The sequence below is a fragment of the Jaculus jaculus genome, chromosome 18, assembly GCF_020740685.1.
Source record: "Jaculus jaculus isolate mJacJac1 chromosome 18, mJacJac1.mat.Y.cur, whole genome shotgun sequence".
Taxonomy (NCBI): domain Eukaryota; kingdom Metazoa; phylum Chordata; class Mammalia; order Rodentia; family Dipodidae; genus Jaculus; species Jaculus jaculus.
In genome coordinates this window covers 38,806,009-38,950,187 of record NC_059119.1, presented here as the reverse complement: position 1 = coordinate 38,950,187, position 144,179 = coordinate 38,806,009, and the positions used below count along the sequence as shown (strand labels likewise).

The 144,179-nt window shown below is 43.3% G+C and overlaps 1 protein-coding gene, 1 non-coding gene and 1 pseudogene across 5 annotated transcripts; 1 reads left to right on the top strand and 2 right to left on the bottom strand.

Annotated features, from left to right (window-relative positions):
* Positions 1-823: 823 nt before the first annotated feature.
* Positions 824-2,489, bottom strand: LOC101597209 (annotated as a pseudogene).
* A 38,364-nt stretch (positions 2,490-40,853) lies between these two features.
* Erlec1 (endoplasmic reticulum lectin 1) lies at positions 40,854-93,258 on the bottom strand. 4 transcript variants are annotated; one of them, XM_045137447.1, is made up of 15 exons: positions 93,103-93,185; positions 92,031-92,168; positions 87,193-87,297; positions 79,224-79,304; positions 75,126-75,203; positions 74,941-75,004; positions 61,381-61,415; positions 57,714-57,937; positions 57,492-57,621; positions 55,045-55,206; positions 54,446-54,505; positions 51,020-51,144; positions 47,572-47,649; positions 47,287-47,362; positions 40,854-41,716 (listed from the first exon to the last, which is right to left on the bottom strand). In XM_045137447.1, exons 2-15 carry the CDS (start codon positions 92,064-92,066, stop codon positions 41,645-41,647), a joined length of 1,326 nt encoding a protein of 441 aa, XP_044993382.1. In that variant the 5' UTR covers positions 92,067-92,168; positions 93,103-93,185; the 3' UTR covers positions 40,854-41,644. The 4 variants fall into 4 exon arrangements, with proteins under 4 accessions (XP_044993382.1, XP_004660217.2, XP_044993381.1 ...); XM_004660160.3 differs by lacking the exon at positions 92,031-92,168 and having other exon boundaries at positions 93,103-93,258; XM_045137446.1 differs by lacking the exons at positions 40,854-41,716; positions 92,031-92,168 and adding an exon at positions 45,429-45,484 and having other exon boundaries at positions 93,103-93,258.
* On the top strand, positions 91,031-91,163 carry LOC123455894. The gene has a single exon (XR_006634197.1). It is a non-coding gene; the product is annotated as a small nucleolar RNA SNORA33 (small nucleolar RNA).
* Positions 93,259-144,179: the final 50,921 nt, after the last annotated feature.

Below are 144,179 nucleotides of genomic sequence, written 5' to 3'. Positions count from 1 at the left end.
GTTAAAACTGCAATTTAAACAGGCAAAGGATGTGTAGAATTCTGTGCTGCTGAGGGATAGCAAGAAGCCTGGTGTTGATCTTTGAAATGCTCATCACTAGCCACTTTCTACTTATGGAAACAGTAGCTTCAGAAGGGCCAGCCTAACATCGCATGTGCTCAAATGTCACAATTAGAACATAGTAGTAAGAACTGTAGAAATCGTTTCCCCAGGTTCTCAAAGTGATAGCTAGCTGTTGGAACTAGGCTCTGTGTGAGATCGGTGTTTAGGAGTGAGAAGTACTCGAGAGAGGAGGCAGTGAGTATCCTTTCAGGTTGGGGGAGGGCAGATGCGGTAGAACACACTGCAAAGCAAAGGAGGCAGCTCCACCAGGAAGTGGCCAGTGACAGCTGTGCACCGTGGAGAATCAGTAGCGACAGGAGTGCAGGAGGGAACAGCCAGAGTAGCTACAAACAACCGGTCACTTTCAAAGGGAATGCTGTATATGGAATCTGTGGATATGCACTATACATATTAACCAGGTACACACATAAATATTTAATATATAAAAAATAAAGTGCTTTCTAACAGGTCCCTAGGCAGGGACATTATAAAACATTTCACAAAACTGCAAAACAAAATTGATACAATCAAAGAACACTACATCCAACATATGTGAAACAGCTGAACACAGTATGTACAATCTGGTGGTGTCCCCGGACAAACATCCTGTCATATACGTGGTATATACATATATACTCTTTCACTCCATATATTATGACAATATATATTTTAAAATTTTGTTATAGACAAAAAAATAAAACAAAGAAACAAAAGACAACTCCTACAAAACCACAATAAGGATAAAGCATGTGAGTCTGAGACTGAGGGACAGACAGCTGCCTTCACGGAGAGCCCCATTGCCACAACTAGGGAAGATGTGCCAGCGTTCCTTCCTGGGGTGCAGTGCCTCCACATCCTCCAAGGCATTGTGTGCTTCAGCAGTAAAGTTGGCATCACCAGTGGTAAGCAGGTCAAAGACACAAGACTGGAAATATATGTCTTTCACTGGCATTTTCTCGTGGCACTGAGTGCTGGCAGTCTCCAGTGTGTAGCTGGGCCAGGCCTGTACAGAGGAGGTGCGAGGCAGACTGTGACCCAGGATGGCAGACACCTGGCCTTGTCCATCATCGATGCGTTCACTCAGCCGGCAGCCGTTCACACACAGCTGCAGGTCCTGGCTCTCTTCATAGGCCATGGCCAGGTCTTCAGGCATTCAGATAGCTAGGATCAGGTAGCGACCGAGCTGTCACACGAACACTGTGGTGCCTATGTAGCGAGCATGCATTTCCACGAAGCGGCCGGTCTCCCTCTCTATGATTCGTAGGCTCGTGACATCACTGTCTCCGCTACTAGTGGTGCCATCCACAAAGGCAGCTGGCAGGTCATCTGTCACAGCTTGGTGCACTTTCTGTTCTGTACACTCATGGTACACTTTGAAGATGATAGTGATCTCATTTGTAGCAGTAGCACTGGATCTGGGGACCACGGGCACATTCGTCACTTGAACTGAAAGATTGTTATCTATGAGTGGCCAGGCCCCTTCTACTTTGCACATCTGGAAGTGATCCTTGAAAGTTCTAAGGTGAGGGTCTCCAAACAAGCCACAGAACAGGTAACTGGGAGGGTTCTGCTCCCCTTCCCCGTGTTCTCTGGCTCCTGCATGGCTGTGATAGTCACACGGGTCATGGGTCACTTCCGGGTTGGTGGAGGATGTGGGTCCACCCTTGGAACAGTTCCTCTGGCTCATGAGGTCACTGATACCTAACACAGCAGAGTGGCAAACCAGATTGCCCCGGAAGGCTTCTGAAGTTCGCTGGGTGCAGCCAGCATAGGCACGCAGCACCTTGCAAAACTCAGAGTCAAAGCCGTCAGTGGCAGAGGTCGGGTGCGAAGTGAGGGACACAAAGTCTGCGGTACATTTCTGGGTGCGACGCTGGGCCGGCTGTTGGCAGTCACCTGCCCGGAGCAGCCCAGGCCCGGCGGCGGCGGCACGGGAAGGTGCTGCTCTCACACCCGTGCCCGTCCATGCAGTGGGTCTCGAGGGCTCCGGCGAGGGCGGCTGCGCGGCGAGTCCCAGCCTGGCTGTGGCATGGGCAGGGGGACGCGCCCTGCTTCCTCTTCTTCCTCCTTCAGGCCAGGGTCGCAGACAGGCGGCCGCCACCGCCGCACAGAGAGGCGTGCGGTGGGCGGAGGGAGTAGGCAGTGGTGGCAATGGAGCCCAGAGACATCGAAGCAGCCGGAGAAGACTGGTGGGCAGGGAGAGAGGGGTGGGAGAGAAGACACAAAAGACGGTGAGCGCGGCCCGCGACCAACCCCAAGCGCACGGGCGTCCCAGAGCTGGGCAGCGTGGGCTTGGCCACCCTGGACGCTATGCACCGGGTGGCACTGGCCCCACAACGCAGAGTCCAACTGCTCCTGCGTCCTCGCTCGGCAGCCTGCGCGGTCATCACATGATCAGTCTTTATAGTAACTGGGATTGGCACCTTTGCTCCCTGAGAATGTCTGCCCAATCCTTGTCCTGGGTGGAAGCCTTGATTAAGCATTTGGTGAGCTACCAACTCATTAGGGCTGCACATAATAAGTTTCATTTGAGAGAGGATGTCTCAGCCCCAGAGATTAATGGGCAGGTCTGTGACCACATAAAGTTGAACAGTGCCCCGATTGCCCTCTTCATCCTCTCATAGAATAACTTCAGAACTTTGTAAGGGGTTAGAGGCCTGTTGAATTCCTTTGAGATGGGTCATGGAAGTGTTGAGAGGCTGAGATACAGGCCAATTTTTACTGGAAATAATTGTGGCATCTGCACCAGTGTCTATAAGACCTTCAAAGGTTTTTCTTTTTAACTTTAATTTAAGGAAGGGTCTTGCTTGTGTGACCTCTTGTGCCCAGTAAATGTCTGATGACCCAAACCCATGGGGGCCTCTCTTTTGTTTCTGGCAGGGTGCTTTATCTTTGAGGGGCAATAGTATTAATTGAGCAATCTGTTGGCCAGGAAGAACGGTAATAGGCCCCTGAAGGGTGGTGGCCATAAGTTTAACTTCCCCAGTATAGTCATTATCAATGACTCCTGGAGAAATGGCAAGGCCCTGAATGGTTGAACTGGCATGTCCCAAGATAAGACCAAAAGTGTTTTTTGGCAAGGGACCAAAAACTCATGTGGCAAGGACCTGAGTCCCACCTCTGGCGTTAGTATTGATCTGGAGTTGGGACAAAGGTCCAGTCCTGCACTGCCAGCAGTCTCCCGGGACAGGACAGAGATGTTGCATTTTGGGTAGACTGGGGGACAAACCTGACAGCCCCAGGGTTCTGTCCGGGGATTATCCTGGGGCCCTGGGGTAGGCCCCGTGTTAAGTTTCCCTGTTTTTGTGGTAAGTGGTTTCCCTGGATATCCCTTTTGGAATGGCACTCAGAGGCCCAATGTTTGCCATGCTTACAATGTGGACAGAGGGAGGAAGGAGGTGGGAGTGCAGCCTTAGGGGCTGTACATTCTCTGGAAAAATGACCTGGCAGTTTACAATTAAAGCAAGCTTTATTGTTATTTCCCTGTGTGAAGCCCTTTAGGGTTGCTCCTATGGCTAGCCCAATGCTGCGAGAGGCAGGGTCCACATCGGCACACAATTGGATAAAGTCAGAGATACTTTTTCCATGGTGGGAGGGGCCTATGGCTGCCTGGCAGGCCCAGTTGGAGTTTTCAAAAGCGAGATGTCTTATGAATTCATTATCTGTTTCTTCCCTTCCCATAAGTCATTCTGTGGCCTCAGTGAGGCGACCAATAAAGTCGTTGTAAGGCTCATTAGGTCCCTGTTGTACTTTAGTGAGGGAAGTTACAGCCAATCCTTTAGATGGAAGATTTTGCCAAGCCTTAAGGGCAGCATGTTGGATTTGTGAGAGTAACCCAGGGGAGAATTTTTCCTGGTCCTGATTAGTATCATAAAGAGGTTTGCCCAAAAGTTTATCTAGTGTCCAGGACTTAAAATGATCCAGTGGACACGTTGTGGTGGGCAGCATCTTGACAGCTCTCAGTATAATCAGCCTGCCAGAAGAAGAAGTCCCCTTGTGTCAAGGCTCCTTTGGCAAGCATTTTCCAATCATTTGCTGAAAGCCAATCATCACTAAGGTCCTCTAGTAGGGGCATGGTAAAGGCAGCAGTAGGTCCATAAGAGGAAACAGCACCTTTTAATTCCTTGATATGTTTAAATTTTACATGTTGGTACTGCTGGGGCTTAATAATAATACTTTTATTCCTGCTTGGCTCGCTATCATCATCTGAATCAGTAGATTGTTTAGAGCACTTATCACCTTCAGAGCCTCCCTCCCCTGAATCTGTCTCCGCCCCACTTGACTCAGGTGGTGAATGAGTTAAAGAATTAGCTCCTGCTTTCACTTGGGCATGTGTTATAGGAAATGCATGAAGAGTCTTGGGTTGTTTAATTTTAGCTTTGTTGTGCTGCACAGGGGCAGGAGAGGGAAAGCGAATTTCTAAGTCTAAATCATGGAGTTGTTTAAGCAAAGAGGCTTTTTATTTTTTATTTTATTTTTAATTTTTAATTCATTTTTATTTATTTATTTGAGAGTGATGGAGAGAAAGAGGCAGAGAGAGAGAGAGACAGAGAGAGAGATAGATAGAGAGAGAGAGAGAGAAAATGGGCATGCCAGGGCTTCCAGCCACTGCAAACGAACTCCAGATGTGTGTGCCCCCTTGTGCATCTGGCTAATGTGGGTCCTGGGGGATCGAGCCTTGAACCGGGGTCCTTAGGCTTCACAGGCAAGTGCTTAGCTGCTAAGCCATCTCTCCAGCCCCAGCTTTTTCTTTTTTAGCTGCAAGGAGGGTTTTTAGTGATTGGGCCTCCCGAGAAAGTTGGTGAGTTGCTTGCTGAGTGACTTCCTCCAAGTTACAGTGGGAGTCCACACCCGAGAGAGCTACAGGGGTGCAAAAGGGGTGTGGCCTAGGCACCTGCAGATAGGGTGGAGGGTCTACCACAGATGTTGTGTGAGGGGGCCAATATTTAGTGGCCTCATCCTCCAATTCTGTCTCCTCATCAGGTGAAAAGAGGTCATGGGGGGGGTCTCTGGTAATTTCTGACAGAGCAGGGTAGATAGACTTAGGGGGGTTAGGTGAGATATTAGGAGTGTGGGAGACTAGGTCATCCTCAGGCATAGGAACAATGACAGAGGGGCACTGCAAAGGGGGATCACTCTTTGCCTGAGGGCCACTGCTATCATGGTGCCCACCTGGAGGACCTGGCAGCTCGAGGAAGGGAAACGACATCAGAGCCGCAGCTGCAGCCACTGCCGCGTGGGAATCCTGATGGTGGGAAGTTAGTTCATGAGTGGGAGGAGTCTGGCTAGTTTTAAGACTATTTTTAAGAAAGGTTTCTCCATCCCTAACAACTTTTGAAATGTCTGGTTGGCACCGGTGGATCTGTAGGACATCGTTTATTAAATTCCAATAGGAGAAGATCTGAACCAGGACCTTCTCAGGTCCAAAGGTCCTATAGTAGTCTTTTAAACAATCTCCCACTCTTCCCCATCATTTTTCATCAATGGTGCCTTCCTGGGGAAACCATGGACATAAGTCTTCTAAGAAGAGGAAGAAGTGAACAAGATCTTTTTTTCTTAACTTTTGCCCCATGAGTCTTGAGGAGTCTTAAGTCCCTGGAGAAAAGTTCCTGTTTACTTAGGGTCTGTCCTGTGATAGAAAAGGAAAGAGTAGAAATGGCAAGACCAGAGGGCAATGTTCCTGGCCAGGGAACCAGCACAGATTCCCCAATAGATCTGACACAAGCCTGTCTGCAAGTTTAAGAATCCGGCAGCCACCCTAAGGGCATTTACTGGCCATTGTGTGACCGGTTTCAATGGTTGGAAGGGAGGCTAGATAGGAGGTCTTTGCCAACACCCGAATCGGCTATCGGGATTCACACAGGGAGCTAGGGGCCTTCAGCCAATGCCAGAGGGTAGCCCTGGCCAAGAGGCTTCAGTTGCCCTGTCACTATGTTGCGATTCCATGCAATGGCGCCATGGAAAGTAAAAGAAAGAAAAGTTTACAAAGACCAACAAAGAAATCCCACAGTTCCTGTGTCTTGCAAATCTGACTGAATAGTCTTTAAATGGTTTGCCTAAAAGTTTGCATCGCTCTTCTTACCTTAACTGGATCTGTATCACAGGCAGGCTTCTGTGGTGATTGCTGTGTGAATCTTCACTCGCCAATGAGGAGGCGATTCAGGGAGAGGAACAGCCGTTCACTCGAGTGATGTTCAGGTTTTTCTTTGTACCTTGAGCCCACGTTGGGCACCATTTGCCCTAGCCAGCAGGGAGTTGAACAAGGACCCAAAGGGAAGTTAATCTGAATGGGAAGAGGCAAACAGACAAAAGGAAGGAGACCAAGCTGAGTTTCTGGTCAAGGCCTCGAGAGTTTATTCTTACATGCAGGTTTATATAAGGTTGTAGGGGGAGGGGACATAATCAGGCCAAAGATCACAGAGTTACCGGCTAATCTCTGTTTCTTTATCAGTTACCAGCAGTATGGGGGTAGGGGGGCTTATTGCCCAAGGGTACAATTTCTTCATTTCTGGTAACTGAGCATTTAAATGAGGAGATAAAAACTTAACTTGCTATATGGTGGTTTCTGTCAACATGGCCAAAGTTAGGCTCATAGCTCCCTACATATTGGCTCTTCTTATTGTATGTTAGTCTGTGAAGAAACTTTTCAACTTCATGTTGAGTGATTGTTTAAGTTCCTGAGCGACTGAGATTTTGTTCAGGAAGTCTTTTCCCATTCCTAAATCATGGAAATTTCCTCTTATTTTTTCTTTCAGTAGAGCTGAGTTTCTGGTCTTATATTAAAGTCTTTGATCCATTTGGGCTTGATTTTTGTGCATGGCAAGATGTGTGGATTGAGTTTCATTTTCTTCCATATGGTTATCCAGTTTGTCCAGCACAATTTGTTGAAGATGCTGTCTTTTTTTCAGCCTACATTTTTAGGACCTTTGTCAAATATCAAGTAGCTGTAGTTACTTGACCCAAAGTCTGGGTCCTTGATTTTGTTCCATTGGTCTACAATCCTGCTTTTATGCCAGTACCATGTTGTTTTTATTACTATAGCTTTGTAATATAGCTTTAGATCAGGTATGGTGATACCTCCAGAGGTGTCTCTTTTGCTGAGGATATTCTTGGATATCTGAGGCCTTCTGCCATTCCAAATGAATTTTGAGATCATTTTTTCTATCTCTTTCCTTCCAAGTGAGGTGAGGCAAGGTTAGGCAGATGCAGTCTTGACCAGAAGTCCAAGATGACCTGAGATGCCAGCTTTTCTTCAGTGTACATTGTTGGCTCCTTTGTCAAAGATCAAGTAACTAGTTACTTGGCCTAAGGGCCAGGTCTTCAATTGTGCTTCATTGGTCTGTCTGTTTTTATGCCAATACCATGCTGTTTTTGTTACTATGGATTTATAGTATACCTTTGGATTGGGTATGGTGATACCTCCAGATATGTTTCTTTTGTTAAGGAGATGTTTGGATATCCAAGGTCTGTTGTCATTCCATATGAATTTTGAGATCATTTTTTCAAGTTCTGTGAAGAATGATGCTGGTATTTTTTATTAGTATTGCATTAGAACTGTATATTGCTTTTGGTAAAATTGCCATTTTCACAGTATTATTTCTACCTGTCCATGGAGGTCTTTTCACCTTCTCCTGTCTTCCCCAATTTCTTTCTTGAGTGTTTTTATGTTTCCTTTCTTATTTATTTATTTCATTAACTTTGGTTTATCGAGGTAGAGACTAACTCTAACCCAGGCTGACCTGGAATTCAGTATGTAATCTCAGGTGGCCCCGAACTCACAGATATCCTCCTACCTCTGCTTCCCAAGTATTGGGATTAAAGGTGTGTGCCACCATGCCTGGCTCTTTTTTATTTTTTTATTTTTTTGAGTTAGGTTTTCACTCTGGTTCATGCTGATGTGGAATTCAATATGTAGTCTCTGGGTGGCCTCCCACTCATGATTGTCCTCCTACCTCTGCCTCCCGAGTGCTGGGATTAAAGGTGGGCCTTCACAGTCTCCTCATTCTTACATAACAGGAAACATAACAAGTTGAAGTTTTTGCATGACTAGGGCATGAAAAACAGAGAACAGTAGGAATCCCATCAGTGAACTGTATCTCATGGCATAGGCCCATAATACCACTTACTTGGGAGCCTGAGGCAGGAGGGTTTCAATTTCAAGACCAGCTTGGACAATTCAATTAGAGTTTGTCTCAAAATAAACCCAAGTGTGTGTAAGAGGGTCTAGGTTCAATCATTAGTACCATGGGGGGGGGGTACCATCATCATCATACCCATATGGTAGCATTGTAGAATATAGGTGACTTCATAGGAGTTTTAAGTCTATAATTATGTTTGTGGGTCTGCAGTTGGGCCCATGATACAACTGACTACACTAATGGAAGAATTCTTTTGTGCATCATAATATAGTAGTTTATGTATTATGTATTTAATTGGATCTATTAATGAATGAATGGATTAAAATTCTGGGATTTGGGGATCTTGCAGAATTATATTTCCTTATATTTTATTGTTTGTCCAAAGAAATGGTTTTGGTTATTTTGCTTTCCTTCTTATGAAAGTTGAGCTGGAATCACATAAAATAGAGTGAAACATTACTCACAGCAAACTACTAATGAAATGGGCCCAGGTGCCTTGGAAGAGTTAGTTCATCCAAATGCAGCACCTAAATTACACCCAAGGAGGAAGTTAGAGGCTGGAAAGATTGGGTTCCCCATCACTGAGGGGAATAGACACACACAGGCTCTCCAGCTTTGGTCAGATGCAGGCTGAGGACTTCTAGTCATTTAGCTTATTCGAGGGCAGCAATTCCTTTGCCCTCTCCATCACCCACCTCATATGGGGATGGCTCTTGACATTTCCTAGGTGCAACTTGAGTTTCCTCAGGGCTCAGTACATGGAGTAACTGTTCAAACATGACCTTAGACTGTGCATTCTGAAAATTATGTTCTTGTTTAAAAACAATGAGATACCACCTCTCTTCTTTATCTTCAGTTTTCACTGTGCAAATTGTTGTGGTGCCAGCATTGTAGCTTCTGGATCAGTTATGACAGAAAGGGATAGGAGCAACTCTGTTTAGATATAGCATGGCTTTAGGAAGTGATAGAAGGATCAGCTGCTAGCATTGGCTTGCTGCCAAATTGGACACAGTAGTTCTTTTTATTATTATTAATTAGTTTTGTACTCAGTGAATACAGTCAAGTTAGTACCATTGTTAGCCTCCTCCCTGTCCTCTCCTCTCGCCCTGGCCCCTCCTTGTTGAGGTATATGGGTCATGCATTGTGGAGTTAGCCTACAGTTATGGGTAGGAGAAATGTTTCTGTGTATCATGACCCAACGAGTGGCTCTGACATTCTTTCTGCCCTCTCTTCCCCCAAATTTCCCTGAGCCATGTTGGGTTCATTTTTGGTCTGCTTCAGTGATGAGATGTTGGGGCCCTCTCTGTCTCTGAATATCTGATTATTTAGGAGTTGCTTGTTCTCTGTGTTGATCTCCTTCACCCTTGTGCTGGTACTTGGTTCACCAAGAAAACAGCACCCTTGCTTGTTTCGCCAATTATTCTTAGTTTCAGCCGGGCCCCTTTTGAGGTATGGTGGGTGGACACACTAGTTCTAAGATAAATTTCATGTAGGATCTCTAGGCCAGGAGGTAAATATTTTAGGTTTTGTACACCATATGGTCTGTCTCAGCTACTCAACTCCATCTTTGTAGGGAGGAAAGCAGCCACAGTCAGTACTTAATGCACATGGCTGTGCTCCAATAAAACTTTATTTGCAAATCAGGTGGTGGAAGGATTTGTTTTATTAGCTATAACTTGGTGACTGCTGGTCTAGGCAAGAGCTAATATTAGAGAAGTGGGTGGAGATGATGGAATTATTTGACTCTTGTATTACTCTTCCCACCTAATTTCTACATGCTTGCCTCTAGCCCCCCCAACATAATAAAAATCCATAGCAACCTCCAAACCTTATAAGTTGTGCTTATGAACTCAATACCATGTCAAGCTGAAGAAAGGAAGTCCACACATCCATTCTGTGTGTCAGTAAATTTCATATTTCTTTTTAAAAACTATTTTTATTTTTATTTATTGATTTGACAGAGAAAGAGGGAAGGAGCGGGGGTAGGGCGGGGGGAGGGAGCGAGGCAGGGAGGGAGAGAGAGAGAGAGAGGGAGAGAATGGGTGCACCAGGGCCGCCAGCCACTGCAAATGAACTTCAAATGCATGCACACCCTGTGCATCTGGCTAATGTGGGTCCTGAGGAATTGAACCTGGGTCCTTTGGCTTTGCAGGCAAATGCCTTAACCACTAAGCCATCCCTACAGCCCAAACTTCATATTTCTTGATGGACTAAATGACTACTAATCACAGGATACTGGAAGATCATGTGAAGTGAAAAGTTATATTTTTTTATTCTCTTAAAAATTCTTCCAAAGAGACTGATTCGTTCTTCATCTGGCTGGGAGCACCTGTGTCTCTGCTCATGTTTCACTGACATTCAGGATCTGCGTTTATCTCAGCGGTTACAATGGTTCATCATTCCTCAGGTGGACCATTAGGTGTTGGTCTGCTTTATTTTTTTTTCCTCCAAAGCCTAGAAAACCCACTGTATCTAATGTCTTTGGAGCACACATTCACATTTCCTGTCTCACTTTGCCATCTCTAGCTCTGGTGAAGTCACTCAGGTCCAATCTGACGCCCCTTGACCCATGCTCTCATGCTTGCTCCCTCTCAGGGCTTTCTCACTGAACATGGCAGTGGTACGGAGGCCCACCCTTCGATAAGCAGTGAATTTCCAACAGTGGCGTTTAGGACTTGGTGCAGGGGTTGCTTACCTTCTCCCAAACACACCAAAACCTTGAAGCACAGCTGATGCAGTTCATAAGAGTGTAGTCTCTTCAAGCAAGCAGTGCTTAGTGGTGGCCAGGTTGGTGAAGGACCCCTGTCGGGGCTCTCTTCAGGCTTCCCTAGGTTTGCTTCCTCACCCTGTCCCCTGGGAACACGCTCTCTAATAAAATGCTGGTAGACACACCCCAGGTTCTGCTGTCTGGGGGGCCCAGGCCAAATGTCTCCTCTAGAAGTAGTTTATATGCCAAAGAAATTGCAAGTCCTAAGGAAGTGGGGAGAACTTTGGGGCATTTTGTCCTGAAGAAACATGTGGAATGTAAACCTGGATCCCTTAGCAGGGCAAGAGCACCCAGGAACCCATTGTTGGTGGAGAAAAACGTGCGGATGACCCTGGCTCTGCATTGGCTGAAGCTTTCTTTTGCCCATGGCTGACTGGGACGCTGTGCAGGTCAAAGGTGATACCTTGGTCATATGATGGATCTGTGTGGGTCATGGCAGTCATGACTAAGGTGTGCTGTGGCTTCTGTGAACTGTCACGTGAGCCTTAAAAAGAAAAGAAATAATGGGTGTGGGCATCCACCCTCAAACTCAAGACATTCTTTGTTATTTTTTTTCAAGGTAGGGTCTCACTCTGGTCCAGGCTGACCTGGAATTAACTCTGTCATCTCAGGGTGGCCTTGAACTCATGGTGATCCTCCTACCTCTGCCTCCCGAGTGCTGGGATTAAAGGGGTGCGCCACCACACCCGGCAAGACATTCTTTGAAACCGGAAGTTTGCTAAGACAGCATGGAAGGAGAATGACATCTGTGTGTGAGGGATGGCTGTGTGGGACTATAAAGATCTGGTGGTAGGGGTGGCTCAGCTGTCAAAGACGCTGATGGAACAGTCGCTGGGGGTCTCTAAGACTCAAGCCATGATAGGCAACAAGTGGCAGCTTGAAACTCGGGATGCAGACATGGGTGTGCCTGAGGACACGGAGTATCCAGATTCTCCTCATGGGTAGCAAAGGTGGCCACCCAGGAGACCTTCACAAGATGAGGCTCACGTACTTTCAGGCTGATCAAGGAAGGTGTGTGCATGACCTACGCCAGGAGGCACTGGTGTACATGTCAAAGGCATGGCAGGCCGTGGGGCAGGAGCATACTGTGAGATCATGTGCTTAGTGGGAGGTGGGGGTGGTGAGAACTTACTACCACGGGGCTCTCTGTGACTCTGGACTTCCTGCCCTGGCAGCAGCTTCTGGAATCCACCCAGAAAACCATGTGAACTTCTCTGCCTCACCTCTTGCAGTTCCAGCCCCGCCACATGCTCAGATTTCAGTGGCACCAGGAGATGCATTTTGCTGCCTGATGGTCTCACATGGCATTGGTTGGCTCCAGATGCAAAATAACTGCTGGCTGATATTGCTCTGTCTCATTTTTTCTGAGCCCTACCAGGGAAGTCTGGCATGCTCAGCCCCAGCAAGGATGCCTCCTGTCTCTGCAAACAGCCTTGGCAGGCAGCCTCGGAGCAGAGGACTTACCTTATAGAAAGCATAATGTGATACTGCCCGAGAGGCTCCGGATTTCCAGCTGGGTTTGCAGCCTTTCTGAAGGTGGCAAGAACTCTGTTCCAAATCTGATCTCAGACTTTGAGCCAGGTCCTAGAAATTCCTTCTGCCCAAGTGGTAGGGTTGGTGGGAAGGAAAAGGAGGGATGCTGTGGCAAAGCTGCAGGACCTTCAGCGCCTGGCCTGGTGCCTTAAAGGAAAGGCATGTTCCCCACTGCCACCCTGCGTCCCCATGAGCAGACAGAATGACCACTTCTGCTCCTTCCAGCTCACTTACCCAGCAGTAGAGGTTCCGATCCAGCAGTAGCTTCTCAGCCCCTGCACACCAGCCTCTAGGATTTCCCATTACTTTTCCTGATATTAGTTTCATGCTTCAGCTTTTCATGCTTCTGAATGTGCATTTTTGTATCCAATTCCAGGCCGATTTCAAACACTATCATTAGTGTTAGAGCATCAAGAGAAAGAAAGAAAACAACACTCCAAGTCAATTGAAAAGCAATGAGACGGTGTCTGTGCCATCCAAAGCCTCCACTGCACATGCCTCCTGGTTCCCGAGAGAAGGTACAGACAGGGTTCATTTCAGGGTTATGTACTCAGCCTCCTCATGAGTGTCTCACTTTCTCCAGGACTCTTTAATTCAGGTGCTTCCTCTAAGGTTTTCTTGATGGTTCCACCTTTTAGTCTGATTTCCAGGATATAGGATTCTATGTTACTTGGGTTCAGATTTTGTGCCCCCGACCCTTTCCCTTCCCCTAAGTCCTACCCTCCCTATTGTCCAAACCTCAAGATGCTATTCAGTTATGTCAGCAGATGCAGATGAGTAAGATCATGTGACGATTGTGTTTCTGTGATTGTGTAAGTTCACTTAAAATGGTCTGTTCCATGTTCAACCATTTTTCTACAAACTTCAATAGGTCATTTTTTCTTACTGAGTTCCTTGTAGATTATATATATAAAAGGCTTCTGTCAGTGGTATAGCTGGTGAAGATATTCTCTCATTCAATGGGTAATCTATTGGTTCTACTTATATTTGTGCCAAAGATTTTTAGCTTCATGAAATCCCATTGGTTGAGTGCTTATGTAAGTCCTGGGCTACTAGAGTTTTGTTCACAAAGTCTTTTCCCAGTTCTGTGTCATGGAGCATGTCTCCTACTTTTTCTTCCAGTTGTTGAAGAGATTAAGGTCTTATGTTGAGGTCTTTAATCCATTTGGACTTGATTTTGTGTATGGGCAAATGAGTGGGTCCAATTTCATTTTCTACATATGGTGATCCAATTTGTCCAACACCATTTGTTGAAGGTATTGTCTTTTCTCCATTCTACATTATTGGCACATTTGTCAAAGATTAAGTAGCTGTAGTTACTTGCCCTATGGTCTGGGTCTTCAATTTTTTTCCATTTCTGTTTTTATGCCAGTACCATGCTGTTTTTGGTACTATGGCTTTGTAATATAGCTTTAGATCAGGTATGGTGATACCTTCAGAGGATTTTTGTTTTAAATTCTGAAGATATGTTTGGATATCCAAGGCCTACTTTCATTCCATATGAATTTTGAGATCAGTTTTTTCAATCTCTGTGAAGATGTTGGTATTTTTATTGTAGTGTGTTAGATCTGTATATTGCTTTTTGATAGAATTGCCATTTTTCACAATATTAATTCTACATATCCAGGAGCATGGGAGGTCTTTCCATCTTCTCAAGTCCTCCTCAATTTTTTTCGTGAGTGTTTTTATGTTTTCATTGTATAGGTCTTTCACAACCTTGGTTAGTGTTATTTAAAGGTATTTAATTTTTTTTGTTGCTATTGAAAATGGGACAGCCTCACTGATTTCTTTCTCTGTATATTTGTCCTTTGAATATAGAAAAGCTACTGATTTTTGAGAATTGATTTTTTATTCTGCCACTTTGCTGGAGGAATTTATCACCTTTAGAAGTTTTTAGATGGAGACTTTTGAGTGACTTATATACAGGATCATGTTATCTGCAAATAGGGCTAATTGACTTCTTTCTTTCCAGTTTGAATCCCTTTTATTTCTTTCTCCTATTTTATTGCTTGGCCTAGTACTTCTAGGACTATGTTGAAGAACAGTGAAGAGAGTGGGCACTCCTGTCTTGCTCCTGATCTCAGTGGGAACTCCTTGAGTCTTTCTCCATTAATTATTTGGGCTTTAGGTACTTTTTATATAGCCTTTATTGTGTTGAGATATAAACCATCCATGCCTATTCTTTCCAGAATTTTGATCATGAAGTGGTGTTGTATTTTGTCAAAGACCTTCTCTTCATCAACTGAGATGATCATGTAGTTCTTATGGTTAAGTTTACTTATGTGGTACATTACGTTGACCAATTTTCATATGTTGAACCATCCCTGTATCCCTGGGATGAAGCCTACTGGATCAAGGTGGATAATGCTGTTGAAGTGTTGCTGAATTCCATTTGCAAAAATTTTATTCAGGATCTTTGCATCTAAGCTCATCAGGGATATAGGTCTATCATTTTCTTTTCATGTTGTATCTCTGTCTGGTTATGGTATTAGGGTGATTGGTTTCAGTTCTTTTTTTTTTCTTTTGGCTTTTAGAGGTAGGGTCTAACTCTAGTTCAGGCTGACCTGGAATTCACTATATAGCCTCAGGGTGGCCTCAAACTCATGGCAATCCGCCTACCTTTGCCTCCCAAGTGCTGGGATTAAAGGTGTGCACCATCATGCATGGCCTTGATTTCAGTTCTTCAATGAAGGTTTGATAGAATTCAACTGAGAAGCCATCTGGTCCTGGTCTTTTCTTTTTGGGGAGGTTTTTGGTTACCTTTTCAATCTCCATGGATGTGACATATTTGTTTAGGAGATTAATCTGCCCTGAGTTTAGTTTTGGTAGGTGGCATATGTCTAGAAATTCATCCATTTCTTCCAGACTATTCAATTTTGTGTAATAGAGGTTTTCAAATTATGCCTTGATGATTCTTCCAATTTCATTGATGTCTGTTGTGTTCTTTCCTTTTTCATTTCTGATTTTGTTAATTTGAGACTCCTCTTTTTAAATTTTTATTTTGTTTATTTTTATTTATTTATTTGAGAGTGACAGAGAGAAGGAAGGGGAGAGAGAGAGAGAGAGAGAGAGAGAGAGAGAGAGAGAGAGAGAGAGAATGATCACACAAGGGCTTCCAGCCACTGCAAACAAACTCCAGATGTGTGTGCCCCCTCGTGCATCTGGATAATGTGGGTCCTGGGGAATTGAGCCTCGAACTGGGGTCCTAAGGCTTCGCAGGCAAGCACTTAACTGCTAAGCCATCTCTCCAGCCCTTGATACTCCTTTTATTTTGCTTGATCAAATTGTCCAGGGGTTTATCAATATTGTTTATTTTTTCAAAGAACCAACTCTTCATTTCATCAATTTTTAAAATTGTTTTCTTAGTTTCCAATGCATTCATTTCTGTTCTAATCTTGGTATTTCTTTCTATCTGGAGCTCTTCAGGTTGGATTCTTCTTGTTTTTCCTGTGCCTTTAGGTGAACAGTCAGGTTATTAATTTGGGACCCCCTCTGTCTTTGTAATGAAGGCATTAAGGGCTATGAATTTTCCCCTTAGGATTGCTTTCATTGTGTCCCATAAAGTTTGGTAGGTTTTGTTTTCATTATCATTCAATTCTAGCAATTTTATAATTTCTTTTTTTAAAATTTATTCCATGACTATTCATTGTTTGTGTGTGGTTTAGTCTCCAGTTGCTGGTGATGTTCTTGATGTGTCTCTTGTTAATTTCTAGCTTTAAAGCATTGTGATCTGACATGATTAAGGGATTTTCCTGACTTTATGGAGGCACACTTTAAGGTCTAATATATGGTCAGTTTTGGAGAAAGTTCCATGGGCTGCTGAGAAGAATGTGTATTATGTAGAGTTGGGGTTGAAAGTCTATAGATATCCATTAGGTCTAATTAACCTGTGATATTGTTGAGCTCTATTACTTTCCTGTTGATTTTCTGCTTGAAAGATCTGTCTATTGAAGTCTTCAAGTATTATGGTGATGGAGTTTATTTCTATTTTGTTGTCAAGTAGATTTTGTTTTATAAACTGTGGTGCATCTGTGTTTGGTGTGTATATATTTATGACTATGATATGCTCATGTTGGATTATTCCCTTGATGAGTAAGAAGTGGCCTTTTGATTATTTTTGGTTTGAAGTGTATTTTTTCAGATATTAATATAGCAACACCTTGTTTTTTATTTCTATTTGCTTAGAATATCATTTTCTATCCTTTCACCCTGAGGAGATGTCTATCTTTAGTGGTGAGGTGAGTTTCTTGAAGATAGCAGCTAGAAGGGTCCATGTTTTTGCTCCACTCTGATAACTTGTGTCTTTTGGTGGGTTAATTAAGTCCATTAATAGTTAAGGTTATTACTATGAGGTTTGAATTAATCCCTGCCATAATGAGGTGTTTTGTGGGGTTTGGAGCTTTCTTGTGCTTTGTACTATGTAGAGCCTGGTCTATTTTTGGTTATTATGATCTTCTTATTGGATATTGAGATTGGTTGTTTGACTGTTCTGTGTGGAGTATTCCAATTATTCTCTGTAGGTTTGGTTTTGTGGTTGTTTGACTGTTCTGTGTGGAGTATTCCAATTATTCTCTGTAGGTTTGGTTTTGTGTTCATATAATCATAGAGTTGGTTTTTTTCATGCAAAGTTTTCCTTTCACCATATATTATGAGGGTTCTTTTGCTCAGTAGAGTAGCTTGGGTTAGAAGCCATATTTTTTTAGACTTTGAAGCATTCCATTCCAGACCTTCTGGCTTTCAGGGTTTCCACTGAGAAATCTGATGTGATTCTGATGGATTGGCTTTGTGTGTTGTGAGTTGATTCTAACTGCTTTTAGTACGCTCTCTTTGTTTTTGGTGTTGAGAGTTTTTAACTGTGATGTGCTTTGGAGAGTTTCTTCTTTAGTCCTATCTGTTTGGTGTTCTGTAGGCTTCTTGTGTCTGGCTGGGTCTCTCTTTTGAGAAATTCAGAAAATTTTTTTTCAATAATTTTGTTGAATATGTTCTCTATGCCTCTGGCCTGGATTTCCTCTCCTTCTGGTATACCCATGATCCAGATATTTGGTCATTTTAGGTTATCCCATAGTTTCCTCATATTCTGTTCCCTTGAATTTTTGAACCTAATATAGTTTTGGCCTCCTGATCAATTTCTTCTGTCTTGTCTTCCAGATCAGAGGTTCTATCTTCCACATTAGTAACTCTGTTAGTGAGGGGTTCTAGAGAGGTTTTTCTAAGTTCTGTTTGATTTTTGTTTTCTGTTGTGTTAGTGAAGTGAGGCGGGATCATCTTGGCAGAAGGATCCTTGAGAGGGTGGAGGAAACCTAATCCTAAAGCCATGAGCTCTGGCAAGAATCCAGAAGTTGCTGTGAGCTGTTACAAGTAGATTTAACAAGGCTCAGAAGACATTGCAAAAGAGGGGTTGGAAAGATTGTAAGAGCCACAAGGTGGAAAGAAGTATCCCGAGGCATTGTTCTCCTTTCCTCACCCACTGACTGATTACTGTATTCATAACCCATAGTGAGGACAGCTCTTTGTGGAATGGGGGAGTAATAGGGTAATACTGGTGAATGGAACCAACACCAATTTCCTAATTGATCTTTTTTTTTTTTAATCACAAGGCTCATGTCTAAGGCTTATGCCCACTGACCAACACCATTTACTCATATAACAAAGTTCCTAATTGATTTTCTATTTTTTATCACAAGGTTCATGCCTAAGGCTTATGCCCATTGACACATTTCCTCTAGCACAGCCCTACCTGTCAAAGGCTCCATGAGCTGAGGATTAAATATGAGACACAAACACATAAAGCTCTGGAGGACATTTATATTCAGTCAACATACCTCAGATTCCAAGAACAAGACAGACCAATAAATATTCTAATGATAGAAGATTAAAACTACCCTCAAGAGAAGAAGAACATTGAAGAACAGGTCACCCCTACATGAAGGTAATTACCTATGATGGTAAATCTACACAACAGAGCAGGCATATAATGAAAGTGTTCTAGTTTCCCAGAGTGCTTATCAGGCTTACAGTTTCCAGGGGAAATTTAATCCTGGCAAAAGATACTGTATCACTCTGTCATATACCCATTGCAGAGAGGAAACAGCAAACAACAGCAAGCACAAGCTGACTCTGAATACAGGCTTGGATTTCACTCCAAGGTCTAATCCTGGTGGCATATTTCCTCTAGCAGGGTTCCACACACTGCCAAATGCTATACTAGGTGGGGACTAAGTAGGAAACTTAATCACAAATACCTAAGGTTATGAAGACATTATATTAAAAACCACCACATTCCTCCCGTGGCCCCCATAGACTCATGATTATCTCATAGGACATTGCAAACACTATTAGAACTAAGGTCACAGATAATACCAAACACAGTTGTAGTGGGTGACTTCAACACCCCACTGTCATCAAATGACAGGTCATCCTGGCAAAAAACAAACAGAGACACATCTGGTTTAAATGAGGTCATAGAACAAATGGACCAAACAGATCTACAGGACATTTCATCCAAGTGCTAGAGAATACACATTCTTTTCAGCAGCACATGGAACATTCTCTAAAATAGACCATTTATTAGGATACAAAGCAAATCTTAACAAATACAGGAAAATTGAAATAATTCTTTGCACTCTATCTGATCACAATGGGATCAAACTACGAATCAGTAGCAAGAAAAGCTATAGTGCATACACAAAATCATGGAAACTAGCCAGGTGTGGTGGCACATGCCTTTAATCCCAGCACTCGGAAGGCAGAGGTAGGAGGATTTCCATGACTTTGAGGCCACCCTCACACTCCATAGTGAATTCCAGGTCAGCCTGGGCTGGAGTGAGACCCTACCTCGAAAAAAAATCATGGAAACTAAACAATACACTACTAAATTATGAATGGCATAATGAAGAAATCAAGAAGGAAATCAAAAAAATTCATAGAGTCAAATAATAATGAGAACAGAACATACCAAAACTTTTGGGACACAAATTTAAGTGTTTAATCTCATCTTGATTTAATTTAGGTAGGTCATATAAATCAAGGAAATCATCCATATCTTTCAGATTTTCAAACTTTGTGGAGTATATATTCTTATAGTATGTCCCTGTGATTTTTTAAAAATTTCTCTGGTATCTGTTGTGATCTGTTGGTTCCTTTTTCATCTCTAATTTTATTAATTTGTGTTACTTTTCTCTTTCTTTTGGTCAGATTTGCTAAGATCTTATTTATCCTTTCAAAGAACCAACTCTGTTTCATCGATTATTTGGATAGTTTTCTTAGTTTCTATTTCATTAATTTCTGCCCTAATCTTTATTATTTATTCCTATCTGCTGATTTTTGGTTTGCCTTTTTCTTCTTCTTCCAAGGCTTTAAGGTGAAGCATTAAGTTGGTTACTTATGACCTTTCTAATTTCTTAATATAGGCACATAAAGCTATAAATTTCCCTCTTAGGACTGCCTTAAGTACACCTAGAACAAATATGGAGACCCAAGCAGTTATCAAAAATCTCTCAACTAACAAAAAAACAAGGCCCACATAGATTCACTAGTGAATTTTACCAGACCTTTATGGAAGAACACCAGTGCTTCTTAAACTTTTCCATAAAATAGAAAAAGAATCTCCTTTCTAGCTTACTAGCCTCTGCTACTGAGTTTTCTTCCTACTCACATAGAAGTCCAATCATTTGTAGCTAGGCCCCACATATGAGAGAGAACATGTGACATTTGGCTTTCTGGCCCTGGGTTACCTCACTAAATATAATGCTTTCCAGATGTATCCATTGTCCTGCAAATTTCATAACTTCATTTTTCTTTACTGCTGAGTAGAACTCCATTGTGTAAATGTGTCACATCTTCATTAACTACTCATCATTTGAAGGACATCTAGGCTGGTTCCATTTCCTAGCTATTGTGAATAGAGCGGCAATAAACATGGAGAGTGAGTTTCAAAGGGGAAAGTGTGGGGAGGGAGGGAATTACCATGGGATATTGCTTACAATTATGGAAGTTGTCAATAAAATTAAATATTCAAAAAAATTGAGAAAGGAAGGAATCCTGTCAAACTCCTTCTACAAAACCAGCATCATCCTGATACCAAAACCAGACAAAGATAGAATAAAAAAAGAAAATTACAGACCAACCTCCCTCATGAACATAGATGTAAAAATTCTCAACAAAATTTTGGCAAATAGAATGTATAAGAATATATCAATTATATAAGAATATATCAGAAAGATCATTCACCCTGACCAAGTAGGCTTTATCCCAGAGATGCAAGGATGGTTCAACATATGCAAATTGGTAAATATAAAAATTATATAAATGGGCTGAAGGACAAAAATCACATGCTCATCTTATCAGATAAAGAAAAGCATTTGGCAAAATCCAGCATCCTTTCATGATAAAAGTCCTACAGAGACTGGGAATAGAATGGAAATATCTCAACATAAAAAAGGCTATTTATGAGAAACTTACAGTCAACATAATACTAAATGAAGAAAAACTTGAAGCTTTTCCACTAAAATCAGGAGCAAGACAAGGGTGTCCACTGTCCCCACTTTTATTTAATATAATAGTGAAAGTCTTAGCCATAGCCGTAAGGCAAGGGACACACAGAAAAAGGATACAAGTTGGAAAGGAAGAGTTCAAGTTATCATTATTTGCACATGACATGATTCTATACATAAAGAACTTTAAGCTTTTAATCCCAGCACTCGGGAGGCAGAGGTAGGAGGATTGCAGAGAGTTTGAGTCCACCTTGAGACTACATAGTGTATTCCAGGTCAGCCTGAGCTAGAGTGAGACCCTACCTCGAGAAAACAAAAACAAAAACAACAGCAACTCTACAGACTCTACCAACAAGCTGTTAGAGCTGATAAACACCTATAACCATATGGCAGGAAACAAAATAAACACACAGAAACCAGCAGCCTTTCTATATGCTAACAAACATACAGAAGATGAAATCAGAGAATAATTGCATCGAAAAAAGTCCCTTGTAATAAGCCCAACCAGGGAAGTAAAGTATCTCTACATTGAAAACTTTAAAACACTCAAACAAGATATTGCAAAAGACAGTAGTAAATGGAAAGACATCCCTTGTTCTTGGATTGGATGAATCAATATTGTGAAAATGCCAATCTTATCGAAAGCAATCTACACATTTAATGCAATCCCCATCAAAATTCCAATGGCATTCTTCATGGAAATAGAAAAAAATACAAAAATTCATTTGGAAGCACAAAAACCCTTGAGTATCTAAAACAATTTTAAGCAACAAAAATAAGGCTGGGGAAGGGGTATAACCATACACGATTTTAACCTATATTACAGAGCCATAGTAATAAAAACAGTATGGTACTGGCACAAACAGACATGTATAACAATGGAATAGAATAGAGTACTCAAATGTAAGTCTGGGGAGCTATAGTCACCTGATCTTCAATAAAAATGCCAAAAATAGTCATTGGAGAAAAGACACTCTCTTCAGCAAAAGCCACTGAGAAAACTGGATATGTATGTGTAGAAGGATGAAAATAGATCCTTATCTCTCTCCATGCACAAGAATTAAGTCCACATGGATCAAAGACCTTAATATCAGACCTGAATCTCTGAAACTGCTAGAGGGAAAAGTAGGGGAACCCTTCAACATATTGGTGTTAGCAGAGACTTTCTGAATATAATCCCCATTACTCAGGCAATAAAACCATACATTAACTGCTGGAAGCTCATGAAATTACAAAGAATTTGTACGGGAAAGGTCACTGTGCATGAAGCAAAGAGGCAACCTACAGAATGGGAAAAACAACTTTGCCAGCTATACATCTGATAGAGGATTAATATCTAGGATATACAGAGAACTCAAAAAGTTAAATAATAAGAAATCAAACAAGCCAACTAAAAATGGGCTATGGAGCTAAATAGAGAGTTCTCAAAGGAAGAAATACAAATGGCATATAAACATCTAAAAAAAAATGTTCTACGTCACTAGTCATCAGGGAAATGCAGATTAAAACTACATTGAGATTCCATCTCACTCCTGTCAGATTGGCTACCATCATGTAAACAAATAACAAATGGTGGGAATGCAATCTGGTCCAGCCATTGTGGAAATCAGTGTGGAGGTTCCTAAGACATATAAAAATAGATCTACCATATGACCCAGCTATAGCACTCCTAGGCATATATCCTAAGGACTCATCTCATTACCTTAGAGATACTTGCTCAACCATGTTTATGGCCACTCAATTCACAATAGCTGGGAAATGGAACCAGCCTAGCTGTCCCTCAACTGATGAATGGATAATAAAGACATGGCATATTTATACAATGGAGTTCTACTCAGTGGTAAAGAAAAACAAAGTTATGGAATTTGCAGAAAAATGTATGGATCTGGAAAGGATAATAGTGAGGTAAACCAGGCCCAGAAAGTCAAATGTCATATGTTCTCTCTCATATGTGGATCCCACCTACAGATCATTGGGCTTCTTTGTGAGTAGGAAGAAAACTCAGTAGCAAAGACCAGTAAGCTAGAAAAGAGATATAAAGTGAGGAGAAAGGAAGGGAGGGGGATATTTAATAGGATGGTATTATATATATGTAAGTAGAAGAATAGATTAATGGGGGTAAAAAGGCCCAAATGAGGTCAGAGGAAGAGATTGAGTAAAGGAAATGTGGAGGCCGGGCTAATCAAAATCTAAGAGGATATAAATAAATCATATGGAAACCTACTTTTTTGGACAATGGAACACTGTGGAGCTGTAGATTGTTGCTAGAAAATTTTCAGTGCCAGGTATGGGATACCTTCCAGTGAGTTGTTAGCCAGGGAGGTCCCTGATTCCCCCAAAACATTATAGGCCATTGCTGAGGCTCTTGGTTTCCCACCAGGAATAGATGCTAAGACCCTATTGCTGAAGACTCCACATACTTGGGCTGCAAGGTCACTGAGAAATCCTGCTGGAACTGAGATGATATCCTCTTCCATGTATATCAGCTGACAGAAAGCTGGAAGAAATATGGGGAAGAGAGAAATCACCAGTGAAGATACTTAACAGTGAACACTGCAAGTCCTATATTTGGCTAGCCAGGCCAAAGGTGCCAAGGGGTGCAACAGTGGCATGTCTGTCATGGTGGAAACCAAATGCCCCCTAATTGTACTGGAGGCCAGCTCCATGGGAGAGAATAAATCCCTGATAATGAAGAAAACTTAAAACAGGGGTAGTCATGAGTCCTAGGGGTATAACATCTCCTGCTGTCTGGCTAAATGTACGTACTATGCTCATCAAACTGCTGAGTAAGCACTTTTCTTAGTATTCATACCTACATATTAATGCTACTCTCACTTTGGTTGAAAAACTTCTCTTTTCATATGGCAGTGACCTTGGGATGACTCAGAAGGCATCATGGTGCTGGGAAGAAGTGACAGGAATGCTCAGCACTGCATTATCTCTCTCACACCTTTCAAGGCTCAGGGTCCATTGCAGAAGAGGTGGCAGAAACAATGTAAGAGCCAAAGAAAGGGCAGGACTCCTTACAACATGCTCCTCCAGACACAAAATGGCCTGGATATCCGTGACCTCACAATGCCTGACACTACCTATACAAGACCATCATAATAGATAATTTGATGTCATCATCATAAGAGATGACATCACTCTATTTACAATAGCTAGGAAATTGAACCAGCCTAGATGTCCCTCAACTAGATGAGTGGATAATGAAGACATGGCACATTTATTCAGTGGAGTTCTAGTCAATGGTAAAGAAAAATGAAATTATAAGAATTTTAGGAAAATGCATGGATCTGAAAAGGTTTATAGGTAATGAGGTAACCCAGGCTCAGAAAGCCAAACATCACATGTTCGCTCTTATATGAGGATCCTAGCTACAAATGATTGGATGTCTATGTGAGTAGGAATAAAACTCAGTAGCAGAGGCCAGTAAGCTATAAAGGGGATATAAAGGAATTAGAAAGGGAGTTAGGGGGACTTAAGCAGATGGTATTGTATATATATAAGTAGAAGAACAGATTAATGGATATGAAAAGGCCTAAGTGAGGTCAGGGGAAGAGACTGACTCAAGGAAAGGTAGAGGGAGGGCTCGTCAAAATCCAAGAGGATATAAATAAGTCATATGGAAACCTACATTTTTGGACAATGAACACCCACTCAGAAGCCATAGATTGTTGTTAGAAATTTTTCAGTGGTAAGGCTGGGATACCTTCCATTGAATGGTTGGTCAGGGAGGTCACTGCTACCCCAAAACATTATAGACCAATGCTGAGGCTTTTGGTTTCACATCAGAAATAGATGGTAAGACTCTATTGCTGAAGACTCCACATATTTGGACTGCAAGGGTACTGAGAAATTCTGAGGAACTGAGCTGAAAACTTCCTCCATGTAGACCAGCTGACAGAAAGCTGGAAAAAGTTATGCTGCATGCATTTCCATGGGACAGAGAGAAATCACCAGTGGAGACACTTAACAGTGAATACTGCAAGCCTTAAATTTGGCCAGCCAGACCAAAGGAGACAATGGGTGTAATACTGGCACGTCTGTTATGGGGGAAACCAACATCTCTCTATGTGGACTGGAGGCCCACTCTATGGGAGGGAATACATCCCTGATACTGAAAACCTACAACAGGGGTAGTCATGAGGTCTAGGGATGTAATGTCTGCTATAATGTCTGGCTAAATGTATATACTATTCTCACCAAACTGCCCAGTAAACACTTCTCTTAATGTTCATACCCATATATTAATGCTACTCTCACTTTTGGTTAGAGAAACTTCCCTTTTCAGATGGCAGTGATCTTGAGATGATTCAGAAGGCATCATGGTGCAGAGAAGAAGTGACAGGAGTGCTCAGCACTGAAATATCTCTATCACACCTTCCAAGGCTCAAGGTCCATTGTGGAAGAGGTGGTAGAAGGAATGTAAGAGCCAAAGGAAGGATAAAATGGCCTGCATATCCATGACCACGCAGTGCCTATTACTACTACCTAAGACCATCATGGCATGAAGAAAAGATAATGACATCAAAATAAAAGAGAAACTGATTGAGAGGGGGGAAGGGATATGATGGATAGTGGAGCTGCAATGGGGAAAGTGTGGGGGGGAGAGAATTATCAAAGATTATTTTCTACATCTATGGAAGTTGTCAATAAAAAATAAACTTAAAAAATGAAGCAGTGTTGGGCTGGAGAGATGACTTAGCGGTTAAGCGCTTGCCTGTGAAGCCTAAGAATCCCGGTTGGAGGCTCGGTTCCCCAGGTCCCACGTTAGCCAGATGCACAAGGGGGCGCACACGTCTGGAGTTCGTTTGCAGAGGCTGGAAGCCCTGGTGCGCCCATTCTCTCTCTCTTCCTCTGTCTTTCTCTCTGTGTCTGTCGCTCTCAAATAAATAAATAAATAAAAATTAAAAAAAAATGAAGCCGTGTTGGGCTGGAGAGATGGGTTAGCGGTTAAGTGCTTGCCTTGAAGCCTAAGGACCCCGGTTTGAGACTCGATTCCCCAGGACCCATGCTAGCCAGATGCACAAGGGGGCACAAGCATCTGGAGTTCGTTTGCAGTGGCTGGAGGCCCTGGCTCGCCCATTTTCTCTCTCTCTCTATATCTGCCTCTTTCTCTCTGTCTGTCACTCTCAAATAAAAATAAACAAAAAAATTTTTTAAAAAAAGGAGCAGTGTGAATAAGAAGTGAAGACGACCAAAGCCACATGCCTCCGCATCCCCATGTTCAGCACCTACATCCTCCCCCCACCCTAATTGCCACCATGCCCAAAAGAAAGGCGGAAGGCAATGCTAAAAGAGATAAAGGGGCTGGAGAGATGGCTTAGTGGTTAAGCGCTTGCCTGTGAAGCCTAAGGACCCCGGTTCGAGGCTCGATTCCCCAGGACCCACATTAGCAAGATGCACAAGTAGGTGCACACATTTGGAGTTCGTCTGCAGTGGCTGGAGGCCCTGGCACACCAATTCTCTCTCTCTCTCTCTGCCCCTTTCTCTGTAACTCTCAAATAAATAAATAAAAAAAATAATAAACAAAAAAATTTTTAAAAAGTAAAAGAGATAAATCCAAGGTGAAGGACGAACCACAGAAAACATCAGCAAGGTTGTCTGCTAAACCTGCTCCTACAAAGCCAGAGCCCAAGCCTAAAAAGACCCCAGCAAAGAAGGGAGAGAAGGTACCCAAAGGGAAAAAGGGAAAAGCTGAAGCTGGCAAGGAGGGAATAGTCCTGCAGAAAACAGAGATGCCCAAACAGACCAGGCACAGAAAGCCAAAGGTGCTGGAGATGCCAAGGGAAGTGTGTGCATTTTTGACAACTGTGTACTTCTGGTGACTGTACAGCTTGAAATACTGTTTTTATCAAGTATTATAAAAATACAGAATTTTGTTTTACTTGTTTTTTCAGCTATGTTGTTAGCACACAGGACACTTCATTGTTTTAGGGAGGAGGGGGAGGAACAAGTGTCACTAACAGAAGGTCTCCCAAGCTGGAGTGATGGGAAAACACCTTTCCCTGCTAGTTTTGAAAGATTCCCCTTGGCTCTGGGGAGGAGGGATTCCCTTGGGTTGACACAGTAGCCAACCTTGGCACAAATGCCTTGTGGCATGAGAAAACTCAAAGTACATTTTTATGTCCCCCCGCCCCCACCATCAGCATAGACTTAACTCCCTTAAAACCAGAGTCCTGTTGGTACCTAATCCCTTCACACTGGTTCTGCCAGTGTGTCAGATGATCTGGACTTTGCAGTGACATCATTAAGATGATGGTGTTCCTGGCAAGAGCTGTGGTAACTTTTCTAAATGATTGTGGGTTATTCAGATTAATAATTCTTCCATTTTCATTTCATTTCCTAAAAGTCAGGGTCAGCTTGTGAAAAGTTGTTAAACAACATGCTCAATGTGAAATGTCAACCCTCACTCTAAACTCCCCTGTTCAGAACATCACATGAAGACTTCATTGGATTTTTAGTGGCTTTCTGATTTTGGTACTTCATACAAGAAGGGAGTTTGAAAGTTCATGTACACTGTTACTGTGTGTCTGCCCATATACTGCCTGAAATACCATGACTGTTCATGAAAAATATCTTTAATAAAGCTGGATTCAGTTTGAAAAAAAAAAAAAAAAGAAAACAACCCAAAACTTTCAACCACAAAAAAACCTAGTTATTGTCTGTTTGATTAGATAGGTTAATCCCAGAAGACAATAAGGTTTATAATTTAAACTGACAGCAATTCCCAAATACTACTTTACTTCACACTCTGACCTTCCCATTGTATCTTTCCACTCTTAAAGAAAAATTAGCAATAATTTATAATTAATCTCCAATGTTTTCATTGCTATGCATTCCTTATTTATAAATGTCACTTCCATTTTCTACTGTCACTAATATAGCATATCAGATATTCAAATTTTGCCATATTTATTAATATTTATTTAATATCTTAATATTTTAATAAAGGCTATATGGTATTTGTTAAAAGCAAACAAACAAAAACAGGAGCTGTAGTGTGCTTCTATAATCCAAGCACTCTAACAGAGTTGTGAAGAGCACAGAATTTCCTCGCAGCTCTCTGCATATCTAGGGGAAACAACATCAGTGTGAGATTGAGAGAAGTCCTGCCTTAAATGAGGAGGGAGAACAAAGACAGACCCCAAAATTTCCTCTGATCTCTATATGTGGACCTGGGCACACATACACTGTAGTACATGTGTGTCCACATTCATACACATGTTTATATATAAACACATATACGTACATGAATAATCAAGTGATAAAACTAGAAATTAACAGTGAGAAAAATTATAGGAAGTATTCAAATACAAAGAGAATGAGCAGTGAATAAATAAAAAGAGAATACCTTAGAGACATTTCTTTTTTTTGTTTTATGAAATTTATTAAATATAGATAGATGGATAGATAGATAGATAGATAGATAGGTAGTTGACAACTTCTATACTTACAGACAAAAACCCATGGCATTTCCCTTCTTTCCCCCACTTTCCCCTTCATAACTTTGCTCCCTGTCTTATCCACTGCCATAGGCTAGATTTTCATGTCTTATTAAGAATATCCTGAATTTTGATTGACCCTCCCCCTGTTGCCCTTTTTTTTTGTTTGTTTTTTGTTTTTTTGAGGTAGGGTCTCTCTAGCCCAGGCTGACCTCGAATTCACTATGGAGTCTCAGAGTGGCCTTGAACTCATGGTGATCCTCCTACCTCTGCCTCCTGAGTACTGGGATTAAAGGCGTGCACCACCATGCCTGGCTCTTCCCTTCTTTTATACACTCTCTTCTCCTATCCTAGCTTAGGCCTTTTCCCTCCCTGAAATCTGTTGTTCTGCTTACATATATACAATACCATCCCTTTAAGACCTTCCCTTTCCTCTCTCCCTTATAGCCTTTTCCTAGCTTACATTCTATTGATCTACATGTCTGTCTTTGTGCCAATACCATGCTAAGTTTGAAAATCTGAAAGAAATAAGATGATTTCCTTGATTTATATGACCTGCCTAAATTAAATCAAGATGAGATTAGCCACTTAAATACACCTATAACAAGTATGGAATCCAAGCAGTTATCAAAAATCTCCCAACTAAGACTTCCGGTTAAGATGACGGTGTAGGCACCACGCCAAAGCAGCCTAGGGGGAAAAAGACCAAAAAAAAATGCAGCAAAATACACACTTTACTAAAAAGTGAGGTGTATAGGAAATTGAAATAGCAGGGGAGAAGTAGAAGAGATGCAGAGCATCCAGAGCCGTACAGGCCGGCAAAAGCGGCCCCAGCAGGTCCACCAACTGCAGCGGTGGCAGCGGCGCACCCGAAAGCTGCCAGGCTCAGCTCGAGCCACAGGAAAAGCCAGGTGCGGGGAGCTTCCACTGACACTGGAGCTCTCTGCAAACTCTAGAAACGTGAAGGGAGAGTGGCAGAGAACAACAGAGGAGCAGATCACAAGGTAGAAGAACATGTGGAACGGTGAGAGAGCTAGAGCAGCTGTGGCTCCCTCCCCTCCCCTACTGCCTGAGCCCAGCTCCAGTGAATAGAACAACAGTCCTGGGAACTGGCCACACCAACTTGAGCCGACAGTGGGATCCAAGCAGGAGCAGGGTCTGGCAGCAACATCAGTGGCTACGGCACCTGCAATAGTGGCCCCAGCAGTGGTGAAGACAGTAGTGGCAGCCTCAGAGGCAGCAGTGGCAGATCCAGCAGTGGCAGCTATAGCAGCAGCAGTGACAGACCCAGCAGCAGCAGCTTTAGCAGCAGTAGCAACAGATCCAGCAGCAGCAGCTCCAGCAACAGCAGTAGTGGTTCCAGCAGTGGGGGTGCTGTTCTGTAGGGTCACAGTTGCCAGGCTCAGTTTGCCCTGCAGGAAAAGCCAGTGTCCAGCTCCAGAAATCGGGACAGCAGCCCAACAACCCAGCAAGCAACTTGACTGAGACCAAAATCATCCAAAAAGGTAACTGGGATTGATTGCACGAGGGAAGGGTCTCACTTGGTCAGAAGCTGACTTGGATCCCTCAACAGAACAGAAATCTTAACCTCTTTGTTGCTAGTGGATCTGGTTGTTATAATAACTACTCTTGCATAAATATTCGGTGCTGCTTTTGATTGAATGTGTACAGTGTTTAGTTAAATTTTAGAATATATCTGTATTTTGTTCTACTCAGTCTATTTGAATACTCCCATAGCAGGGAAACTCAATCCCTAGGAACACCTTAAGAGAGCCTTAAGACCACACCTAACACCTTAAACTCCTATCCTATATAACATCAAATTAAATGATACAGCTAAGAATACCTAGCTAGCTATAAAATCCAAACATTAACTTAATCCAAGATGCAAAAATATATACATTATGCACAAGAAACACTAAAAAGCAGGACAATATAAATCCACCTAACAATATTAATGCATCAGAAATGACCTCCAGTGAGAATGAGTCAGAGGAAATGCCTGAGAAAGATTTCAAAACAATGATTGTAAATAAGTTCAAAAAACTCAGAGAACAAATCAAAGGAGTCAAAAAGAAACTCAAAGAGGAAATCAAAGGAATCAAAGAAGATGCAGGACACCAATTTCATGAAATAAAGAAGGCAATACAAGACATAAATAAGGAAGCAGAAATAATAAAGAAAAACCAGTCAGAATTACTAGCAATGAAAAACACAGTTAATGAAATAAAAAACTCTGTAGAAAATCTCACCAGTAGAATGGATGAAGGAGAGGACAGAATATCTAAGCTAGAAGACCAGGTGGCAGATCTAATAAAGTCCAACAAAGAGAAAGACAAACTTATAGAAAAGTATGAGTGAGAATTTCAAGATATTCGGGACACTATGAAAAGATCAAATATAAGACTTCAGGGCATAGTAGAAGGAGAAGAATTCCACTCCAAAGGCGTAGTAGGCACCTTCAACAAAATCATGGAAGAAAATTTTCCCCAAATATAGAAAGAGGTGCCAGGGCAGATACAAGAAGCCTTTAGAACCCCAGCCAGACAAAACCTGGAAAGAACCTCTCCTTGCCATATTATAATCAAACTACAAAACACAAAAACAAAAGAAAAAATATTGAAAGCAGTTAGAGAGAAAAATCAAGTTATCTACAAAGGCAAGCCTAACAGGATTACAGCAGATTACTCAACACAAACTTTAAAAGCCAGAAGGGCTTGGAGTGAGGTATTCCAAGTTCTGAAAGATAACAACTGTCAATCAAGGTTACTTTATCCTGCAAAGCTATCCATCAAATAGATGGAGAAATGAGGACATTCCATGATAAAAACAGGTCAAAGGAATATTTGAAGACAAAACCACCTCTATAGAAACTACTTGATAGATTTCTCCATGCTGAAGAAAAGGGAAAACACACATATACGGAATCTGGAAAAAATAAGCAATACTCAAATACTAGTTAACACAAGAGAGCAAAGGTAGAACCAGAACCACAAAAAAAAAAAAGGAAAATATAAACACACACCTTTCAATAATATCTCTTAATATCAATGGCCTTAATGCCCCAACAAAAAGACATAGGTTTGCAAACTAGGTTAAAAAGCGGGATCCTACAATTTGTTGTCTCCAAGAAACTCACCTTTCTACAAAGAATGGACATTATATTAGGGTGAAAGTTTGGAAAAAGGTATTTCAAGGAAATGGACCTAGAAAACAAGCAGGGGTTGATATCCTAATATCTGACAAGGTAAACTTCAGTCCAACGTTAGTCAAAAATGATAGGGAGGTCACTTTATATTGATTAAAGGGCACACTCCAACAGGAGGACATTACAATCCTAAACATATATGTACCTAAAATGGGGGCTCCCAAATTCATCAAACAAACACTATTAGAACTAAGGTTACAGATAACACCAAACACAGAGGTGGTGGGTGACTTTAACACCCCACTCTCGTCAATTGACAGGTCATCCCAGGAAAAAATAAACAAAGAGGCATCTGGACTAAATGAGGTCATAGAAGGAATGGACCTAACAGATATATACAGGACATTTCATCCAAAGGCTGCAGAATATATATTCTTTTCAGCAGCACATGGGACATTCTCTAAAATAGACCATATATTAGGACACAAAGCAAATCTTAACAAATTCAGGAAAACTGAAATAATTCCTTGCATTCTACCTGACCTCACTGGAATTAAACTACAAATCAGTAGCAAGAAAGGCTATAGAGCATACACAAAATCATGGAAACTAAACAATACACTACTAAATGATGAATGGGTCAATGAAGAAATCAAGAAGGAAATTAAAAAAAAATATATATATTCAAATGATAATGACAACACAACATATCAAAATCTCTGGGACACAATGAAGGCAGTTCTAAGAGGTAAATTATAGTCTTAAGTGCCTATATTAAGAAATTAGAAAGGTCACAAGTAAACGGCCTAATGCTTCACCTTAAAGCCTTGGAAAAAGAAAAACAAGGCAAACCAAAAATCAGTAGGTGGGAAGAAATAATAAAGATTAGGGCAGAAATTAATGAAATAGAAACAAAAAAAAAAAAAATCCAAAGAATTAATGAAACAAAGGGTTGGTTCTTTGAAAGGATAAACAAGATTGATAAACCCTTAGCAAATATGACCAAAAGAAAGAGAGAAGAGACACAAATTAATAAAACCAGACATAAGAGCCGGGCATGGTGGCGCATGCCTTTAATCCCAGCACTTGGGAGGCAGAGGTAGGAGGATTGCTATGAGTTCGAGGCCACCCTGAGACTCCATAGTGAATTCCAAGTCAGCCTTGGTTACAGTGAGACCCTACCTCGAAAAACCAAAAAAATAAAATAAAATAAAATCAGAGATGAAAAAAGTAACATCACAACAGATTCCAGAGAAATTCAAAAAATCATAGGGACATACTATAAAAGCATATATTCCACAAAGTATGAAAATCTGAAAGAAATGTATAATTTCCTTGATTTATGACCTACCTAAACTAAATCAAGATGAGTTTAATCACTTAAATAGACTTATAACAAGCATAGAGATCCAAAGAGTTATCAATAATCTCCCAACTAAAAAAAGCCCAAGCCCAGTAGATTCACTGCTGAATTTTACCAAACCTTGAAAGAAGAGCTAACACCATTGTTTCTTAAGCTTTTCCAGGAAATAGAAAAGGAAGGAATTGTACCAAACTCCTTCTATGAAGCCAGCATAACCCTGATACCAAAACCAGGGAAAGATAGAACCAAAAAATAAAATTACAGAGCAATCTCCCTCATGAACATAGATTTAAAAATTCTCAAAATATTGGCAAACAGAATATAAGAGTATATCAAAAAGATCACTCAGGGCTGGAGAGATGGCTTAGCGGTTAAGCACTTTGCCTGTGAAGCCTAAGGACCCCGGTTCGAGGCTCGGTTCCCCAGGTCCCACGTTAGCCAGATGCACAAGGGGGCGCACGCGTCTGGAGTTCATTTGCAGTGGCTGGAGGCCCTGGCATGCCCATTCTCTCTCTCTCTGTCTCTCTCTCTCTGCCTGTCTCTCTCAAATAAATAAATAAAAACAAACAAAAAAAATTAAAAAAAAAAAAGATCACTCAGCCTGACCAAGTAGGCTTTATCCCAGAGATGCAGGGATGGTTCAATATACGCAAATCTATAAATATAAAACATTATATAAACGGGTTGAAGGACAAAAATCACATGATCAGGGCTGGAGAGATGGTTTAGCGGTTAAGCGCTTGCCTGTGAAGCCTAAGGACCCCGGTTCAAGGCTTGATTCCCCAGGACCCACGTTAGCCAAATGCACAAGTGGGCGCATGCATCTGGAATTCGTTTGTAGTGGCTGAAGGCCCTGGCACGCCCATTCTCTCTCCCTCTCTCTATCTGCCTCTTTCTCTGTCTGCTGCTCTCTAATAAATAAATAAAAATATTTTCAAAAATCACATGATCATCTCCTTGGATGCAGAGAAAGCATTTGACAAAATCCAACATCCCTTTATGGTAAAAGTCCTACAGAGATTGGGAATAGAAGGAACATATCTCAATATAATAAAGGCTATTTATGACAAGCCTACAGCCAACATATTACTAAATGGGGGAAAAGTGGAAGCTTTTCCACTAAAATCAGGAACAAGACAAGGGTGTTCACTGTCCCCACTTTTATTTAATATAGTTTTGGAAGTCTTAGCCATAGCAATAAGGCAAGAGTCACACATAAAGGGATACAAATTGGAAAGGAAGAGATCAAGTTATCATTATTTGCAGATGACATGATTCTATACATAAAGGACCCTAAAAACTCTACTAGCAAACTGTTAGAGCTGATCAAAACCTACAGCCAGGTAGCAGGATACAAAATAAATACACAGAAATCAGTAGCCTTCATATATGCTAACAACAAACACACAGAGGATGAAAGTAGAGAATCACTCCCATTCACAATTGCATAAAAAAAAACAAACAATAAAGTACTTGGAATAAACCTAACCAAGGAAGTAAAGAATCTCTACAATGAGAACTTTAAAACACTCAAGCAAGAAATTGCAGAAGACACTAGAATGTGGAAAAGCATCCCTTGTTCCTGGATTGGAAGAATCAATATTGTGAAAATGGCAATCTTACCTAAAGCAATCTACACATTTCATGCAATCCCTATCAAAATTCCAAAGGCATTCTTCATGGAAATAGAAAACACAATCCAAAAATTCATTTGGAATCACAAAAAACCTAGAGTATCTAAAATAATACTGAGCAATAAAAGTAAGGCTGGTGGTATCACCATACCTGATTTTAACCTGTATTACAGAGCCATAGTAACAAAAACAGCATGGTACTGGCACAAAAACAGACCAGGTATATCAGTGGAACAGAATAGAGGAGCCAGATGTAAGTCCAGGTAGCTATAGCCACCTGATATTCGATAAAAGTGCCAAAAATACTCATTGGAGAAAAGACAGCCTCTTCAGCAAATGGTGTTGGGAAAACTGGATATATATCTGTAGACGGATGAAAATAGATTCTTCTCTCTCTCCACGCATAAGAATTAAGTCCAAATGGATTAAAGACCTTAACATCAGACCTGAGACTGTGAAACTGCTAGAGGAAAAAGTAGGGGAAACCCTTCAACATGTTGGTCTTGGCAAAGACTTTCTGAATACAACCCCAATTGCTCAGGCAATAAAACCACAGATTAATCACTGGGACTTCATAAAATTACAAAGATTTTGCACTGCAAAGGACACAGTGAAAAAAGCAAAGAGGCAACCTACAGAATGGGAAAAAATCTTCGCCAGCTATATATCTGATAGAGGATTAATATCTAGGATATACAGAGAACTCAAAAAGTTAATTAATAAGGAATCAAACAAGCCAATCAAAAAATGGGCTATGGAGCTAAATAGAGCATTCTCAAAGGAAGAAATATGAATGGCATATAAGCATCTAAAAAGATGTTCTACATCACTAGTCAACAGGGAAATGCAGATTAAAACTACATTGAGATTCCATCTCACTCCTGTCAGATTGGCTACCATCATGAAAACAAATGATCATAAATGCTGTTGGGGATGTGGAAAAAGAGGAACCCTTCTACACTGCTGGTGGGAACGCAATCTGGTCCAGCCATTGTGGAAATCAGTGTGGAGGTTCCTAAAACAGCTAAAGATTGATCTTCCATATGACCCAGCTATAGCACTCCTAGGCATATATCCTAAGGACTCATCTCATTTCCTTAGAAGTATGTGCTCAACCATGTTTATTGCTGCTCAATTTATAATAGCTGGGAAATGGAACCAGCCTAGATGTCCCTCAACAGATGAGTGGATAATGAAGATGTGGTACATTTATACAATGGAGTTCTACTCAGCAGTAAAGAAAAATGAAGTTATGAAATTTTCAGAAAAATGGATGGATCTGGAAAGGATTATACTAAGTGAGGTAACCCAGGCCCAGAAAGCCAAGCACCACATGTTCTCTCTCATATGTGGATCCTAGCTACAGATGACTGGGCTTCTGTGTGAGAACGAAAATACTTAGTAGCAGAGGCGAGTAAGTTAAAAAGGAGATATAAAGGGAAGAGAAAGGAAGGGAGGAGGGTACTTAATAGGTTGGTATTGTATATATGTAAGTACAGTGATTGTGATGGTGAGGTAATATGATGAAGAATGGAATTTCAAAGGGGAAAGTGAGATGGGGGGAGGTATTACCATGGGATATTTTTTTTTAAATTTTTTTAAATTTTTATTAACATTTTCCATGATTATAAAATATATCCCATGGTAATTCCCTCCCTCCCCACCCGATATTTTTTATAATATGGAAAATGTTAATAAAAATTGTGAAAATAATAAATAAATAAAGAAAATACAAAACCGCAAAGAAAAAAAAAAATCTCCCAACTAAAAAAAGTCCAGGCCCAGACGGATTCAGTGGTGAATTTTACCAGGCCTTCATGGAAGAACTAACACCAGTGATTCTTAAACTTTTCCATAAAATATAAAAAGAAGGAATCCTACAAAGGTCCTTCTACAATGCCAGCATCACTCGGATACCAAAACCAGGGAGATAGAACAAAACAGAAAATAACAGACCAATCTCCCTCATGAACATAGATGCAAATGTTCTCAACAAAATATTGGCAAACAGAATACAAGAATATATCGGAAAGATTATTCACCCTAACCACGTAGGCTTTATCCCAGAGATGCAGGGATGGTTCAACAGAATCAAATTGATAAATGTAATACATTATGTAAATGGACTGAAGGACAAAAATCACATTATCATCTCATTTGATGCTGAAAAAACATTCGACAAAATCCAACATCCCTTCATGATAAAAATCCTACAGAGACTGGGAATAGACAACATAATAAAGGCTATTTAGGACAAGCTGTTGCAGTCAGGTCCGCATTGCTGGTAGAAATCAACCAACCAAGAGCAACTTGTGGGAAAAAAGGTTTATTTTGACTTACAGGCTCAAGGCGGGAGCTCCACGATGGCAGGAAAACGATAGCCATATATTAATGCTGCTCTCAAATTTGGTTAGAGAACCTTCTCATTTCAGATGGCAGTGACCTAGGGATAATTCAGAAGGCATCATGGTGCTAAGAAGTGCTCATCACTGCAATATCTCTATCACATCTTCCAAGGCTTAGGGTCTATTATGGAAGAGGTGGCAGAAAGAATGTAAAAGCCAAAGGAAGGGTAGGACTCCTTGCAATGTGCTCCTCTAGACACAAAATGGCCAGGATATCCATGACCTCAGTGTCTGACACTACCTACACAAGACCATCATAAGAGGAGGAAAAGATCATGACATCAAAATAAAAGAGAGACTGAAAAGCTGGGTGTGGTGGTGCACACCTTTAATCCCAGCACTTGGGAGGCAGAGGTAGGAGGATTGCCATGAGTTCAAGACCACCCTGAGATGACAGGGTTAATTCTAGGTCAGCCTGGACCAGAGTGAGACCCTACCTCAAAAAACCAAAAAAAAAAAAAAAAAAAGAGACTGATTGAGAGGGGGAGGGGATATGGTGGAGAGTGGAATTTCAAAGGGGAAGTGGGTGGAGGGAGGGGATTACCATAGGATATTGTATACAATCATGGAAGTTGTCAATAAAAAACAAATTAATGTAATAAAAAGAAAGAAAATGGAGGGCTGGAGAGATGGCTTGGTGGTTAAAGTATTTGCCTGCAAAGTCTAAGGACCCAGGTTTGATTCCCCAGGAGCCATGTAAGCCAGATGCACATATGTCTGGAATTCATCTGTAGTGGCTAGAGGCCCCTGGCATGCCCATTCCCAATCTCTCTCTCTCTCTCTCTTTTTTATCAAGGTAGGGTCTCACTGTAGCCCAGGCTGACTTGGAATTCACTATGTAGTCCCAGGATGGCCTTGAACTCACAGCAATCCTCCTACCTCTGCCTCCCGAGTGCTGGGATTAAAGGTGTGTGCCACCATGCCTGGTATTCACTTCTCTCTTAATAAATAAGTAAATACATAAATAAATATAAAATAAAAACGTTAAAAGTTTTGTTTTAAAGGAAAAAAATAGAAATGTGTACTGGAGAGATGGCTCAGTGGATAACATGTTTGCTGTGAAGCCTAAGGCCCAAGGTTTGATTCCCCAGTGCCCATATAAAACCAGATGCACAAAGTGGCACATGCTATAGTGGTTAGAGGACCTGGGGCACCCATACTCAATCTATGTATCTCTGCTTGCAAATAAATAAGTAAAATACTTAAAAACGAAAATGGTGGGCTGGAGAGACGGCTTAGCAGTTAAGGTGTTTTGCCTGCAAAGCCAAAGAATCCTTGTTCAATTCTCCAGGTCCCACATAAACCAGATGCACATGGTGGCGCATGCATCCGGAGTTGGTTTGCAGTGGCTGGAGACCCTGTGTGCCCATTTTTTTTTCTCTCTCTCTCTCTCTGTCTCTAATAAACAAATAAAAATAAAATCTAAAAAAAAGGAAAATGGAAATTCACGCTCCCTATTTTTAAGGAACTCTGATAATGAGTTATAAATTACTATTTACTGGGGATACAGAAATGGCAGGCCATTGTAACTAAAGTTCAATCTTTGGCTTACTTAAAAAATTTTTTTTAAAAGTGTTTTTGGTTTATTTTTATTTATTTATTTGAGAGTGACAGACAGAGAGGAGAGGAGGGAGGGAGGGAGGGGGAGAAACAGAGAGAGAGAGAGAGAGAGAGGGAGGGAGAGGAGGGAGGGAGGGAGAGAGGGGGGGGGTGGAGAGAATGGGCGCACCAGGGCTTCCAGCCACTGCAAACGAACTCCAGATGTGTGTGCCCCCTTGTGCATCTAGCTAATGTGGGTCCTAGGGAATCAAGCCTCGAAACGGGGTCTTCAGGCTTCACAGGCAAGCACTTAACTGCTAAGCCATCTCTCCAGCCCACTATTTTCTTTTAAAAATTTAAAGCAGTTAAAAAAATTGTATTTTTGATTTTTCATTCACTATGTAGGCTCATGGAATCTACAGGGAATTCCAACCTCTGCCTCCCAGGTGCGGGGATTAAAGGCATGTGCCACTACACTCTGCTCTAAAAAAAACTATTTTATTTATTTATTTGCAAGCAGGGAGAGAAGAGAAAGAATGGGCCCGCCAGGGTCTTTAGCCACTGCGAACGAACTCCAGATGCATGCACCATCTTGTGCATATGGCTTTATGTGTGTACTGGGGAACTGAACCCAGGCTGTTAGGTTTTGCAGGCAAGTGCCTTAACTGCTGAGCCATCTCTCCAGCCCTTACTAAGCAATTTTAGAAAATAGATTAATTTATTGTGTTTTCAAAAACTAAATTGGTGAGTGTTTCAGGAAGCTTTTTAGTAATATATATTTACAAAATAAAAACTGTATTTTGGGGTTAGGATGTACTTAGTAGAATGTTTGTGTAGTATGCACAAACATACTAGATTTGATCCCACCACTGAGCCACACCAGGCATGGTGTCCCTTACCTGTAATTCCAACACTCAAGAGGTAGAGGCTGGAGGCCAGCCTGGGGTACATAAGATTGTCTCAGAAACACACACACAATGTACTTCAAGAAAATATACAGGAAGCTATGCTACTTGTCTTTCTTCTCTCTCCAATTTATGGTGAGCCTCTTACCTCAGCTTCTGGAGGGGTGGGATTAAAGGTGTGAGCTACTACACCCAGTCTCTTACCACCTTTTCCTCAATCTGCCCCTCCCCTTCCTACTTTCATGTTTGTGTGTGACCCACTTAGTTTAGTTAGGGTTGCTTGCATCAAACCAGGTGGGGTTATTTACTACAGCATAGGCAACTTACCAGTGGCTACATTACTGTAGTAAATGACTCGCCATACCCCCGCAACCATTAGCTGCCAATAGCTCCTGTAGGAAGGGTAGGGTCTCTCCATTATGAAATGTTGACATATCAGTCTTGTACAGGAAAGCATAGGAGCTTTGAGCTCATGAGTGTAAATGACCATGTTGTGTCCAAAAGATAATGTTTCATAGCACTCTTCCACATCCTTCAGCTCTTATATACTTTCCATAATCCTTTCTTAAACTAAAATTATCTTGTCATTTGATTAATAAGACTGATGTAGTGGTTCATACCTACAACCCAGCAATAAGGAGGGTAAGTTGCGTTCAAGGTCAACCTGGACTAGACTGAGAGCCTACCTAAAATAAATAAATGGATTTAACATCTATCTATAATCTATCAATCAATCCTCTACCATCTACCTACCATCCATCTACCTATCATCTATCTATCAATCTATTACCTATCTATCTAATCTATCACCTATTATCTATACAGATAATCTATTATCTATCATCTATCTCTCAATCATCAATCAATCATCTATCTATATAATTTTTTTTTCAGGAGTATTATGGTCACTTTGTATATTTTGGCTTTTTAAGATGGGGTCTCATTTTGTAGCACTAGAAATAACTATATAGACCAGGTTGACTTTGAACTTGTGCCAATTCCGCCTCTGCTTTGCCAGTGTTGGTAATATAGGTGTGAGCCTTCATACTCAGTTTTTTTTTTTCCAAAGTAGGGTCTCACTCTGGCCCAGGCTGACCTGGAATTCACTATGGAGTCTCAGGGTGGTCTCGAACTCATGGTAATCCTCCTACTTCTGCCTCCTGAGTGCTGGGATTAAAGGCGTGTACCACCACGCCTGGCTCATACTGTTTTTAAAAATAAATTATTAAAAAAATCTTGGTGTGGGGATTCTGTCTCTGAGCTGTACTATACTCCCAGGCCCTTCAGGCCACTCTTCTGTCCTAGTTTAGACAGGCATGTTCAAACATGTGCAGCAGGATAATGGAAAAGGTAGAGGAATGGAAGAATCTGCTATTAACTACATGACAACACTGCTCATGAACATTTTATTCTTAGGAATAAATATAGTGCAATGAAACTATCCAGAACTAGATGTGTACTATACAGAAGGCAGGTACAATGGAGAGACAGCACAGTGTGCTTTGTTAGAACCAATTATTTTAAGTTAGAGAAAAATCACCAACTTGTCAATGCCATAAATTCTGGGAGAAAACATACTCATGGAGAAGAAATAGATACAAGTTTGAGGAGAGAAGTGACTTGTCACAAGTAAGAGTTTCTTGAGATAACTGTGGTGAAGAAAAACCACGCATGAGGCTCTACAATGTGCCATTTCTTAAGTTTGATGCCTCGTGGTAAAGAGTTCCTATATCAAGATTGATTTTGAAGGATTTCAGGTATGGGAATTTACATATTGTACATGGTTACCATTTAAACAATCTCCTATCAATATCTTTCTTCATTATCTCTATTTCATTAGTTATATATAATTTGCACAATATATCTATTATTAAAAATCATTTAACAGGTATAACGATTATAGCATTTGAATAGGCTGGACTCTATACTGCTTGGGTCAGATTTATTTTGAAATCACATTATCCAAGCAAAGACAAAACACAATTCATAAGACACAAAAATGAAAAAAATGAGTCCATTCTCTGCCTCATATATACACACATATATTCACAAAGTGGTTGACAATCTTTTTATACAATCCGTTAGATGAGGTCCAATGGCTGAGAACTCTATAATGAGACATACGGGCAGAAAGACTTTCAATATTTTTTTCCTTCAACTTTAATATCCTTTAGTTGGGGAGAGAAAGAAGTCCATTTTCATCAGCAGTATCTAGGATTTTACAGATCACTGGAGATTCAACCTAAGTAAGAACAGCAAAGTCATTAAAAAGCTAATAAGGTGAACATTTTAATTATTATTTATTTACATTTTATTTAAAGAGAGAATGGGCACACGCCAGGGCCTGTCGCTGCTTGATGCAAATTAAGTGTGTTCATGTATGTGTGTGCTTGTTTTCAGGTAGGGTCTCACTTTAATCCAGGCTGACCTGGAACTCACTCTATAGCCTAGGTAGGACTTGAACTTCTCGTGATCCTCTGACTTCCGTGTCCCAAGTGCTGGGGATTAAAGGCATGTGCCACCATGCCAGGCTAAATTAAGCCATAGGGGTGTGTGTGTGTGTGGCTTTTTTTTGAGGGTCTTGCTCTAGCCCAGGGTGACCTGGAATTCACTATGTAGTCTCAGGCTGGCCTGGAACTCATAGTGATCCTCCTACCTCTGCCTGCTGAAGGCTGGTATTAAAGGCATGTGCCACTAAGCTCAACTTACTTTTAAATATTTCTTTTGAGATTCAGAGGGGCTTTATTAAAGAAAGAGAAGGAAGTACAGAAAGCTCCTGCCATGTGGAAGACAGGATGGGGGAGAGCCCATTTTCTTAATTTATTATTTTTATTTTTAAAGAGATTATAAGAAAGTGAGAGAGGCAGAGGGAGAGAATTGGCCCTCCCTCAGCCACTGAAATCAAACGACAGACACTTGCGTCACCTAATGGGCAAGTGCAACCTTGTGCATACCTTACCTTTATGCATCTGGCTAAGGTGGAATCTGGAGAGTAGAAAATGGGTCCTTAGGTTTTGCAGGCAAGCACCGTAACCTCTAAGCTCTCTCTCCAGCCCCTTAATTTTTTTTTTTTCAAGGTAGGGTTTCACTCTAATCCAGGCTGACCTAGAACTCACTATGTAGTCTCAGGATGGCCTTCATCTCATAGTGATCCTCCTATCTCCACCTTCTGAGTGCTGGGATTAAAGGTGTGCACCATCACACCCAGCTTTATTGTTAATTTGTTAAAAAACATGTTTATTTATTTGAGCGAGAGAGGGAGTGTGATGAGCACACAAGGAACTCTTTACATTTCAAACTCCAGATGTATACACCACTTTGTGCATCTGGTTTTATGTGGGTACTGGGAAATCAAACACAGGCATTCAGACTTTGGAAGGTATTGGCAGGAAGATCACAAGTTCAAGGTCATCCTCAATTACCTAATGAGTTGAAGGCCAGTCTGGGCTACATGAAACCCTGTCTCAAAAAATACGTTTTAGGCTGGAAAGATGGCTTAGCAGTTAAGGCACTTGCTTACAAAGCCAAAGGACCCAGGTTTGATTCCCCAGGACCCACAGAAGACAGATGCATAAGATGGTGCATGCATCTGGAGGTTGTTTGCAGCAGCTAAAGACCCTGGAATGCCCATTCTCTCTCAACATCTTCTGCTTTCTTTCAAATAAAAACAAAATAAATAAACTTAAAAAAAAAACCTGTTTATAAAAATAAAGTTATCCATATGAGATGGGTGGATGTTGCAGTTATTTCTGTCCTTGCTGGACAAACTCCCAACCAAAAGCAGTCTATGGGAGGAAAAATGTTTATTAGTTTGCTTATTCTTTTCTTTTTTTCAAGGTAGGGCCTTGTTCTAGCTCAGGCTGACCTGGAATTCTCTATGTAGTCTCAGGGAGGCCTCAAACCCACAGCAACCCTCCTACCTCTGCCTTCTGGGTGCTGGGATTAAAGGCATGCACCACCACATCTGGATTTGCTTATTATTTTCATTTCTCATTCATTTCATATTCTCATTTTAGCCCAGGCTGAGCTGGAACTCACTCTGTAGTCTCATGCTGGCCTCTTAACTCACAATGATCCTCCTCCCTCTGCCTCCCAAGTGCTGGGATTAAAGATGTGTGCCATCATGCTGGCAGAAAAGTGTTTAGTTCAGACTTAGAAAATCCAGGGCAAACCCCTTTATGACAGAAGAAGCTAGCTCTGTTCCATAGATCTGTAACAGAGAGATACCACCAACACAAAAGCAAGCAAGCACTCCCAAGCTCAAACTGCTTTGAACACACATACTAGGGCTGGACTGAAGAGCCAACCCCAATGACATGACCCCCTAAACTGGGATCTACCTGTTGAGAGCTGCAATGGCAACTGAATTGAAATTGCAAGCTCAATCTTAATTTTAAAAAAATGCCTGAGCCTATGAGGCCATACATTCAAACTATCACAGTGGAGAACTTATTTTTGTCTTTAAGTAAATACAGCAAGAAACAAGGGAGGAAGGAAGGAATAAGACAGAAGTATGTGGGCTGGAGAGATGGCTTAGCAGTTAAGGTGCTGAAATAGTTTTTTTTTTTTTTAAAAAGAGGAGTATGTAGGGAGATCAACTACAACAAAAATGATAAAACATGGTAAAAAATTAGATGTATTTAAAGGAAAATATAACTTAAGGATATGTCAGATTTTGCAATGATCAGATGTTATGAAAATTATAAAACACTTGATAAAGATTACATGGAAATGGGAGATAACATGTGACCATAGGGAATTTTAAGCACAGAAAAAAGGAGTTTATATATAAAAAAGAACCAAATGGAAATGTCAGAGATTAGCAATCTGTCACAGATGAACTCATTCAGTGGACTGAATGCAGGAGAGGAAATAATAGTGGACTTTGCGCAGCTAATAAATATGACCCACATACAAATAAAAGGAAAGAAAAAGTGGGAATAAAACAAAGTCTTGAGATTTTGGGACAATTTCACATAAAGAAATTCAATCGGAATTTCAGAATTAGAAGAGAAAAGAAATGGGGCAGAAATAGTTTTTGAGAAAATGATGGCTAAAATCCTGAATGCTGGGATTAAAGGCATGAACCATGCCTGGCAAACCATTCTATTTATTTATTTATTTATTTATTTAAGAGAGAAAGTGGGGAGGTAGAGAATGGGCATGTCAGGGCCTCTAGCCACTGCAAACAAACTCCAGATGCATGTACCACCTAGTGCACTTGGTTTTATGTGGCTACTGGGGAACTGATCCTGAGTTCTTAAGCTTTGCAAGCAAACACCTTACCCACTGAGCAATCCCTTCAGACCATTTTTTTTAAGTTTATTTCTATTTTATTTATGTATTTATTTATTGAGAAAGAGAGACAGAGAGAGAGGTAGATAGAAAGAAGGGAGAGAATGGGCATGTCAGAGCTTTCAGCCACTGCAAACAAACTCCAGATGCATGTACCATCTTGTGCATCTGGCTTACATGGGTCCTGGGGAATCAAACCTGGGTCCCTTGGCTTTGCAGACAAATGCCTTTAACCACTAAGCAACCTTTCCAGCCCCCATCTTTTAAAATTAATAAGACTTGGATAGATACTTCACAAAAGTTTAAGTGCCAAGGCTAGACATTGTAGTGCATTCCTTTAGTCCCAGCACTCAGGAGGCTGAGGTAGGGGGATTACAGTGAGTTTGAGGTCAGCCTGGGCTAGAGAAATCCTGCCTTGAGCAAACCAAACCCAACAGAAGTATGAGTGTCAACAGCAGCATGAGATGATGTTTAACATCACTAGTCATATGAGGAAGGCAAATGAGAATCATTAAAATGATTACGAAAGGGCGGGAGAGATGGCTTAATGGTTAAGTGCTTGCCTGTGAAGCCTACCTGGTTTGAGGCTCGATTCCCCAGGACCCACATAAGCCAGATGCACAAGGTGGCGCATGAATCTGGAGTTCATTTTCAGTGGCTGGAGGCCCTGGTGTGCCCATTCTCTCTATATATAGCAGCCTCTTTCTCGCTCTGTCTGTCGCTCTCAGATAAATAAATAAAAACAAACAGAAAAAATCTTATTAAAAATGACTAAGAAAAAAGACTGTTGATACCAAGTGCTGGGTTGGAAATGGAATAACTGAACTCTCACATGTTGCTGGCAGGAGAATAAGATGGCACTAGCAAACTGGTGAACTGTTTGTTAAAACTGAAACATGTATCTGTCCATTATTTGGTTATTATTCAGAATAAAGAAAAACACATAAGCACAGAAAGACTCACCAAAAAAAATGTTCAGAGCAGAATCATTCATAATAACCAAAAGTTAAAAACACATCAATGGGCTGGGGGAGATGGCTCAGGTTAAATGCACTTGCTTGTGAAGCCTGCTGGTATAGGTTTGATTCCCCAGTATCCAAGTAAAGTCAGATGCAAAGGGGTGCATGCATCTAAAGCTCATCTGCAGTGACAAGAGGCCCGGCATGTCATTTTTTTTTCTCTCTTTGTCAATAACTAAATAAAAAAATATTTTAAAACACTAAATCAGAGCTGGAGAGATGACTCAGTGGCTAAAGGTACTTGCTTGTAAAACCCAACAGCTTGGATTTGGTTCCCCAGTGCACACATGAAGCCAGATGCACAGAGTGGCACATGCGTCTAGCGCTCATCTGAAGTGACGCTAGGCCCTCACATACCCATTCTCTCTCTCTGCTTGCAAACAAATAAAATTAAAAAAACTACCAAAAACCTAAATTAAATGTCTAGTTGTAACCTTGCCTTGAACCCTGCACCCTCAAAAAAAGGTAGTATCCTTAGATAAAAGATGAGGATTCTGCAATAAAAAGAGAATGAAGTACTTATATATCCACTAGCATGACTGAGTCTTCAAAGAAGCAAAGCACAAAACGTTACAGAGTTCCATTCATGTAGAATCTCAGCAGAAGCACACTTACTCTACAGTGCCAGAAATCAGAAAGACTGTGCGTGGAGGCGCACGCCTTTAATCCCAGCACTTGGGAGGCAGAGGTAGTGGATCACTGTGAGTTTGAGGCCACCTTTAGACTATACATAGTGATTTGCAGGTCAGCCTGGACTTGAGCGAGACCCTACCTCAAAACAAACAAACAAACAAACAAACAAACAACAAAACCAAGAAACCAGAAAGCGGTATCTTCTGGAGAATGGGAAAGAAGTAGGTTGCTTCACAGGGATAGGACAGACCTTTCCCTAGCACCCCACTTTAGTGCAGTGTCTGGACTTTGTAAGGAGAGACCTAGGCATGCTCACACATGGATATACACATACATGCAAACAAATAAATACATAAAATTTGAAAATGTTAAAACTTGTGGCTGTTTTGGGCTGGAGAGATGGTTTAGTGGTTAAGGTGCTTGCCTGCAAAGCCAAAGGCTCAGGTTTGATTTCCCAATATCCATGTAAAGCCAGATACATAAGGTGGTACATATGTCTGGACTCCATTTGCAATGGCAAGAGATCCTGTCATGCCCATTCTCCCTGTCTCTCTCAAATTAAGAACAAAACCAAAAACAAACAAAACTTATGACTGTGATGGCCGAGTGGTTAAGGCATTGGATTTGAAACTATTAAAACCCAACATTCATGCCTTTTATTTTTTGTAGTTTGTACTTTGATAACAGACACGGACATGTTGAGTCTTAGAAATTAGTCAATGTCCTTTTTCGATTTAATGCAGAAAATTCAAATGTGGTTCAGAATTTTTCTTTCTTTTATTAATGTACTAGGCTAAGCAATTACTCTACCACTAAGCTACATCCCAGCCCCGAAACTGAATTTTTTGTTATTTTCATTACTTACCCCAAGAATATACTGACAGGAGTGAGGCTCTAGCATATATACAGTAACAGCATGAGGAGAATCTGATTCTTTACACCTGAAACACAGGAACTATAAGGTACTGCCCACATCACAGATCACTTTTGTTATCTTCTTCAGCTACCAAAATTCCACTTAAATATATCCAGTAAAATTAAAGTGACATAATTTAACAGTTATTCATAACTATATTTTATATCCACATGAAACTTGTTGCTAAGAAACAGATGAAAAAGAAAGAAAGAAAGATTTGATGATTTAACTTACTTTAGTTTTACAGTCACCTGTCTTGGCTTGTCAGTTATGTCACAAATATCTCCATTCCCATAGAAATGTGATACCATCCTGAATTGGAAACACACACAAGCTTTGTTAAAATCTCACTAATATACACTACTTGCAGTGGTTAGGTTGAGAAGCTGACTGGGGTTACAGACTCCACCTTTCAGATTCTACAAGGAAAAGACAAATTAGATAAACTTTCTACTCTCTTTCTTAATAATGTCTTTAGCTACATATTACTTTTATATGAACAGGTTAGCTCCTTTTAAAGAAGTTGTTTATCTTGAGCCTGGCATGGTAGCTTACTCCTGGAATGCAGGAAGTGAGGCACAGGACTGTGGTGAGTTTTAGGCCTGCCATTGAACATGGCAAGATCCTCTGTCAAAAACAAAAAAGTTTTTCTTAAATTATTTAGTTCCTCAGCCCAGTATATTGTTAGTGAAACTATTCTTTATTGCTGTTCCATTAAGATAATCCCATTAAATTTTTTTTCTGTAAAAATTCATATATAGTACAAGAGGCAAGTTGTACTATGACAACCCTTAGCCAAGCTGTAAGTCTTGAATGACCAGTATATCCAAAGTCAAGCTTTAACGCTGCTAGTCATGCCCTCTTATGCTTTGACACATGAAACATACATAAGCCTAAAATAATCTGTCTAGTACATTAGAACACAAACTTAAATGTCAGTACTTTTTTTTTTTTTTTTTTAAGACAGGATCTCATATAGGCCACATTGGACTGAAACTTGCTATATAGCCACGGATGACTACCTTCCACTTTTCAAGTGCTGGATATTACAGGCGTATGCCACCATACCCAGGTTATGTGGTGCTGGGGAATGAACCCTGGGCTTTATGCCAAACTAATCTATAACCCAGCACAAATATCTATGTCTTATTTCTGCTGATTTTGATGCTGGTCAGCTCCCAAAGTCAGCACATTCTCCATCAATCTCTTACTTGACAGGGGTAGGAGAAAACTTTCCCTAGCACACCACTTTAGTGGACAGTCTGAAGTTTGTTTATAGAGAGCAGAGACCTTTAGTGGAGAGTTTGGACTTTGTTTATAGTGAGAAGAGACCTAGGCATGCTCACACACAGACATAAACACATGCAAAAACAAATAAATAAAATTTGAAATTATTAAAACTTATGACTGTGTTGGGCTAGAGAGATGGCTTAGCGGTTAAGGTGCTTGCCTGCAAAGCCAAAGGTCCAGGTTTGATTCCCCAATAACGAAGTAAAGCCAGATGCATAGGGTGGCACATGCGTCTGGACTCCATTTGCAGTGGCTAGAGGCCCTGGAAGCCTATTCTCTCTCTCAAATTAAAAACAAAAACAAATGAAGTTCTTGGCTGTGATGGCCAAGTGGTCTGTTCTAGGAAGGACAAAAATAACACCTGAAAAGGAACAAGAATGAGTAATTTAAACTTTACTGGAGTAACACACTATAAGATGGTTAGGGAGATAGCTCAGACATAAAGTGCTTATCTTACACCCGAGGACCTGAGTGTGAAAGCCAGCACCCATGTAAAATGCTGGCCATGGTGGCCTGCACATGTAATCTTAGCACTGGGGAGACAGACAAGCAGATCCCTGGGGCTTGCTAGTGAGCTAGTTTAGCCTAATTGGTGACCTCCAGATCAGTCAGAGAACCTGTTTCAAAAATAGGTGGATGGCGTACCTGAGGAATGACACATGGGTCTGTTGCACATGTATGTGCACATTTGTATGCATTCATCTGCACACACATGTATGCCCACACATATGTGAACATATACACATACATACACATAAAAAGATACTTTAATGAGGGGAAGTGTCAGAGTCTATTTAAGTAGAATTAAATAACTGGGACTTGGGATGTAGCTTAGCTGGTAGAGTGCTTGCCTATCAGGATGAAGCCCTAAGTTTATTTTACAGTACATAAAAAGGTGTGGGCATACACACCTGTAATCCTGGCACTTAGGAGGTTGAAGCAGGAGGATTGAAGTTCAAGGTCATACTTGGCAAGCCTGAGCTATATGAGACCTGCCTCAAAAACAACAAAACACTGAACAAAAAGAACAGAACTGGAGCCAGGCATGGTGGTACACGCCTTTAATCCCAGCACTTGGGAGGCACAGGGAGGAGGATCACTGTGAGTTCAAGGCCACCCTGAGACTACATAGAGAACTTCAGTTCACAGTGGGCTAGAGAGAGACCCTACCTTGAACTACCATCTCCTCCCACCCCCAAATAAATAAAAAGAATAGACTGGGCTGGAGAGATGGCATAGTAGTTAAGATGCTTGCCTGCAAAGCCAAAAGACCTAGGTTCGATTCCCTAGGACCCATGTAAGACAGATACACAAGATGGTGCATGTGTCTGGAGTTCACTTGTAGTGGCTGGAGGCCCTAGTGCACTCATTCTCTCTCTCCTTCTCTTTCAAATAAAAAAAGAAAATATATGAAAAAGAAAAGAACCATTATCGCTAACATCACTGCCATTCTCATTTATACATCAGCTCACTATTGACTGTAGCAGCAGCGAATTTACTACATGCTACTGCCAGGCACTGTCTCACTGTCTTTTTACATGAGTTATCTCACCTAAATGTCCAATAACCCTTTGTTACTGTTGCAGTCAGCTTCGCATTGCTGGTAAAAAGCACCCGACCAAGAGCAACTTGTGGGAGGAGAGGGTTTATTTTGGCTTAGAGACTTGATGGGGAACTCTGTGACAGCAGGGGAAATGATGTCATGAGCACATGGTGGACATCACCTCCTGACCAACATCAGCTGAGTGTGTGCCAAACACTGGCAAGGGGAAGCTGGCTATAACACCTAAAAGCCTGCCCCCGACAATACATCACCTCCAGGAGGATCCAATTCCCAAATTTCCACCAGTGGAGACCTAGCATTCAGAACACATGAGTTTATGGGGACACCTGAATGAAACTACCACACCCCTTAAGGCAAATACCATTAGATAAGCAAGGCTTTAAACAGATTATAAAGGGACATGGCTTAGCAGTTAAAGGTGCTTGCTTATAAAGTCTACCAACTCAGGTTCAGTTTCCCAGCACCCATGTAAACCAGCACAAAAGTGGCACATTTGCCTGGACTTTATTTACAACAGCAAGAGACCCTGGTACACACACGTACACACACACACACACACACTCTGAAACATGTATAAATTAATAAGTAAACAAACCCAGATTATACAACTTGCTTACAGAAACAAGTGAAGATCCAGAAACTGTGGTCTTAAATGTTAGACTGGGTTGCTTTTTTACCCCTAAGAAAATTAATCTAAAAGATGGCTCTTGACATATCCTAATCCTACTGACTGTGGATTTTACCTGTAAGTTTAATTTTTTTGTAACTGTCATTGTTTTACATTTTTAAAAATTCTTCTAATCAGTTCCAAAGGCAAACAGTCTTTACCTGACAGACTGGGTGCCATCATCTTGAAGGTGGTAAGCTCTGGCAGTGTTCTTCTTAGCCCATTCAATGTGCTCTTCTTGGTTCCATGTTCCTACAACCACAGAGGTTTTCCCATTATCCTTGTCCTAATAGATGAGAAAGTATTAGTCATAATGCATACTTGACTTCAACAAACATTTATGTGATGTCCTGACCTTCCTACAAGCCCTGGTCCTTATCTTCATCTGTGTACTAGATAATGATACAATGATGTTAGTCACAGTGAGTAGAAATTTAAATGTAATTAATTTCTAGTTTGCTAGTTCTAGATGTAGCTTTTGTGACGCATACCTTACCCCTCCTATACCTATCAGTCATGTCAATTCTTTACACACACACACACACACACACACACACACACACACATATGTGAAATCAATTATTTTCTGTGGACTTTTTTATTTTCAGGTTTTTTTTCCCTCTAACGTTTTCCCTGCTAGTACTTCATCTCTCAGTCAAAAAATTAATCACAAGCCAGGCATGGTGGCGCACACCTTTAATCTCAGCACTAGGGAGGCAGAGGTAGGAGGATTGCCATGAGTTCAAGGCCACCCTGAGATGACAGAGTTAATTCCAGGTAAGCCTGGACCAGAGTGAGACCCTACCTGGAAAAACCAAAACAAAAAAAAATTAATCATATATTTATATAACTACATATATTGTGCCTGTGGAGTGGGAGGCTTTGCATACATACTTGGGACGAGCTCTACTGCTGAATTACTACCTCTCAATTCTCCCTAAAAACATGTGTTGGAAACTTAATCTCCAATGTTAATAGTGTTGGGAAGTAGGACATAATGGGAGAAATTTAAATCATGAGGGTTGTATCTCATGAATATATTCATGCCAATAATGAAAGGGTTTCAAGGGCTGGAGAGAGGGATCAGTGGTTAAGGTGCTTGCCTACAATGCCTAATGGCCAGGATTAGATTCCCTATCACCCATGAGATGCTAGATGCATCAAGTGGCACATGCATCTGTAGTTTGTTTCCTAAATGAAAGACATATTTCTGCTAGAGTACTTGATGACCCACCAAAGGTGAGTGTTAAGACCCTACTGCTGAAGACACCATATGCGGTTGACACGTAACATGGAGTGACATGGATGGAAGCTGGAAGAGAGTCAGTCCCCAGACAGTAAGCATGCCTAGTGCCAGAAGGTGCTACATGGGTGACTGGGGGAAAATGACTAATATCTGTCTAAGCAACACGTGGTCTAACCTACTTAAGAGCAAACAGCCTGTTGTAATGCTCACTCAAGTGAAATAGTGGCACACAGCCATGGTAGGAAACCAACTGCTCTTGATTTGGTTAACTGATTTGCTCAGTGGAATGAAACCCATATCTGGAGTTGGGAAACAAGTCAGAAACAAATCCAAAAATGAACCCACTCTCCATTATCAAGCTACCACCAATCATGGGCTATACAAGAGGGCCTACACCTATTCTCTCTAAAAAAAAATAAGGGTTATCCCATTTATCTGGTGCTAACTTTACTTCCGTTGGAGAACCTGCTTCTCTTTTTCAGAGAGACGCAGATATTAAGGAGAACCACCCCATCATACCTCAAAAGGGACCCAGCTGAAACTAAGAATAATTGGCAAAACAAGCAAGGGTGCTGTTTTCTTGGTGAACCAGGTACCAGCACAAGGGTGAAGGAGATTGACACAGAGAACAATCAACTCCTACCAAATGAGATATCCAGAGACACAGAGGCTCCCAAGACTCCATCACTGAAGCTGACCTAAAATGAACCCAACATGGCTCAGGGAAACTTTTGGGAAGAGGGAGTGGGAAGAATGTCAGAGCCACATGTTGGGTCATGATAAGCAGAGGCACTTGCTCCTACCCGTAACTGTGGGCTGACTCCACAATGCACGACCTGTATACCCCAACAAGGAGGGGCCAGGAGGAGGGGGGAGGACAGGAAGGAGGCTAACAATGGTACCAACTTGACTGTATTCACTGAGTACAAAACTGATTAATACTACTACTACTACTTCTACTACTACTACTAATAATAATAATAGAATAGCAGTACAGATTCAGAGTGAGAAACCCTGCTACAAATAAGGTGGAAAGACAGATGCAAAAGTTGTTCTGACTTCTACATGCATGCTGTTGTGTGTGGCCACACTCACATGTGAACACTATCATAGCAAAAACTAAAAAGCCTGGGTGTGATGGTGCATGCCTTTAATCCTAGCACTGGGGAGGTAGAAGTGAAAGGATCTTTGTGAGTTCAACGCCAGCCTGTGCTAGAATGAGACCTGGAAAAACCAAAACCAACCAAATAAACAAACCCCAAACCTGAAGAAGCTCCAGTGGACACAATTAAACACAATTACATAATCCTAAATATCTGCTAAAAGGAAGGAGATTAGTTGTTGTAGAAAAGGAAGATCTCCAAGATGCTAGCTGAAAAGAACAAGTGCAGAGCAGCACTATTCCTTCCAAATTAATAAAAAGGTTATTCCAACAATTACATGTATGCATTTGTTTTTTCTTGAAGAAAGTTAACTGAAAATGTTATCAGCAGTTAGTTTTGAGGACATGGAAAGATGGCAGAGGTGAATTAACTTTTTTTTTGTTTTGGAGGCAAGGTCTCACTCTAGTTCAGGCTGACCTGGAACTCACCTGGTGATCTTCCTACCTCAGCCTTCTGAGTGCTGAGGTTAAAGCTGTGAGTCATGAGGTCACATGGTTTAACTGTAGCACATGCTACTTTCTCAATTTTGCTGATTCTGTTATTAATGCACAGAGATGACGGGGGGGGGGGGGGGGGAGAGGAAGAGAATGGGTGTGCCAAGGCCTCCAGCTATTGCAAACGAACTCCAGATGCATGTGCCACCTTGTGCATCTGGCTTATGTGGGTCCTGGGGAACTGAACCTTGGTCCTCTGGCTTTGTAGGCAAGTGCCTTAATCACTAAGGTATCTCTCCAGTACAAGAATAAATAATTTCTTAATCAAAGCTCAAGAGGAACAGCCACATAGGAATACAGCATAAGCATTAACAAAAAATACTCCTTCAATATAACTGACTTATTAACAATATGTTTTCTAGTTTCTAGAAAGTGGAGATACTCTAGTTAGTACTTACATATTAAAAAAATCATCTCATAGCTGGGTAGGCAGAGGTAGGAGGAAGGTTATGAGTTCCAGGTCAGCCTGGGCTACAGTGAGATTTTACCTCAAAAAGAAAAGTCCATCTCACAATTAAAAGTAATATTAATTTCCTCATTATTCTTACAGAAGATATTAAAAACTTTAATCAAGGATTAAGGATGTAGCTCAGTGTCAGGATGCTTATGTGGCATGAGGCCCTAGCATGTCAAACAAACAAAATCTGATGGTGTGATGATATACACAGAGATGCTTTTCTATACCTCATGATATTGATGGACATGTTTGCCATAGCAGAATTCATATTTCCACCAACCAACACCCTAAAGGAAAGAAAAGAGAAGTTATACATAGGGAAAGGGGGTTAGGGACAGATGTAACATTGCCACAGGATAGTTATGAAAGTATATGCAATTTTGAAAATTATAAAACACTAAGAAATAAAAAATAAATTCACAGAGTAATTCCTGCACTGTTTTTGTAAAATAAGACAAGAATTGAGAAAAAAATTCCACATATGACTGTGTTTTCCACAGGTCATAATGATCACAGGCAAACTAGCTCAAGTTTGAACTATGAATACTGTCACTGATATTCATTCTAGCCATCAACATAGCTTACATAGGTGCCATAGGATAGGCTCAAGTTTTTTCAATGTGATAGAGAGAATATAATAGCTGTGGAATAGACCACAGAAGTATGGGGGCATGAGACCAAAGAAAGGAAATGTCTGTTGGGTATGACAGGACCTTGCCACTCTGTAGTGAAAACTTTTTGCTCAGTGCTTTTAATGCCTGTTGGCTAGAAAAATGCAGAGTATTAAGTTGCAGATAAATATTTCCACTGAAGTTTCATTTCTCACCCCGTGAAAGCAGTAAGCACCACTAAGGAACTCCTTTATGAGTTGGTCATCTGTCAGCTTGGATATGTGGGTTGTTCCAACAGTGAGCACTGGCTGAGAGCCAATAGCAATAGGTTTGTGAATCGCTGGAAATCTCTCTTCTTTAGCTGACTGCAAATCTTCCTAAAATTAAGCACACATGTTTATGAGCTACAATTATAGAAGCCTGCCATGGCTTCTGGCTTTTTATGTGGGGTCTGGGGATCAAATTTGGGTACTTCAGCTTGAGTGACAAGTGCTTTATCCACTGAGCCATCTCGCCAGCACCTCTTTATTATTGTGTGTGTGTGTATACACGCGCGCATGCACACATGCACCCAGTATGTGTGCAGAGGTCAGACAACACCTTTGAGGTTGGTCATTGCCTGTCTACTTCACTTGAGGCAGGGTTTTTCCTCTATGGATTCTTGGACTGCTGTTCTTTGCTACACTTGCCAATACTCCTGGGAAATTCTCCTGTCTCTGCCACTCATCTCATTTTGCCAATAGCATCAGTGTGCTGGAATTACAGAAGCTTGTCATGGCTTCCAGATTTTGTGTGTGCATGTGTGTGTGTTTTCCAGGATCTTTTTTTGCTTTTTTGTTTTTTTGAGGTAGGGTCTCATATTAGCCCAGGCTGTAGTCTCAAGGTGGCCTCAAACTCATGGTAATCCTCCTACCTCTGCTTCCCAAGTGCTGGGATTAAAGGTATGTGCCACCATGCCCAGCCATGCTAGGATCATTTGCCACTGCATATCCATGTATGTGTCCCCTTTTGTGTCTGGCTTTATGTGAGTGCTGGGGAACTGAACCAGGGCTGGCAAGCTTTGAAAGCAAGTGCCTTTAATCACTAAGCCATCTTCCCAACCCCAAGCTAATTTTAAAGTATCTTTCAGTACTTAGATCAATATTAAGGAGAAAATCAGAAGAGAATTTCAGCTCAAATCTTTTTTAAGAAGCAATCCAAATCAAACTGTGGAATGCTACGATCAGGTTTTTCTACCAGACACATGAGTTCTGGTCATAGCATCTTCAACAAACCCAGCAATATATTTTTGACATGCTCAAGAGGAAAGGAAGAAATGTTAGGTATCCACAACAATGCCAAACATCATATAAAGTGCTAGAGATGCAAAGTAAAAAAAGCCTACATGTTTTCTGCTCTCCCATTTAAGGTAAACAACTATATGTAAAACAACCTTTTTTTTTTTTTTTTTTTTGCTATGTGTTATAACACATAAAAAAACACAAGACAATAGCAATAAAACATTTTTCTTCCTAGAGTAATCCACTGAAAATCTTGGCTTATTTCTAAAGAAAGACATTGTAACTGATATGTCTTAAAGCATGAGGTCAAAGGGAGCAGAGAAGGCAACAGAAAAAGAAACTCAATATGTTCAAAGGTCAGGATGCCAGAAAGAACACGGTCCTTGAAGGAAACTTTTATTTTTTTATTTTTATTTTTATTTTTTTGAGGTTAAGGTTACACTCTAGCCCAGGTTGACCTGAAATTCACAATGTAGTCTCAGTGTGGCTTCTAACTCATAGCGATCCTCCTATCTCTGCCTCCCAATTGCTAGGATTAAAGGCATGCGCCACCATGCCCGGCCTTGAAGGAAACATTTTTGTTCAAAACAACTGGGAAGCCTGGTGTGATGGTGCATATCTGTAATTTTAGCACATGGAAGGTAGAAGTGGTAAGAGTAGAAAAAGGAAAGCTGCTAGGAAGTCAGGGAAGGGCCTTTGAGAGTCAATCTTGCTGTGTGTCTACTGTTGCCTACAGTTTAGCTACTCCTTGGCAAGAATTTTGTCTTTTGTCCTTGCCTTGGGAATTTAACTTAGGTTTCTGACTTGATCAAGTGGATAGCACCTAGTACCGCATTTAGTTTTCTATGAAAACTAGTTTGTTTTGTATGCTGAAATGGTTTGTCAGTAACTGGAGTGGTGCCTGTGTCTGAGCATAGCACTTTAAAGGGGGAAGATCAGAAAAGGGCTCTGGTGGACTAGAAAAAAAATGATAACTGAGACAGGATTGACAAATGTACACGGCTATGTTTGACAGATGGATGCAAAGAGAAGACAGTGTATCAGAAAGGGGAATTAGAATAGAGAGGTGGCTCAAAGACAGCAATGAATAAAATGTTAGGCAGAAAAAAGGGCTGTAGTCTATTTTTTTCAAAAAGCCTAGCTGGAACCACTACATAAAATTTAAATGCAAGCAAACTTAACGTACTATGAAATTATGACTGAAAAAATATTAACAGTTTCTGAGTAGTATAAGTGAAATCAGTAAAAGAATCAGAATTAAAAATTTGAGCTAGTAAAATTAATTGCCACTATTATACTATGGAAATCTTAAGTACATGGATACATGTTATGAAATCTGGAAAACAATGCACTGAGAAACTCTCATTAGTTAATTCTCATACCTCTTTATTTCTCCTGAAAGGCACCCTTAGTACTTCTTCCTGCTGCTCCAACTGTCGTAGTGTGAGAGGCTTAAACGGAGATCCTGGCAATGACTGGCAAAATATGTCATTCACAGGAGAGGCTCTAAACCTATTCAGTAAGGAAAAAGTATTACAGCTAAGCACAAAATACTTTAAAGCATGTGTGTATCATATGTTTAAAATATTAAATGCACATCCTACCTATATTTAGGATGACTGCACAACAGTGGTGTCAAAATGACAACTTCATATTCACAAGTTGTGACTTCAGCTACTGAAAGAATTTCATGCTTAGATTCAGGATGACATATGTACATCACAGTACTTGATCTGGGTCGATTCTGTTTCAAACTACAAGGTGTACCATTTCCCATTCCCACAGGATAGTAGGGTGTCATCTGACCTTCGATGTTTTTAGTGGGAATCTTAGAAAAAAAAAAAAGGTATAAGACAGACTTTCATTAGAAATTGAGGTGGGTTTGAGGATGAGGGAAACACTTGTCATTCTGAAAGAAACTAAATATAGTTTATTTTATTTAGAAAGAGAAGTGGCATTTCTGTCCACTCTAATAGTTTGATTTATTAGTTCTTACCTGAACAAATGTAATTAGACATAGTTTAATAACAAGATAATTAATTGATGTTAAAATTAGGATATTAAATAATGTATATTCATACAAAGAACACAAGGTCATGATTAACGAGTTATTTTTAACAGTTTTTTAAAAAGATGAAAGTAACATATAAAACATAATATATATAATGATGGTCTTAGCTTTATTCACTAAACTTAAGAGAGTACATGTTTTAGTTTAGATTCTGCAAGTCTTAAGGTTGTTTTGTCAAAAAGTTGAGCTACATAATAAAATCCTATCCTCTACATAGCAATCTAAATACAGTGCTGGTCCATCTCATTGCTTACCCTTCTTTCCTTCTATTAGTACATACTTCTCAGCATATAAACTCTACACGAATCTACTCAAGTCTAGCAAAAGGCAAATTAAGGAATTTTTATGAAATGGAATAAAGTAGATAAGGAGTGTGAAGGGGTTACCTATGCTTTCCTCTACATAAATGAAAACACACACACACACACTCCCTCTCCCTCTCCCTCTCCCTCTCTCTCTCTCTCTCTCTCTCTCTCTCTCTCTCTCCCTCTCCCTAATGTCCAAGCTTTAAGAATACTGTTAGAATATCCCTAAGCAGGCTCTTTGGAAGCTGGGATGCTATCTTCTACCAGGCAATAAATAAATGACTCAGGGCCAAAACAGTGTAAGACTTTCTTGTGTGTGATTTCCACACTATGTGCCCATACCATTTCCATACTACTTTCTGAAATTAAAAAAAAAAAAAACTGGGGCTAAAGAGATGGCTTATTGATTAAGGAACTTGCTTGCGAGGCCTAAGGACCCATTTTTACTCTCCAGGTCACAGGTAAGGCACACACACAAGATGATGCAAACACACATGGCTGTACACGCGTATAAGGTGGCACACGTGTCTGGTGTTTGACTGCAGTGGCTGGAGGCCCTGGCATGTTAATCTCTCTCTCTCATTAAAAAAAAAAAAAAAATCCTAGTTCCAGCTAGGCATGGTGGTATACACCTTTAATCCCAGTACTTAGGAGGCAGAGGTAGGAGGATTGCTGTGAGTTCAAGGCCAGCTTGAGACTACTATATAGTAAATTCCTAGTCAGCCTGGGACCAAGACCCCACTTTGGAAAAAAATGAAACAAAACAAACAAACAAAAAATCCTAGTTCTAGGGGCTGGGTGTACTGGCTCATGCCTTTAATCCCAGCACTTGGGAGGCAGAGGTAGGAGGACTGCCATAAATTCAAGGTTACCCTGAGACTACATAGTGAATTCCAGGTTAGCCTGAGCTAGAGCAAGACCCTACTTCAGAAAACCACACACACATACACACACACACACACACAAATCCTGATTCTAAGCTTTGAATTATGACTTTTATTAAATTCAGTTTTATCATTTATAAACTAGAATAATAAAGGATCTAAGAGTGTTAGGAGAGTTTGGTTTGGAAATGTCTGCCTTATCAATTGAGACTCAATGTTAGATCCTTTCCTTTAGTATCATTTCACACTTGGAGTCCCATCTTGCTATCCTTCAGTGTGACTGCCAAGTAAGCATTTACTTTTTTCCTCAGAAAGGATTCTAAAAAATTAAATATCTATATTACAAATACTTGTTTTTGAGGCAAAGTATTACTCTAGCCCAGTGTAACCTGGAACTCGCTCTGTAGCCTTAGGCTGCCCTTGAACTCATAGCAGTTCTCCTACTTCAGCTTCCCAACTGCTTGGACTTAAAGGTATATGCCATCACACTTTAAATCTACTTTGTTGTCTGTCTCTTTCTTTTTCTTTTCTTTCTTTTTGTGAGACAGGGTTTCATGCAGCCCAAGTTGGTCTCTAATTCACTATGTACACTGAACATATGTACTATGAACCCACTGTTTATTCATTTGAGAGAGAATGGGCACACCAGGGTCTGTAGCCACTGCAAACGAACTCCAAATGCATGCACCACCATGTGGATCTGGATTACATGTGTTCTGGGGAATCCAACCTGGGTCCTTAGGCTTTGAAAGCAAGTACCTTAACCTCTAAGCCATCTCTCTAGCCTGAATCTTGAACTTTTAATGCTTCTGCTTCCACTTCTCAAGGACTGGGGTTATAGGTATGTGCTACCATGCTAGCTTCTAAATTAAAGTCTTTAAAAATGACAATGGGGGGGGGAGCTGGAGAAATGGCTTAGCAGTTAAGGCATTTGCCTGTGAGGCCTAAGGACCCAGGTTTGCTATCCCAGGACCTATGTAAGCCAGATGCACAAGGGTTGCTATTAAGTCCTTTATAGAAATACCTTTTATCAAATAAGTTACTTAAAGTCTATAGAAATCTTTAGGATTTATAAAGCACTACTTTGGGCTGGGGAAATCCCATTGGTAGAGTGCTTGCTAGCATGTTCAAAGCCCTGGGTTTGATCCCCAGCACCTCATACATTTGGTGAGGTAGCGCAACCCAGAACTCAGGAGGTGAAGGCAGGAGGGTAACAAGTTTTCAGGTCATAGTAAGTTCAAGGACAGCCTTGGGTAAAAGAGGCAAAACAAAGCATTCCTTGCTAAACCTAGAAGCCTCAGTCTTTTAAACAACTCTACTTTTAGCCATAGTTTAGTAAGCATTTATAAGGTATGTGAACTATGTGTAGCATCTACTTAGCACAGTGGAGTGAAAGACAATCCCTACTTTTAAGATGCTTGCAGTCTAGTAGCTAGATATTTACAGCTTATCTGTTTTATTCACAGATGACTGAAAACATGAAAAAAGCTCTTGCTATAACAGCTTCTAATGTTAGACAGCAAGAAACACTGTTAAGCACTTAAGTGACAGATTGGTGTGATGGCCTCTTTCTCTGCAGGAGTGAGGACTGAACATGGGCTGCTGCACATGCCAGGCAACATGATCTAGCATGGGTTATGGTCTCAGTCTGTTTTCTGTTTTATTTCCAATATGCTTTACTGCAGGTTATGGTCTCATTCTGTTTTCTGTTTTATTTTTGAGACAGGAACTCAGCAAGTTGCCCAGGCTGGCCTTTCACTCCTCCTGTTTCAGCCTCTTGAGTAGCTCTAGGGTTAGAGGCCTATGCCACCAGGCCTATTTGTTTATTTAGGTAGGATATAAAAATAAATAGAAGGATTTTGTAACTTTTCACATGAGAACCAATTATGTTGTGAATTTGTAAATTTTATTTGACCCAATCCTTTCAGATATTTGTTAAAGAACACAAGACTATATATCTATCATTTCATTTGTAGAAATTCATGCCTTACTAACAATAAATGCTACTTGCCTCATTTGATTTTTCCTTTTCTTCTGCTTCTTGTTCTGTGAAGTAATTTAAGAAAAGGTGAGCATAATAAATGAGGACTGCATGTATAAGATATAAATAACTATGTATCCAACCAATTTTGTAAGCTCAGACTTTTTCATCCTGTAGAAGAGCCAGTATTCACATGAGGCTTTTTCTTACCATTTTTTTTCCCAGAGGGTTAGGGGGTATTGGACATTGAACTCATAGCTTTATATATGTTAGATGTTTAAACACACTATCCTCAGGCCTGTCTTACTACTTTCAAAACACTTTTATCAATAATTTCCATACCTATATGCAACATGTCATCATTATAGTACCCTCCCACCACCATCCCTTTTCTTCCTCTATGTCTTACTACATTTGAGTTTTCCTGAGATAGTTTTGTATGAAAGGACAGTTACATTTAATCTTTACATAGGAAATACTCTATTTCATAAAAGAAAAAAGGCCACAAAAATATCTTTTTTGAAGTATTTTAGTGAGAAGCTGAATCTTAAAGACCAATAATTCAAATATTACACCATTTCAAGGATATATTTTTTACATACAGAGAAGCTGTTTAACCAAAAGACCAGCATTATAAATATTTAACACTAACATATATATTCCTAACAGGCTTTTAAAAATATTTTATTTATTTATTTGCAAGCATAGAAAGAAACACACATAGAGAGAAAGGGAGTATGGGCGGGCCTGAGCCTCTCCAGATGCTACCTTGTGCATCTGGCTATACATGGGTACTGAGGAATCAAATTTGGGTCATTAGACTTCATAGGCAAATACCTTAACCAGTAAGGCATCTCTCCAGCCCCTTAAAAGGGTTTTTTACCCCCCTAACATTTTGGATAAGCTGTTCATTGCCCAATTCTTTTAAATTTATTTATTTATGAGAAAGAGAGAGGAAGAGGCAGATAAGAATGTGGTGGTTTGATTCTGGTGTCCCCCATAAACATAGGTGTTCTGAATGCTAGGTTCCCACCTGATTGAGATTTGGGAATTAACACCTTCTGCAGGCAGTCTATTGCTGGGGGTGAGGTTATGGTGTTATAGCCAGTTTCCCTATGCCAGTGTTTGGCACACTCTCCTGTTTTCCACTTTATGTGGGCCAGGGAGTGATGCCCACCCTCTGTTCATGCCATTGTTTCCCCCGGCCATTGTGGGGCTTCCCCTCGAGCCCGTAAGCCAAAATAAACCTCTTTTTCCCACAAACTGCTTTTAGTTGAGTGTTTCTACCAGCAATGTGAACCTGACTGCAACAGTTAAGTGGTTCCAAGGGGTGGGATTGCTGATATACACCTGATTGTGTGGCTTTGGACTTCTGGAGCTGATTTTCAAGAGGAATGTGGAAGGATTTGAAACCTTGGCCTAAGAGGCGCCTTGCAGTGCTGTAAGTACAGCGTGATGGACTAGTCCAAAGACCTGAATGCAGTAAGAACTATGGACTGTGAAGTTTGGCTTATGAGGGTGAGAAAGAGCTTTGCCTTGACTGCGCTAGAGGCAATTTGTATGAAAAGCTTGCTGTTATGCCTATGTCCTGAGAAGTTGTGCAGGTTTGCATTGCATAGAAATGAACTGATTTGAATGGGAAAAAAATCTTCACCAGCTATATATCTGATAGAGGATTAATATCTAGGATATACAAAGAATCAAAAAGCTAAATAATAAGAAATCAAACAGGCCAACTAAAAATGGGCTATGGAGCTAAATAGAGAGTTCTCAAAGGAAGAAATACGAATGGCATATAAGCATCTAAAAAAATGTTCTATGTCACTAGTCATCAGGGAAATGCAGATTAAAACTACATTGAGATTCCATCTCACTCCTGTCAGATTGGCCACCATCATGAAAACAAATGATCATAAATATTGACGTGGATGTGGAAAAAGAAGAACCCTTCTACACTGTTGGTGGGAATGCAATTTGGTCCAGCCATTGTGGAAATCAGTGTGGAGGTTCCTAAAACAGCTAAAGATTGATCTACCATATGACCCAGCTATAGCACTCCTAGGCATATATCCTAAGGACTCATCTCATTTCCTTAGAAGTACATGCTCAACCATGTTTACTGCTGCTCAATTTAAAATAGCTAGGAAATGGAACCAGCCTAGATGTCCCTCAACTGATGAGTGCATAATAAAGATATGGCACATTTATACAATGGAGTTCTACTCAGCGGTAAAGAAAAATGAAGTTATGAAATTTGCAGAAAAATGGATGGATCTGGAAAGGATTATACTAAGTGAGGTAACCCAGGCCCAGAAAGCCAAGCACCACATGTTCTCCCTCATATGTGGATCTTCAGATGATTGGGCTTCTGCATGAGAAAGAAAAAACTCAGTAGCAGAGGCCAGTAAGTTAAAAAGGAGATATAAAGGGAAGAGAAAGGAAGGGAAGAGAGTACTTAGTAAGTTGGCATTGTATATATGTAAGTAGAAGAATAGACTAACAGGGATGAAAAGGCCCAAAGTGAGGTCGGGGAAGAGATTGAGTAAAGGAAAGGTGGAGGGAAGGTTAATAAAAATCTAAGAGGATGAAAATAAATCATATGGAATCCTCCAGCTTTGGACAATGGAAAACTCAGGAGCCACAGATCGTTTTTAGAAAATTTTCAGTGCCAAGGATGGGGTACCTCCAGTGAGTTGTTGGCTAGGGAGGTCCCTGATGCCCCCAAAACATTATAGGCCACTGCAGAGGCCCTTGGTTTCCCACCAGCAATAGATGGTAAGACCCTATTGCTGAAGACTCCACATACTTGGGCTGCAAGGCCACTGAGAAATCCTGCTGGAACCGAGCTGATAACCTCTTCCATGTAGACCAGCTGACAGAAAGCTGGAAGAAGCCATTCTACATGTAGTTCAATGGGAGAAAGAGATACCACCAGTGAAGATACTCAACAGTGGACACTGCATGGCTTATAATTGGCCAGCCAGGCCAAATGAGCCAACAGGTGCAATAGTGGCAGGTCTGTCATGGTAGAAATCAACTGCCCTCCAATTGGACTGGAGGCCTGCTCCATGGGGGGGGGGGGGAACACATCCCTGATTCTGAAAACTTAAAACAGGGGTAGTCATGAGCCCTAGGGGTATAACATCAGCTGATGTCTGGAAACGTGTATATACTATGCTTACCAAACTGCCCAGTAAGCACTTCTTTTAATATTTATACCCTTATATTAATGCTACTCTCACTTTGGATAGAGAATCTTTTCTTTTCAGATGGCAGTGACCTTGGGATGACTCAGAAGGTGTCATAGTGCTGTAAATAAGTGACTGGAGTACTAACATCTCAATCACACCTTCCAAGGCTCAGGGTCTAATGTGCAAGAGGTGGCGGAAAGAATGTAAGAGCCAAAGGAAGGGTAGGATGCCTTACAATGTGCTCCCTCCAGACACAAAATGGCCTGGATATCCATGACCTCACAGTGCCTGACACTACCTACAGAGGACCATCATAAGAGGAGGAAAAGATCATGACATCAAAATAAAAGAGAGACTGAGATGGAGAAGGGATATGATGGAGAATGGAATTTCAAAGGGGAAAGTGGAGAAGGGAGGGAGGGTATTACCATGGGATATTTTTTATAATCATGGAAAATGTTAATAAAAATTGAGAAAAAAAAATAAAATTAAAAAAAAGAAAGAAATGAATTGATGTGAGCAGAGGGATATGGCACAGAAAAGAAAATCTTTGGATGAACTTCTACCCATTCAGCTGCAATTGAGAGATTACAACCTTTGAGATCGGGCCACCTGACCTACACTGGGGCAACAGGAAGAATGTAGACTCTTTTGAAGGGGCCTGAGTACTCAAGAAATGTCCTGTTCTTTAAAGTCTGCTTTATTTCCCCTTGGATTAACAAATTGGCACTCTGCCTGGTATTGTGGAGTATTAAAAATGCAGGAATGAGAGGGTCATTGAGTTTGTAACATGTTCTTGTGTTTTGGAAATGGCCATGGGCAGTGTGAAGCAGGTTTGCATACATGGAGACCCACCCGATGGAGCCATGAGGATGAACTGTGGATTGCAGTGGAGACCCAGTGAGATGCCTGGACCATGAGACGACTGCTAAGGAAAGCTTCTGGCCCCGCATGAAGTTTTCCAGGACTGTGAGTAGCCTAGCTGGAGGGGCAGAATTGGAATACCAGAAATTTGTTGCTGGTTAGAATTATTAGACTTGGAGATTTGTCATTGCCTAGAGTTGTACTTGAAGCTACAGAATTTGATGTTTGCCCTGGTTGTTTTAAATCTTGTATTGGCTGAATGTTTCTTTGCTATGCCCAATGCCATCTCTTGCAGTGTGAATGTTTATTCTGTGCCATTATAGTTTTTGGGGGGAGGATTTTTCTTTTGGTATTATGGCTCATTAAAAGATCTTGGACTATAGTGATGTAGGAGTATCACTGGGACTGATAAAAACTATGAGGACTTTAAAGTTGGATTGAATATATTATATTTTACACCATGTATGGATATCAGTTTATGGGGGCCTGGGGTGGAATGTGGTGGTTTGATTCAGGTGTCCCCCATAGTAGGTGTTCTGAATGCTAGGTACCCAGCTGATGGAGATTTAGGAATTAACACCTTCTGGAGGCAGTGTATTGTTGGGGGTGAACTTATGCATGTTATAGCCAGTTTCCCCACGCTAGTGTTTGGCATACTCTTCTGTTGTCCACCTTATGTGGGCCAGGGGGCGATGTCCACCCTGTGCTCATGCCATTGTTTTCCCTTGCCATCATGGAGCATCCCTTCGAGCCTGTAAGCCAAAATAAACCTTTTTCCCATAAGCTGCTCTTGGTTGGGTGGTTTCTACCAGCAATGTGAACCTGACTGCAACAGGGAAAGAGACAATGGGCATACCAAGGCCTCCAGTCACTGCAAATGAATTCCAGATGCATGCGCCCCCTTGTGCATCTGGCTTATTTGGGTCCTGGGGAATAAAACCAGGTTTGAAGGCAAGCGCCTTAACTGCTAAGCCATTTCCTTAGCCCCCTAGCAGGTTTTTAAAAATTACATTAATACTTAGAATGAAAAGCATATGTATTAAAGCAGAATTTAGTAAAAACAAAGACTTCTCTAAAAAGGGGTTCTGCAGGATATGGTGGTGCATGCCTATGATGCCAGCACTTTGGACACAGAAACGCAGGAGAACTGCTGCCACAGAGAGGCCAGCCTGGTCCATGTAATTAAGTTTCAAGCCAGCCAGGGTTACACAGTGAGACTTGTCAGGAAAACAAACAAACAAACAAAAAAAAAAAACAGTTGGGTTCTGGTGAAGATGGCGGCCACCTAACCATGCCACAACTCCCGCGAAGGAGAGGCAAGGAATCAAGGGGTCACTGGAACTTTTACGGGTGAGAAATCTCTAACAGACCGCCAGTGAGAGGGTGTGCAGGGGCAAAACTCGGAATCTGCTGATTCCCCTTGCAGGCAACCCACCTGTCCCCCAATCACCCCAAGCAGCTGTCCTACTGGAGTCCCAGCCTCAGGCTACTCTTTCAGTAACTGCAGGCAGGAGACTTCACACCATTAGTTCTACCTGTGACCCAAGGTACAGGCCAGCGCCAGGATCCACACCTCCCCTGCCTGGTCACAGATCTCCTCCCACTGCCCCAGCCCCATCAGTGTCTTCAGAACCCCTCACCCTCCCAGTTTGGTCCCTCTCTACCCTCCCCTGTCCCCACCCACCGCGTCTTCAGAATCACTCCACTCTTGCCTGCCCCACCAGACTCCTTTAGACCTGCTCTGCTGGCCCCCAACCCCGCCCCAACCCAGGCGACTTCAGACCTGTTCTGCTCCCCTCTGCTTAACCCCTGCTCCCTGGGAACCTGCTCTGCTCCACCCCTTCTGACCCTCCCCACAGTGTCCTGATAAGACACACCCAGTGCTAGCCCCGCCCATGGTGCCTTTGGAATCATTCCACTATGCCTGTACCCCCTGGACTTCCACCCACCCCATGTGGCCCCAACCCCTGCAGGCACCTTAGATCTGTCCCACCCGCCCCACCTGCCCCACTTCCCACATCCTCCTACTACCTGCTCTGTTTGGCCCCACCACCATCCCCTGCAACTTCAGATGATGTAATTCTGACCTCTCTGCTCTGCTCTGCACTGGACCCTCAGGAATTCAGACCTGCTCTGCTCAGCCCCCGACCCCTGCAAATTCAGACCTCCTCTGCTCCATGCTGCCCTGCCCTCAAGCGAGTCTTGACCCTCACCATTCTGTCCAGAACTTGCTTGACATGCCCCTGACCTCCAACCCCCCCCCCCAATGAAGGTGCACCACCTCCTCCCACCCATTGCGACCATAGTCCCATTCTCCCTGCTCCCACACTGTGATGGGCAGACCACAACACAAAAAAAAAATAACAAAAAATCAAATTCAAGTAAATCCAATAAGATCTCTCAGTCCTACCATAGAAGTCTCTAATCAAAATAGAAGAGACAATAGGATTGGAAATCCAAAATGAAGTTATGAGCAATGAAACCCTGACCAAGCTTTGGTAGAACTTTCACAGAAGCAAAAGAAGGACTGATAATCATGTGGATGCTGTCATCACTACACAAGACCTAACAGATAAGAAAATAGAAGGGGTCCAAACATAGTTAAAGGATATAAAGGAAAGTGGGGGAAAAAAAGAGGACCTAAAAGGCCAGCTGGCTATGTTAAATGGAGACATAAAGAAATACAAGGAGGAATTCCAAGAAGCATCAAGAAAATCAGAATATGATGTGAAAAGGGACCTTGACAGAGGGATGGAAACCATATATAGAAAATTACTAGAAAACGCAAACCTAATTGAACAACCCCTCCTCAAGAACAGAGTCAGCATGTGGAGGATACAAAATCAGACCTGAAAGACAAAACAGAAGAAACAGTTCGCGAGTGCAAAAGTTTCAGTAAGTTTAAAAATTTCTGTGAACAGAACATGAGGGAAAAGTGGGATACCCTCAAACGTCCTAACATTCAGATCACAGAAATACCAGAAAGGGAAGAAATTCAGACCAAAGGCATAAAGAACTTATTCCATACAATAATTGAAGATATTTTCCCACTCCCTCAAAAGAAAGGCCCATCAAGATACAAGAAGCTAATAGAATTCCAACAGATGGGACCAAAGGAGAAACTCTCCAAGATATATTGTCATTAAGCCTCTAAACATTGACATCAAAGAGAAAGTCCTGAAAGCAGCTAGGGAAAAGCAACACATCACTTTTAAAGTTAACCCCATGAGAATCACATCAGATTTTTCCATGGAAACCCTGAAAGCCAGGAGGGCCTGGGATGGAGCACTGCAAACTCTAAGAACCTATGGCTTCCAACCCAAACTACTCTACCCAGCAAAAGTATCCCTCATAATAGATGGTGAAAGAAAAACCTTCCATGACAAAACTCAAGTTTACTACTGTATGAACACAAAACCAAACCTACAGAGTATTTCAGGAAATTCCCCACACAGAAGAATCAAATAATCAACCTCAAGTACCTACAAGAAGCAGATCACAATAACCAAACTCAGAGAAGCCACAAGAAACATGAAAGTCCACGACAACACCAAAGCACATAAACCACCACAACATGGCAGGGATCAAATCAAACTTCACAGTCATTACCCTAAATATTAATGGCATTAATTCACCCATCAAGAGATACTAGCTAACAGGGTGGATCAGAAAACTAGACCCTTCAATCTGTTGTCTTCAAGAAACCCACCTCACCACTAAAGACAGACACCTCTTCAGGGTGAAAGGGTGGAAAACGATATTCCAAAGGGTGGAAAATGATATTCCAAACAAATGGGAATAAGAAACAAGCAGGCATAGCCATATTAATATAGGATAAAATAGACTTCTAACCAAAAATAATCAAAAAAGACACAGAAGGCCACTTCCTACTGATCAAGGAAACAATCCACCAAGAGGATATTACAATCATCAATCTTTATGGATGAATTGCAGGTGCACCACCTTCATAAAACAAAACCTACTCAACAATAAAACATAAATAACCACCAACACCATCACAGTTGGGGATTTCAATATACCAGTAACAACAATAGATAGATCAGCCAATTAGAAACTCAATAGGGAAGTGAGAGAGCTCAATTAAACCATAGATCACTTAGACCTAATAGACATCTACAGCACTTTCCATCCCAAATCCACAGACTACACATTCTTCTCAGCAGCCCATGGAACATTCTCCAAAATAGAGCATATACTGGGTCACAAACCCTGTCTCCATATATTTAGGAAGACTGACATAATTCCCTGCGTGGTATCAGATCACAATGCTATATTGCTAGAAATCAACAACAAAAACCCATCAAGAATCCCAACGGCACCTGGAAACTGAACAGCACACTTTTAAACAAGAAATGGATAGTGGGTGAAATAAAAAATGAAATTGCAAATTTCCTGGAATTGAATGACAATGAGAACACATCGTACCAAAACTTATGGGACACAATAAAATAAAATAAAATGAAATAAGAGATTGATGAAACAAAAAGTTGGTCCTTTGAAAAAATAAATAAGATTGACAAGCCCCGGCCAATTTGATCAAGTGAAAAAAAGAGGCACTTCAAATTAACAAAATTAGAAATAGAAAAGGAGACATCACAACAGACCTAAGTGAAATTGGGAGAATCAACAGGTCTTACTTCAAAAACCTCTACTCTTGAGCCCTAGGGTACTGCTGATGTCTGGATAAATGTATATACTAAGCTTATCAAACTGCCTGGTAAGCAATTCTCTTAATATTTATAGCCTTATATTAACACAACTCTCACTTTGGGTAAAGATTCTTCTCTCTTCAGATGGCAGTGACCTTGGAACAACTCAGAAAGTATCATAGTTCTAGAAAGAAGTGACTGGAGTACTGACTAACATCTTGATCACACCTTCCAAGGCACAGGGTCTAATGCGGAAGAGGTGGTGGAAAGAATGTAAGAGCCAAAGGAAGGGTAGGATGCCTTACAATGTGCTCCCTCCAGACACAAAATGGCCTGGATATCCATGGCCTCATAGTGCCTGACACTACCTACTCAAGACCATCATAAGAGGAGGAAAAGATCATGACATCAAAATAAAAAGAGAGACTGATTGAGATGGGGAGGGGATATGATGGAGAATGGAATTTCAAAGGGGCAAGTGGGGGGAGGGAGGGTATTACCATGGGATATTTTTTATATTCATGGAAAATGTCAATAAAAGTTGAGGAAAAAAAAAAAAAACCTCTATACCACAAAATTGGGAAATTCAGAGGACATGGATAAATTCCTATACACATACCATCTACCAAAGCTAAAATCAGAACAGAATAATCTCCTTAACAAACCTATCACACCCACCAAAATTGAAAAGGTGATTAAAAAAAAAAGTCCTCCAAAGAAGAGTCCAGGACCAGATGGCTTCTCAGTTGAATTCTATCAAACCTTCATGGAAGAATTGTTACCAATCTTTCTCAAACTGTGCCACACAATTGGAGACCAGGGAAAGATCACCAATGCCTTCTATGAAGCTACTATAACAATAAATCCAAAACCAGGGAGAGATGCCACAAAAAAAGAAAACTATAGGCCTATTTCCCTGATGAACTTAGATGCAAAGATCCTGAACAAAATACAACGAGAATGCAACAACACATCAAATCCATTACCCATCTTGATCAAGTGGGCTTCATCCCAAGAATGCAGGGGTGGTTCAACATACAGAAATCTGTCAATACAATACATCACACAAACAAGGACAAACACAAAAACCATATGATCATTTTGATAGATGCAGAAAAGGTCTTTGACAAAAGAGAACATCACTTCATGATCAAAACACTGGAGAGAATCAGCATGGTTGGTGTAATACAAATTCCTAAAGCCCAAATAATACTTAATGGAGAGAGCCTAAAGGAAGTTCCACTGAGATCGGGAACAACAAGGGGTGCCCACTCTCACCTTTGCTCTTTGCTATAGTACTGGAAGTCCTAGCTCAAGCAATAAGAAAGGAGAAAGAAATAAAGGGGATACAATTTGGAAAGAAAGAAGTCAAGGTAGCACTATTTGCAGATGACATGATTCTATATATAACAGATCTGAGAGACTCCATTCCAAAACTCTTAAAGATGATAAACTCCTTCAGCAAAGTAGCAGGATTCAAAATCAATGAACACAAATCAGTAGCCTTTCTATATGTAAATGAAAGATAGAGAGAAAGAAGTAAGTGACTTTATCCCATTTTCAACAGCAGCAACAACAAAAAATACCTTGGAATAAACATTAACCAAGGAAGTGAAAGATCAATACAACAAAAACATAAAAACACTCAAATAGGAAATTGTGGAGGACTTAAGAAATGGAAAGACCTCCCATGCTCCTGGATAGGCAAATTAACATTGTGAAAATGGCAATCCTTCCAAAGACAATCTACAGATTTAATGCAATTCCCATCAAAATCCCAACATCATTCTTCACAGAGATAGAAAAATTGATTTCAAAATTCATATGGAAAAGCAGAAGGCCTCAGATATCCAAGCATATCCTCAGCAAAAGAAACACCTCTGGAGGCATCACCATACCTGATTTAAAACTATATTACAAAGCCATAGTAATAAAAACAGCATGGAACTGGCATAAAAACAGGAGTATAGTCCAATTGAATAGAATTGAGGACCCAGACTTTGGGTCAAGTAACTACAGCTACTTGATATATGACAAAGGCTCTAACAATATAGGCTGGAAAAAAGACAGCATCTTCAACCAGTGGTGCTGGACAAACTGGATGACCATATGCAGGAAACTGAAACTTGATCAACACATCTCGTCATGCACAACAATCAAGTCCAAATGGACCAAAGACCAGAAACTCAGCTACTACTGGAAGAAAAGCTAGGAGGGAAATTTCATGACTCAGGAATGGGAAAAAACTTCCTGAACAAAACCCCAGTAGCACAGGATCTTAAGCAATCACTCAACCAATGGGATCACATGAAGCTGAAAAGTTTCTTTACAGACAAACATACAATAAGCAAAGCCAATAGATTACCCATAGAATAGGAGAAAGTATTTGCTGAATATCCAACTGACAGAGGCCTAATTTCCAGAATCTACAAAGAACTCAAAAACCTAAACAATAAAAAGTCAAAAAACACACTCACAAGATGGAGCAAGGATCTGGATAGGCAGTTTACAGAGGAAGAAATACAAATGGCAAACACACACCTAAGAAAATGTTCATCATCCCTAAACATCAGGGAAATGCAAATTAAAACTACTATGAGATTCCACCTTATCCCAGTAAGGATAGCAAACATCAAAAAATCCAATGAAAATAAATGCTGGTGAGGATGTGGAGAAATAGGAAGCCTTATCCACCATTGGCGAGAATGTAAGATGGTACAACCACTTGACAAGCAATATGAAGACTCCTAAAAAAAGCTGACTATAGAGTTACCAACACACCCAGTTATTCCATTACTGAGTATACCCTAAAACCTTTAAACCTCAGTCCAGAGAGATTTGCTCAACCACGTTTATAGCGGCTCAATTTGTAATAGCTAAGAGCTAGAATCAACCCAGATGTCCATCATTAGACAAATGGATAACTAGGATGTGGTATATCTAAACAGTGGAATTCTACACAGCAGTAAGGAAAAAATGACACAATGAAATTTGAAGAAAAAGTTGAGCCGGGAACAACTTATTCTCAGTGAATTCACCCAATCACAGAAAGATAATCGCCACATAGACTCACTTATCTACAGCCTCTAACCTGAATCTAACTAACTTGCTGACATACCTACCAAGCATCTTGAGGACTGGACAATAGGGAGGTTTGGGAGGTTAAGGATGGTGGTGATGGGGGCGGGGGACACAAAACTTGATCCAAAAGGCAATGGTACCATAAAACTCTTCATTCTAAAAGACCAAATGGTTGAACCTCCACCAGGCCCTTAGAGGGAACACTGGATTCACAAGGCCCTGGAGAGGGTATGATGAAAACTGTCTGTTTTCTCTTCATATTTCTGCTTCTCTCTCTCTCTCTCTCCCCCTCTTCTTTCTCATCTCTCTATCTCTTTTATATCACTTTTCCTTCTCTTCTCTGCCTGTAATTCTTGGCACCAGCAGGTGGTTATCATCCACAATGAGCTTTTGATCAGAGACCTACAAAGTCTCCCAAAAGAAGACAGATTTATGTCAGAGCACTTGAGGACCCACCATAGTTTAGTGGTAAGACCCAACTGCTGAAAACACTATACACTGTTGGTATGTTGCATGGAGTAACATGGCTAGAAGCTGGAAGAGAGTCAGACCCCAGTCAGCACATCTAGAGCCGGAAGGTGCTACATGAGTGACTGGGGGATAAAGACCAATATCCGTCCAAGCAACGAATGGTCTGACCTACTTAGCAGCAAACAGCCTGATGTGATGCTCATACAAGTGCAATAGTGGCGCATACCCATGGTGGGAAACCAGCTGCTTTCAATTCTGCTAACTGATCTGCTCAGTGGAACGGAACCCATAGCTGGAGGTGGGAAACAAGTCAGAACCATATCCAAAAATGAACCCGCTCTCCATTAAACTCTCTCTAAAAAACAGTGGTATCACATTTACTTGGTACTAACTTTACTCTCTGCTGGAAAATCTGCTTCTCTTTTTCAGATAGTTGCAGATCCTAAGGACAGAACCACCCCATCATACCTCAAAAGGGCCCCAGCTGAAACTAAGAATAATTGGGGAAACATGGAAGAATGCTGTTTTCTTGGCAAACTGGGTACCAGCACAATGGTGAAGGAGATAGACACAGAGAACAATCAACTCCTACCAAACCAGGTATCCCGAGACACAGAGGTGACCAAGATCTCAAGACAGAAGCACACCAAATATGAACCCAACATGGCTCAGGGAAATTTGCAGAAGAGGGGGTAGAAAGAATGTTAGAACTACATGTTGGGTCATGACATGCAGAGACATTTCCTCCTACCCAAAACTAAAGGCTAACCCCACAATGCAGGACCCATATACCCCAACAAGGGGGGGGGTCTCTATGGAGGGGGAAGCACAGGGAAGAGGCTAACAATGGTACCAACTAGACTGTATTCACTGACTACAAAAAAAAATAGTTGGAAAGAAGGTGGCATTCTGTGGAGAGGGAATTTGGGAAGGAAAGAGGGGAACTGTGATCATGGTATATTGCCTATATATAAGGAGGTTGTCAATAAAAAGTTAAAAAAAAATATAAGAGGCAAAACAAAAGTATTCTAAGGGACAAGGGACAGGTCAGAAACTCATTTTAGTATGTTAAAATTCAAAGTCTCCTAGAATTTTTTTTTTTTTTTTGAGACAGGATCTGAGGTAGCCTAGGTTGCTTTGAAATTATTTTGTAGTTGAGGATAGCCTTGAACTCCTGATTCTCCTGTCTCCACCTCCCAAGTGCTAGGATTATAGGTAGGTACCACCAAGCCTAAACCTAAATTTCAGTCCGAACACAAAGGTGAAAACAAATTTCAGAATTACTATCAAGTTACTGTGTAGATACTACTGACCTTTTTCTGATAGAAGATTCTTAGCCAACATGTTCCCAAGGTAGTATTCATGAATATTTATTTTCTGTATAGAAACACAATATTTTATAAACATATTTCTATAAATTCAACTTAAAAATTATCAGAATCACTATGAAACTTCTCATTTTATAATGCTCTACCCTTTATATTTCAAGAAAACATACTTGGCCAGTCTCTTTCTCTTCATGGTACTGCCGAATATGTTTCCCATGACACACTTCATAAGTCCAGTAAGACTCAATCTAAGAAAGATGGATAAATTTTTAAATACACAAAAGCCATATAACTCAAATGAATTACTTCTGGTATCTTAAGTAGCTCAATGAATTCATTCTAAATTCAGTTTTCATAAAGTGACGCCTGTCATTATACCTCAGTAAAAGATGAAATTTCTGAAGTTCATACATAGTTTTTATTAATTAACTACATGTAAGAATTATGTGATGGAAATAGGTCTAGAATATGTTTGGGTCTGTAATGACTATCTGGCTTAGGGATAATTTTCTTTTGTTTGGCTTTTCAAGGTAGAGTTTTGATCTAGCCCAGGCTGACCTAGAACTCAATAAAATATGTAGTCTCAGACTGACCTTGAACTCACAGCTATCCTACCCCTGCCTCCCAAGTGTTAGGATTAAGTGTGCACCACCATACTCAGTGGGATAATTTTCTACACAGCTTAAAATACAGAAATTAGGATTTTCTTTTGAGATAGAATCTCAAGTAGCCCAGTCTGGATTCTGATCTGTTATAGAGCTGAGGACGACCTTGAACTTTTTATCCTCCTGCTTCTACCTCTGACATGCTGGGATTACAGACATGCCTGGTGTTAAGTACTGAACCCAGAATTTCATGCTTGCTAGGCAAACCATTCTACCAACTGAACTAATTCCCCAGCCCTGAAATTAACTTTTTTTGTTTGTTTTTTTGAGGTAGGGTCTCACTCTAGTTCAGGCTGACCTTGAACTCATGATGATCCTCCTATCTCTGCCTCCCAAGTGCTGGGATTAAAGGCATGCACTACCATGCCTGGCTGGCATTTTTTAAAAGATATATTTTTAAAAATTATTTATTTATTTATTTGAGAGTGACAGACACAGAGAGAAAGACAGATAGAGGGAGAGAAAGAATGGGTGTGCCAGGGCTTCCAGCCTTTGCAAATGAACTCCAGACACGTGCGCCCCCTTGTGCATCTGGCTAATGTGGGACCTGGGGAACCGAGCCTCGAACCGGGGTCCTTAGATTTCACAGGCAAGTGCTTAACCGCTAAGCCATCTCTCCAGCCCAGATATTTTTATTTATTTAGTTGAGAGCAAAAGACAGAGACAGAAAGAGGCAGAAAGAGAGAAAGAATGGGCATGCCAGGGCCTCCAGCCACTGCAAACGAACTCCACATGCATGCGCCCCCTTGTGCATCTGGTTAGTGTGGGCCCTGGGGAATCAAACCTCGAACCAGGGTTCTTAGGCTTCACAGGCAAGCGCTTAACTGCTAAGCCATCTCTCCAGCCCTCGGCTAACATTTTTAAAATTAAAATTTTAGCCGGGCGTGGTGGCGCATGCCTTTAATCCCAGCACTCGGGAGGCAGAGGTAGGAGGATTGCCATGAGTTCAAGGCCACCCTGAGACTACAGAGTTAATTCCAGGTCAGCCTGGACCAGAGTGAGACCCTACCTCAAAAAAACCAAAAAAAAAAAAAAAAAAAAAACCAAAAAAAAAAAATTAAAATTTTATCATGCAAGGAACTTTTCTTTTGAACTAGAAAACAGCCAAGGTAGTTTGCTAACTGGTGGTAGCATATATATTAATTTAAATGAGCAAAACACTATTAAGCAATAATTTGTACCTAATGTTAAAGTGTGATATACCAAACACAATAAAATGTGATATAGGCGGTAGAGATGGCTTAGCAGTTAAAGGTGCTTGCTTGCAAAGCCTGAGGGCCTGGATTTCATTCCCTAGTTCCCACATAAAGCCAGATGCACAAAGTGGTGCACGTATCTAGAGTTCGTTTGCAGCAACAGGAGGCCCTGGAGCACCATTCCTTCTCTCTTTCAAATAAACAAATATTTACAAAAAAATAAAGTGTGATTACATACACAATAGTGTAATATACTATAGACAATACTGTGATAAACCATAGGTAATAAAGTATGATATAGCACACATGATAATGTGTAATATACTGTATGTAATAAAGCATGAGTTGTAGTTTGAATAGATGGCCCCAATAGATTCAGGTTTTTATTGTTTGTAGTTTGCATTTGCAGCCACTTGGCTGGAGGCTGTGTCACTGGGTGGATCCTAAGGTGTGGTGGTGGGTTTCAGATTTCAATCTAAAGATACGCAAAGTGTGCCTAGCTGGAGTTCCTGAAGTGTGCTGTGGCTTTTGGCTTGTGCTTCTCTCTCTCTCTGCCTGGTCCGGTGGTGACAGGCCAGCTTCTTCTGCCATTGATGGAACTTCCCCTGGATCTGTAAACTTCAATAAATATCCCTTCCTCCTTAACTGTGCCTGGTCTGGAAGTTCATCTCAGTGAACCTGAAGCTGTCTGCTATAGAACTTGGTACCGAGGAGTGGACTGAGATGAACCTGACCACGTGGATGTTGATCTTTTGGAACCTTTGTTTTGGAGGAATAGGCATGGATTTGGTGCTTGCAACTGAAGATGTCTTCTGGAGTGGTAAGCCAAGTTTTATGGACTATTCTGATGACAGTCGGAGAATGTTAAACGTAGACAGCATTGAACTTTGAGGTTTGGCTTATGAGCTTTCTAAGGGGAAGGAAAGACTGCAGAGGACTTTGTTGGAACTGGGTTACTGGCATAAGGACTGGCTGTGTCCTGCTGCCCAGGCCCAGAGAGTTTGATCAAGGTTAAATTTGTAATGGACTGATGTGCATGGCTAAAGATATTGGACTGAGTGATTTAAGATTTTAAGCTGAAAAACCTCAAGCAAATTAAAATTACAGACACTGAGACTGCTTTTAGGTTACTGAATCTGCTATTGTCAAACACATTAGCAATCTTAAAGGAAGATGATCCAATTGCTTTACCATGGAAAGGATGCCTGAGGAAAGACTATCATAGAAATGCAAACACTTTTGAAAAGAGTTGACTAAAGAAGGAACCTGTTTTCAAGGTTATGATTTATTTTGTCTGTGAATTAAGAATATGGCTGTGTCCTGCACACCTGGTATTGGTTTCAGAAGCATGAAAAATGCGAGGAGTGGTCATGAATTGCACACGGTCCTAAGAGTTGCTGCTGAGATGTGGCATGAGGCAGGGCATGATGCCCTGATAGGCTGAAAGAACCTTTGGAAGATGGACCGTGGTTTGCATGAAGACCTGAATATGTTTTGTATATACCAGGACAATGCAAGGGCTAGCACAGAGTGCACTGTTGGCCTAGGATGGAAATGTTCCCTGGCTACTCTGCCCAGCTGGAGGTTCAGAATTGGAAAATCTGGAGACTGTCAGTCCCTGGTTGTATTGAACTTGAACTGTCAAAATTTGATGTTTGTTTGATGGTAGTTGAGTTTGCATTGTTTTAGTCTCTCCTTGCTATGCCTCATACCAGTTGAAAATGTTTACTCTGTGCCTTTATATGTTAGATGTGTTTAACTTGTTTGATTTTATAGGTCTTAATATCTAAAACTGGTCAAGACTGTGGGGACCTCTGAAATTGAACTGAGTATAATTTACAATGTGTGATGGTTATAAATCTATTGGGGGCCAGGGGCAGAATATGGTAGTTTGAATAGATGACCCCCAATATACTCAGTTTTTTATTGTTTGTAGTTTGCATCTGCAGCCATCTGGCTGGAGGTGGTGTCACTGGGTGGATCTGAAGGTGGGGTGGTGGCTTTCAGATTTCAATCTAAAGATATGCAAAGTGTGCCCAGCTGGAGTTGCTGAAGTGTGCTGTGGCTTTTGGCTTGTGCTTCTCTCTCTCTGCTAGGTCCTGTGATGGCAGGCCAGCTTCTTCTGCCATTGATGGAACTTCCCCTGGATCTGTAAGCTTCAATAAATATCCCTTCCTCCTTAACTGTGCCTGGTCTGGAAGTTCATCTCAGTGAACCTGAAACCGTCTGCTACAGCATGATATAACACACAACAAAGTGCAATATACTATATAGTTTACGACATACCATAAGTAACGAAGCGTTAACAAACCATAAGACATAAAACACAAACACAGAAGTCACTTCAAGCATCTACTTGGTGCTTTGAATTTACTTTTTAGTTCTCAAATGAACACAGAATACATACTCTGTAGGAACAGCTGCTTTGCTTAAATAGTGGTTCCAAAAGCTCTCTTGGATTAGGGCCTTTGTAATCCTTTTCTTCTTCCTAAGAAAGAACTAGAGTTTAATATGTATAATCTTTCTAAAATTTCATTGTACTCACTGGTTAAATCACAAATGCTTGGGAATAAAAGAGAAAAAAAATCATCACATTTAACAAGATCCTATGGTATGCCACTCTTTTTTTTTTAAAATTTATTCCTTTAGTGACAACGTCCACAATTGTAGACAATGACACATGGTAATTCCCACCCTCCCCCACTATCACCTTTGAAACTCCACCCTCCATTATATCCCCTTCCCGCTCTCAATCAGTCTCTCTTTTATTTTGATATCGTGATCTTTTCCTCCTCTTATGATGGTCTTGTGTAGGTAGTATCAGGAACTGTGAAGTTATGGATATCCAGGCCATTTTGTGTCTGGGGGGAGCACATTGTAAGGAGTTCTACCCTTCCTTTGGCTTCTACATTCTTTCTGTCATCTCTTCCACGATGGACCCTGAGCCTTGGAAGGTGTGGTAGAGATATTTCAGGGCTGAGCACGCCTCTGTCACTTCTCAGCACCATGGTGTCTTCTGAGTCATCCCAAGGTCACTGCCATCTATAAGAAGTTTCTCTTCCAAAAGTGAGAGTAGCATTAATATATGGGTATATACATTAAGAGAAGTGCTTACAGGGCAGTTTGGTGAGCATAGTATATACATTTGGCCAGATACCAGCAGATGTTACATACCTAGGGCTCATGACTACCCCTGTTGTAGGTTTTCAGTATCAGGGATGTATTCCCTCCCATGGAGTGGGCCTCCTGTCCAAATAGAGAGCAGTTGGTTTCCCCCATAACAGACATGCCACTATTACACCCATTGGCTCATTTTGCCAGGCTGGCCAAATTTAAGGCTTGCAGTGTCCACTGTTGAGTATCACTGGTGATTTCTCTCTCACACGTTGAACTGCATGCAGAATGGCTTCTTACAGCTTTCTGTTAGCTGGTTTCCATGGAGGATGTTTTCAGCTCAGTTCCAGCAGGATTTCTCAGTAGCCTTGCAGCCCAAGTGTGTGGAGCCTTTAGCAATGGGGTCTTACCATCTATTCCTGGTGGAAAACCAAGAGACTGACCAATGGCCTATAATATTTGGAGGGCATCAGCGACTGCCCTGGCCAATAACTCACTGGAAGGTATCCCATCCCTGGCATAGAAAATTTTCTAATATCAATCTATGGCCTCTGGGTGTACCATTGTCCAAAAAAATAGGTTTCCAGACATGACTTATTTATATCTTCTTGGATTTTGATGAGCCCTCCCTCCACCTTTCCCTTCCTCAATCTCTTCCCCTTGTCCTCAGTTAGGCCTTTTCACCCCCCATTAATCTGTTCTTCCACTTACATATATATAATACCATCCAATTAAGTTCCCTGTCCCTCCCCCCTTTCTATTCCCTTTCTATCTTACTGGCCTCTGATACTGTTATTCACGTAGAAGTCCAAACATTTGTAGCTAGGATCCACATATGAGAATGAACATGTGATGTTTGGCTTTCTGGGACTGGGTTACCTCAGTAAGTATAATCCTTGCCAGATTCATACATTTTGCTGAAAATTACATAAATTCGTTTTTCTTTACCACTGACTAGAACTCCATTCTATAAATGCGCCATGTCTTCATTATCTACTCATTAGTTGAGGGACATCTAGGCTGGTTCCATTTCCCAACTATTGTGAATAGAGCAGCAATAAACATGGTTAAGCAAGTATTTCCAAGGTAGTGAGATGAGTCCTTAGGATATATGCCTAGGAGTGGTATAGCTGGGTCATAAGGTAAATCTAGTTTTAGCTGTCTCAGGAACCTCCACACTGATTTCCACAATGGCTAGACCAGACTGAATTCCCACCAACAGTGTAGAAACATTCTTCTTTTTCCCACATCCTCAGCAGCATTTATTTTCATGATGGTAGCCATTCTGACAGGAGTGAGATGGAATCTCAAGATAGTTTTGATCTGAATTTCCCTGATGGCTAGGGATGTAGTACATTTTTTTTAAAGATATTTATATGCCATCTGTATTTCTTCTTTTGAGAACTATTTAATTCCATAGTCCATTTTTCATTTCAGTTGTTTGATTTCTTATTATATAGTTTTTTGAGTTCTTTGGACATTAATCCTCAGTCAGATTTATAGGTAGCAAAGATTTTCTCCTATTCCGTAGGTTGCCTCTTTGCTCTATTCACAGTGACCTTTGTTGTAAAAAGGCCTTGTAATTTCATAAGGTTCCACAGATTGATTCGTGCTTTTATATACTGAGTAATTGGGATTATATTCATAGTTTTTGCCAAGAACAATATGTGGAAGGGTGTCCCCTACTTTATCCTCTAGCAGGTTCAGAGTTCTAGGTCTGACATTAAGGTCTTTGATCCATTTGGACTTAATTCTTGTGCATGGAGAAAGATGGTGATCTATTTTCATCCTTCCACAGATACATATCCAGTTTTCTCAGCAATATTTGCTTATGAGGCTGCATTTTCTCCAATGGATGTTTTTGTCATTTTGTCAAAGATCAGGTGGCTGTAGCTACCCGAACTTACATCGAGGTCCTCTGTTCTGTGTCATCGATCTGCATGTCTGTTTTGTCATTTTGTCAAAGATCAGGTGGCTGTAGCTACCCGAACTTACATCGAGGTCCTGTGTTCTGTGTCATCGATCTGCATGTCTGTTTTGTGGCAGTAGCACACTGGGATTTCATTTTTATTTTTGCTACGCTCTGTAACATAGGTTAAGATCAGGCATGGTGTGGTGGTTTGATTCAGGTGTCCCCCATAAACCTAGGTGTTCTGAATGCTAGCTCCCCAGCTGATGGATATTTGGAAATTAATGCCTCCTGGTGGGAGTGTATTGTTGGGGGCGGGCTTATGGGCTTTATAGCCAGTTTCCCCATGCCAGTGTTTGGCACACCCTCCTGTTGCTGTGGTCCATCTTATGTTGGCCAGGGGGTGATGTCCACCTTCTGCTCATGCCATCATTTTCCCCTGCCATCGTGGAGCTTCCCCTCGAGCCTGTAAGCCAAATAAACCTCTTTTTCCCAGAAGCTGCTCTTGGTTGGGTGATTTCTACCAGCAATGTGAACCCGACTGCAACACATGGTGATACAACCAGCCTTGTTTGTTGCTTAGCATTGTTTTAGGTAGTCAGGGCTTTTGTGCTTCCAAATGATTTTTTGGATTGTTTATTTTTTTTCTATTTCCACAAAGAGTGCCATTGGAATTTTGATGGGGATTGCATTAAATGTGTAGATTGCTTTTGTTAAGATTGCCATTTTCACAATATTGATTCTTCTAATCCAAAATCAAGGGATGTCCTTCCATTTTGTACTATCTTCTGCAATTTCTTGCTTCAGTGATTTAAAGTTTTCATTGTGGAGATCCTTCATGTCCTTGGTTAGGTTTATTCCAAGGGACTTTATTTATTTAATTATTTTTGATGCAATTTTGAGTGGGAGTGATTATCTGATTTCATCTTCTGTGTTTTTGTTGTTAGCATATTATGTTGAGATATGTTCCTTCTATTTCCAGTCTCTGTAGGTGTTTTATCATAAAGGGATGTTGGATTTTGTCAAATGTTTTTTCAGCATCTAATGAGATGATTGTACAAATTTTGTCATTTAGTCCATTGATATATCTTACATTTATTTATTTATTTTGGTTTTTCAAGGTAGGGTCTCACTCGGCCAGGCTGACCTGGAATTCACTATGTAGTCTCAGGGTGGCCTCGAACTAGTGGAGATCCTCCTACTTCTGCCTCCTGAGTGTTGGGATTAAAGGCGTGTGCCACCACGCCTGGAAATACCTTACATTTATTGATCTGTGAATGTGGAACGATCTCTGCATCTCTGGGATAAAGCTGGGTTTACCTTTGCTGTCTTGTATTAACTAGTATTTGGGTATGGTTTGTTTTTTCCAGGTTCCTTGTATGTGCGCTCTTCTTTCTCTTCAGCATGGAGGACTCTTTCAAGTATTTTCTACAGAGTTGGTTTCATCTTAAAATATTTCTTTAGCCTGCTTTTGTTGTGGAATGGCCTTATTTCTCTGTCTATTTGAATGGATAGCTTTGCAGGATAAAGTAGCCTTGGTTGACAGTTGTTATCTTTCAGAACTTGGAATACATCACTCCCAGCCCTTCTGGCTTTTAAAGTTTGTGTTGAGTAATCTGCTGTGATCCTGATGGGCTTGCCTTTGTATGTGACTTGATTTTTCTCTCTTACTGCTTTCAATATACTTTGTTTGGTTTGTGTGTTTGGTAGTTTAATTATAATATGATGGCAATTTTGCCTGTTTGGTGTTCTACAGGCTTCCTGTATCTGTACTGGCATCACTTTCCCTACATGGGGGAAGTTGTCTTCTATAATTTGTTGAAAATTCTTGTTATGCCTTTGGAATGAATGTCTCCTCCTTCTACTATGCCCTAATTCTTATATTTCATCTCTTCATATTGTCTTGAATGTCTTAAAGTTCTCTCATGCCTTCTTATTAGGTTGTCTTTCTCTTTGTTGGCCTGTATTAGATCTGCTATCTGGTCCTAGGGTTTACATATTCTATTCCCTCTTTGATCCATTCTACTGGTGAGACTTTCTATAGAGTTTTCTATTTGACTTATTCTGTTTTTCATTTCTAATATTTCTGATGGGTAATATTTTATTATTTCTATTTCCTTACACATGTTTGGTACTGACCTACTCATTTTGTTAAGTTGGTTTCCTGTGTTTTCTTGGGATTTCTTCAGAAGTTGGTTTTCTTCTTTGATTTCTTTGAACCTAGATATCTTTTTTTTTTTTTTTTTTTTGTAATCTTTGCCAGGTATTTTATCTAAAGCAGTCTCACTGGAGGTCATTTCTGATGGATTTATAACGTTTGGTAGAATTGTATTCTCTTGATTTTTATTTTTTTGGGGTGTGTTTCTTGTATTATAATATAGAGATTTTTTTTTTTTTCATCTTGATTTAATTTGATGCTTGGGTTTTCTAATTATCTGTGGTGTTCTTAGCCCTGTAAATTCAACTTTATATATCTTAAGTGAGGAGTTTATAGTGCCAAGGTGTAGCTCTTATACTCCAAGAGAAATAGCAGAAGTGACCCTAGGTATTGAGTTTATCTGGTATTCAAGTATTGTGGTAAGCTGGGTGAAAAAAATTACTGGCAAATTCTAAAATTCAACTGAGCAATGTAGATATTCAATCAAAACCAGCACAGAGTATCTATACAAGTGTGGGGATTAGTTTAAACACATAATCTATTAAAGCCAAATTCCCTAAGGGTGTGAGTTGCCTCACACCCTTAATCCTGTCAACTATGCGGTTGAGATTTCTAGTTTGAAATGGGTTCCATGTCAGCCTGAGGAAATCAGTCCCTACCCCCAATAATGACAGAGAGAAAGACAAAGGCCCTAAAAATCAGGAAACAACAAAGGCAACAGTAGACAACATCAAAATGCAGCTTATTTGAGAAGGGTAAAGGCAACCAAGAATATATCATTCAAATAAATGTCATATATAACCTTTCCTGACCTGGAAAGATAAGCACTTCCAATGCAGGCTTATGTATCTGGCTTTGTATAAGTAGGCACTGTTCCCTTTTGGGATAGCCTGCAGTCTCCCCAATGCTGAGTGCCCACCTTGATCCATCTCGGTGCTCGGGAGCCAGAGGTGAATGAGTTCTCTGAATATTCCTGGCCCTGATGGGTGGAGGATGGGAGACTCTGCAGGCTGCCTGGACTTGTACCAGCGATGCTCAGCTGGTCCCGTTTGTATTCTCCTTCAGCAGCTGCTCAGCTGGTCTCTGCTGTTTTCCCTTTCAGGTTTATTGCCTTTGAAAGGAGGCTGAGGTGAGTGGAAAATCCCCTCACCTTGTTTCTGCTCCTGTTGCTCTGCACCACCAACTGGGCAGGCGTTGGGGATCAGGGCTACTGGCGCTCTGGCAGGATTCTAGCTGGTTTCCTCCTTTCTGGAAGACCTTGGTCTCTCCTGCTTCTCTGCTATGGTTGATAACTTACACACCTTCACTTTTTTTTTTTTTTTTTTTCAAGGTAGGGTCTCACTTTAGCTCAGGCTGACCTGGAATTCTCTATGTAGTCTCAGGGTGGCCTCAAACTCACAGTGATCCTCCTACCTCTGCCTCCCGAGTGCTGGGATTAAAGGCGTGTGCCACCACGCCTGGCTTCACCTTCACTTTTAAGAAAAGTGTATTTTGCTGTGTTTCTGTTTATTTCCCTCCCTAGACTGCTTTGGTGTGGCCTGTCATGTGTTTTTATTTTATTTTATTTTTTATTTTTGGTAGGGTCTCTCTCACTCTAGCTAAGGCTGAACTGGAATTCACTATACAGTCTCATGGTGGCCTTGAACTCTCAGCAATCCTATCTCTGCCTCCAAGTTCAGGGATTAAAGGTGTGTGCCACCATGCCTGGCTACATAGATCTATTAATGTTTTATTTTATTCATTTGAGAGAGAGAATGGGCATACCAGGGCCTTCAGCCACTGTAAATAAACTCCAGATGCATGTGCCACCATGTGCACCTGGCTTACATAGGTCCTGGGGAATCGAACCTGGGTCCTTTGCCTGTGCAGGCAAACACCTTAACTGCTAAGCCATCTCTACAGCCCAGATCTATTTATGTTTTAAGGAGGTTTAAATCAGCTGTCTTGGACAGATTTCAAACAGGAACAATACTTAAGAAAAGCTCTAAATTTGACATTTCTTTTTTAATAAAATACTATGTAGTTGGTTTAATTAATTTACTGAGTGGAAGAACTGAACTTCAAATTTGTTTAAGGATCCACAGCTAACTCTAGCATATACCTTAGCCTCCTGGCTCCTAAGCTAGTGTCCTTTTTCTTCCATTTTACTATGCTACCTCTTCTGTTTCATTTAGAAAGAAGTCATTGCTTTGAAGGATGGGTTAAGAGGAAGTTAGGAAAATTTAGGATAAAGTAAAGCTAATTAATTTATTTATAAGAAATTTTTTATACAAACATACTATGTATTTAAAAATTATAGTTTTAAAAATATTTCTATAAGGAAAAACAAGCATAAAGCTAGATATTTATTTATTTTGAAGTAGGGTCTTGCTCTAATCCAGGCTGATCTGGAATTCACTATGTAGTATCAGGCTGGTGTTCAATTCACAGCAGTCATCCTATCTCGGCCTCCTGGGTGCTGTAATTAAAGGTGTGCACCATCATGTCTGGCTTTTTTTTCCTTTTTAATGCTTTTAAATTACTTATTTTCAAGGAGAGATCATAAATGTGTGACCAGGGCCTCCCCCACTGCAAACGAACTCTAGATACATGGGCCACTTTCTGCTTCTGGTTTTACATGGGTACATGGAAACCAAACCTGAGCTGGGAGGCTTTGCAAGCAAGTGCCTTTAACCAGTGAGTCCATCTCCCCTTTCCTCCCCACCTCTTTTTTGGTTTTTGTTTTTTTGAGGCGGGGTCTCACTCTAGCCCAGGGTAACCTGGAATTCACTATGTTTTCTCAGTGATCCTCCTACCTCTGCCTCCCAAGTGCTGGGATTAAAGGCGTGCATCACCATGCCTGGCTCCTTTCTTTCTTTTTTGAGAAAAGATCTTACAGTATAGCTCAGGCTTGCCAGGAAATGACTATTTAGCCCAGCTTGCCTTCAAATTCATGAAATTCATGTTTCAGCCTTGTGAGTGCTAAGATTACAGGCATGAGCCACCATGCTTGTCTGGATGCTATTTTCTTCCCCAAAATAAATAGGAAAAGTAAAAGAATTCAGTAACAATAAGTGATTAATATCTTCATGCTAAAACAAAGCTATTAAGAAGCTTGTTACTCAATTTTCTTTTAAACTATGTGGTTGCAATGTAAATAAATACTTTTGGTGTCAAGGACTATATATGCACATACATACACACACAGACACATACCTCATCTCCACTTGTCACAAGGGGAAGCATGCATTTGTACTTTTCTTTATGTGTAGTTGTCATGATGACATAATTATCTTCTTTATACAAAACTCCAGTTGTGGGCTAAGAATACAATAAAAACATACATTATTTTCTCCAGTTAACTGCATTATACTAAATAAACTTAGTTTTAGTAAGAATAAAAGTTCCTCAAATGAATTTGCCATTTTTTTTTTTTCCACACAGGGTGTCACTCTAGCCCAGGATGACCTTCAAACTCACAGTGTTCCTCCTAGCTCACCCTCCCAAGTGCAGGGATTAAAGGCATGCACAACCATGCCCAACTTTAATTTATCCTTTTAACTAAAGATTTATTTATCTATTGTGATTTTCTTGAGGTAGGGTCTCACTCTAGTCCAAGCTGACCTGGAATTCACCCTGTAGTCTCAGGGTGGCCTTGAACTCATGGCTGTCCTCCTACCTCTGCCTACTGAGTGCTGGGATTAAAGGTGTGTGCCACCACACCTAGCTCAAATGAAGATTTTTAAGATATTTTCAGAGACAGTGTACATATATTTAAACAATAAAGTGAAGATCACGAACTTTTCCTGGTGTTGCAACAGAAAAAATAAACAGAATACAGTTTGGAATATAAAGGAAAAGCAGTAATGTGATAGGATGAAGTTAAAAAAGCATTACAAGGCATTACAATTTTTTTGTGGTGTAGAGGTTAGAACCCAGATCTAAATATGTGCTATATTCTACCACTAAGCTATAATCATGAATGTTCAGAAAAACAATCATACTACACGACCTGCCAGGGTCAATCCACAGGACTTTACAAATGTACTCTTAATTCTGTTGGAGATATTTAAACATAATGCAAAGCAGTATTTTTGGTAACTGTGTAATGTATAAGTTTGTACATAGATAAATTTCTTTTCTCCCCCCCCACCCAAGAAAGAGTTTCACTCTAACCCAATCTGACCTGGAATTCACTATTGTAATCTCAGGGGGACCTCGAACTGAGGGCAATTTCTTACCTCTGCCTCCCAAGTGCTGGGATTAAAGGTGTGTGCAACCACATCTGGCCATAAATAAATTTCTTTAAAAATATAATTATTATTGACCCTTTGTGTTAACTTACCTTTAAAAAGTACATTTCAAAGATTAGCAAACATACTTTGTAAAGGGCCAGACAGTAAATGTTTTAGGATTTGTGGGTACTATAGTCTCAGAACACTGCTGGTTTAGGCAAGTACACAGATAATATTTAAACAAATAGCATGGCAAATAGTTGCCCAGTATAATTTCTATACTTTGCCAATTCTGGTTGTATGTTGACAAGCTATGTTAAATGTTTGTATACTATAAAAACATTCATATTGTGTGAACATATTGAGCCATCTTCCCAAAAGACAACTCATGATGCAAGGACTTTTCTTCCACTAGTTTATGGATGGGTGAAAATAGCAATCTTACCTGAACATTTTTTGCTGAAATGGTGAGCCACTCATGGGATCCCACCTTTTAAATAATAAAACTGATGGTATCCTATGAAAAAGTAGTATCTCCTTTCTGATATATATTTTATAATTCAATCACATTGCATTTTTTTGTTTTTTTTTAATTTTTTTAAATTAATTAATTTATTTATTTGAGAGTGACAGACACAGAGAGAAAGACAGATATATCGAGGGAGAGAGAGAGAATGGGCGCGCCAGGGCTTCCAGCCTCTGCAAACAAACTCCAGACGCGTGCACCCCCTTGTGCATCTGGCTAACGTGGGACCTGGGGAACCGAGCCTCGAACCGGGGTCCTTAGGCTTCACAGGCAAGTGCTTAACCGCTAAGCCATCTCTCCAGCCCCATTTTTTTGTTTTTTAAGGTAGGGTTTCACTCTGGCCCAGGCTGACCTGGAATTCACTATGTAGTCTCAGGGTGGCCTGGACTCATGGCGATCCTTCTACCTCTGCCTCCCGAGTGCTAGAATTAAAATAAAATGCTGATAGATGTTATACTGCAGTTTTATTTATTTTGGTTTTCAAGGTAGGGTTTTGCTCTAGTCCATGCTAATATGGAATTCATTATGTAGTCTTAGGCTGGCCTCTAACTCACAACAATCCTCCTACCTTGGCCTCCCAAGTGCTGGCAATAAATACTTGCAACAACATGCCCAGTTTTTAGTGTATTTTTAAGGAACAAAGGAAAAATGGAATGGTTTATATTTGTTCAGTTCAAACACAATCATTTTGTTCTCTCTCTCAAGACAAGGTTTTGCCAGATATGCCAGGCTAGTATTGAACACATTATGTAGACTAGACTGGACTTTAACTCACAGCAATCCTTCATCAGCCTCCTGAGTTCTGAGATTACTGGGATACACCACCATGCCTGGTTTTCCCTGAATTTTTCGATCCTAGGCTGGTTGAGCCCACAGATGCAGACCCTTTGGATATGGATATGCAGGGCCAGTTGTTTTCTTTTATGTTCTTTATAGTTATTAACTCATTAATTCTCAAAAGAAGCACTACACTCATTTTTACAGAAAAGGACTCCTTTGTTCTATTTATTTATTATTTATTAGAAGGAGAGAGAGAGAGAGAGAGAGAGGGAGAGGCAAAGAGGAGAGCAGAGAATGGGCATGTCAGGGCCTCTAGCCACTGCAAACAAACTTCAGATGCATGTGCTACTATGTGCATCTGGCTTACATGGGACCTGGAGAATTGAACCTGGGTCCTTAGGCTTTGCAGACGAGCACCTTAACCACTAAGCCATCTCTCCAGCCCCAGAAAAGGACTCTTAACTGAGGTCACCAATTTGCACAGGATTAACATAGCCATGTACTGGTGGCAAAACTCAGAGAACCCAAACAAACTGGTTCTATACTGTATACTTTTTACTCCTTTTTTTTTGACACTTTTAACTAACATTTTATTATGTACATTTCTGTTTTATGGCAGAGGATCCTTGTTTAAAAAACTTGTAAATGATGAGGGAATCAGATACTTGAAAGAGTTTATTTATTTGCATGTGTCTGTTTGTGCATGCACTTGCATTTACAGTGGCTTTTTGCTACTCTGTACATGGATGTAAAGTGCTACTTTTTGTGTCTGACTTATCTGGGCAGCTTGGAAATCAAACTCAGGCACACAGTCTTGCAAGAAAGCAACTTAAATGGCAGAGCCATCTTCCCACTCCCCTCTCCCCTTTTTTGCACATGTTTTATTGTGGTGTGGTATGGTATATGTGCAGATATTGGACCCTATGTGCGTGAGCAGAGGCTAGAGAATGCTGAGTGTCCTGTATTGCTCATTCATGTTATTTCTTTGAGACAGAGTCTCTCTGAATTGCAGCTAGTTTCTGCTCCACAGAACTCAGGTTACAGGCCTGTGTAGCCATGCTCAGCTATTTACATGGCTGCTGGGGAATCAAACTCAGGATTGCCCTCATGCTTACATGGCAACCATTCTTACCTATTGAGCCATCTTCCCAAAAGACAACTCATGATGCAAGGACTTTTCTTCCACTAGTTTATGGATGGGCGAAAATAGCAATCTTACCTGAACATTTTTTGCTGAAATGGTGAGCCACTCATGGGATCACAGGGGACAGCCCTTGGGAGGCAGAGGTAGGAGGATTGTCTTGAGGAGGCCACCCTGAGACTCCATGGTGAACTGCAGGTCAGCCTGAGCTTAGAGAGATCCTACCTCAGAAAACTAAAAAATAAATAAATAAATCAAAAGGCCAACAATTATTTCTGTAGCTTTTTTTTTTTTTCACAAGAACACAGATCTTTTGCCAATTCACAGAAAACACGTTTTTCTCAAAATAACTCAACCTTAAAAAAAAAAAAAAAGCCAGCTAACTAATTGGTCTGCTTATCTAAATGTGTTTCTGCAGAAATGTAGAGAGCTGGAAATAGTGATGCCATGTTACGAGCCTTAAGGACAGTTGAGGTCATTAAGGTCCCTGAAAATGGCTACAATACCTTAATGTTGAAGCATTTTCATAAGACTTAATTTTAATGTAACTTAGAAGTTTAATGAAAGCTAAGAATTAATAAATTGCATTTTTTTTGAAGAAAAAAAAAAAAAGCTGGGTGTGGTGTCAGGCACATGCCTTTAATCCCAGCACTTGGGAGGAAATAAGTAGGAGGAAAGCCATGAGTTGGAGGCCAACCTGAGACTACATAGTGAATTCCAGGTCAGCCTGAGCTACCCTGGAAAAACAAACAAACAAATCCTGTCTTCAAATATGGCCATCTTAGATTTTGTTGCAATGCTAAAGAATTAAAAACAAAATTGTAGACATGTGCAACAATATTGAGTAGAATACACTAAGACTAGGATCTATTTTCTTTTAATTAAAATGTTTTTTTATTTATTATGAGAGGAAGAGAGAGAGAAAGAAATGGACGAGCCTCTCGCCACTGTAAATGAATTCCAGACGCAGGCACTACCATGTACATTTGGCTTATGAAGGTACTGGGAATCGAACCTGGGTCCTTAGGCTTTGAAGGCAAGCAACTTAACCGCTAAGCCATCTTTTGTTTTTCAAAACAGGATGTCACACCAGCCCAATCTGACCTCAAACTCACTTTGGGCTGGCTTCGGTGATCCTCTTACCTCAGCCTCCTGAATGCTTGGCCTAAGGAACCATCCACACTCCACTTGAGAAAACAGCAAACACCAGTGGCAGAAACCAAACTGAATTTCAATTTGATGATAACCTCCTAAAAATGCTTCAATTAGCCATCCATTTACAGTGTGGTAAATGTTCAAAGCCTTATATAAACATGGTTTTTTTAAATTAAACACAAGTGCAAGGGTAAACAATATTAGTAAGCACATTTACCATGTTCATTCCAAGTGCGTTCTTTAGAAATGACATCTGAGGGCTGCAGAGATGGCTCAGCAGTTAAAGGTGCTTGCTTAGAAATGACATCTGAGGCTAAAGTGTTCTCACCCTAAGCGTCCTCCTTATCTGCTGTATCTGTTTTATCACAAAATCACATGTAGGCATTTTAATACTGGCATTAATAAAAAACATCCAGAAAAATGTTTACCTAAATTCAAGAATACAGAATGGTCAGAAGGTCAAAGGGATGCAGAAAACAACCGAGTTTGAAGTTTTGTATAAGCAAAACAACAACACTGCAAATACAAAACTATGTAGTCATGGTAACAGGCTAACCTGGAGCTTTTGTGGTGCTGTCAAATTCCAGGGCCTTGTATAGTATTATACCACTCAAGTACATCTCTAGTCTCCAACTTAGTAAATCTTGTCATGACATCATATCTCAAGGAAGTAGCAAGGGAATAATACAATTCTCCGGACTTGAATGACTAAAAGTAATTGGCACTAGATCTTTGTTTCAGAAATTTGCTTTTGCAGGGATATCAATATGAAACAAATGACAACACTTTTTTTTTTTTTAAACCGGCTGGCAGCAGGTACAGGTGGATAAGACATTTCAGCAGTCCACCCTCTCTCCCCCCAAAAGAATTTGCATTCCTACGAGGCTATAAATATGTTCTTCAGTATATGAAAAGTCATTATAAAATCTCAGGTTCTGGCCTCTTAAATAACTGTCTAATACAGCCCAGCATAGAGAGCGGGCCATTAGCACCTCCCAGGCCAGTGCTGTCGTTCCTGACTTGGAAGGGGAGAGATGTACGCGAGGGAAGGTCGCGGGCGCGCAGGCGAGAGGCGCAGGCATGGGCGGGCGGTGCCCACGCCGCAGGGCAAGGCTGCAGGCGGAGGGAAAGCTGCCGCTGCTTCTCTCCCAGGGAAGGCGAGTCAGCGCCGGCAGGAGAGCCCCTCCTGCGGTGCGTTAGGATTAGGACGGGGAGCGGAACCGGGAGGGCACGGCCACTCGCGCCAGGGTCAGGAAGAGGGAGGCGGTGGGGCTGGCGAGCGCACTGACCAGAGAGAACTCGGTGCCCGGCCAGTTCACTCGGAACGGGACGTCGTCGCTGAGCGCCGGGAGCGCTCGGCCGCCGCCCGCCGCCTGCAGCAGCGCACACAGCGCCAGGAGCACGGGCGCCCCGGGGGCCGGGCTCCGCGCGCCGCCTTCCTCCATCCTCCGCCGCCGCCGCCGCCTCCACCGCGCGAAGCGGAGAAGGGGAGGGGGAGCGCGAGGAGGCGGAGACGGCGGCGGCGGGACTACCGGGCGTCCGGGCAGCAGGGGACCCAACCGCCGCCACGTCTCCTTCCGGGGGGCCGCAGAGCTCCGCCTCCGCCCCTTCGGCCGCCGCCAGCGTTTCCGGGGCCGGCGGCCCATCAACATCCGGGGCCGCGGGGCCCTCGCTACGGAAGCCCGGCTGCCTCCCCGGCTGAGTTTGAATCGCGGCTACCGCAGTGCGGCCGTGCGCTTGGGAGCCGCCGCGCGGATTCGGCCTCGGAGCCGGCGTCGGGCGAGGTGGGTCCCCGCGGGCGGCGGGGCTCGGTCCCTCCTGCCCCGCGCGCGGCCGCCCGGCTGGGAGCGCGGGAGCGGCGGGCCGAGCGGCCGGGCAGTCGCCGGCGCCACCTCGCGGGGAGCCGCTTCCCTTCCCGAGCCTCCGGCCGTGCCTGCTGCCCGGGGGGGCGCGCGGCTCTCCGCGGCAGCCTCCCTGGGGCCGGGCGGGCGCCTCTGCTTGGCCCCGGCCGAGGAAGCGGCCCTTCGCGGAGTGGGAGGACCCGGCCCTCCGGGGCGCGGGGGCGGGCGCCCGGCGCGGAGCCTCCCGCCGCGCTGCGGGCCCGGCCGTTGTCCCTGCTTATGCCAGGGCCCCGCGAGCGGGCACGACCTCGGTCCCGCTGCCCCCGAACCAGACGGGCGGTCTGCGTTCCCTCTCCCCGGCTGACCGACGCCGGGAGGGAGCGGAACCCAGGCGGCCCCGGCGCGGCGCTGGGCCGCTGTCCCCGGGGTGCCCCGCGGAGTTTGAGCCAGCAGGGAGTCACCCGCGCCGGCGGGACGGGGCGAGACCGGACGGACATCTGCGAAGATTGTGGCTGCTGTGTGCAAAGTGGGTTATAGAGATCGTTAGGGGTTGACTTGGTACGCCGCTGCCCCCGCGTGTCAGTGTCCCAATCCTGAGAACCTGTGGAACGGTTTGGACATAGAATGTTGACAGGTGTAATGCGAGTTAAGATGAGGACAGACAATTAGGGAGGTGCGACTGGTGTCTTTGTAAGAAGAAAGCACTTTGGATATGGACACACGGGAAGATGTCATGTCAAGAAGGAAGCAGTAGATTGGAGTGATGAATCTATAACTGGTAGCGATGAAGGTTAGGACAGCCTGATTTGGATTTTTTTTTTTCCCCAGGCAGAGCGTCTTGAGCTTACTGGGGAATTCAGAGGTGATACGATTTTACAGGGATGTATCACTGATGATGCCTAGACAGGTTTTCATGATGAGCTGGTGGTATTGTTGATGGAAAGAGAAGACAGGGCTGGAGGGATGGCTTAGCAGTTAAGGCATTTGCCTGCAAAGCCAAAGGACACAGGCTCGATACCCCAGGACCCACATTTGCCAGATGCACAAGAGGGTACATGCGTCTGCAGTTCGTTTGCAGTGGCCGGAGGCCCTGGCATGCTCATTCTCTCTCTCTCTGCCTCTTTCTCTGTCAAATAAATAAAAATAAAATATTTTTAAAGAAACAGGGAAGACAGATAAATGAGCAGATGATTGTGATCTGGTGGGAATCAGCATTTTTGTGTTTCACTTCCCCAACATCAGGCTGGATCTTACTTCGTAGCCCTGGGCTGCTTTCAAACTCATGTGGATCCTACCTCAGCCTCCTAAATGCTAAGATTAAAAGCCTGTGCCATCATGCCAAACATGTTTCTCTCATTACTGTGAAGTAATTTCAAAATTACATAAAAATTGTAAGAACTGGGGCTGGAGATAAGACTTAGCGGTTAATGCTTGCCTGTGAAGCTTTAGGACCCCAGTTCGAGGCTTGATTCCCCAGGACCCATGTAAGCCAGATGTGCAAGTTGGCGCATACATCTGTAGTTCATTTGCAGTGGCTGGAGGCCCTGACACACCCATTCTCTCTGCCTCTTTGTTTCTCTCAAATATATAAAAATAAACCGATTTTTTTTTAATTATAAGAACTGTACACAAATCTCTTAGACATTTACCTGATATAATTTCTGAGTCAAGTTTCTATTTGGGAAATTACTTGTAGGTATCAGAAATCCAAAGTCGATCTTAGGAGCTCAAGAGTTGAAGGCGGATTTCAGGGCTGAAATTAATTTTGGAGTTGCTTCATATAAATGTAGTTGAATTTATGCCATTAGCTGAGCTTACCTGGGGAAGATGAGGATAAAGAAAGGAAGACAAGAATCATTGCATATTTGAACAGCAATCAAGAGTTATCAAGGGTTGAAGAGATGACTTAGCAGTTAAGGTATTTGCCAGCAAAGTCAAAGACCCAGGTTCAGTTCCCCAGTACCCATGTAAAGCCAGAGGCACAAGGTGGCACATGTGTCTGGAGTTCGTTTTTAATGGCTGGAGGTCCTGGGCACTCATTCTGTCTCTCTCTCTTAAATAAATAAGGTGTTTTCAAAAAAGTTATCGAAATGGACCGAGAAGGAAATGCCCAGTTAAAGTAGGATGGAAATGGAATAGATATTAAGGACACTGTTTCAAGGAGTGAGGAGTTGCTCTTGACACAAGCATTTTAAGGGAGGAAGATGGTTCATACCTAGTAATCTCAGTCCTCTGTTGACTGAAGTAGGAGGATTGCTGTAAATTTGAGGACAGCCTTCAAGTGTTGCATGGTATTCTAGGTCAGTGTGAGCTAGAGTGACACCCTGGTTCAAACAAAAAAACAAAACCCAGAAAACAACAAAATTATAACATGTCCCACGCTTTTCATTCCAGCACTGGTGAGGCAGAGGTAGGATCACAACAAGTTCAAGCCACCCTGAGGCTACACAGTGAATTCCAGGTCAGCCTGAGGTAGAGTGAAAACCTACCTCAAAAACAAAAACAAGCAAAAGTAAATGTGAATTATAAATGTATAATGCTTAATTGATACAATGGCTTAGGGTATAGGGATATCGATTTATGTATTGAGACTATTTTCCCAACATAAGATTTTTAAGTTAGGTGTTATAGAAAAGAGAAATCTAATACAGTGGAGAGAAATGTTGACTGAAAAGTGTTTAAAATGGAAAGTCCATAAAGAATCTGATAGACTGTGTATAGCTCTTAAAGTATAGGCATATTGGCAGTCTTCATCAATCTTGAACTTGTGGCACTCAATATATGACATAAAGTACTACTAGATAATATTTATTGAGCATTCCCTCAGGCACTGTTATTTTCCTTATGCGTTAAAATTGAGTAGACATTTTCAAGATGTATGATAAGCATTTCAGGTACTTTATTAGAAAATTTAAAAATATTCTCAGGATGAGATGCATATTGACAGTGGTCAGACCTTTAAAATCATTAATAACAAAATGTGTCACACTGATGCTTTCAGTTAGCATAGACATCCCAACCTGTTTCTCCAAATAACAAGGTATCTAGATGGTGGTCATAGTGAGTGTGTTGTTTGGAATTGAGAAAAATTACTACAATAGAAAGAACTGAGTTAAAATCCCATTCTCTGCTGGGCATAGTGGCATAAACCTGTAATCCCAGCATTGAGAGGCTGAGGCAGGACGATTGAGTTCCAGGTCAGTTCAGGTACATAGAAAGACTGCCTCAAAAGCAGAACTCCCCAAAATACTCCCCAAAAGTTTCTTCTCCAAATACGGGATGTATGCTCATCCTTTTCATGAATCCCTAAAATTTAATATCAAGCTAATATTTTTGCTCTGAAGCATGAAAGCCTGAGTTTGTGTATGTAGAATGAAAGAGAATGCTTAGATGTCAGGGCTGTCAAGATAGAATTGCTAAACTCAAAACAGTGCCAATTTTAGTTCTTCCTAGGTTGGCAATTCCAAACCATAGCTTCTCTATATTTTTATTTCAGTAAGGATTCTCCCTTACCTGAGTAGTCCTTCCCTGAGCTTTTAAAAAAATAGTATTTGCAGGCAGTAAAGGAGGGGAAGGGGAGAGACACACATACCAGGGTTTTCTGCTAATGCAAATGAACTCTAGTTGCATGTGCCACTTAGTGCATCTAGCTTTATGTGGATACTGAGGACTTGAACCTGGGCTTCAGGCTTTGCTAACAAGCACCATTAACCACTGAGCCATCTCTCCACCGCCCCCCCCTCCCGCCCACCCCAGCATTTTTAGGACACGGCCTTTGTATAAAAGTAGATGGCAGGTTGTTTATATATTTTTTTCTTGGCTAACTTCTGAAAGCCCAGAAAGATGTACAAATAGGAGTTCCAAAGTCATCCTTCTTTGTATTTGGTAACCTAATTAAATATATTCAATGGTAGACTAACTTTGGTGAGTCCCAACCTCCTGTAGATCTTGGTATGCTTGTCAGTGATAAGCTGTGCCCCATAGTGACCTCTGAGCTGCAGCAAGTTAACCTTGGATAGGCTTGTCATATTTGTGGGAAGTGATATATGTCGGACATAGGCAGGGCCCTGGGTTAAAGCAAACCTAAGCTGTCTGACGCAAAAGCCCTAGGCTATGGAGGGGTTGCAGCAGCCTGAACTGCTGCTGATCATATCTTGGGGACTGTACTGGCAGGGGCACTCTTTCCCCCATTCTCCAGGGTTGCAATGAGCCAGGATCCTCGCCCCATTCTTGAGGGTCGCTGTGAGCCTGGACCCCTGGACAAAATCTCAGACCTCAAGATTAACAGGAAGTAAGGCCACTCCCTCTGCAAGCACAGAATACCTGGACTTTCAGATAAGATTTAGGCTTTGCCCATAACCCTGTGCCCTTTGGGAACATATACCTCTATAGGTAAAGTGCCTAGTACATCTTTCTGAGATACTCATTAAATGTTAGTACCTTTTCTGTAATACTTGCCATGTGAAGCACCCTTAGGAGAAATAAATATGTAAAATGTTGTAATGCACTTAAAATAGTTAAATAGCTGAGCAAATTACCAAGGGACTAATCATCAGAAAAACAGGAAAAGGACAGTCATTCCTACTGGATGGTTTTATGTGAAAGCATTCTGTATTATCTGACATGTATAGGCATGAAATTTTTTTGTGTGTGTGTTTTTGAGACAAAGCCTCACTCAAAAGCCCAGGCTGGCCACAAAAAACAAGTGATCCTTCTACCTTAGCCACCCTAGTACTGGGATTATGGGTGTGAACTACCATGTAGGGCTTTTTTTAATTTAAGTTAGGGTCTTGCTCTGTAGGTCAGGGTCAGACTAGCCTTGAACTTGTAGCACTTTTGTCTTAGCTACCTAAATGCTGTGATTATAGTTGTGAGTCACCATATCTGCTGGTTTGAAGACTTCCTAATTTAAGAATTAGGGGCCTGAGGATCAGTATAAACCATTGATGCTATTATTTAGGTGGTAAGAGGTGAGAAAGAAAAATAATCAGGTGATGCCTCTTCTTACTTTAAGAAATTATAATTGCAAAAGCCATTTCAAACATAATTTTCATTATGTTTCTACTAATCTGTAATTATGAGAAAGAAGATAAATACAAACTGAACGACATTATTTGATGTGATTTGTATAATGTAATTTGTGTTCTTTCGCTTAATGAGTTTTTCTATGTAGTGAGGTGTTTTTCCTTTTTTTGAAAGGAGAGAATAGTTCATTACAATTCCAAGGACATTTTTATATTACAAAATCCAGTTTCTTAGGGCCTAAATTGAAGTCTCATTGAATTTCTGAACAACAAGGAAATTAACAATCAATGCTGAAATGTTATTTACATCACTCTATATTCCTAATCTCATTATTTTAAGTTTATGTCCTTTAAACCATGGTGTGGTGGTTTGATTCAGGTGTCCCCAATAAACTTAAGTATTCTGAATGTTAGTCTCCTCAGTTGATGACATTTGGAAATTAAAGCCTCCTGGAGGCGCTGGGTATTGTTGGAGGTGGGCTTATGGGTATTATAGCCAGTTTCCCCTTGCCAGTGTTTGACACACTCTCCTGTTCCTATTGTTCACCTTGTGTTGGGCAGGGAGTGATGTTTACCCTCTGCTCATGCCATTGTTTCCACTGCTATCATGGAGCTTCCCACTCAAGCCTGTAAGCCAAAATAAATCTCTTTTTTTTCCACAAGCTGCTCTTGGTTGGGTGATTTCTACTAGCAATGCGAACTTGACTGCAATATGTGGACACTCTGATTTAAAAACAAGAAGTAGACTGAGACCTTCTCTAGAAGTATGGAACTCACTTCTTATAAGCAAGTGTTCAATTATGTCATAAAGGAAATCATTATAGTTATAATTTTTAAACTATTATGTATTTGAGAGAGAGAAAGAGGCAGAGAGAGGGAGAGAGAAAATGGGCATGCCAGGGCCTCCAGCCACTGCAAAGGATCTCCAGACACGTGTGCCCCCTTGTGCTTCTGACTTATGTGGGTCCTGGGGAATCAAACCGAGGTCCTTTGGCTTTGCAGGCAAATGCCTTAACTGCTAAGCCATCTCTCCAGCCCCCAGCCCCTATCGTTATCCTTTTTAAAAAGAATTTTAATATTTGAGAGAGGGAAAAAGAAGTAGATAGAATGGATGCACCAGGGCCTCCAACTACTGCAAATGAACTCTAGACATATGCACCACCTTGTGTTTTTTTATTTTTGTGTTGTTGGGGGGGGGGAGGGAAGAGATTGAGAGACTGGGTGCACCAGGGCTTCAAGCCACTGAAGACGAACTCCAGATGCATGTACCACCCTGTGCATATAGCTAATGTGGGTAGTAGAGATTGAACCTGGGTCCTCAGGCTTCTCAGGAAAGTGCCTTAACCACTAAGTCATCTCAATTGCTCTATTTTCTTTTTTGAGGTAGGGTCTTGCTTTAGCCCCAGCTGACCTGGAATTCAGTATATAGTCTCAGGTGGGGCTCGAACTCACAGCAATCCTCCTTCCTACTTCTGCCTCCTAAGTGCTGGGATTAGAGGCATGCACCACAACACCCAGCAATTGCATTTTTTTTTTTTAATGCCAAACTTCTGAATGTATGTTTCAGGACACTTGCAAGCAAACTATAAATTTAGATGATGACTGTAACATGAAAGTAAATGCATTTCCAGAACATAATGCCATTGTACACCAAAATTCTCTGAAAATCAAAAGCTGTGTTTGGAAAAGGCAGTGACTTTACTTACCAATGAGGTTCTATTATAAACGTTCCTGTTCTAATTTTCCTAAAGAGAAAAGATGCTCATCTGCATCTTCTGGCATAAGTTTTCTAATAGAATTTGCCAGTTCAAAAAGATATTCTGGATTTCTTCCATTTGGACCAGGTGCATTAAAAATTTGTTCAGCAATGTCTTCCAGTGGTGCAGGACCAAGATAATTTGGACTATCACATGTTCCTATATACAGCAGCACAGTGAATGGTTTTGTTGTGGGATCTTTTGGATAAAAAATTACTTGTGGTTCTGTAGCCTCCTTTCTCCCTGAAGTCAAGGTATGTCTTTACTTCCTTTTCTTTTCCTGCAGGAAGTTTGTAAGCAACGCCCCATACACAACCCTGTTGAGAACTGAACAGTACACACTATTTAGTAGTCACAAGACTAAACAAAATAGGTATACTAAAATCTTAGAAGTCAATGTTTCATAAGAGACACATAATAAAAATAAAGGAAACTTAGCATTCTTACCTTACCCTGCATTCCCAATGTGAGGTATGCAGATGGGTACAGTACACATCAAAAAGAACAAAAGAGAAAGAAAAGAAAGAAATGTTAGAGAGGGCAAAAGGTTTCCTTTAACTTTAGAGAGTAACTTCCAGCTCATCTGACTTAAAATGCCGTTCCTCAATTGAGGATTACTTCATGGTCTTTTTAAAAGAGCCTCTTCTCAGATGGACAGGGTCAGCTGCAGAACTGTACTGTGTATGGCAATGGCATCTTCAGCAGTCTGCCCTTGAGTATGACCACACTCATTATGTCTGGTTCTTTGTCACACAGCACAAACCCAGTCCATGCTTGTTTACAGTGACACAATTCAAAATGCCATCCCTCCTGCACTCACTGTATGGGTGAGCAAAGTCAAAAGAGAGCTTAGCATACAATATCTGTATCCTCTTTCACTGGAAATCATTTTGGTTTTATTTTAATACATTTATTACTAATATCTGAACTATTAGTTTGTCTAGTACTCAAAGAACATATTAATTATAATGAACAATGTTAGAGTGGGTAATTAATACACTATTAGTTGTTTGTATTTCCTGTATTTTTCTGTTCCAGTTTAACAACAAACTCATAATGTACTATTCAACTATAATTTGTACTAACTTGACTGATGTAATAAAATAATGAAACAATTAAAAAAAAATAAACTAAAATCAAAGGAAACCAGTATTTTTAAATCTTTAAGAAATTCTGTGGAGACAAGTGCCATTTGTTTGTTGCTTAGCAGTTACAGTTACTATGTTCATAGATGCTTCTCCTAGTGTAAATTACTGAAAGTATTTTCTAATCTACATTATGATTAATCTGTTATTGCTATGTGCTTTATTTTCCTTGAGAAAAGGTCTTGCTATGTATAAGCTGGCCATGAACTTGTTAGCTTCCTGATTCACCAGGTGCCACCATGTTTCCTGCTGCTTGAGTTTTGTTTAAATCCCTTTCTGAAATTAAAGAATCTGAGTACTGCCAGTTATTTAGTGCTCATTTGTGCATTTTACAACAATCTTCTTGCCCAGTAAAAACCTCTTACCATCTTTGCTTTGTACTAAAGATAAATTGTTATCTGTGTGTCACCAGTCTTTCCAACTAACACTGACATGAAATTTCATAGTTCTTGACAGTCTAGCTCCTAATCTAAACTGAAGTGAAATATGTACTCTAGAGAGGGCGAAAGAAACAAATATTGAAAATACAGCACTGCATTTCCTTGTATGAATCTGTCTGTTAGAAGAATTCCACAAATCAACAAGTTTGCATCATATATTACTGTGAATCAAAACTGAGCATAGCACACTGAACCTGAAATGAATTGAAATGAGAAACTACATTTAAAAGTCAGAAAGTACAAACAAATACAGATTTTATTGAACAGCCATGCAAAGGCAAAAAAACTTTGAAAGACAATCAAACACTTGGTACACAAATGCCCATTATGGGAAAATATGCATCACTCATATGCCACTTTGAATCACACTAAAGATGAATTCCAATCTCAGTGTCAGTCATCTTTGAGAACTAACATTGATAATGAAAGTAACTTACAGATATACATGTGTTCTGTTGAAAAAGAGCTATTTTGATTTCAACAGAACACATGCATATCTTCTACACAGAGTAACTGTAACCCATGTTGCAAAGAGAAAACCACTGTCATTCTTGTTTGTTAAGAAGCGTTACTAAAGAAATTCAAGGAATGTAAATGTGATTTGAAACTCTTGTGAATTTCAGATACAATTGCCCTGTTTGTTATAAACGGGAAGTGTAACCCAAACAGGTTTTCATTTCATTCAAGGTAAAGAAGAATACTCAACCATGTGGTTTGCAACATTGAAAGTAAACATTGATGTAAAAGTTACTCACAAAATAGCACCTCCTTTTGAACTGAACAAAAATAAATCAGCTTGAGAGGATGAATCAAGCTCACATCAGAAGAACAATACTTCACTTGTTCTTCCATGTGTCCTCATTTGTTTGAGAGACTTGCTAAGAAACATGGCACAACTTGTTTCAAAACTCTTCTTGACTAGTGCTAACCCTAACCATAGTCCTAGCCCTAACCCTAACTGTAACCTTAACCCTCACCCTAGCCCTAAACCCAAACTTGAACCCTAATGCTAACTGTAGAAACATAACCTAAATCTCAATACTAGCCTTAGCCCTAACCCTAACACTAACCATAAGTTTATACTTAACCCAGACCTAGCCCTAAACCTAACCCAAACAGCAGTCCTAGCCCTAATCATAAACATATAAACCTACCCAAAATCATAACCATAGACCTAGCTCTAGCCTTAATCCTAGTGCTACCCGTAACCCTAACCATAATCCAAGCCTAACCATAACCCTAAATATAGCTCAAACCCCAACACTAACTAACCTAAATCATCTCACTAGTCCTAACACTAATCCTAATGCTACCCCTAGCCCTAGACCTAACTCTGACCAGAAACCTAACTTAAGCCCTAACCCTAAACCTAGCCTTTGCCTTGACCCTAATGCTAAACCTAACTATAAGCAGAGCCCTAGCCATAACCCTTAGACAAACCATAACTCTAGCCCTAACCATTAGCCTAACACTAAACCTAATAACCCTAGCCACCCTAGCCCTATCCCAAATCCTAATGCTACCCTAAGCCTAACCCTAATCCAACCATAAACCTAGCCCTAACCATAATACTAACCTTAACCTAGCCCTAATTCTAAACCTAGCAGTAAGCCTGAAACTAACCATAACCCTAACCCTAGCCCTAGTCCCAAGGCTAAACTTATTGCTAAACCTAGCACTAACCATAACACCATAAATGGAACTAGTCCAAGCCCTAACCCTAGAACTAAACCTAACCCTAACCATAAACCTAAACTTAGCCCTAGCACTAACCATAAACAAAACCCAAATGGAAGCCATAGCCCCAAGCCCAACCGTAATGCTAACCCTAGCGCTAACTCTTAACACTAACCTAACCCTAACCATAATGCTAGACATAGACCTAACCCTAAACCTAGCCCTAGCTATAAATCTAACCCTGGCCCTAACCCTAACCCTGGCCCTAATCCTAGGTATAACCTTCACCCTAACACTAACCTTAACCTCACCCCTAACCCTCAACTGAACCTTAACCCTACTCCTAAACTTAAATCTAACAATAATCCTAGGCCTAGCCTTCACCCTGATACCAACCCTAGCCCTAGCCCTACACATAAACCTAATCCAAACAACCCTAGCCCTAAACCATAGCCTTAGGACAACCTGACCTGAACTGGAACCCTAACCCTAAACCCTAACCCTAGCCCTAACCCTAACTCTAGAACCTTAACCAAAATACTAATACTAGCCTTAGCCATATCCCTAACACTAACCATACCCCTAAAAGTAGCCCTAATACTAAATGTAACCATAGCCATTGCCCTAAGCCTAAAACTAGCATTAATCCCAAAGGTAGCCATAACCCTAACCCTGAACTAACACTAACCCTCACCCTAGCATTAAACCTAACACTAGCCCCAAGCCTAACACGAATGCTAAACTTAACCATAACCCTAACACTACACCTTCCCCTAACTTTAACCCTCACCATAGGCCTAGCCCTAAGCCAAACCCTAACTCTAACCCTAAGCAAAACCCTAACCCTAGCCATAGCTCGAATCCTAGCCCTAAACCAGTCCCTACCCCTACCACGAAACCTAATGCTAACCCTAGACCTACCCCTAAACCTGTTGGGAACCCTAGCCCCAACCCTAACCTTAATCTTAACCCTAACGGTAACTGTAGACATAACCCTAGCTCAAGACCTAACCCTACCCCTAGACCAAGCCCTACTTAAAAATCTAACCCTAAATGGAGCTATGGCCCTAATACTAAACCTAACTCTAGCCACAAAATAAACTAATCCAGGCTTATACCAAAACCTAACCTTAAAATTATCCATAGCTATAGCCAAATCCTAACCATAACCCTAGCACTAAAACTAGCCCTATCCCCAACCCTACCCTAAAACTAATCCTAAATCTAACAATAGCTATAATCCTAAAACAGCCTAACCCTTGTCCTAGCCCTAATCCTAATCTTAGCCTCAAGGCTAGCTCTAAATCTAACCATAACCCTAAGACTCATGCTAAAATTAACCCTAAAACTAACCAAACCCTAACAAGAAACTGAACCCTACCCCTAACCCTAAACCTAGCATTAAACCTAAACCTATGTCTAACCTTAACCCTAGCCCTAAGCTAACTCTAAACCTAGCGGCAACACTAACCCTAACCCTAACCTACCATAACCATAAAACTAACCCTAATCCTAGCCCTAACCTGAGTCATAGCCTAAAACTACCCCTACCTGTAACCCTAAATTAACACTAAATCTAGCTCTAAACCTAACCCTACCCATAACCCTAAACCTACCCCTACCCCAAACATAACCATAGCACCAACCCTAATGCCATGAACTATGAGCAGATAGAGCCAGGACTTTCATTAAATGCACTGCAATGCCATGCACTGTGAGGTGACATGGCCTGGGTTCTCAGTAGTACCATGGCGATGCCATCTAGTGTGAGGAGACACATCTTGCACTCTCACTGGAACCACTGTCATGCCATTCTTCATCAGGAGACATGGCCTGGGCTCTCATTGGAAACACTGAGATGAGACAGGTCTCGGCCTGTCACTAGAATCATTGTGATGTCATGCACTATGAGGAGAGGAGACACAGCCTACTCTCTCACTTGAACTACTGTGATATGATTCAATGTGAGAAGACATGACCTGGGCTCACTTTTGAGTTACTGTGGTGCTGTCCACTGTCTGAAGACATGGAATGGGCTCTCACTAGAAGTTCTGTGATCCCATGCACTGGGAGAAGACTGGGTAGGGCCTGTCACTACAACCATGGTGATGCCATTCATTATGAGGAGTCATGGCCTCAGCTCTCACCTGAATCACTGTGATGCTATGCTCTGTGAGGAGCCACTGCCTGGGCTGTCATTAGAACCACACTGATGCCATGCACTGTGAGGAGACACAGCCTAGTCTCTCACTTGAACTACTGTGATGAAATTCAATGTGAGGAGACATGACCTGGGCTCTCACTAGAACCACTATGATCCTATGCACTGTGAAGAGACAGGGCCTCTCACTATAACCAATGTGATAGCAACTGCTATGAGGAGATAGGGCCTTCGCTCCAACTGGAACTATTGTGATGCCATCCACTGTGAGGAGACATGGCATGGGCTCTCACTAGAAACACTGTGGTCCCATTCACTGTGAAGAGTCAGGGGTGAACTGTAACTACAACCGTTGTGATTCCGTTTACTATAAGAAGACATGGCCTGGGCTCTCACTAGAACCACTGTGATGCCATACACTATGAGGAGACAGGGACTGGCCTGTCAGTAGAACCAATGTGATGACAACCATTATGAGGATACGTGGCCTGAGCTCTCAATATAGCCATTTTGATGTCATGCTCTCTTAGGAGGCTGCCTGGTTTCTCACTAGATCCACTGTCATGCCATCACTGTGAGGAGACACTGACTGGGATCTCACTAATAATACTGTGAAGCAATGCACTGTGAGGAAATAGGGCCTGGCCTCTCACTCAAACTACTGTGATGTCATCCACTTTGAGGAGATACAGCACGGGCTCTCACTGCAACCACTGTGGTGTCATCCACTGTGAGGAGACATGGCCTGGGTCCTCACTAGAACCACTGTCATGCCATTCACCGTGAGGAGACATGGACTAGGTTATCTCTAGTAGCACTGTGATGCAATGCACTGTGAGGATAGAGGGCTGGGACTGTCATTAGAACCACTGTGATGCCATCCACTGTGAGGAGACATGGCCTAGGCTCACAGTAGAACCGCTGTGATGCTATCCACTGTTAGGAGACAGCCTGAGCTCTCACTATTACCCCTGTGATGCCATCCACTGTGAAGAGGCAAGGACTGTGCTCTCTCTAGAACCACTCTGATGCCATCCACTGTGAGTAGACATAACCTTGGTTCTTCCTACAACCACTGTGAAACTATTCACTTTGAGGAGAAACAGCCTGGATCCTTACTACTACCTCTATGATACCATCCATTGTATGGACCACAATTTTGGCTCTCACTAGAACTACTGTGATGCCATGCACTGTGAGGAGACAGGGCTGGGCCTTTCACTAGAACCACTGTTATGCCTTGTACAGTGAGGAGACATGGCTTTGTCCCTCACTAGAAATACTGTGATGCCAATCACTGTGAGGAGACATGAATTCAGCTGTCATTACAATCAGTGTGATGCCATCCAATGTGAGAATACACAGCCTGGGTCTTTGGTAGAGCCACTGTAAAACTATCCACTGTGAGGAGACACAGACTGGGTCCTCACTTGTACCGCTGTAATACAATGTAGCATGAGCACACACATCTTTGGTTTCACTCGAACCACTGTCATGCCATCTATTGTGAGGAGATATGGCCTGGGCTTTCATAAGAGCACTGTTATGCCATGTACTTTGAGGAGATTGGGTCAAGCCTCTCACTGTAACCAATGTGGTAGCAAGTGCTATAAGGAGACAGAGCCTGGGTTTTAACTAGCTCCACTGCAATGTCATCCACTGTGAGGAGTTTGAACCTGGGCATACCCTAGATCCACTGTGGTGCCATGTACTGTGAGTAGCAAGGGCCATGCCTCTCATGAGAATCAAGGTAATGCCATCTGCTAGGAGGAGAAACAGCCTGTGCTGTCACTAGAATCACTGTGATGCCATCCACTCTGGAAGACATGGGCTGCACTCTCACAAGAACCACTATGATGCCATCCTTTGTGAGGAGACACGGCCTGGCATCCAACTAGATAAATCCATCTAATGTGAGGTTACATGTCCTGTGATGCTATTCACTGTGAGGAGGCACAGACTGAGCTCTCACTAGAACCACTGTGATGTCATGCACTGTGAGGAGACAGGGCTAGGCCTGTCACTAGAAGCCCTGTGATACTATTCACTGTGAGGATACCTGGCTTGGGCTGTCACTGGAGCCACTGTGATGCCATGCTCTGTGAGAAAAAAGGGCACACCCTTTCACTTGAGCCACTGTGATGCCATCCACTATGAAGAGTTATGGCCTAGACTCTAAATAGAGCCATTGTGATGTCATGCCCTCTCAGCAGACATCACCTGGGTCCTCACTATATCCACTATCATGCCAACACTGTGTGGAGACACTGACTGGGCTCTCACTAATACCACTGTGTTGCAATGCACTCTGAGGACACAGGGCCTGACCTCTCACTACAAACACTGTGATGTCATCAACTGTGGGGAGACATGGCCTAGAATCTCACTAGAATGACTGTGATGCCATACACTGTGAGGAGACATGGCCTGGGCTCTCACTAGATCCACTGTGATGCCATCAACTTTGAGGAGAATACAGCATGAGCTCTCACTGCAACTACTGTGATGTCATCCCCTGTGGGTAGACACGTTCTCACTAGAACCACTGTGCTGTGCTCTCACTAGAACTACTGTGATGTTATCAACTGTGAGGAAACACAGCCTGGTCTCTCACAAGAAACACTGTGATGCTATTCACTATGTGGAGATATGGCCTGGGCTCTCACTAGAACCACTATGGGGCCATATACTATGAGGTGACACAGCCTGGGTCCTCACTAGTACCATTGTGATGCAATGCTCTGTGAGGAGGCAGGGCATGGACTCTCACTAGAACCACTCTGATGTCATCCACTGTGAGGAGACATGGCCTGGACTCTCACTAGAAAAACTGTGATGCCATTCACTGTGAGGAGATAGGTGGGCATGTCACTAGAGCCATTGTGATGCAATGCATTATTAGGAGATATGGCCTGTGCTATTAATAGAACCAATGTGATACCATGCATTGTGCAGAGACATCACCTGGGTCCTCAGTAGACCCACTGTCATGCCGTCACTGTGAAGAGACACTGACTGGGCTCTCACTTATAATACTGTGATGCTATGCACTGCGAGGAGACAAGATCCACCTTCTCACTAGAACCACTGTCATGTCATCCACTGTGAGGAGATATGGCCTGGGCTCTCAATGGAGCCATTGTGATGCTATGCACTGTGAGGAGACATGGCCTGGGCTTTCACTGGAGCCACTGTGATGCCATGCACTGTGAGTAGAAAAGGCCATGCCTCTCATAAGAACCAATGTGTTGCCATCCTCTATGAGGAGACATGGCCTGTGCTCTCACTAGAACCCCTGTGATGACATCCACTATGAGGTTACATAGCCTGGGCTCACAGTTAGAACCAATGTGATGCAATTCACTGTTATGAAACATGGTTTAGGTTCTCACTATAACCACTGTGATGCCATTTACTGTTAGGAGACAGGGCTGGGACTTTCACTAGAACCACTGTGATGCCATGCACTGTGAGGAGGTACATCTTGGGCTCTTACTAGAACCACTGTAATGCCATCTATTGTAAGGAGACAGAGCCTAGGTCCTCCCTGGAACCAATGTGATGACATCCATTGTGAGGAGACATGGCCTGGGCATTTAGTAGAGCAACTTTGATGCCATGCACTCTGAGGAGACAGGGCCATGCCTCTCACTATAACCAAACCATTAGGTGACATGCCCAGGGCTATAACTAGAACCACTCTGAAATCATCCACTGTGAGGAGATATGGCCTGGGTTCTCACTGGACCTGGTGGTATGTGCCCCGACCAGCGGGGAGTTGAACGAGGAAGGGGGAAGTTAACCTGAATGGGAGAAGGCAAACAGACACAAGAAGGAGACCATGATAGGTGTTTGTCAAGGCCTCGAGGTTTATTCAGGCAGACATAACTTATATATAGAAGACAGAACTTTTTTGACAATGCTTATGTACCTAAGGTCAGTTTCACCAGGGTCATATGTCAATCCTTCTATCAGGCTCCCACTCCACCTAGGCTGTATACTAAACAATGCTTTAGGATCAGGAGCTTACTCTATCTAGGCTGTATACTAAACAATGCTTTAGGATCAGGAGCTTACTTTATCTATGCTGTATACTAAACAATGCTTTAGTATCAGGAGCTTACTCTATCTAGGCTGTATACTAAACAATGCTTTAGGATCAAGAGATTAGGAGATTAGTGATCACCCTAGCTCCCAAGGTCAAAGAGCAGCTGCAGATCACGAGATCTCCTTTGTATTAAGAGATAAGAGAACACCCTTAGTGCCCAAGGTCAAAGAGCAGCTGTGGCTCCTGACATCTCCCCCTTCTTTATTTATTAAAAGAAGCAACTGTGCCTGTCTTAGGTTGTCAGAGGCAGAAGAACATCCCTACCCGTCATTGGACAAATGTATTATCCTTTAATATGTGCCCTGTCTTAGGTTGGATGCCTCCTCCCCTGATCTTACCTGTCTCTGGCTACCAGCCAAATAAAATTCAGGGAGAATTAGTATAAGGTCTGAGGGAACGAAGGACGTGTTCTATAGTGCATACCTCAGAACTCTGCACGAACATTCACAATAGACTTTATTATATACTTGAAGAAAATAGGCATAAGAGAAGCAGAAGGCAAACTCCTACAGCTGCAAAGCTGCCTAACCAGGAACTTAGAGAGTCCTAACCAGGCAATACAGACTTAATTGCAGCAAGTAAATCATCAGCAGCCTTAGTGGCGTCAAAATCAAGATGACTGATCTGTATAGCTAGAATTTCTGAATGTAAATTAACCAAATCTAATGAAATGTTATCATGGTGCCAAATTCCTTCTAAGTGCATTTTGACTTTTACCCAATCTTCATAACTAGCATTGTAAGTTTTAGAGGTGATGCAGATCCATTGGTAATCTGCATGGCATTCCAATCAAGCTTTAATCTTCATACCTTGAATTTGCTCTCCTAAATAGGTCACTACATCAAACAAAGCATCTATTTTTTTCTTCTAACTTCTTATCTATGGCTACCTGAGTTCCTAAAGCAATAGAAACATTTCTAGCTATATTATTAACAAAGTGTGCAGTATGAACTTCTTGTGTAAGAGCAACAGCAGAAGTAATAATGGAAGCTAATAATATAATAAATGCAACAATCCCAGCAATAATTAAACCTACAACTCTTTTTTGTTTACTTAAACTATTTTTAACCTCCTCTAGAATTTGAATACCCTTGTCAGAATACCAAGGCTTTGAAAGATTAACAGGAATCATAACAAATGCAGGTTGTTTGACAATCATTACAGATTCAGAATTATGAGAAACACAATGGGACAGACTACAATTATCACAGGTAACATTAAACATTTCTTCAGACCCGTGATTCCAGGTAATATTTACATTTCCTAACATCAGGGCATAAGGTGTTGTAACTCAGGCCATAACAGTTACCTTTGGAAGATTATTTGAATTATTGCTGGCAGATGTAACCTTGATACCTCCCATAGCAGCAGCAATTTTCCACATGTAAGTTTGCTGATGTCCATTGTCTGACCACCACAATCCTGAGGACAGTCCAGTAGCCCAATCATTAACCCATACAGTTTTATTCTCTATAGAACCTGCTGATCCTGACCAATCCTTAACATATCTGGAAGATCCAGAAACATTATACCTGATAAATTTTTTTCCTACACATTTGCTTCAATGTATAGAGTTATTGAACCAAGGTGTATTTCCTTCACAGGGAATAAAGTCCTCAGGTGGACTATCCCCTGTAACTTGATTTCCATAGGAAAGCCAAATAGAAATTCTGCTTGTTGAGCCTGCTTTATCTTCTTCGTACCTTGTACTTGCTCTTGTACATGCTTTACAGTAATGTTTCTTTCCTTTAATTCAAAACATCCCGCTATGCTGGTCTTAGAAAAGCATAGTGGAGTGCCTAGACCATGCCCTGAATATGAACTCATAATTACTTGATGTAATTTTATATTTTAACTAGATGGCGTACTTAGCAACCGAGTGTTATTGACTAGAACTATGATTTCTTTTTTCTCCCAGGACACTGGATGTAATATAGGAGGGTCAGGAACATAGGTGCAGTAGAGGTCACTGTAAGCAAGATGTAGATGACTCCATATTATCAGGATCAGCAGAGTCCTCTTGTTTGATCTCGTGGCCTGCATACCAAACCAAATGTTCTGGCAACCATCTGGCTCCATTTTCTTTCTGTGAAAAAATACAAACAGATTCTCGTCCCCATATTAATACAGGACAGCATCTCAGAGCGCACCTTCACTCACAGTCCTTTAAGGACCTCCTCAGTGGGTGTATCAGTATTCACTGTGGCATCATGAACTCACCATCCAGTCTTTCTGGAGGACAGTACCTCACAGCGCACCTTCCCACAATGTGCACTAAGGGACTCCTCAGTGAATGTATCAGTGTTCACTGTGGGGTCATGGACGCACCAGCCAGTCTCTGTGGAGGGGCAGCACTTCAGAGCACACCTTCCCACACTGTGCACAAAAGGTCCTCCTTTGTGGGTGTATCGGCATTTACCGTGGCATCACGAGTGCACCATCCAGTCTATCTGAAGTGCAGTAACAGCGCACCTTCCCACACTGTACACTAAGGTCTTACCTAGTTGATGTATCAGTGTTCACTGTGGAGTATGAATGCACCAGGCAATCTCTGTGGATGGCACCACCTCAGAATGCAACTTCCCACACTGAGCACTAAGGGACTTTCTCAGTGTTCACCGTGGAGTCATGAATGCACCAGCCATTCTGTGTGTAGTGCAGAACCTCAGAGCATATGCCACACTGTGCACTTACAGCCTCCTCAGCGGGTATATTGGTGTTCACTGTGGCATCATGAAGGCACAAGCCAGTGTCTGTGGAGGGCAGCACCTCAGAGTGCACCTTCCCACCCTGTGCACTGAGGGACCTCCTCAGTGGGTGTATCAGGGTTCACTGCAGCATCATGAATGCACCAAACTCTCTCTCTTATGGCAGTAACTCAGAGCACACCTTGCCAAACTGTCCACTTAGGGCCATCCTCAGTGGGTTTATCAGTGTACACTGGCATCATGAACACACCAGGCTATCTCTGTGGAGGGCAGTACCTTAGACTGCAACTTCCCACACTTTTCACTAAGTTCCGACTCAGTGGGTGTATCAGTGTTCACTGTGGCATCATAAATGCACCAGCCAGTCTTGTGGATGGCACCACCTCAACGTTTGCCTTCCCACACTGAGCACTAAGGGTCCTTTTCAGTGTGTTTGTTGGTGTTCACTGTGGAGTTGTGAAAGCACCAGCCAGTCTGTGTGTAGTGCAGGACCTCAGAGCTCACTTCATACACTGTGGACTAAGGGCCTCCTCAATGAGTGTATTGATGTTTACTGTGGCATCATGAATGCACGAGCCAGTCTTTGTGGAGAGCAGCATTTCAGAGCTCACTTCCCACACTGCACTAGGGGTCTCCCCAGTGGGTGTATTTGTGTTCACTGTGGGGTCATGAACGCACCAGCCAGTCTGTGTTTAGGGACAACTCCTCAAGGAGCACATGCCCACATTTGCACTAAGGACATCCTCAGCTGGTGTATGGGTTTTTACTGTGGGGACATGAACTCACCAGCCAAGTCTGTGGGTGGAAGCACCTCAGAGCACACCTTGCCACACTGAGCACTAAGGGCCCCCATGAGTGGGTTTATCCATGTTCACCATGGCTCCTTTTAGACACTAGCCAGTCTAAGAGAAGGGCAGCACCTCAGAACACACCCTTCCTCACTGTGCACTAAGGAACTTCTCAGTGGTTGTATAAGTGTTCATTGTGGCATCATGACTCACCAGTAAGTCTAAGTGGAGAGCATCACCTCAGATTTCACCTTCCCACACTGTGCACTAAGGGCCTATTTAGTGGGTGTATCAGTACTCACTGTGGTGTCATGAATGCACCAAACAGTCTGTGTAGAGGGACAGCACCTCAAGGAGTAACTATCCACACTATGCACTCCTCATTGGGTGTATTGATTTTATTGTGGCGTCATGAAGCCACCAGCCAGTCTCAGTGGAGGACAGCAGCTCAGAGAGCACTTCGCACCTGTGCAGTAAGGGCCCTTGTCAGTGGGTGTATCGTTGTTCACTGTGTTGGCATGAACTCACCAGACAGTCTTTGTGGAAAGCAGCACCTCAGAGCCCACCTTCCCACACATTTTACTAATGTCCTCCTCAGTGGGTGTATTGGTGTTCATTGTGGCATCATGAACACACCAGCTGCTCTCTGTGGAGGGCAGCACCTCAGAGAGTGCCTTCCCACACTGAGGACTAAGGGCCATCTTCAGTGGTGTTGTCGGTGCACACTGTAGCGTCATAAACCCACCAGCCAGTCTGTGTAGGGCAGTACTTCACAGTGCACCTTCACACACTGCACTAAGGTCCGCCTCAGTGGTTGTATCTGTATTCACAGTGGCATCATGAACCCACCAAACAGTCTCTGTGGAGAGCAGCACCTCAGAACACACCTTCCCACACTGAGCACTAAGGTCCCTGCTCATTAGGTTTATTGGTGTTCACTGTGGCATCATAAAGACACCAGCCAGTCTCTGTGGAGGGCAGCACCTCAGAGTGCACCTTCCCACACTGTGCACTAAGTGCCTCCTCAGTGGATGTATCAGGGTTCACTGTGGCATCATGAATGCACCAGCCAGTCTCTGTGGATGGCATCACCTAAGAGCTCCCCATCCCAAACTGAACACTAAGGTCTCTTCTCAGTGGGTTTATAGGTTTTCATTTTGGCATCATGGAAGCACCAGCCATTCTCTGTGGAGAGCAGCACCTCAGAGTGCACTTTGCACTCTGTTCATTATGATTCTCCTCAGTGAGTGTATCGGTGTTCACTGTGGTGTGATGAAGACACCAGCCAGTCTTTGTGGAAAGCAGCACCTCTGAGAGCACCTTCCCACACTGAGTCCCTCCTTAGTGGTTGTATCGGTATGCATTGTGTCATAATGAAAGCACCAGCCAGTCTCTGTAGAGGGACATCACCTCACGGAGCACCTTCCCACACTGTGCACTAAGGGCCCTCTTTAGTGGGTGTTTTGGTGTTCACCGTGGCGCCATGACATCACCAGCAAGTCTAAGTGGAGGGCAGCACCTCACAACACACCTTGCCCACTGAGCACTAAAGGATCTTCTCAGTGGGTTTATCCGTGTTTACTGTGCCATCATGAAGGCACCAGCCTGTCTCTTTGGAGGGCAGCATCTCAGAGCGCACCGTCCCACACTCTGAACTATGGGCATCCTCAGTGATTGAATGGTACCCTTGTGGCGTCATGATCTCACCAGCTAGTCAGTTTGAAGGGACAGCACCTCACAGTGCACTTCCCACACTGTGCTCTAAGAGCCTTCTCAGTGGGTGTATCTGTGTTCACTGTGGCCTCATGAATGTACCAGCCAGTCTGTAGGGAGGGACATCAACTCAAGGAGCACGTTCCCTCACTGTGCACTAAGGGCCTCCTCAATGGGTTTATGGGTTTTTACTGTGGTGTCATGAACGCACCAGCCAGTCTCTGTGCAGTGTAGTACCTCAGAGTGCACATTCCCTTACTGTGCACTAAGGTCCTCCTCAGTGGTTATATCAGTGTACACAGTGGCATCAAGAATGCACCAGCAAGTCTCTGTGGAAGGCAGCACCTCAGAGCACAATTTCCCACACTGAGGACTAAGGGCCCTCCTCATTGGTTTTATTGGTGTGCACTATGGTGTTATGAACGCATCAGCCAGTCTCTGTGGAGGGCGCACCTCAGAGTGCACCTTCCCACACTGTGCACTCAGGGCCTCCTCAGTGGGTGTATCAGTACTCACTCTGGTGTCATGAACTCACCAGCCTGTTTGTGTGGAGGGACAGCACCTCAATGAGCACCTTCCTACACTGTGCACTAATGGCCCTTCTCAGTGGGTGTATTGGTTTCTACTGTGGTGTCATGAATGCACTACCAAGTCTCTGTGAAGGGCAGCATGTCAGAGGGCACCTCGGAAACTGCACTAGAGGCCTTCTCAGTGGGTGTATCAGTGTTCGCTGTTGTGTCATGAACGTCTCAGCCAGTTTCAGTGGAGGGCAGAACCTCAGAGTGCACCTTCCCACCCTGTGCACTACGACCCTCCTCAGTGGTTGTAACTGTATTCACAGTGGCATCATGAAAACACCAGCCAATCTAAGTGGAGGGCAGAATCTCAGAGTGCACCTTCCCACACTGTACACTAAGGGCTATCCTCAGTGGGTTTATCAGTGTTCACTGTGGAGTCATGAATGCACCAGCCTATCTCTGTGGAGGGCAGTACCTCAGACCACACTTCTACACACTATGCACTAAGGTCCTCTTCAGTGGCTGTATTGCTATTCCCTGTGCTGTCATGAATGCACCAGCCAGTCTCTGTGGAGGGTAGTACCTCAGAGTGCACCTTATCACACTGTGCACTGAGGTCCTACTCGGTGTGTGTATCCGTGTTCACTGTGGCATCATGAATGCACCAGCCAGTCTTTGTGGTTGGTACCACCTCACAGCACATCTGCCCACACTGAGAACCAAGGGCCCTTCTCAGTGTGTGTGTTTGTTTTTACTGTGGCCTCATGAACACACCACTCATTCTAAGTGGAGGGCAGCACCTCAGAGCACACTTTGCCACAGTGAGCACGAAGGGCCTACCTCCTTGGGTTTATTGGTGTTCACTGTGGTGGCACATAGGCACCAGCCAGTCTCTGTGTAGGGCAGCACTCCAGAGCGCATCTTCCCACCATGTGCACTAAGGCCCTCCTCTGTGGGTTTATTGGTGTTCACTGTGGCATCATAAAGGCACCATTCAGTGTCTTGGAGGGCAGCACCTCAGAGAGCACCTTCCCACACTGTGCACTATGGGCCTCCTCATTGGTTGTATATGTACTCTCTGTGGTGTCAGGAATGTACCAGCCAGTCAGTTTGGAGGGACAGCACCTCATAGTGCACTTCCTGCACTGTGCACTAAGGGTCTCTGTTGGGGCCATTGGTCTGGCCTTGAATCCATAGCATTGGGCTGTGTGGCAACAAGACTTTTGCACCTGCAAGTAAGCAAGATTGTGCATATTCAGGGTTACTGGCAAGAGCTGACCATTCCTTGAAACTTTATGTTTGTATTGCTGGGAACAGAATGTTTGTTTCTCTCCCAACCTTGGAATAATCTTTTGTACTGAGAAGTGGTCGAGATGCGTAACTCTGTAACAGAATGAGGTTGTTTTGAAAGAAAATTGTGTGAAGTTCATGGAATTTTTGTACATGGGCAAACTGTTTGCAAGAACATATTAAAAAAGACGGCTGAGAAATAAAAGGTGCTTCAGTCCTGGACTGGAGTCCTTGCTTTCATTCTTTTCTCCTGTCTTTCTTTAATCCTCACTCCCCATCAGGTGCAAACCATTTCAGCCAGCAGGTTCCGGCAGGTTTCCTCAGTGGGTGTATCTGTGTTCACTGTGGTATCAAGAACGGAAGAGCCATTCTCTGTGGAGGGCAGCACCTCAGAGTGCACCTTCCCACACTGAGGACTAAGGGCTCTCCTCATTGGTTTTATTGTTGTTCGCTGTGGCGTCATGAAGGCACTAACCAATCTCTGTGGAGGGCAGCACCTCAGAGGGCACCTTCCCACACTGTCCACTATGGTGCTCCTCTGTGGGTGTATAGGTAATCCCTGTGGCATCATGAACATGGCAGCCAGTCAGTGTGGAGGGGCCACACCTAAGAGCACACTTCCCACACTGTACACTAAGGGCCTCCTCAGTGGGGGTATCAGAGTTCACTGCGGTGCCATCCAGTCTCTGTGGAGGGCCATAGCATCAAGTAGCACGTTCCCACACTGTTCACTAAGGGCCTCTTCAGTGGGTGTTTGGGTTTTTACTGTGGTGTCAAGAACACACCCACCAGTGTCTGTGGAGGGCAGCACCTCAGAGCTCACCTTCAACACTGAGCACTAGAGGCCCTCCTTAGTGGGTGTATTGATTTTTACTGTGGAGTTATGAACGCACCATCCAGTCTAGGTTCATGGCAGCGCTTCAGAGTGCACTTTCCCACACTGTGCACCAAGGGCCTCCTCAGTGGGTGTATTGGTGTTCACAGTGGCATCATGAATGCACTAGCCAGCCTCTGTGGAGGGCAGTACCTCACAATGCATCTTCCCACACTGTGCACTATGGGTCTCCTCAGTGGCTGTACAGGTACTACCTGTGGCATCATAAATGCTCCAGCCAGTCAGTAAGAAATGACAGCACCTCACAGCACACTTCCTATATTGTGCACTAAGAGTCCCTTCAGTGGGTGTATCAGTCTCCCTGTGGCGTCATGAATAGACCAGCCATTCACATCAAGGTGCTCGTTCCCACATTGTGCACTAAGGGCACTCCTCAGTGTGTTTATTGGTGTTCACTGTGGTGTCATGAAGGCACCAGCCAGTGTAAGTGGAAGGCAGCACCTCAGAGTGCACCTCCCCACACTGTGCACTAAGGGCCTCCTCAGTAGGTGTATTGGTACTCACTCTTACATCATGTATGCACAAGCCAGACTCTGTGGAGGGACAGTACCTCAGAGTGCACCTTCCCACACTGCACAAAAGGCCACGTCTGTGGGTGTATCAGTGCTCACTGTGTGGTCATGAAGACACCATCTGGTCTCTGTGAAGGGCAGCACCTCAGAGATCACATTCCCACACTGAGGTATAAGGGCCCTCCTCAGTGGTTTCAGTGGTGTGCACTGTGGAGTCATGAACCAGCCAGTCTCTGTGGAGGGCAGTACCTCAGAGTGCACATTCTCACACTGTGCACTAAGGTCGTCCTCAGTGGTTGTGTCTGTGTTCACAGTGGCATCATGAATGGAAAAGCCAGTCTCTGTGGAGGGCAGAACCTCATAGCACATATTCCCACACTTAGCACTAAGGGCCCTGTTAATTGGGTTTATTGGTGTTCACTGTGGCGTCAAGAACGCACCAGCCAGTCTCTGTGTATGGGACCACCTCAGAGCACACCTTCCCTCACTGTGCACTAAGGTCCTCCTCAGTGGGTGTATCTGTGTTCACTGTGGCGTCAAGAACGCACCAGCCAGTCTCTGTGTATGGGACCACCTCAGAGCACACCTTCCCTCACTGTGCACTAAGGGCTTCCTCAGTGGCTGTATTGGTGTTGACTGTGTCATCATGAATGCACCATTCAGTCTGCCTTGACAGCAGCACCTCACAGCTCACCTTACTACACTGTGCACTAAGGTCCTCCTCAGTGGGTGCATGGGTGTTCACTGTGGAGTCATGAACCCACCAGCCAGTCTCTGTGGAGGGAAGCACCTCAGAGGGCACCTTCACACACTGAGCACTAAGGGCGCTTCTAGTGGCTTTATTGGTGTTCACTGTGGTGTCATGAACACACCAGGCAGTCTAAATGGAGGGCAGTACCTCACAGCCCAACTTCTTACACTGTGTGTGAACAGCATCCTCAGTGGGTGTATCAGTCTTCAAGGTGGTGTCATGAATGCACCAGCCAGTCTCTGTGGAAGGCAGCACCTCAGACTGCACTAAGGCATACTGTGCACTAAGGGCCTACTCAGTGGGTGTATCTGTGTCCACTGTGGCATTATGAATGCACCAGCCAGTGTCTGTGGAGGGACATGACCTCAAGGAGCAAGTTCCCACACTGTGCACTAAGGGCCCCTCTATGGTTGTATCTGTATTCACAGTGGCATCATGATTGCACCAGCCAGTCACTGTGGAAGGTAGCATCTCAGAGCACACCTTGCCACACTGAGCACAAAGGGCCCTGCTCATTCTGGTTATTGTTGTTCACTGTGGCGTCATGAAGGCACCTGCCAGTCTCTGTGGAGGGCAGCACCTCAGAGGGCACCTTCCCACACTGTGCACTAATGTCCTCCTCATTTGTTGTATCTGTGTTCACAATGGCATAATGAATGCAACAACCAGTCTCTATGGAGAACATCAAAGCAGGGCACACATTCCCACACACAGCACTAAAGGCCCTCCTCAGTGCGTGCATAGGTACTCCCTGTGGCGTCATGAACACACCAGCGAGTCAGTTTGGAGGGACAGCACCTCAGAGCGCACATCCCACAGTTTTCACTAAGGGCCTCCTCAGTGGGTGTATCGGTGTTCACTGTGGCCTCATGAAAGCACCAGCCAGTCTGTGTGGAGGAACAGGACCACAAGGAGCACCTTCCCACACTGTGCACTGAGAGCCCTCCTCTTTCTGTGTATTGACTTTACTGTGGCATCATGACCCCACCAGCCAGTCTCTGTGGATTGCAGCACCTCACAGCACACATGCCCACACTGTGCACAAAGGGTCCTCCTCAGTGGGTGTATCAGCGTTTACTGTGACATCACGAATGCACCATGCAGTCTATCTGAAGTGCAGTAACTCACAGTGCACCTTCCCACACTGTGAACTAAGGTCCTACCCAGTTGGTGTATCAGTGTTCACTGTGGGGTATGATGCACCAGGCAATCTCTGTGGATGGCACCACCTCAGAACGCAACTTCCCACATTGAGCACTAAGGGACCTTCTGGGTGAGAGTATTGGTGTTCACTGTGGAGTCATGAATGCACCAGCCAGTCTGTGTGTAGTGCAGAACCTCAGAGCACATTCCACACTGTGCACATACAACCTCCTCAGCGGGTGTATCAGTGTTTACTGTGTTGCTGTGAAGGCAGCAGCCAGTTTCTGTGGAGAGCAGCATCTCAGAGCGAACCTTCCCACATGGTGCAGTAAGGGCCTCCTCAGTGGGTGTATCTGTTTTTGTTGTGGCATAATGGACGCAACAGCCAGTCTCTGTGGAAGGCAGCACCTCATAGCGTACTTCGCACAGTTCACAAAGGGCCCTGGTCAATGCGTGTATTGGTGTTCACTGTGGCAACATGCATGCACCAGCCAGTCTGTGGAATGCAGCACTTCAGAGTGCACTTTCAAACACTGTTCACTAACGTCATCCTCTGTGGGCGTATGGGTGTTCACTGTGTCGTCATGATCTCACCAGCCAGTCTCTATGGAGGGCAGCACCTCAGAGGGCACCTTCCCACACTATGCACCACTGGCCCTCCTCAGTGGATGTATTGGTTTCTACTGTGGCGTCATGAATGCACACACATTGTACGTGGACAGCAGCATCTCAGAGCACACCTTCCCATACTGAGCACTAAGAGCACTCCTCAGTGGGTTTATTGGTGTTCACTGTGGCATCATGAAGGCACCAGCCAATATCTGTGGAGGGCAGCACCTCATATCACACCGTCCCAACCTGTGCAGTAAGACCCTCCTCAGTGGTTGTATCTGTGTTCAAAGTGGCATCATGAATGCACCAGCCACTCTTTCTGGAGGGCAGCACCTCAGAGTGCAGCTTCCCACACTGTCCACTAAGGGCACTCCTCAGTGGGTTTATCGGTGTACACTGTGGCATCATGAAAGTATAAGCCTATTTCTGTGGAGGGCACTACCTCAGACTGCAACTCCCAACTGTGTACTAAGTTCAGACTCAGTGGGTGTATAAGTGTTCACTGTGGCGTCATGAATGCACCAGCCATATTGTGTATGGCACCACCTCAAAGTTTACCTTCCCACACTGAGCACTACCAGCCCTTTTCAGTGTGTTTACTGGTGTTCACTGTGGAGTTGTGAAAGCACCAGCCAGTCTGTGTGTAGTGCAGCACCTCAGAGTGCACTTCACACACTGTGGACTAAGAGCCTCCTCAGTGAGTGTATTGGTGTTCACTGTGGCATCATGAATGCACGAGCCAGTCTCTGTGGAGGAAAGAACCTCAGAGCACACCTTCCCACACTGTGCACTAGGGGCATATTTAGTGGGTGTATCAGTACTCACTGTGGTGTAATGAACGCACCAACCAGACTGTGTGGAGGGACAGCACCTCAAGGAGTACCTTTCCACACTGTGCACTAAGGGCCCTCCTCATTGGGTGCATTGATTTTACTGTGGTGTCATGAACCCACCAGCCAGTCTCACTGTGCACCTTCTCACACTGTCCTCTATGGTCCACCTCAGTGGGGTATCAGTCTTCACTGTGGCATCATGAACCCACCAACCTGTCTTTGTGGAGGGAAGCACCTCAGAGTGCACCCTACCACAGTGAGCACTAAGGGTCCTCCTTAGTGGGTTTATCAGTGTTCACTTGGTGTCATGAACTCACCAGCCAGTCTAAGTGGAGGGCAGCACCTCAGAGTGCACACTGTGCACTAAGGGCCCTTCTCAGTGAGTGTGTTGGTGTTCACTGAGGAATCATGAATGCACCATCCAGTCTCTCTGAAGGGCAGTAACTCACAGTGCACCTTCCCACCGGTTCACTAAGGGGCCTCTTCAGTGGTTTTATCAGTATTCACTGTGGCATCATGAATGCACCGGCCTATCTATGTGGAGGGCATTATCTCAGACTGTACCTTCCCAAAATCTAAGGCTCACTGCCATGGGTGTATCTGTGTTTCCTGTGCCATCATGAATGCACAAGCCAGTCTCTGTGGAGAGTAGTACCTCAGAGTGAACCTTCCCATGCTTTGCACCAAGGGCCTCCTCAGTGGGTGTATCAGCTATTTTTGTGGCAACATGAAGGTACCAACCAGTCTCGGTGGAGGACAGCAGCTCAGAGAACACTTCACACCCTGTGCAGTAAGGGCCCTTGTCAGTGGGTGTATCATTGTTCACTGTGTTGTCATGAACTCACCAGACAGTCTTTGTGGAAAGCAGCACCTCAGAGTGCTCCTTCCCACACTTTTCACTAATGTCCTCATCAGTGGGTGTATCGGTGTTCACTGTGGCATCATGAAAACACTAGCCAGTCTCTGTGGAGGGCAGCACCTCAGTGAGTGCCTTCTCACACTGAGGACTACGGGCCATCTTCAGTGGTGTTATCAGTGCACACTGTAGCGTCATGAATGCACCAGCCAGTCTCTGTGTAGGGCAGTACTCGCAGTGCACCTTCACACACTATGCACTAAGGTTCACCTCAGTGGTTGTATCTGTATTCACAGTCCTATCATGAACCCACAAGACAGTCTCTGTGGAGAGCAGCACCTCAGAGCACACCTTCCAACACGGTGCACATAGAGCCTCCACAGTGTGCGTATAGGTACTCCCTGTGGCGTCATGAATGCATCAGCCAGTTGGTGTGGAGGGACAGCAACTCAGAGCACACTTGTCATATTATACACTAAGGGCCTCCTCTGTGCGTGTATCTGTGTTCACTGTGATGTCATAAATGCACCAGCCAATCTGTGTGGAGGGACCTCACCTCAAGGAGCATGTTCCCACATTTTGCACTAAGGGTGTCCTCAGTGGGTATATGGATTTTTAGTTGGTGACATGAATTTACCAGCCAGTGTCTGTGGAGGGCAACACCTCAGAGCACACCTACCGCACCGAGCACTAAGGGCCCCCTCAGTGGGTTTATCCAAGTTCACTGTAGTGTCATGAAGACACTAACCAGTCTAAGTGGAGTGCATCACCTCAGAGTGAACTTCCCTTCACTGTGCAATAAGGATGTTCTCAGTGGTGTATCAGTGTTCCCTGTGGCAGCATGAACTCACCAGGAAGTCTAAGTGGAGAGCAGCACCTCAGAGCACACCTCCCCACACTGTGGGCTAAGGGTCTTCCTCAGTGTTGAGTGTATCGGTGTCCACTGTGTCATCACGAATGCACCATCCAGTTTCTCTGGACAGCAGTACCTCAGACCACACTTCCCACACTGTGCAGTAAGGTCCTCCTCAGTAGGTGTCCGGTGTTCACTGTGGAGCCATGAGCTCACCAGATAGTCTTTGTGGAGGGCAGAACCTCAGCGTGCACCTTCCCACACCGTGCCCAACTGGCCCTCTTCCGTGAGTGTATTGTTTCTACTGTGCTGTCAGGAATGCATCACCCAGTCTAAGTGGAGGACAACACCTCAGAGTGCACCTTCCCATACTGTGTACTAAGGGCCTCCTCCGTGGGTGTATTGATGTTCACTGTGGTGTTATGAAGTCACGAGCCAGTCTCTGTGGAGGGCAGCACCTCAGAGAGCACCTTATCTCCATGTGCACTAAGTGCCTCCTTAGTGTGTTCACAGTGGCATCATGATTGCACCAGCCAGACTCTGTGGAGGGACAGCACCTGAGAGCACACCTTCCCTCATTGAGCACTAAGGTACCTGCTCAATGAATTTGTTGATGCTCACTGTGGCATCATGAAGACAAAAGCCCATCTCTGTGGAGGGCAGCACCTCAGAGTGCACCTTCCCACACTGTGCACTGAGGTCCTACTCAGTGGTGGTATATGTGTTCACAGTGGCATCATGAACACACCGGCCAGTCTCTGTGGAGGCCAAGACCTCAGAGCAAACCTTTCCACACCGTGCAATAAGTGCCTCCTCAGCGGGTGTATTGGTGTTTACTGTGTTGTCATGAAGGCACCAGCCAGTCTCTGTGGAGAGCAGCATCTCAGAGTGAACCTTCCCACATGGTGCATTAAGGGCCTCCTTAGTGGGTGTATCAGTTTTTCTTGTGGCATAATGAATGCAACAGCCAGTCTCTGTGGAGGGCAGCACCTCACAACACACCTTAACACACTGTGCACTAAGGGCACTCCTCAATGGGTACATCTGTGATCATTTGGTTTTATGAATGCACCAGCCAGCCTCTGTGGAGGACAATACCTCAGAGTGCGCTTCACACACAGTGCACAAAGGGCCCTGGTCGATGGGCTTATTGGTGTTCACTGTGGCGACATTCATGCACCATCCAATCTCTGTGGAAAGCAACACCTCAGAGTGCACCTTCAAACACTGCTCACTAACGTCATCCTCTGTGGGTGTATGGGTGTTCACTGTGTCGTCATGAATGCACCAGGGAAACTCTGTGGAGGGCAGCACCTCAGAGCACACCTTCAACTCTGAGCACTAAGGGCCCTCTTCCGTGGGTTTATTGATGTTCACTGTGGTGTCATGATCTCACCAGCCAGTCTCCGTGGAGGGCAGCTGCTCATTGGGCTTATTGGTGTTCACTGTGGCATCATGAAGGCACCAGCCAGTCTCTGTGGAGGGCAGCACCTCAGAGCACACCTTCCCACACTGTGTACTAAGGGCCTCCTCACTGGGTGTATTGGTGTTCACTGTGGCGTCATGAATGCACTAGTTATTCTGTGTTTAGGGACATCTCCTCAAGGAGCACATTCCCACATTTTGACCTAATGGCCTCCTCTGTGAGTGTATGGTTTTTAATGTGGGAACATGATCACACCAGCAGGTGTTTGTGGAGGGCAGCACCTCAGAGTATGCCTTGCCACATTGAGCACTAAGGGCCCTCCTAAGTGGGTTTATCGATGTTCACTGTGGTGCTATAAAGACACCAGCCAATCTAAGTGGAGAGCATCACCTTAGAGTGAACCTTCCCTCACTACGCACTAAGAAACTCCTCCGTGGTTGTACCTGTGTTCACTGTGGCATCATGCACTCACCAGTCAGTCCAAGTGGAGAGAAACACCTCAGAGTGCACCTCCCCACACTGGGCACTAAGGGCCCTGCTCAGTGGGTGTATCAGTGTTCACTGAATCATCATGAAAGCACCATCAGTCTCTCTAGATGGCAGTACCTCACAGCACACCTTCCCACCATGTGCACTAAGGTCCTCCTCAGTGGGAGTACTGATGTTCACTGTTGAGTCATGAGCGCACCAGCCAGTCTCTGTGCAGGGCAGAACCTCAGAGCACACCTTCTCACACTAAGCACTAAGGGCCCTTTTCAGTGGGTTTATCAGTGTTCACTGTGGCATCATGAACTCAACAGCCAGTCTCCGTGGAGGGCAGAACTTCAGCACACACCTTCCTACACTGTGCACTAAGGGCTGTTTAGTGGGTGTATTAGTATTCACTGTGGTGTCATGAATCCACTAACCAGACTGTGTGGAGGGACAGCACCTCAAGGAGCACCTTCCCACACTGCATTAAGGTCCCTCCTCATTGGGTGTATTGTTTTTACTGTGGCGTCATTAACCCACCATCTCATTTCTCTGGAGGGCAGTACCTTCCCACACTGTCCACTAAGGTCCACCTCAGTGGGTGTGTAACTCTTCACTGTGGCATTATGAATCCACAAGCGAGTCTCTGTGGAGGTAAGAACCTCCGATCACACCCTACCACAGTGAGTACTAAGGGTCCTCCTCAGTTTGTTTATTTGTGTTCATGTGGTGTCATGAACTCACCAGCCAGTCTAAATGGAGGACAGCAACTCAGAGAGCATTATTCCCACACTGTGTACTAAGAGCCCTCCTCAGTGAGTATATAGGTGTTCACTGAGGCATCATGAAGGCACCATCCAGTCTCTCTGCTATGGGAGTATTCAAGCAGGCTGAGTGGAATAAAATATAGGTAGATTCTAAAATTTAACTAAACACTGTACACATTCAATCAAAAATAGCCCCAAGTATGTATGCAAGAGTAGTTATTATAATGACCAGATCCTCTATCAACAAAGAGGTTAAGATGTCTGGTCTATTGGGGGATCCAAGTCAGCTTGCGACCAAATGAGACCCTTCCCTGGTGCAATCCCAGTTACCTTGGATGATTTTGGTCTCAGTCAAGTTACTGCCTGGGTCGTCGGGCTGCTGTTCTGATTTCTGGAGCTGGGCACTGGCTTTTCCTGTGGGGCAAACTGAGCCTGGCAAGTGTGGCCCTGCAGATCAGCACCCCTGCTGCTGGAACTGCTGCTGCTAAAGCTGCCGCTGCTGAGTCTGTAGCCACTGTTGCTGAAGCTGCTGCTGCTGTGCCCAACGCTGCTGCTGCCTCTGCTGCTGCTGTAGCTGCCACTGCTGGAGCCACTGCTGCTGCTGAAGCTGCTCCTGCTGGGTCCACTGCTGCTGCCACCACTGAAGCTGCTGCTGCAGGATCTGCCACTGCTGCCGCTCCTGGATCTGCTACTGCTGGGGCCGCTGTTACCGGTGCCGGAGCCACTGATGTTGCTGCCGAACTCTGCTCCCGCTTGGGTCCCGCTGTTGGCTCAAGTTGGCGTGGCCAGGTCCCGGAACTGCTACTCTGTTCGCTGGAGCTGGGCTCAGGCGGTGGGGGAGGGGAGGGATCTGCAGCTGCTCTGGTTGTCTTGCTGTTCCACATGTGCTTCTACCTCGTGGTCTGCTCCTCCGTTGCTCACTGCCGCTCTCCCTTCATGTTTCCTGAGTTGCGGAGAGCGCGGTGTGAAGGAAAGCTCCCGCACCTGGCTTTTCCTGCGGCTGGAGCCAAGTCTGGCCGCTCTCTGTTGGGCTGCCACCGCCGTGGTTGGCGGAGCTGCCGGAGCCACTTTTCCCGCCTGTGTGGGCTCTGGATGCTCTGGATCTCTCCTACTTCTCCGCTGCTGCTTCAATTTCCTATACACCTCACTTTTTAGTAAAAGTGTGTATTTTATTGAGATTTTTTGGGTCTTTCCCCCCCCAGGCTGCTTTGGCGTGGTGCCTACGCCGCCATCTTAACCGGAAGTCCCATGTGTCCTAACAGTGGATGGCAGCACAGTGATTCCGGTGACAGGTCCAGCCCTCTCTCCACAAAGTGCATGGCATCCAGTGGCTCTAGTGATAGGTCTGGCCCTGTCTCCTCAGTGCATGGGGTAACAGTGGTTCTTTTGAGAGCCATGGCCATGTATCCTCACGGTGAGTGACATCACAGTGATTCTAGTGACAGCACTGTCATGTATCCTCACAGTTGCTGGCATCACAGTGGCTCTAGTAAGACCCCAGGCCATGTTTCCTCACAGTGAATGGGATCACAGTGGTTCTAATGAGAGCCCGGGTTGTGTCTCCTCACAGTGCATGGCATCACAGTGGTTCTAGGGAGAGCCTGGGTTGTGTTTTTCCTCACTGTGAATGGCTTCACAGTGGTTCTAGTGACAGTCTTGCCATGTCTCGACCTTGTTGGTGGCATCACAGTGGCTCTAAGAGAGGCCAGGATGTGTATTTTCACAGTTAATTGCATCAGAGATGTAGTGACTGGCCCATCCATGTCTCCTCATTGTGCATGGGATCTCAGTGGTTCTAGTTGGAGGGCAGGCCCTGTCTCCTTATAGTTGTTGCTATCACATTGTTTATAGTTAGTGGACTACCCCTGTTTTCTCAGAGTACATGGCATCACAGACACTCGTGTGAAGGCCCACGCCATGTCTCCATAAAATTGATGACACACACTGGTTCTAGTAATGAGTCTCCTCACACTAGATCTCATGACAGTGGTACTGCTGAGAACCCAGGCTGTGTTTCCTCACAGTGGATGACATCACAGTGCTTGCATTGGGTGCCGAAACTGTATCTCCTCAAAGTGGATTTCATCACAGTGATTCTATTGAGATCCCAGACCATGTCTCCTCTAGTGAATGGCATCACACTTGTTTTAGTGAGGCCCTGTCTCCTCACAGGGAATGGCATCACAGTGGTTCTAGTGAAATCCCTGTCCATGAGTCCTCACAGTGAATGGCATGATAGTGCAATGAGGGAGGACATAGGCCATGTCTCCTCACAGTGCATAACATTACAATGGCTCTTTTGAGAGCCCAGCCTGGGTCTCCTCATAGTAAATAACATTACAGTGGTTCTAGTTACAAGCCTAGCCCTGTCTTCTCACAGGGCATGGTGTCTCAGTGGCTCTAGTGAATACCCAGGCCATGTCTCCTCACAATGGATGTCATAACAGTGGTTCTATGGAAGACCCAGTCTCTGTCTCCTCACAACACGTGGCATCACAGTTTTTCTAGTAAAAGTACAAGATGAGTCTCTTCACAGTAGATGGCACCACAGTGGTTCTAATGACAGTCCTGGCTCTGTCTCCTCACAGTGCATTGCATCAAAGTGGAACTATATAACCCAGTGCATATCTCCTCATAGGGAATGGGATGACTATGGTGCTACTGAAGTCTGAGGCCATGCCTGCTCACAGTGGATGACATCAGAGTAATTGCAGTGAGAGCCTGGGCTGTGTCTCCTCAAAGTGGAAAGCATCACAGTTGTTCTAGTGACAGCCTTACCATGTCTCCTCACTGTGAATGGCATCACAGTGGCTCTAGTGGGAATCCAGGTCATGTTTCCTCACAGTGAATGGCATGACAGTGCTTATAGTGAGAGGCCCGGCCCTGTCTCTTCAGAGTACATGGCATCATAGCGGCTATCGTGAATGCTGAGGCCATGTGTCCTCACAAGTGTTGGCATCACAGTGGCTCTGGTGAAAGCCCAATATGTGACTCCTCACACTAGATCGCCTCACAGTGGTACTAGTGAGGACCCAGTCTGTGTCTCCTCACAGTGGTCATAGGGGAGGACTCAGGCTGTGTCTCCTCACATTGCATGGTATAACACTGGCTCTAGTGAGCGTCCAGGCCATGTCTCCTCACACCTAATGGCATAACACTGTTTCTAATGAAAGATGAGGCCTTGTCTCCTCACATTGCATGACATCCTAGTGGTTCTAGTGAGAGCCCAAGATGCTCTCGGTACAATGAATTGCATCACAGTGGTAATAGTGAGGACCCAGTCTCTTTGCCCTCAAAGTGGATAGTTTCACAGCTGTTCTAGGGAGAAACAAGTTTATGTCTACTCACTGAGGGTGGCATTAGAGAGGTTCTAGTTAGAGCTCAGGCCATGTCACCTCACAGTGGATGGCATCACAATGGTAATAGTGAGAGCCCAAGCCATGTCTCCTAACAGTGGATACCATCACAGTGGTTCTACCGTGAGCCTAGGCCATGTCTCTCCACAGTGGATGGCATCACAGTGGTTCTATTGACAGGTCCGGCCCTGTCCCCTCACAGTACATTGAATCACAGTTCATGACTCCTCACAGTGAATGGCATAAGAGTGGTCCTAGTGAGGACTTAGGCTCTGTCTCCTCATAGTGCATGACATCACAGTGTTTTCAGTGAGAGCCAAGTCTGTATCTCCTCAAAGTGATCACATCATGTTTGTTCTAGTTGGGAACCCAGGCCATGTTCCCTAACAGTGAATGGCATCATACTAGAGACTAGGCTGTGTCTCCTCACAGTTGATGACATAACTGTAGATCTAGTTAGGGGTATGTCCCTGCCTCCTCACAGTGCTTCACAGTGGTATTAGGAGTGCCTAGTCAGTGACTCCTCACAGTGATGACATGACAGTGGGTCTAGTGAAAACCCAGGTGCTGTTTCCTCAGAGTGCATGACATCACAGTGGTTCTGGTGACATACCCAGGCCTTTCTCCTCAAGTGCATGGCATCAAAGTGGTTCATTTGAGAGCCCAATCCATGTCTCCTCACTTTGGATGACATCAAATGGCTCTAGTGAGAATTCAGGTTTGTCTCCTCACAGTGAATGGCCTCATGATAGTTCTAGTGTCAGGCCTGGCCTTCCTCCTCAGAGTGCATAACATCAGAGTGGTTCTAGTGAAAGCTCAGACCAGGTGTCCTCATAGTAAATGGAATCACGGTGGTTGTAGTGACAGGCATGCCACTGTCTCTTCACAGTGCATGGGATCACACTGCTTCTAGTGAGAGTCCAGGTTGGGTCTCCTCACAGTGGATGGTATGACAGTGGCTCCGGTGTGAGCCCTGTGTGTGTCTCCTCACAGTTAATGGCATCACAGTGGTTCTAGTTGGAATCCAGGCCCTGTCTACTCAGCAGTGGCTACAACATTGGTTATAGTGAGAGGTTCGGCCCTGTCTCCTCAGAGTACATGGTATCACAGTGGCTCTCCTGAATGCCTATGCCATGTCTCCACAAACTTGATGGCACTACAGCGATTCTAGTGAGAAAACAAGATGTGTCTCCTCACTAGATCTCATGACAGTGGTACTACTGAGAACCCAGCCTGTGATTCCTCACAGTGGATGACATCACAGTGGTTAACTGGGTGCCTAAACTGTATCTCCTCAAAGTTGATTTCCTCACAGTGATTCAAGTGAGAATCCAGGCAATGCCTCCTCACATGAATGGCATAGCTGTTGTTTTAGTGAGAGACTAGGCTGTGTCTCCTCACAGTTGATGCTATCCTTACAGGACATGGCATCACAGTGGTTCTAGTGACAGCCCTGTCATGATTCCTCGCAGTGAATGGCATGGCAGTGGATCGAGGGCAGACCCAAGCCATGTCTCCTCACAGTACATAGCATATCATGGCTCTATTAAGATTCCAGAATGGGCTGAAGAGATGGCTTAGCGGTTAAGCGCTTGCCTGTGAAGCCTAAGGACCCCGGTTCGAGGCTCAGTTCCCCAGGCCCCACGTTAGCCAGATGCACAAGGGGGCGCACGCGTCTGGAGTTCGTTTGCAGAGGCTGGAAGCCCTGGCGCGCCCATTCTCTCTCTCTCCCTCTGTCTGTCTTCTCTCGGTGTCTGTCGCTCTCAAATAAATAAATTTAAAAAAAAAAAAGATTCCAGAATGGGTTTTCTCACAGTGAATAACAATACAGTGGTTCTAGTGAGTGCCCAGGTCACGTCTCCTCACAGTGCGTGGCATCACAGTGGCTCTAATGAATACCTAGGCCATGTCTTCTCACAGTGACTGTCATAAGTGTGGTTCTAGAGAAGACCCAGGCTCTGTGTCCTCACAACAGGTGGCATCACAGTTGTTCTAGTGAAAGTACAAGATGTGTCTCCTCATAGTGGATGGCATCACAGTGGTTCTACTGAAAGGCCTGGCTCTGTCTCCTCACAGTGTATAGCATCAAAATAGTACTACAGATAACCCAGTACATGTCTTCTCATAAGGAATGGGATGACAGAGGTGCTACTGAAGTCTGAGACAATGTCTCTTCACAGTAGATGACATCACATTGGTTTCAATGAGAGCCCAGGCTGTGTTTCCTCAAAGATGAAAGCATCACAGTGGTTCAAGTAAGATACATGGCTGTGTATCCTCACAGTGAATGGCATCACAATTGTTCTAGTGACAGGCTTGGCCCAATCTCCTCACAATGGATGGCATCACATTGGTTGTAGTGACAGGCCCTGCCCTGTCACCTCACAGTGCATGGCATCACTGTGGTTCTTTTGAGAGCCCATTCCATTTCTCTTCACAGTGGATGGCATCATAGTGATTGTAGTGACAGGCCTGGTCTTGTCTCCTCACAGTGGATGGCATCACAGTGGTTGTAGTAATAGGCCCAGCCTTGTCTCCTCACACTGCATGGGATCACAGTGGTTCTGTTGAGCCCAAGCTGTCTCTCCTCACAGTGTATGGCATCATAATGGATCTTGTGGAACCCCAGGCTGTCACCTCACAGTGAATGGCATGACCATGGCTATAGTAAAAGCTCTGACCCTGTCACCTCAGAATACATGGCATCACAGTGGCTCTCCTGAAGGCCAAGGCCATGTCTCCACACAATGATGGCATCACAGTGGCTCATTTAAAGGCCAAAGATGTGTCTCTTCACACTAGATCGCATCACAGTGGTACTAGTGAGGACCAAGGCTGTGTCTCCTCACAGTGCCTCGCATCACAATGGTTCAGGTGAGAGTCCAAGCCATGTCTCCTCACAGTTAATGGAATAATAGATTTCTAGTGAAGGACCAGGTATTGTCTCCTTACAGTGCCTGGCATCCTAATGATTTAGTGAGAGCCAAAGATGTACTCCGTACAGTGGATGGCATCACAGTGGTAATAGAGAGGACCCAGTCTGTTTGCCCTCAAAGAGGATAGTTTCACAGCTGTTCTAGGGAGAAGCGTGTTTATGTGTACTCACTGTGTGTGGCATTAGAGTGATTCTAGTGAGAGCCCAGATCATGTCACCTCATAGTTAATGGCATGACAGTGGTAATATTGAGAACTTAGGCCATGTCTTCTAACTGCAGATACCATCACAATGATTCTACTGTGAGCCTAGGCCATCTCTCCTCACAGTGGATGGCATCACAGTGGTTCTACTGACAGGCCTGGCCCTATTTTTTCACAGTGCATTGCATCACATTGATACTACAAATTACCCAACCCATGTCTCCACACAGTGAATGGCATGACAGTCATTCTAGTGAGGACCTACGCCATGTCTCCTCACAGTGGATGACATCACAGTGATTGTAATGAGAGTCAGGGCAGTGTTGCCTCAAAGTGGATCACATCACAGTGGTTCTAGTGAGAACCCAGGCAGTGCTTCCTCATAGTGAATGGCTTCACAGTAGTTAAAGTCAGAGAATAGGCCATGTCTCCTCAGAGTGGATGACATCACAGTAGTTGTTAGTGAGAGGCTACACCCTGTCTCCTCACAGTTCATTGCTTCACAGTGGTATTTGTGAGAGCCCAGTCAAAATCTCCTTATAGTGAGGGCATCATAGTGGATCTAGTGAGTTCCTAGACAATGTCTCTTCAGAATGCATGCCATCACAATGCCTACATTGAGCATGAAGGCCTTGTGTCTTCACAGTGGGTGGTATCACAATGGTTCTAGTGACAGGCCCTGCCCTGTCACCTCACAGTGCAAGGCATCACTGTGGTTCTGGTGATAGTGTAGGCTGTGTCTCCTCACAGTACATGGCATCACAGTGGTTCTTTTGAGAGCCCAATCCATGTCTCCTCAAAGTGGATGGCATCACAGTGGCTCTAGTGAGAGGCCAGGGTGTGTCTCCTCACAGTGAATAGCATCATGGTGGTTCTCAAAAGAGACCCGGCCCTGTAACCTTATAGTGTATGGCATCACTGTGGTTCTAGTGAGAGCCCAGGCCATGTCTCCTCATAGTAAATGGAATCACAGTGGTTGTACTGACAGGCCCAAACCTAACATCTCACAGTGTATGGGATCACAGTGGTTCTAGTTGGAGTGCAGGCCCTATCTCCTCATAGCAGTTGCTATCACATTGGTTATAGTGAGAGGCCCAGCCCTGTCTCCTTAGAGTACATGGCATCGCAGTAGCTCTTGTGAATGCCCAGGCCATGTCTCCTCAAAATCGATGGCATCACAGTGGTTCTAGTGAGAGCCAAAATGTGTCTCCTCACACTAGATCTCATCACAGTGGTACTACTGAGAACCCAGGCTGTGTCTCCTCACAGTGTAAAGTTTTACAGTGGTTCTAGGAAGGACAAGGTCTGTGCCTTCTCACAGTGTGTGGCATCACAGTGGTTCTAGTGAGAGCCCAGGTCATGTCTTTGAACATTGCATGACATCAAACTGGTTGCCTGCGGTGTGTGAAATGTATCTCCTCTAAGTGGATGGCATCACAGTAATTCTAGTGAGAAGCCAGGACATATCTCCTCTCAATGAATGGCATCACAGTTGTTTTCGTGAGAGACTAGGTTGTGTTTCCTCACAGTGGATGCTGTCACATTGGTTATAGAGAGAGGCTGGGCCCTGTCTCCACACAGTGCATGGCATCACAGTGGTTCTAGTGAGAGCCCAGTCCATGCCTCCTCACAGTGAATGACATGACATTAGATCTAGTGAGGACCCAGTCCATGTCTCCTCACAGATCATGGCATAACAATGGCTCTATTGAGAACCCAGGCTGTGTCTCCCCACAGTGGATAGCATCACAGTGCATTTAGTGAAAGGCCTGGCTCTGCCTCCTTACAGTGCATGGCATTACAGTGTTCCTATTGATAGACCAGAGTGGGTCTAAGCACAGTAAATGGCATTAGAGTGGTTCTAGTGAGTGCCAGGACAAGTCTCTACACAAGGCAGGTATCACAGTGATTCTACTTACAGGCCTCTCTCTGTCTCCTCACAGTGCATTGCATCACAGTGGTACTACAGATAACCCAGCCCATATCTCCTCACAGAGAATGGTATGACAGTGATTCTAGAGGCCATGTCTCCTCACAGTGGTTCTACTGAGAGCCTTAGCTATATCTCTTCATAGTGGATGACATCACAGTGATAGCTTTGGGTGAACAGGCTGTACCTGCTCAAGGTGGATGGCATCACAATGATTCTAGTGAGAACTTAGGCCATGGCTCCTCACAGTGAATAGCAATACAGTTGTTTTAATGAGAGACTTGGCTGTGTCTCCTTACAGTGGATACAATAGCATTGGATATAGAGAGTCCGGGTGCTGACTCCTCACATATGGTATCACAGTGGTTCTAGTGAGAGCCCAGTGCATGCCTCCGCACAGTGAGTGGCATGTTAATGGATCTAGTGAGGTTCCATTCCATGTATCCTCCCAGTGCACGGCATCACAATGGCTGTATTGAGAGCCCAGGCAGTGTCTTCTCACAGTGGATGGCATCACAATGGATTTAGTGACAGGTCCAGCCCTGTCTCGTAACAGTGCATGCCATTATAGTGGTTTTAGTGAGAGCCCAGGCCAGGCATCCTCCCAGTGAGTGGCAACACAGTGGTTTGAGTGACAGACTGGCCCTGTTTCTGCAAGTGGATGGCAGCACAGTGGTTCTAGTGAGAGCACAGGCCCTGTCTCCTCACAGTGGCTGGCATCACAGTGGCTATAGGGCTATCCCAGGCCATGTTCCCTCACTGTGGATGTCATCACAGTGATTCTAGTTGGAGCCAAGTCCTGGCCTCCTCATAGTGGTTTCTATCACATTGGTTATAATGAGAGGCCTGACCCTGTCTTCTCAGACCACATGGCATCACAGAAGCTCTAGTGAATGCCCAGGCCATGTCTACTCACAACAGATGGCGCCACACTGGTGGTAGTGAGAGTCCAAGATGCGTCTTCTCACATAGATCACATCACAGTGGTACTAGTGAGGACCCAGGCTGTATTTCCTCACAGCAGACAGTTTCACAGTTGTTTTAGGTAGGACCAAGGCTATGTCTCCTCAAGGTGGATGGCATCATAATGGCTCTATTTGGGATCCCAGGCCATATCTCCTCACAGTGGATGGCATCACAATGGATTTAGTGACAGGCCCAGCTTTTTCTTCTCACAATGCATGTCACTACAGTGGTCCTATTAAGAGCCCAGGCAATGTCTCCTCACAGTGAATGAGATCACAGTGGTTCTATTGACAGGCCAGGCTCTGTATTCTCACAGTGCATGGCAATACAGTGGCTTGAGTGTGAGCCCAGTCCATGTCCCCTCAAAGTGAATGGCATCACAGTCGTTCTAGTTGGAGACCAGGCTCTTTCTCCTCATAGTGTTTGCTGTGACATTGGTTATAGTGAGAGGCCCTGCCTTGTCTCCTCAAATGCGTGGGATCAAAGTGGTTGTAGTGAGAGCCCATGATGATGTGCCTCCTCACAATTGTTGGCAGTCCAGTGGTACTAGTGAAGAACCAGATTGTGTCTTCTCACAGTGGATAGTTTTACAGTTGTTCTAGGGAGGACACAGGCTGTGATGCCAAACCCTGTGAGGAGACAGAGCCTGGCCTCTCACAAGAACTTCTGTGATTTCATCCACTGTGAGGAGACACAGTCTGGGCTTTCACTATAACCACTGAGATGCCTTTCACTGTGAGGCGACACATCGTGGGCTCTCACTAGATCCACTCTGATGCTGTGCTCTGTGAGGAGACAGTGCCCAGTCTCTCACTAGAACTACTGTGATGTCATCCACTGTAAGGAGATACATGCTGTGCTTTGACTAGAGCCACTGTGATGCAATGCACTGTGAGGAGCCATGGCCTGGGTTCTCACAAGAATCACTGATGCATTCCACTTTGAGGAGATACACCCTGAGCTCTCAGTGCAAACATGTGATGTCATCCACTTGGAGGATACATGGCCTCAGCATTCTATAGATCTACTGTCATGCCATCATTGTGACAAGACACTGGTAGGCCCTCACTAATACCACTGTGAATCAATGCATTGTGAGGAGATAGGGCCCAGCCTCTCACTAGAACTACTGTGATGTCATCCACCGTGAGGAGAAATGTCCTGGGTTCTCACTAGAACCACTGTGATGCATTCCACTTTGAAAATACACACCCCAAGCTCTCACTGCAACCTGTGTGATAGTATCAAATGTGAAGGAGACATGGACTCGGACTTCACTAGAATCACTGTCATACCATTCGCTGTGAGTAGATATGGACTGGGTTATCTGTAGTACCACTGTGATGCCATTCACTGTGAGGAGCCACAACCTGGGCTCTCACTGCAACCACTGTGATGTCATGCACTGTAAGGAGACATGGCCACAGTCACTAGAACCAATGTCATGCCATTCTCTCAGAGAGGACATGGACTATGTTACCACTAGTATCACTGTGATGCAATGCACTGTGAGGACACAGGGCAGAGCCTATAAATAGAACCACTGTGAACACACTGGGGTTAGACACAACCAGGGCCCACAGTAGAACCACTGTGATGGTATCCACTGTTAGGGACAAGGCCTGGTCTCTCACTAGAACCACTCTGATGCCACCCACAGTGAGTAGACATAAACTTGCTTCTCCCTAGAACAGCTGGGAAACTGTCCACTTTGAGGGCAAAGAGACTGGGTACTCACGATTACCACTGTGATGCCATCATTTGTATGGAGCACATCTGGGGTCTCAATAAAACCACTACGATGCCATGCACTGTGGGGAGACATGGCCTGGTCCTTCACTAGAAACACTGTTATGCCATTAACGGTGAGGAGACATGACATGGACTCGCACAAGAAACAGTGTGATGCCATGCACTGTGAGGAGGTACATCCTGGGTCCTCCCTACAACAACTGTGAAATTATCCAATGTGAGGAGACACAGCCTGGGTCCTCACTAGTACCACTGTGAGGCGATCTAGTGTCAGGAGTCACATCTTGGGCTTTCACCAGAGCCACTGTTATGCCATCTCTTGTGAGCACACATGGTCTCGGCATTCAAGAGTGCCACTTTTGGGCTGGAGAGATGGCTTAGCAGTTAAAAGCTTGTCTGTGAAGCCTGAGGACCCTGGTTCAAGGCTCAATTCCCCAGGACCCAAGTTAGCCAGATGCACAAGGGGGCGCACGTGTCTGGAGTTCGTTTGCAGTGGCTAGCAGCCCTGGCATGCCCACTCTCCTCTCTGTCTCCCTGCCTATTTCTCTCTCTATCTGTCACTCTCAAATAAATAAATAAAAATAAACAATTTTGTTTAAGAAAGAGAGCCACTTTTATGCCGTATACTGTGAGGAGACAGGGCCATGCCTGTCACTATGAACACTTTCATTCAATTCACTGAGAAATGGACTAGACTCCCACTAGAGCCACTGTGATGCCATTCTCCGTGAGGAGACAGGGCCTGGGCTCTCAGTAGAACCACTGTGATCCGTGCACTGAGAAGAGACAGGGCCAGACCAGTCACTACAACCACTGAAATGCCATTCACTGTGAGGAGACAGAACCTGGCATCTCACTAGAAGAACTCATCTCATGCACTGTGAGGAGACAGGGACGAACCTGTTACTACAACCAGTGTGATACCATTTACTATGAGGAGATATGGTCTTGGATCTCACTAGAATCACTGTAATACCATGCACTGTGAGGAGACAAAGGTTGTCTGTCACTACAAGCACTGTGATTCCATTTCCTGTGAGGAGACATGGTCTGGGCTCTCACAAAAACCACTGTGATGCCATGCAATGTGAAGAGACACAACCTGGGCTCTCTCTAGAACCAATGTTATGTCATGCACTGTGAGGAGACAGGGGTTGGGTCTGCACTACAACCACTGTGATTCAATTAACTATGGGGAGACAGTGTGGGCTGTCACTAGAACCACCCCGATGCCATGCACTGTGAGAAGAAAAGGCTGCGCCTGTCACTCGAACCACCATGAAGACATTCACTGTGAGGAGACATGTCCTGTGCTGTCACTGGAGCCACTGTGATGCCATGCACTGTGAGGAGAAAGCCCCGGGCCTGTCACTAGAATATTGTGATGCCATGTGAATGGAAAGGGCCAGGCCTGTCTCTAGAACCATTGTGATGCCACCCACTGTGAGGACACATGGCCTGGGCTCTCAATAGAGATATTGTGATGTCATGCACTCTGAGGAGACATCACTTTAGTTCTCACTAGATCTACTATCATACCATCACTGTGAAGAGACACTGACTAAGCTCTCACTAATACCACTCTGCAGCTATAGGGGCCAGGGGAAGGCCTGTCACTGGAACTACAGTGATGACATCCACTGTGAGGAGACATGACCTAGTCTCTCACCAGAACTACTGTGATGCCATTCACTGTGAGAAAACATGGCCTGGTTCATAACTAGAACCACTGTATTCGATTCACATTGAGGAGATGCAGACTGTGTTCTCACTTCAACCACTGTGTTTTCATGCACTGTGAGGAGACATTGCCTCAGTCCTCACTAGAACCACTTTCATGCTGTTCACTGTGTGTAGACATGGACTGGGTTATCATTAGTACCATTGTGATGCAATGTACTGTGAGGAGACAGGGCTGGATCTGTCAATCGAACCACTGTGAGGAGACATGGCCTAGGCTCACAGTAGAACCACTGTCATGGTATCCACTGTTAGGACACATGGTCTGGGTTCTCACCAGAACCAATGTTATGTCATGCACTGTGAGGAGACAGGCGTGGGTCTGTCACTACAACCACTGCGATTCAATTAAGTATGAGGAGACACAGTGTGGGCTCTCACTAGAACCACTCTGGTGCCATGCATTGTGAGAAGAAAAGGCTGGTCTTGTCACTAGAACCACCCTGAGGAATGCACTGTGAGGGACATGTCCTGAGCTCTCACTGGAGCCACTTTGATGCCATTCTCTGTGAGGAGACACAGATGGGCTCTCAAAAGACCCACTGTGATGCCATGCATTGGGCTCTCACTGCAAACACGGTCATGTCACGTACTGTGAGGAGACATTGCCTCAGTCCTCGCTAGGACTACCACCATGCCTTTCACTGTGAGTGGACATGGACTTGGTTATCATTAGTTAAGCTGTAATTCAATGTACTGTGAGAAGACAGGGCCAGGCCTGTCAATAAAACCCCTGTGATGCCGTCCACTGTGTGGGATATGGCCTAGGCTCACTGTAGGACTACTATGATGGTATCCACTGTTAGGAGGCACAGCCTAAGTTCTCACTCTTACCACTGTGATGCCTTCTGTGAGGTGACATGGCCTGTGCTCTCACTTGAACCACTCTGATGCTACCCACAGTGAGTGGACATAAAGTTGCTTCTCTCTAGAACAGCTGTGAAACTATACATTTTGAAGTCAAACAGACTGGGTTGTCACAATTACCACTGGGATTCCATCCATTGTACGGACCACATCTTGGGCTATCACTAGAACCACTATGATGCCATGCATTGTAAGAAGACATGGCCTGGTCCTTTACTAGAAACACTGTTATGTCTTTAATTGAGAGGAGACATGGCCTTTACTCTCACTGGAAACAGAGTGATGCCATGTTCTTTGAGGCGACACATCCTTGATGCCCCCTAGAACCACTTTGAAACTATCCACTGTGAGGAAGCACAGACTGGGTCCTCATTAGTACAACTGTGTGGCGATCTAGTGTGAGGAGACACATCTTAGGTTTTCAACAGAGCCACCGTGAAGCCAATGCTTGTGAGGACATATGGCCTCATGATAGCCACTGTTTTGCCATGTACTCTGAGGAGACAGGGCCTGGGCTCTCACTATAACCACTGTGATCCAATGCTTTTTGAGGGGACAGGGTCAGGCCAGTCACTACAACCACTGTGATGTCATTCACTGTGAGGAGACAGAACCTGGATCCCCCCCTAGAACCACTGGGATTACATTGTCTGTGAGGAGACAGGAGCGGGCCTTTCACTACAAACACTGTAATTCCATTTATGAGGAGACATGGTTTGGGCTCTCACTAGAACCACTCTGATGCTATGGAGAAAAGGCTGGCCCTGTCACTAGAACCACCGTGAGGCCATTCACTGTGATGAGACATGGCCCGAAGTCTCACTAGAGTCACTTTGATGCCATCCACTGTGAGGAGACCTGGATTGGGCTCAATAGCATCATCGTGTTGCCATGCGCTGCGACAACCCAGGGCTGGGCCTGTCACTAGAAACATTGTGACGCCACCCACTGAAGATACATGGGCTGGGCTTTCAATAGAGATATTGTGATGTCATTCCCTCTGAGGAGACATCAACTGGGTTCTCACTAGATCTACTATCATGCCATCATTATGAGGAGACACTGACAGGGCTCATTAATACCACTGTGAAGCAATGCACTGTGAGAAGACATGGCCTAGTCTCTTACTAGAACTAATGTGATGCCATTCACTGTGAGGAAACACAGACTGGGTTCTCACTGAAACCACTGTGATGTGTTCCACTTTGAGGAGGTGCAGATTGGGCTCTCACTGTAACCACTGTGATTTCATGCATTATGAGGAGACATGGCCTCAGTCCTCACTAGAACCACTGTCATCCCATTTACTGTGAGCAGACATGGACTGTGTTATCTCTAGTATTATTGTGATTCAATACACTGTGAGGAAATAGGGTCATGCCAGTCACTGTGAACCCACTATATGGAATCACGGCCTGGTCTCATAGTAGAACCATTGTAGTGGTATCCACTGTTAGTAGACACAGCCTGACCTCTCACTAGTACCACTCTGATGCCACCCACAGTGAGTAAACATAAACTTTCTTCTCCCTAGAACAGTTGTGAAACTGTCCATGTTGAGGGCAAAGAGACTGGGTCCTCACTATTACCACTGTGATGTCATCCTTTTTATGGAGCACATCTTGGGTTCTCAATAAAACCACTATGATGCCATGCACTGTGAGGAGACATGCCTGGTCCTTCACTAGAAACACTGTTATGCCATTAACGGTGAGGAGACATGACCTGGACTTGCACTGGAAACAGTGTGCTGCCATGCACTGTGAGGAGGCACAGCCTGGGTCCTCCCTACAACAACTGTGAAACTATCCAATGTGAGGAGACACAGCCTGGGTCCTCACTAGTACCACTGTGAGGCGATCTAGTGTCAGGAGTCACATCTTGGGCTTTCACCCTAGCCACTATGATGCCATCTCTTGTGAGGACACATGATTTGGCATTCACAAAACCCACTTTTATGCCATGTACTGTGAGGAGACAGGGCTGAGCTTCTCACCATAATCACTATTATGCCATTCACTGTGAGGAGATACAGCCTGGACTCTCACTAGAACCACTGTGATGCCATTCTTTGTGAGGAGAAAGGGCCTGGGCTCTCACTAGAACCACTGTAGTTTAGTGCACTGTGAGGAGACAGGGCTAGGCCAGTCACTACAGCCACTGTGATGCCATTTGCTGTGAGGAGACACATCCTGGGCTCTCCCTAGAACCACTGTGATCTCATGCCCAGTGAGGTGACAGGGGTGGGCTTGTCACTACAACCACTGGGACTTCATTTACTATGAGGAAACCTGGTCTGTGCTCTCACTAGAACCACTGTGAATCCATAACCAGTGAGGAGACACAATCTGGCCTCTCACTAGAACCACTGTGCTCACATACCCTGTGAGGAGACAGGGCGGGTATGTCACTACAAGCACTGTGATTCCATTTACTATGAGGAGACATGGTTTGGGCTCTCACTAGAACTACTCTGATGCCATGAACTGTGAAGAGAAAAGGCTAGGCATGTTCTAAACTCTCACTGGAGCCACTTCGATGCCATGCACTGTGAGGAGCAAGTCCTGAGCCTGTCACTAGAATACTGTGATGCCATGCACTGTGAGGAGCAAGTCCTGAGCCTGTCACTAGAATACTGTGATGCCATGCACTGTGAGGAGCAAGTCCTGAGCCTGTCACTAGAATACTGTGATGCCATGCACTGTGAGGAGCAAGTCCTGAGCCTGTCACTAGAATACTGTGATGCCATGCACTGTGAGAGGACAGGGCAGGGACTCCTACCTCTGGATTGAACGAAACTCACAATAGGTTGCTTCATTCCTTATTTATTCGTTTTGAATATGAACTGATTTGCTTATGTTCTATCAGTGTAAAAGACCTAAGAACACATGACAGGTGCCAGCGCTCCTGTCACATAAAGAGCCAGGTTCAGCATATTTTCTTTTATTTATTTATTTTATACTCCAAATCCATTTTTCTTCTTTAAATATGGCAGAGAAAAACTCAGATATAGAAGAGAACGGGATAGGTACAGTGAATGGCAAACCAGAAGCTCCAGCCCGCAGTAGCGCAAGCGCTCCTGTGCAATGGACTTGCATGAATCCTGGGAATTCGAACCCTGGTCCTTTGGCTGCAGATTCCAACACCATAACTGCTAAGCCATATGCCATTTTCGCATTTCAGGTGTCTTTTTAATAAGGTTTGTTTCGACAGGTAGGCTTTCATTTTTTTGCCTAATCACCTGGAATTCAGGACATAACAAAGTATGTGTTTCTCTGGGAATTAGAGACTTCAGGAAAGTATCCTTTAATGGGCTGATGGAGGAATACCTCCACGAGTTCAAAGCCAGCTGACAGTTCAGGTTGGTGGACTGCTCTCTGAGACTGGTCACTGGGGATTTTTAGGTGTCACACTTATTGAAATGGGCAGGGATGGTGGTCCAGGATTCTTGAGGGAGAGCGAGCACATCAGGACATGTAAGGAGCGTTGTGTCGTTTCCATGGAATGACAGAGGCGGTGGGACACCTACATCTGTGTTGAACGCAATTCACAATAGGTTGTTGCATTCTTTCTTTCTTTGTTTTGAGTATGAACTGATCTGCTTACATTCTATCAGTAAAAAAGACCTAAGTACACATGACATGTGCCAGTGCCCCTGTCTCTTCAAGAGCCGTATTCAGCATATTTTCTTTCTTGCTTTCTTTATTTTTGATCCTGCAAATCCATTTTTTATCCTTAAATGTGGCAGAGAAAAATACAAATAGAGAAGAGAAAGTTACATATGCAGGGAATGGGCCCAACAGGGGCTCCAGCCCACAGGACAGCTAGCGCCCCTTTGTGCAACGGGCTTGCATGCATCCTTGAGATTCCAACACGGGATCTTGGCTTCAGATTCCATGACAAAAAGGCTAAGCCATTTCCTGTATCAGCTCTGTCACCTATTTTTCTTACCTTCGTTTCCCCAGTGAGGTTTGAAATTTTTTACCTAGGACCTGGAGTTCAGGACATAACAAAATGAGTGTCTCTCTGGGAATTTGAGACCTCAAGAAAGTATCTTTTAAAGGGCTATAGAAGGACTACGTCCACCAGTTCCAAGCCAGCTGACAGTTCAGGAGGGCCTGTCTCAAATATCAAGCATTCAGGGATTTCAAAGTCTTAGAGAACTTATAAGTTCACTTCCGTGGATTGCTCACTGGCCTGGTCCCTGGGGATTTTTAGGTGTCACATTGTCTGAAACGTGCAGGGATCATTGTCCAGGATTCTTGAGGGATTGCAAGCAACCAGGACGTGTAAGGAGCGTTGTGCCATTTCCATGGAATGACAGAGGC

Coding starts and splice junctions, on each gene's coding strand:
- Erlec1 (XM_004660160.3), bottom strand. CDS start 93,258: ATGGAGGAAGGCGGCGCGCGGAGCCCGGCCCCCGGGGCGCCCGTGCTC. Junction 79,305..87,192: donor TTGTGACAAGTGGAGATGAG/GTATGTGTCTGT, acceptor GTTCTTTCTTAG/GAAGAAGAAAAGGATTACAA. Junction 75,005..75,125: donor AAGAGAAAGAGACTGGCCAA/GTATGTTTTCTT, acceptor GTTTCTATACAG/AAAATAAATATTCATGAATA.